The sequence below is a fragment of the Serinus canaria genome, chromosome 4 (assembly GCF_022539315.1).
Source record: "Serinus canaria isolate serCan28SL12 chromosome 4, serCan2020, whole genome shotgun sequence".
Taxonomy (NCBI): domain Eukaryota; kingdom Metazoa; phylum Chordata; class Aves; order Passeriformes; family Fringillidae; genus Serinus; species Serinus canaria.
Genome location: NC_066317.1, coordinates 4,495,056 through 4,639,234, shown reverse-complemented (window position 1 = coordinate 4,639,234; position 144,179 = coordinate 4,495,056). Strand labels below are relative to the sequence as shown.

At 39.9% G+C, this 144,179-nt stretch overlaps 3 protein-coding genes across 12 annotated transcripts; 1 reads left to right on the top strand and 2 right to left on the bottom strand.

The window, feature by feature from the left end:
- The first annotated feature begins 11,378 nt into the window (after window positions 1-11,378).
- On the top strand, window positions 11,379-15,865 carry IL21 (interleukin 21). The gene is made up of 5 exons (XM_050973655.1): window positions 11,379-11,608; window positions 11,743-11,778; window positions 15,089-15,226; window positions 15,658-15,750; window positions 15,851-15,865. Exons 1-5 carry the CDS (start codon window positions 11,474-11,476, stop codon window positions 15,863-15,865), a joined length of 417 nt encoding a protein of 138 aa, XP_050829612.1. The 5' UTR covers window positions 11,379-11,473.
- A 27,930-nt stretch (window positions 15,866-43,795) lies between these two features.
- Window positions 43,796-50,783, bottom strand: ADAD1 (adenosine deaminase domain containing 1). Its single transcript, XM_030239272.2, has 11 exons — window positions 49,826-50,783; window positions 48,754-48,927; window positions 48,181-48,348; window positions 47,599-47,661; window positions 46,963-47,085; window positions 46,716-46,839; window positions 46,349-46,519; window positions 45,325-45,551; window positions 44,597-44,834; window positions 44,073-44,205; window positions 43,796-43,941 (listed from the first exon to the last, which is right to left on the bottom strand). The coding sequence occupies exons 1-11, from the start codon at window positions 50,010-50,012 to the stop codon at window positions 43,828-43,830; spliced, it is 1,722 nt and encodes a 573-aa protein (XP_030095132.1). The 5' UTR covers window positions 50,013-50,783; the 3' UTR covers window positions 43,796-43,827.
- Window positions 50,784-50,911: 128 nt separating this feature from the next.
- On the bottom strand, window positions 50,912-137,421 carry BLTP1 (bridge-like lipid transfer protein family member 1). Of its 10 annotated transcripts, XM_030238753.2 has the most exons (87): window positions 137,320-137,421; window positions 129,725-129,854; window positions 126,910-127,026; window positions 125,438-125,516; window positions 124,731-124,795; window positions 121,413-121,599; window positions 120,233-120,314; window positions 119,317-119,510; window positions 116,944-117,023; window positions 116,405-116,555; window positions 114,718-114,874; window positions 113,820-113,898; window positions 113,439-113,530; window positions 112,442-112,559; window positions 111,523-111,678; window positions 111,015-111,112; window positions 109,867-110,045; window positions 109,611-109,717; window positions 107,359-107,567; window positions 104,709-104,936; window positions 103,986-104,123; window positions 103,554-103,730; window positions 101,745-101,873; window positions 101,450-101,569; window positions 99,593-99,870; window positions 99,232-99,482; window positions 98,538-98,796; window positions 97,302-98,145; window positions 96,447-96,517; window positions 95,785-95,958; window positions 95,389-95,509; window positions 94,439-94,585; window positions 93,962-94,089; window positions 93,646-93,848; window positions 92,036-92,233; window positions 91,195-91,406; window positions 90,805-90,956; window positions 89,801-89,951; window positions 88,841-88,993; window positions 87,381-87,621; window positions 86,623-86,771; window positions 85,976-86,195; window positions 85,472-85,630; window positions 84,302-84,477; window positions 84,035-84,210; window positions 82,717-83,423; window positions 81,319-81,546; window positions 80,849-80,942; window positions 79,796-79,846; window positions 76,797-77,003; window positions 76,459-76,697; window positions 75,685-75,929; window positions 75,072-75,177; window positions 73,012-73,109; window positions 72,728-72,913; window positions 71,869-72,037; window positions 71,164-71,375; window positions 70,329-70,527; window positions 69,673-69,732; window positions 68,597-68,823; window positions 67,920-68,120; window positions 67,582-67,712; window positions 66,599-66,722; window positions 66,333-66,442; window positions 65,559-65,649; window positions 64,980-65,042; window positions 63,201-63,445; window positions 62,461-62,676; window positions 62,144-62,324; window positions 61,089-61,290; window positions 59,039-59,200; window positions 58,797-58,936; window positions 58,430-58,631; window positions 58,065-58,268; window positions 57,770-57,949; window positions 57,190-57,327; window positions 56,461-56,718; window positions 55,922-56,072; window positions 55,484-55,641; window positions 55,171-55,363; window positions 54,754-54,971; window positions 54,300-54,551; window positions 53,552-53,755; window positions 53,126-53,320; window positions 52,568-52,702; window positions 51,970-52,135; window positions 50,912-51,622 (listed from the first exon to the last, which is right to left on the bottom strand). In XM_030238753.2, the coding sequence occupies exons 2-87, from the start codon at window positions 129,819-129,821 to the stop codon at window positions 51,406-51,408; spliced, it is 15,267 nt and encodes a 5,088-aa protein (XP_030094613.2). In that variant the 5' UTR covers window positions 129,822-129,854; window positions 137,320-137,421; the 3' UTR covers window positions 50,912-51,405. The 10 variants fall into 10 exon arrangements, with proteins under 10 accessions (XP_030094613.2, XP_030094619.2, XP_050829945.1 ...); XM_030238759.2 differs by lacking the exon at window positions 67,920-68,120 and having other exon boundaries at window positions 56,461-56,721; XM_050973988.1 differs by lacking the exon at window positions 67,920-68,120.
- Window positions 137,422-144,179: the final 6,758 nt, after the last annotated feature.

Genomic DNA, 144,179 nt, shown 5'->3' with positions numbered 1-144,179 from the left:
AGTGGGTTTGAATCATGTTATTTGGTCCCTAAGTTAAAGATTATCTTGCAATGAATCAATACAGGCAGAAGATCATTGCTTGGGGCATTTTGGTGGATGTAGGAGAATTTCTTGAAATGTAATGGACAGCCGGCTAAACAGTGAGTCAGTGCAGCTGCTGGGAAGGTCAGGAATAGCAGTGCTGTCCCGGGGGTAGGGAGCACTGCTCCATATAACATCCAGCCCCAGACCATGCAGGGCAGGACCTGTCTTTTCCAGGCCCTCTGTGTGCATGCACTTATTTGACCTCAACCCAATAGAAATCATTAACTTTCCCCCTGAGAAAGCCCAAGAAGATCTCATGTTCCCAAAAATGAAGGTCCTTTGTGCAGCAGATATTTTTCCCTCTGCTTTCCATGGCACCTCAGGAAATAAGCACTTGTACTTTGAACACCTCCCTCTTTTCTGATAAAACAGTTTCCCTTAGCTCTAAGATACTTGTCCCTCTCAGGATGCTGAGTGGAAACAGTGTCCTCTGCAAACAAACCCACAACACAGAGGCAATGAAATATTGTCTCTCCACAGCACTGGACAGGAGATAGCTTGTAAAGGTGCTTCTGCATTGTTTTTTCACTGTAGCTCTGGTGTAAGTCAGCCACAAAGAGCAAAGAGAAGAAAGTGAAGCAGTTGAACTCTCAGGTGTAGGGAGTTTTCACCTTCTATCTCTCAGCAGAATATCTACATTATTATATTCTGGGATAAGTGCACTCAGAGCTGCTGACACTATTCACAAGTCCACTAGAGAGCAGCTATGCCTCACACTCAGCAAGGTTCTGCTTTAATTTGTTTCTCTGACATTTATTGCACTTCACTCAAATGACTAATCAGACCTGGGAAGCTTTCTCAGTACTAGACTGAGAGGCAACAGAGGTGTGCATTCAGCTGCTCTGATTTATGCATGGATATGTGAATCCCCACCCTGGCACTGAGCTGCTCTTGTTCATGCACAGTGTCGTTCTTGAAGAAGTCTTGGCTCATAGGAGAAGAAAAGTAAATCAACACCCTGGAGGTGCAAGTTTCCTTGAATCCCTTCAGTAAGGAATATGCAGATTTCTTGGAAGAAGTCCAGGGCAAGAGGCAGCCAAAGGGACTGTCATTCCAGGCAATGGATAAAATGGGAACAGAAAAATAGCTAAATAAGGCTCTTTTACCCCATTTTCACGGGATGCAATAAAGTGCTGTGTAGGTCTAAAGCACTAATAAGGCACAGCAGTCCTAACCCATATTAGGCCATTTTCCACTAACTTATGGAAGATTTTAAGGAACACTGAAGACTGATTTACACTAATGAGAAGACAATGTATTGTATGAAATACAATTTTATACAAAGAAGACAATTCAATGTACAAAATACTGGGTTCTCCTGACCATTCTCTCAGCCTTAATAAAAACATTGAAATGTTTTTTTCTTTAAACATCAAGGAGCAGCATAAAGACAGTTTGAATTACAAAAGTTTCACTACTTATCTTTTTGTCAGAGAAAAAGGAAACTACTACCTGTCCAAACAGCTGGCAAATCCACATTCCCTAGCCTGCTAAGTTAATGAAAATTGTCCTGGCCCTGTTAGAAGCAGACAAAAATTATTAAGGCAGAAGTTCTTTTACCTTTAACCTACATTATCCCTGCCCCTTATGAACTGCCTTGAAGTGCCTGGGTATTTCTACTTTAGCACACTGGCTCACTGACCTTCATTTTTTATATCAGATCACTTCACCCTCCTGCATCAAGCAGGAAGGACAAGAAACAACTTCAGGATTTTTATACTTTTTTATATTTTTTGTGTCCTTTTCCTTTGCCCACCATTTTCTGGAATGCTGGTTACTCACTGTATGTAACCCTGGCACTGTTTGTCACCTGTGAAAAAACAAACATTTTTCAGAGCATGTATACTGAATCATAAAGATCTAAGAAAGCACAGAGAATGATTATAAATGTTAGACTGATCACCTAAACAAGGGAAAGCATCTTTTTAATTTGACAGAAACTGTATGAAGTGGCATAAAACACACTGCAACTATTGAGATGACCAAGAAAAAAAAGCTCACTTCAGGTTGGACATTCTGCTTTAAATAATGAAGAAAGGTTGATTTCACAGCTTTTAAAACTATTTCAAATAAAACTCCATAATTAAATATAATTAATGGAAAATTGAAATGATCATATGAAAGGGTCAGCACAGAACATTTTTATATTTCTAGTTATTCATTAGTTTTGACATAAATTGGCCAAACTTAATAAAATCAATCAAGATATGATGAACAGAGCTGAGAGGGAAAGTTTGTGCACTGAACTAGGTCTAGCAACAAAGAAGACAACAGTGCAGTTCAGATAGTGAGTAAGGAGAACTTCCATGGCACAGGATTATATCAGAGGGTAGAACTGATTCACCTCTGCTCAATTTAAAGGCAATTTAAAGTGAAGGGTGACATTTCTCTCAGTGTGGCCAATTCAGTCGTGGAGAGGGCAATGGCAAGGAAAAGAGACCAAAAAAAAAATCTTGAGGGTCTGTTGCTTCTCTGCCATACTCTGCACTTTTCACAGCACGTTCTTTAACCTTTCCTTGCAGATCCACCACAAACAGTGTTTGAAAACGCATCAGCCTCCTTTGATCTCCGGGTATTGTTTTGGAAATTACATCTTTGTCTCCTTTTTTCTTCAGGCCGTTTCTGAGATTCTCGTGAGTTTTCCCGTTCTCAGGTTAAATGTTTCCACTTCTCTTCACATTTTTGCCCTTTGTGCAGCAGTATCAAGCACAAGCATTTTGAAGCCTTTGGAGTGTCATCAGCATCTCTTCTGACTTTTCAGCTGTGCCCTAAACATAGGGGTTCAAACCTGCAGCAGGGGAGATTTAAGGGATGCAACTATCCTGAGAGGCTTAGCTACCAAGTAGAAGAGGCATTGACAGGGTTTTTCCATGGGCTGAATAACAAAGTAGTTGTGTAATCTTTATGATAGTCAGAAGAGGAGGATCCAGGAAACTGAGCTATATGGGAATGAATGATGAATCCTATTGCTTCTGGCTAAAATCTGGGTGCTTCAGAAGAAAGCTAATCCTTGGTTATCTGCCTATCTGCATATATTGCAGTGATAATGGGAAAAAACGTGATTTTTAAAAGCTACCATTGCTCTGGGCTAGGCTCTTCAGTGCCTCCTTGTTTGCCTTTTGGTTTCCCAGAAGTTAGCTCAGAGAAACAGCACTGTCCTGCTCAAGGAACAGGTATCAATTGTAAAGTCTGCAAGAAGCTCATAAGTACCAGGCAAGAAAAATGTCCTTGATCAGAAGAGTACTTTTAGAGACCAGTTTGACTATTTTCTTGTATATGCACTGACAGATGCAGACATTATATTTACTGTCTCAGATTTATGAAAGAAAACACAAGCAGGACAAGACACCTTAATTTTCCAGTCAAAGATACAATGTTAGAGTAACATTTAAATTTTTTTTTCCTTGAAAAGGAACAAGTCTCCAGGATGGACCAATGAGATAGGAATGAGGAATTCAAATCTATTGATGTTTTGATATGGAAATTACTGAAAATTATTAAGATGAAACTTGCAGTCATCCCTCTGAAATAGCTAAGTGGGTGATCACACTTTCAATCTTTATTCACAAAGAATGCTTTGACTAATGTTTTCAGACAGATTTTGGTACTCCCACAAACACACTGAGTAGGTTTTTTTTCACACAAATAGTAATTTCACTCACATTTCAGCAAGAAACTTTGTTTTATTAACTTGAATGTTATTTTTCTTCTCATTTGTTTTCTATCCAGAGTTCTTTGCTCATGTTTAATTCATTCCCATAGGTTCACTTAGAGGGAATGGTGTACATGCTTCTGGGAACTTCCTGGCAGAGGCATAACTGCTGTTGGTGAAAACTCAAAGTTTGGGCAGTCACTGCAGTCACTGCTGCCTACAGTGAAGGGAATGGGATTTGCCAATATAGAGGTTGAGGTGTCCTGTATTGCTGCAGCTCAGCTTCCTGGGGAGTTACAGGATGGGAGGCACTCACAGGAGCAGAAAGGAGGAGAGTGAGGGAAGGAGTAAAGGCTCATACAGGTGGATCCATGGCTCTCCTGGATCCAGTTAAGTGGTGATTCTGTCATCCTGAGAATCAATTCAGTGAATGCAGTGTGGAACTCAACTACAGAGGGAAAAACACCCAAGTGATCAACTGTCCCATTATGTTTTGTTGGAATTGCTACTGCTTCTGCTGCAGCTCCCCCTCTCTGTCCTACTTTTAGATTCTTTAGTCTTGCATTTTAAAAATGTATTTATTTAGACCACCCTTTCAGACTGCAGATACTGCTGGTTACTTTAAATGGTACCAGTACCATAGTTTATTCTAAATTATCTTACTAAACTGTTTGGGGTTTTTTAAATCAAATTCTCAGGTGGAAGATTTTTATTTTATAATTCCTCTGTCATTTCCTACAGTTACTTACTCTATTTGTCTCCACACTTGAGAAAATGCTGTCCTCTCACATCTGGCTCTCTGTATTTAATTTAAAATTTCCTTCCTAGACCTTAATCATAACCAAGAATATCTTGACTTGTCTCGCTTTTTGAGGTAAAAAATGCTCACGATGCATCTTAAAACATTTCCATAGCCGTTTCTACTGAATGCAAGGAAAATATGTTGACTTCATTAAAACAAAAATAATAAATTTGAACCAGAGACAATTTTCATAAATTAGATGTACAGATTTCACAGCTCAGAAACAAGGATGTCGAATGTGTCCAGCCTATACAGCCTCCTACACAGAAACCACAAGGTTTCAACGACAAGTCAGTGAAACCACAGCATTCAGCTTTTTATCCAAGACAAGCTCTACCCAACGGGTGCTGCTGCCTTGGTGTGCTGACTGCTCACACAATAGTTTTTCCAAGGTTCGCTAAAGGTGCTGACCTGAGAAGAGAAATGAAACTCATTATGCAAACAACTCTGTTATATAGCTTTTCAAATCTGTATGTGTGTGCACATAACAGATACATCTACAGGCACAGGAACACACATCCCCGTGTTAGATGCAGCTACTTACAGATGAAGAGACATCTGGAAAAAAAGAAAAAAACAAGAAAGACTCTTTTTACAATGTTACTAGCTTATCTGTTAAGGACAGCACGAGCTAGTCACCTCAGCATCCTTCAGCCTCCTGTAAACAAACAGCAGATCTATTTATGAAGTTAAAAATCATAACTAAGTGCATTTCATCTCCAGAGTAATTAATGTATGAGAAACAGAAGAGTATTCCCATTTGAGAGAATTTTAGACTAGTATAGCTACTTCTGCATCAGGGCTTTTATTGGTATAAATACCTGAAAAGTAACAACAAATCTGCCTGAACAACACCATCGTACCTTCAAGAGTCCTAAATGCGCAGAGTTAAGATTCCCCTAAACACTCTTCCATAAAATAATTCTGCCAGAATCATGAAATGCTGTCTGCCCTGGCACCAAATTGCTGTTCCTGGAACCATGCTGCTGAGTGGGAGCCACTGGCCCCCTCAGCCTCACATGCTAAGGAGGCACTTGTTGCATAAGAGATCACAGTTGTGTTCAACAGTAAAGCCAGTAGGAGGGGAGTTTCAGACTTCTGGCAACTCATTTCTATTTAAAATTTGTCAGGTGGGCTAAGGAGAAAATAGGGTTGGCAGTGAAATGATTGCAACTAAAACAAAGCTAAACAAACAAGCTCTCAAGGCCTTTGCAAGACGGATTTCACTGCATTGACCCAAAGCCCTTGTAACAGAGGCTACTCAGATTGTGACAAACTGTGAGAGACAGTAGTAGAGACCTGAAGTAGAAATTTCTTTAAACGGCTTTGCTGCTGAAGAAAGCACCTGCATTTGTACTCCCTGAGAACTACAGATGTGGCTTCTGTCTCAGCCTTCCCTTCAGCTACGCAGTAAGACACCAAAGTCTCCCCTCTGCTGTAGGAGCTGAAGTACAGCACATCTGGAGGCTGATCCAGTGGTCTGCAGCACACACAGTGGTGGTGCTCAGGGCAAGCTGAGGAGTTGGTGTGCAAGCAAGGACTTGGAGTCACTCCAAAGAGATCCAGACTGCATCCTCCCGCAATGTCACACTGCTCCTCTGTCCTCACTACTTGCTGTGCCAGAGGTGCCTCAGCACCATGAGATGTGACACTGTCCCTGGGAAGACACAAAAGAAAGGGCAGGAGAACAATGTGACTGAGTTCATGGGGTTTGGAATCAACACTATCATTAAAAATAATTCTATTGAAAACTGAGTATAAACAGTAAACACATATAGATAGAAGAAGGAGGGTACAATCTGTAGTATTTTGGCAGTACCTGAAAAACAGAACACAGAACTAGTCAGAAATAAGTGGTATTCAGTCATCCGCTTAGACCAATAATAACCATAATAAAAAGGAGAAAATTGCATTTTATGTTGAAGATAAAGTTATATAAAAAGCATTATATAGGCCAAAACAGAGCAGATTTGCTGGAGGGGGGAAAAGGGGCCATAGCCCCTCAGTGGCTGTGCCCTGTGTTTAGCTTTAAACTGTGTAAGTGGGAACAACTGCACTGCTGTGGAGATCCCACACCAGTTCAGAAGCCTCACCAAACCCTGGGGGTGACTTCCAAAAGAATCTGTAACATCAAACCTTGCATTCTGTAATCAAAACTCAAACTGTAGTGTCATGCTGATCACCATGCAAGGCATGTCAGGATACAGGAAGCCCCAGCTGCCAGTGGAATAGTTCCCAGTGTACCAGACTGCGCACCACACACATCTTGAGCCTGTAATGGTTTGGAGGTTATTTATTCTATGCTACTGGTATCGTAACACAGAAGTGTGTCAGTCTCTTCTGACTTCTGCTCCTTCTGTTCATTAACAATAGTAAATGAACAAAGGCAGCATCTTGTATTGTTCCATTCTGCATCCTCCCTTCACTGTCCAACGCCTGCATATACCTTTCTGATTTTTCTTCCTCAACATTTGGGATGAACATGACACATACTGTTGGGTTTCAGCATTACCACATTCCTGCTTTTCACACCATAGGCTTGTCTCTTACTGGGATCATTGGGAAATGTGCTGGGAATGTTGGGAAAGAGACAACACTCCTGTGGTAGAAAGATGGTGCCCTGTGGGCCATCCTTCACAAGGAGACCTGCAGACCTGCCATGCATCAAACCCCTGAGCAGCAGAAGTCCTGGCTGCCACACAGAGCAGGATCAGTGACTTGCCCCAGCCTCTCCCCCTCTGTGGCTTTCAGCTGAACAACTCCTTTCTGCCCTCAGAATTTTAAGAGAACTGTGGTAGCCAAACATCCTGTCAGCTGCTGCCTTGACTTCTGAACGTGGCTGTCCTCTGGTAGTGAGAAAGAATTATGAGCACAACAGTAAAGAAGAACAAAACTCTCTATGAAAGCTGGAACACAGCTCAGGCACAGCTCTCAGCTCTTAGTTACAGAGATCAAACTCTTCAGGCCTTATGTAGGAGATTTTAGTTGAGATGTGAAAGGAACTGCATGATATGGCTTACTGCAGTGGCAGAAGATCCTACTTGGTCACACAGTGAGGCTTCTTCCATCCTACATGCAGAGAAAGTTGTGACCCAGGAGGTGGGAGGCTGCTCCCAGCACTAAAGGAGACTTAAAAGCATGTGCCCACGGGAGGACAGTTCTGAATATCTGGCTCTGTGCAGGGTGGGTCTAAGCTTGTCTCAGACTGTACTAAGGAAACATCCTGTTGACAGGATGTTTCCTTAGTACAGTTTGTCATTAGTAGTTGGTAAGGACACAAATACATCAAACTATGTGCTCTAAGAAGCACTACTGGAAAGAAATAGGCTACATTTCTTGGAGGAACATTATGGAGAATGTAAATGGTTTTATATTGCTGCCTATTAATATTTTAGTGTCTGTCTCTCAACATTCAGAGTTATATTTACTCAGATTTTTTATAGAAACAGAAGTTAAAAGTAGATCTTTTTTTCCCAGGTTAGGTCTTCTCTTTACAAATACAAAACAAAGTTAAAAGACCAAAGAATTATACCGAAGCTTATAATAGGAAAATACCACTACAAGAGGGTAGAACTGTCTTGCAAAACTATCAGAAATATTTTGAAGGCTAGTTTTTCCAAATCTGTTTTACAGGAATTTTCTTCCTAGTCTCCCATTTTCCAGCATAACTCTCTCCCCTTGTGTCCAACAGTCCCCCAAGTCATGGACAGTACACACATGAAATTTCACAAAACTAAGTTATAAAAATTCTTTGAAAGCAGCCCTGTATATTACAGACTTTTTTGGCTGAGCCATATCAATGACTAAGCCATGGGAAAAGCCTCCATTCAGCTCTCCTGTAAAGGAAAATGTGGGTGGGGGAACCGGGCTTTCGGGGTCGAAGTCATGCAGCTCTTGAGTGGCACCATCGCGAAGAGGAAAGAGGAGGACTCGGCCCGGCGGGGCTGGGCCGGGAGGTTTCTCACATTTCCTCTTTCCAGCCATCCCTGCGGGGCCGGGCCGGCGGCAGTGTGAGAGAGGCTGTCATTGTTTGACTCAGCGTGTTCCTAAGCCACAAGAGAGCAGTGACGTATATAAAAAACTTGCTGCTCGCTCTTATCTGATAAGGGGGATATCAAGGAGTTTTCTCCACTGCCTAGACAATAGAGGAAGTTCTCCTTTGTCCTTGCATTTCACTTTCTCTGTCAGCATGGCTTCCTTGATGCAGTTGTTGTGGCCTTACAGCCTCTAACACAAAACAGATGACTATACAGCAGCTTTAGAGACCTGATATGCAAACAGAAGTTACCACATTGTCAAATGCCCATTGTTTAATTTCCCATTTACTCCACCAGCTTTAAAACTGATCTCAGATGTAACTGATTTAATCTGGAGTAGCTCAGACAGAGCAATCTCACCTCCCATGATTTTGGTGGAGATCTGCCTCTGCCCCTTTAAGCCCTGAGCTTCTGAAAAGACACGGGGAGTTACCCTGTGCATTAACTTAAGTTCTGAAATGGTTCTGAAGTTGTCTGGACTAGCAAAAACCTACAGTGATCTCTTTGCCTGAAACACTGCCAAGCACCACAAGATGTCACAGCTAACAGAGTCCTGTTACACACCCAAGTGAGAAGTCCCCAACCTATCAACCAAATAAAGATGTGTAAATGCCTTACAGTGCTACCATGACCACCTCCAGTAGCTGGGCTCAAAGAAACTTCCCAGAAGAATCCACAATTGAAATACTGGCAATAAGAAGTAAAAGTAAACATTAGCACCAGCCTGTTTCTTTACCATGAACACTTCCAATAGTAAATCAAAAAGTGGATTAGAGGATAAATCAACATTCATCCACTTTACCAGGCAACAACCTATGTAGAAGTTATGGTAAAGAGGAGCAGAGGCAAGACCCCTCTTTGTGTAAAGAACACCACTATTGGAAAGAATCTGTGTTCTCAGCAGCCTCAGGGAGGTGTTAAGACAATAGATATAAAAAACCCCAATTCTTCACAGGAATGCTATGGAGGGAGAGGAGATAAAAAGAAGTATTGGTCACCATGTGGTTTCTCAAACCAAAGATGCTGCTGACTTCCTTTAATGAACCCTAGCCATAAATTAACAGACATTTCAAATAAAACCTAAGTAGACCCTCTGTACTTCACAGTGCAGCTGTGCTGCTTATCTAAAATTATTTTAAGATGCTTCTGTGGGGGGGGGGGAATCATCACACTACCTTTTCTTCAAGAAATGAAATTTCAGACTATGTGGTAGAAGAAACTATTTTTCTTACTTGTTTCAGTTCTCATTTTTCAGAATTTCTCCTCTATTGGGTGTTAGTACCTACCTCTTTCACCAGGAGACAGTCTGTGTATGCATGCATGAGACTCTGAGTGCAGTTATGTGTATTTAAACAAAAACCTGTAAAATTTATTCTTTTAAGCTATTCCTTTTCTGAATGGTGAAAAATTACTTAAGCACATAAACAGCATAGAGTACATAATCATTTGTACATAGAAAAGAAACATGCCAGAGCATGTTAGATAGAGCTGTCACCAGCTTAAACACTCATTTTTAAATGAACGATGAGCAGGTGACCCAGCCTGACACCGCAAATTCATCCACCTGACAGATTTATACAGGGACATTTTATACCATGTCAGAATATTACATGGCTTACCAGACATCCAACTGCAGTCCAAACTCTGTGTACATTTTGTAAAGCATCCCCAAAGCCATCTGGAATCTTCAGATTTTCAGAGGAAAAGATGTCATTTGACAGATACATGACCATCTTTTTACTCATCACAAGTGAAGGTGCCCAACTGACTTTAACTGCTCTCTAATTCCACATAGGAACTCTTCAATGGTACTGATAGTAATTAAATAATGATAATACATTAAACTTAAAGCTGGTTTTCCCCTCTTTGTGATGAAATATCAAGATCAGTGATTTTAAAATCAACTGATTCCTAGAGCTGGAAGTCCAGTAAGTCCCTACTGCCTGCACAGACTTTTGTTTGGACTTCACACATTCTTCTACATTCCCAGGGAAATTCTCAGCTGCTGAAGGATGTAACTAAATGTGTTTAGGTGCCACAAGCATTGAATCACTGCCACAAGCAACAGTGTCCCTTGGGATTGACACACCAGGATTTAGTCCCTGCTCTTCCAGTAGTGGTCCCCTCTTGGTAATGGGTGTGCTCCAGGGATTCATCTCTCCCAGGACAAGGTATCTCCCTGAAACCTTCACTCCCAGTGGACATGCCCTCCACAATGTTGTTCATGTATCTGCTACTGGTTCCACACAAATATAAAGCAAATTTCAGCTGGTTTAAATGCTAAGATGATCTTTTACTCACAGCTCTAACACAATTCAAGCTGAGAATGAAAAAGCCACAGTTTATATATGTCAGGAGGAAATAGCTGACAAACGCTCCTTGGAGCCATAAAGTGAGATAATTTTAAATTTTGAAAGAAGTCCTGTCATATTTCTCCAGAGCAGTACAGAAAAGCTGCAGATAGACTGAAGAGATTCACTGCTGTATGACACAGGAAAAAAAATGCAGAATCTTTGTTTACCTAGGCCTGTGGTTTCTAAGTACCAACTTTTTAGTACGTTCATTTCTTGACTCAAAGTGAAAATGGGAATTCACCCTTTTCTCTTTTTTCCTGTCCAATGTGCAGATGGGGCACATTTTCTTTCACTCCATCAATCCCTGCCCCCCCCCCCACGCAAAAGCCTGCATACATGCACCCAGCCAGTGGAAAAGAAAAAAGGGTTACTCATTAATCCATTCTACAAAGCTTTCCAAACTGAAATGGGTGGGTTCTCCATCTCCAGCAGGGAGCAATATATAGGTAGGTGCAGACTTTACCTGAGCACAGCTCAAACTGGAGTGTTACACTTGAACAGCACAACTTTGCTCCTGGCACATTTTAAAAGAAAACTCATCAGGATGGAGAGGATGATTATTTTCTGCATGCTTTTCTTCTGCTCCACTGTGATGCTGACTGAAGCTTCACCCAGAACAGTAAAATACAAACAGATTCAAAAGAAAATTGACGACTTACAAAGTATGGTGAAAGATAAGGTAAGTGATGGTATTTGTCATAATAGTGAAATTACTTTCAAGCATTGTACCTTGTTTAGTATGTATCTTATGAGGGACATCACTTTGAAATGTTAAAACTTTTCTAACTTAGATTTTTTTTTTTTTTAATTTAGGATGCTGAATTGCTGCACACACCAGAAAACTTTGTGGTGAGGCTCCTTTAAAATTTTTTTCATAATTACATAATTTTGATTTTGTATTGGTTTATTCCATTGACAAATGGAGAATGTTTTCTTTTTCACATCTCTGACCTAGTACTCTTAATGCAAGCTAGACTGAATAAGAAAATACTTTCTAAAAGCTCCTTTTCTGGATATTTAATAGCAGAAGTGTTTATATTTTGGCACCGAAATTACTATTTTGCTATTTTATGTGTATCATAACCCACCAATAGATCCAGAGTTGCACATATTCCATTTAATTAAGAAATAGTGCTAAGAGTGAGGATTCATACAAGACCCAGATGAGCAGCAGTGCTTTTAGGGATGCAGGTACTTGGAGTGGAAGTGACTCCAACTGTCATGAGCTCCAGCATGGCTGAGCTACCCCCCTTGCCTCCCAAATGGCAAGAGTGGCACTGCAAGGCTATGTCAATGAGCACCTCCTCTCATGTGCAGTCACACTGCTCTGAGTCTGTTTGTGCAGGGACTGTGCTACCAACAGGAAGACAAAACTGCACCTGTGAATATTCTCTACAGATTATAACCAGTTTAAAATACAAGGGCAGCTCCCTGTGAACCCCTTTGTAATACAGATATGTATTTATACATTATTTACTGCTGATATTTAACATCCTCCAAGGTTAAGATCTTCTTATACACAGTGAGTCACCAAGTCTGTGCACTCTCAAAAGTGGTAGGATGCAGGATGTACTGTGAATTTAAATGCTAATCACAGTAAAATCACATCTTAAAAACTTAGAGGGTAAACATGTGCTACTTTGATAATGTCTCAACATGGAACTGAGGTGTAGAGCAACCTGTGACTACCTAATATTATACTTGTGTTATCAGCTGTCATAAATTTTTGAGCCCTATTTTATAGCACAGAAAATTTTGATTGACGTGTAAAAGCCATCACTATGCACTACTATACTGTAAAAGCTGTAGACATTCTTAAAAATTTATCAACTCAGGATTCTAAACTCCCTTGCAAGCAGCTACAAGAAGAAAGGAAAAAACTCACCTCATTTCAGACAGGTTTGGTTAGCCTCTTCCTAGGATTTACAGCTTGGTGCATGTTTAACTTCCCAAAAAATATACAAAAGCATGACCAGAACAGATGCATTCCGTTGAATTGCTAGAAACAACTTCAGTGCACAAATTCATTGCTGGGCTTTTTCCACTAAAACTCTTTCTAACTTGTGGTGTCAAAGTGAAAAGGAGGAGATTATTAGCTGTCATTTTAATCCAGCGCTTGCCACTGCCTCTGAAACTAAGCAAATACAACAACTGGTGACTAATTGCTTAATGAGGTTGTTGGGGTTTTTTCTTAAAAAAAGTCATGCTCACCTCAGGAAGGAAAACAACACCTCACTTGCAGCTTAGGGCTTTACTGTTTGATTCTGAGAGGTCCTAAGTGCCTCCTCTGAATACTAGAGGAGACAGAGAATTCACATATTTAGAAGGTATTGATATGGGTTCAGCTTCTGATGTAAGACATGTAAAAAAACATTAGTGTGCTAATGGTAATTATCACCAGCAACCAATTCAACAAACTTTTCATCCTACAGGGTGACTAAAATACGTATCACAGTGTGCTAAAGCGGTAGTCAGTGATTAGGTTACATCACAGCCTAGTGAAACTCAATTTAATAAAAAGTTGCTCACATAACTGTATTTCAAATATCAAAATATTAGAATTTATTATAACCTGCTCTTGCCAGATTTGCATTTGGTCTTGAATATTCAATGAGAAAATCACCTATTATAAAATTTAGAATTAAGTGGTTTATCCAAATCTGTTCTGGCTTCCTTGAGGTTCCTTTGTGTGGATTGTTAGCCCCAATTCATTCCCACATAATTTCCTTGTACCCTCAGCAATGAAGTATCCTTTCATTTGAATAAAGAGAGATTAGAGGACATCAATTCAAGGGAAAACAGCAGTGTTAAAAAGTAAAAAAGCAGTGTTAAGGCTGAGGTAATTCCAGTCTGGAGGGTAAATGAGCTCTCCTGCTGGTGACTGGCACTGCAGCTGAAGTGTCACTGAGTGACAAGATGCTGACTTGCCCTGGATCTGTATCTCACCCCGCTGATCACTAATTCCGGAAGCGAGGGCTCTACGGGCTCATCTGTAAAGCCAGTTTGAGTCAGATGCAGTGCTGCTGCCAACTGCCACCAGTACAAATATTTTAGACATTTCTAGCCCCCTTCAGGCATTTCCAGTGGTGTGTGCTCCTTCATGCCTCATCCCCAAAGCGCTCAGCCCGTGACAACCTGCTGGGCCCCACAATCCTTGCGGTGCCCTGATCCTGTGCTGCCTCAGCTCTAAGTGACAGCTCAGCAAAACAGAAAAGGCAGCACAGATGAGAAATGCTGGTTTCTCAGCTCAGCACGGATGAGACCAAAAATGTTTTCAGTTTCAGCTGGAAAATCGATCTCTTTAAAGACGAGTAGTGTTTTTTTCCAGTAAGCAAGGCCGGTTACGGTAAGGATACTTGAAACAAACATAAACGTGTGACTTTTAAAGAAAATAAGATGTTTTATCTGACCAACACAGAATGTTGCTAGCAAAATTTGCTCTAAGCAACATCCATGAAAGCTGCCTTGTCCTTGCCCAAGCAGCAAACTGCAGTGACATCTCATAAGGCAGAGGAGACTCAGCTTGGGTAGCAGCTGGTATGCAAACAAGGATGATGGCTTTGGAGCCTTTCTAATACGTGTAATCAGCAGCTTCCTTCTTTGGAAAACAGAAAGCAAGTTAAATTTGCTGCAGTAAACATTGCTTTCCTTTCTCTGTTGACTGTCAGGTTAGTTTTGGGGATAGTTTCTGTATTATTTCTGATGCTATCATATAACAACATTTTAATAGTATTTGAAAACATGCAGTTCTTCAGCAATTCTATTTATCAACGAGGCATTATCAGAAAGAGCACCAAAATGAGAAAGGAAAAAAAAGCATATTCCCCTACTGCAGTTTTTTAAAAATAAAATGCTCATGCTTAGCAGGTGAAAACCTACTGCATGTAACTGAAGAGTACTTCAGAACTGTTTTCTTACAAATGTTGTCATGATTAATAGCCAAGTGGGCATTTATTTTACTAGGAAATACTGAAATAACTATGCAAGAACAGCCAAAGTAAATCCTCAATATCACTTGCATAAAAAAAAGGAATAGCTAAATATTCTGAGTTAATATCCTGGATATCTTCTTCTGCACATGGACCACAATCTAACATGAGCAGGAAAAAGTGCTGCAGCAACACTGGCTTTAAATCAGTTCCTTCTTCTCCTGCCCTAGGAGGGATGCCTGTCCACAGCTGTGACCTGCTTCAAGAAGGGCGTCCAGAAATTACAACCAGCGAGCAGCCAGGATAACGGGGCATTCCACAAAGCCATTAGAATCGTGAACAAATTAACCTACAGAGACTCTGGAGAGGTAGGATTTCCTCACAGTGCTCATAATAGTGATCATTGCTCCTTATTTTCTATAGCAGCTGCCCCCTGCAATGGGGGAATTGTAGAAAGCAAATCTGTTAGAAACAGTAATCTGACTTTCGTTACCTTGGAAATTAAAAAGTCCAATTTTTGAATTTTTGGGAGAAGGGTTCCCTGTGACCATAAAAATTTGCATACATGTACTTGGCAACCACACAATGTGCTGGCAGAAGGACAGGGATCACTGCAAAAAAAGTGAATGAAAGTGTCATTACTAAATTCCTTCCCTTTTGAAAGAGCTTGTGTCAAAGCTTTTCCTGCTAGAAAAGGTATTGATTACAACCCTCTTGATTTTTCAGTGAGAAAGCTTGAAGTTTGATTTAGGATTGTGATGTGCTGTTTTGAAGTGCCATGATTCTTTTTATCTTCCAGCACTGCGAGTCTTATGAGAAGAAAACATGTGAATCTTATGAGAAGAAAACCCCCAAAGAATTTTTGAAGGGCTTTGAAAATCTTATGCAAATGGTAAGCAGAGTTCATTCCTCCTGAATGCTTTTTGACATTTTGCAAACCATTACAGATATCCTTAGTTTACTTCCTTACTAACAATGTGTTGTTTTTACAGCTATACAAGAACTAATCTAGGACAAACCACAGCTGAAGACTACTGAAAATCTATTTTTTAAAGCAGACACTATGTTATATTTAAGATGTGAAAAATGTAAATACTTCCCAGTGCGATTATGATGTGTTCTCTGTGTGTGGTAAGTGAAAGTTTCTCCCAAAATATTAAGGAGTCTTATTTGGATGGGTATTTGTAAGATGGATGCTATTTTGCAAGTGATTCTAGCCCCACCTTACAGGGAAAATAAATTCTAATTTCACAAAAACTGGCTCTTGTAAGGGACTTAACTGTCCCCCTTCTGCTAAAGTAGAAATACATGACATGGTTACTTTTGTATTTCTGCTTTGATCTTAACTGAATCCCATGCAGAGATTTCTGTAAATTTTAAAAGAAAATTAACAGAACAATTATCAGGGGCTTTGAAGACTCAAAGGAATCTGCTTGGCTGATTTCCTTATTTACAATAATACCACACACAGAGCTTTATTTATAAGTTCTTAGACTGCATTTTAGCTAACTATGGAAAAATGTCCTGCATTTAACTGCCTTCTCAATACTGGAAAAAACATTTACAAGTCATACTGTATGGCTGAGATTAACATCTTGGAGCTAATGGCACATTTGCCATGGGATTCAATAGGGAGAGATGTAACCCACATGCTCCAAGTGGAGAAACAGGATTCTGAGGGGAAATCCTGTTTCAGAACACAGAATTTTGTCTACACTGCCCCAGCTTAACATGACAGATACAGCAGAGACAAGACAGGCTGGTACAACCAGCCACTGCAAAATGTCCAATAAATACAGTAATTGATGATCAGAGTGAAACAGCTCTAATGCATACTGCTCTTTCTCAGAAGACAACATTGACCCTCATACTAATGTACCATTAACACTATTCATTCTGTCTCCTCCTGATTAATTTTTACAGTTTGTTATTTGCCATTCTTTCTTTAAAAATCTGTCAAGTTTTTTGTTCTGTGGAAACCTTCCTGTCCAGCTCCTGATTCCTGAACATTTCTGTGGAACTATGGCTAGAGATACCACTGAAAAGTTTTTAAATGAAAGTGAGTATCACAGCACTTAAAACTAGTTTTGGCAGCTTAATTATATACCACCATATTCTGCTTGCAAGGATTCTGAACCTCTGGGTTCTTCCATCTGAGCAGTAACTGCTAATTTGCCCCAAACATATATTAACCCCACATGAGGAAACTGATCTTGGAAAAGAGCATAAAGCTTTCCAGTAAAAATTAACCTTTCATCTAATTTTCTCTCTACTTAGTAGAAATGTGGTTGAGAGAGGAAACTGGAAAACTGCATCTAGTGTTAGAATGGAAAATGACAAGCTTAGTTACCTCCAAAAATAATGAGGTAGTATTAAAAATATTTCCATTCCTACCAATGTCATCGGCCTAAAGGAAAACTAATACAAAAAGTTTTGCTGCCTCCACATTTTTACTGTCCTGAAATGTGAACCTCCTCAAAAATGCACATCAGGAAGAGGAAGGAAGATCCTCAGGGCACAGCAAACCAAGCAAACTCTCCTTGTTTCTGGGGATGGTCATTTTCATTTAGAACATCTTTTTCTTCTTTCCTTTTTCTGTTTAAAAACCTGCTTTTCCTCTGTGTAATGTTCTATCTCATAGCTCAGTGTTTCCACATTACTGCATCAGAATTAACATTCTAAAAAAGAACTACCACTCATATGTAAGCAATCAAAGTACTGAGTTTAAATTATGCTCTTTCTGCACCTTCTATCCCCATTTCTCTGACTCACCTACCCATGAAGTCCCTTCATCACCAATCAGTGAGTCCTATGCAAAGCTGCCGCTGCAACAGATTTTAAAGTCTGGGTAAACTTGCATTCCAGATTTGGATAAAAGCAACTGGGGAAACATTGCAGCATGTCCCGCAGTTGCAGCATACCTGCTGATGTTTCTACATTTGTATTTTTATGGAGGGGTTTTAATTGAATGCCTTTATCATGAATTAAGTGCATTTTTATGTGAGTCCTAGAAGGACAACCAATAAACCAGCACTTCTGATCCAGCTCCATTGAATATTTGCATGTGCGGGATTTTGGAGAAAGAGCTTTATTTTTGTTCAAAGAATACAGTATGTATTTCTTTATCTGTAAATGTCTTTTCCAGTAACTTGCTAAGTGCATTGAAATCATTGTTCTAAAAGAGCCTGTAAAAGTCCTTGATGGAATGGGTTTAGCATGCCCTGACAAGCACAACATTGTGTATTACCTATTTATTAGCAATCATTACAAAGCATTGAGAAGCAACTTTTGTACCTGAGATGGACATTTTATGAATGAAAAGCAATTCCCTACAGGAATGTCATAAGCTAACTAGGTACTCCTGCCTACACTGCAGCAATGCCTGGGTTTTGTCCAAGAGGCAGCATGTAATGCAGTAAGTAATGCACCTACTTCTGTTTACTGACTTGCTTCACTGTTTTTAACTATGGATTTTATTACACCAAACATAGTGCTAAAGCTTACTTTTTCTTGTTTTAAACACAATATACTTGTTTATTAATTGAGGTTATTTCTTGTACCTGCAGAAAAACTTAATTTAAAATGCTAAGTTGTAGTATTCAAAACCTAGTGAGAAACTGCAACAAATGTAACTTTAGAGGGTTAATTGCTCTGAGATCTTGTTGAAAACTGAAATTATTGGACAAGCCAGTCCAACTACGTATGGAGAATATTAATCACAATTAGCACAGGGGATTTTTGCCAACACCTCACCACTAGGCAGGGTCAGCACAATCACTGTGGACAACTCTGCGCCCTTCAAATATGCATTGATTTACAAGATGTGAGACTTTGATTTGTCAGGAGTGATCAAAGACTGAGTGCAGTATTCAGTGTGTGCTAATTGAAGAATAGGCTGAATGAAGAACAGGAAGTCTGTGAAGGACAAATCAGTGTTAGAGAAGACATCATCTTGTTCTGCAACAGCATTCTCAGAAGGAAAAAAGAAGATGCCCCAGGAGGAACTTCTGACCTTAGGAAGGACCAGCCACAAATATAAATGTGTACACCCTCTGCACTTATTTCTTTTCATGAGATGAACTCTCTTTGTACTAAGTGCAACTCTTCAGAAACAATGTGTGTTTCATTAACAGAGTACTTCATGTAAGCCATAAAAGCTCATTACCTCCCAGGGAGGCTTTATAATATATTTATGATTTTGATCATAAGTGCCCTTTGCAGGCACTTCGAGATGTGTTTTAGCATGGTATATACAATTTTGTATAATATTTACTTTTCCTGAGAGGATTCTTTATTTTTATACCAACTGATTAATCTAATTTAATTATTTATTGCATTTCTGTAAAGGGAATGTTCATACTAAGGACTATGTGGTCTGATTAATTTATATGCCTGTGATATTAAACAATTTTAGCTACTACCATTTTCTCTTGTTCTTTTCTTCAAAAACATATTTTTGTAATTAATCTGTGTGAGAACTATTCCCTGTGGGTTTTCCAGCCACGTGTTTCACAGACATGGTTTGGAGTGGGGTCAATTGTTCCTGAGTATTTCTGCATCTCACCAACTGAGATGAGTCAGACTTGACTAACAGTTAATTCTGGATGAATTCCAGCAGATGTGATTCCTGCTCTTTTCTTGAGTTCAAAGCCAGGAGGTATCCCTCCATCCAGTGGGTGAAACCCACAGGGAATAGTTCTCACTACAGATAGGTAACTACAGAACTTCCCTATAGTGTTCTCTGCTTTACACTTGTGCTGATAACCCATGTTGTAACAGGAGCAAAGATGAAAGACAACGTTTCCTACTCAAACGTCTTTGCCCAAGCTGCTGATCTCCATTGCTGCACTGCCACCTTTTGATGGCAGTTTGGAAATTCAAAGCAGTTCCAGACACAAAACAGGCAAGATGAGTATCACTGTCATGGCAGTGAGCTTTGAGATGCACCACAGACATAACTACGTTCTCCACTTCCCATTTAGTTTTCCCTTTTCCTCTTCACACAGCTGAAGGTCCAATAGTGTTAGTGTTGTAACATCGTGAAGACCATCTTTAAAAATATCCCTTACCACACCAGTCAGGCTCTTCAGCAGCTCCTTTTCCTTGGCAAGAGGATGTACAAACGGATGCTGTGTCCATGTGTCCCTTCATTAAGAGTCCAACACTTACCAGGAGTTCTCCTGCTCTTTTTAGACTCTTTGTAAACAATCCTCTCTCTTACCTCTTTCCATTTTTTGAAGTTGACCTTATTATTAAACTTCACTACCCACCCCTAGCTCTCCATATTCCTCCCGTTCTAATTCCCAACACTTGCTATCCCAACCCCAGTTCACCTTCTTCCTCCTGTTACTCTTCCTCCCACTTCCTTCCTATTGCCAGGGAATTTTCAGACACTCAGATGGTGCAAGACCATCAGCTGCACAATTCCATTAAACTGGAAAAAGAGCTGAACATAATGCTAGTGGTCCACATGAAGTTTAATTCTTTACCATCCACAGGAGAACATCCTGACAACAAAGAAGTCAGAAAAATTTTCACTTCTAAGCCAAAGAAGTGAGGGAAGCACTCACAAACCAATTGTAGCAGGAAATACAGTAAGTTTCATATGAAGCTTATCATAACAGATCAGACAAACACTATGATAAATCAGCTCTCTCCTTAAAAAATTTAGAGACAACGAATGACAAAGCCGTCCAGGCCAGCGCCAGTTGATATAAGGACAGGATCTGCAGGGGGTGAAAAGTGTTTGAGGTCGGCACCCCAAATCCAGCATTTCATCAAACCGAGAAGCAACTCCAGGTTTATCACTGCCTCTGTGAATGGCTCGAAAATGCACCAGTGTAGAGAGCAGATCATGGCACAAGAGGGCAGCAGGCAGCTGAGAAAGGAAAGGAGATCTTCACTCTCCTCCTTCTCCTGCCCAGCTCGTAACAAATTAATCTACAAACCCTCAAATGTGGGGAAATGCAGTCCAAAAAGGGGACTTAACTGAAACTGCTCCCATTTCTGTGTTCTCTTTTACAGGCACATTTCAAATGTTACCCACTTAATAATTCCTCCTTCTTCCTATATTCTGTTCTTTCCCAAACACTTTACTCCTCCTTTCTACCCTCCATCTCTCCTTTATTAGTTATGCCTGACATTTACAACTCTTGCATTAACACCAGAAAGGACAAAGCACTGGAAAATCTTGCCACCTTACCTCAGAGGTACCATAAGAAGCAGCATCACCTGAAAACAAAGATTAAGGAAAAAAAAATAAAATTACAAGATCTGTGCTATTCCTGGAAATTGACACTTCCCTTCAGCATGGAGCATTGGGCCCATTTCTAAATTGCTAACAGGGTACCTGAAGATGAAGAGTTCCAAGCATTCCTTATGGACTTACTGCCTCTCCTTTCAGGTGTCCCACATCCTGTAAGACAGCTGCTACACTCTACTGACCCCTATTTTACTTTTAGCAATTCTTTTCATTTCCCGTTTTACACCCTGCAAAGAGCTGAACAAACACCAGGTAACATGTGGAATGCAGCAGTGCATCTGAAGAGGTGGGAAAGGTATAGTACAATTTCCCAAACACCTGAGCTGGCATGAAGAATTTTTTTATGGCACTGAAGAACAGAATACTGGGAACATACTGCCTTGAGCTCCTTTTCCACCTGTTGCACTGGGCAGGGTTAGCTTGAACCATTCCCACTTCTTCCTCCTACCAGTCCCCAACAGTTGCATTTTTGGGGGGAGAGGGTGAGGTGGCAAATTATATTTGCTCTGGGTCCGTTCTCTGACCCAGACACTGCCTTTTAAAACATGCCCTCATGAAGTATAACTGTTCTGCATCAGAAGACTTCCCTTAAAAAGATGTTGTACAAGGCAAACTCAGAAGCAGACTGGGTTGGGAATTTTTCAGTGCAAGTTCTTCCACTGGAGGATGACAATTTTTTGAAACTGAAACTTCACAACTTTTACTGCAACAATCTGACAAAACTTTGAGCAAAAACCTTTTCTCAGGTCCAGGATGGAATTTCTGTTATAAACAAAAACATGTAAACAAGAGTAGAGCAGAGTGCAGGTTTTTGGGCTAGGAAGTGACTGCTGGAGTTAGGATCCAAACCCTGCTCTGCTTTATTTGGCTTCTCCCTGGGGACACACTCCACCAAGATGCCAGAGGAGGTGCCTACCCCACAGGCTACTGATGGCTTTGGATCAGTCTCACACTTTGAGTGCTTTTTTATTAAAACAGCTGAGAGTTCTCAACATCATTTCAGAGTGACACAGAGGGGAATACAGGTCAAAATTGAAAAAGTGACATTTTTGTGAGATGGGGAAATATTTTCTAGCTAGTTCTATGTGGTTCTCATATGATTTGTCTCAGTGCTTGAGACAATTCTCCGGCAAATTTCCCAGTCTGACACATATGCCTTTTTTAGGCTTTAAGAACAACTCAGTGGGCAGGAGAGCAATAAAGGTCAGATGAAGAGCAACAGAGGTGCACAGCAAACAGTAAATCCCTCTGAGGAATGAAAGAAACCGTAGGCTGAAAAGTCACTGGGAGAACAAAGATGGATAGTAATCTCATTTAAAATTTCTCCCTCAGTGAAAGTTTCTGTATGAGTACTGATCCATCAATAACCCATTTTGCAATCAAAAGCACCCAGGGTGCTTTCCCAGGCCCCACAGATCTCCTTATTTTCCATCAAGACAAAGCACCAACTCTACGAGTTCAGTCCAGTGAAACTGCTCTGTACCAACAGTCAGGTATCAGCAGTCACATGGCTTTGGATAATCCATGCTCAGTTTTTCAGGTAAAGAACAATGATTCACGTCTTAAAAGATATGACAAACATATTTTCAACTCTCTAAGTGTGAGACACATATGTAGCACCATACATTTGTAAAATACTATTTTCTAATTGTCATCATAAATAGAATTAAAATTTCAGTTCTTTCTGCTGGTCTGTTTGAATGTTGCTTATATATAAAAAACTACTCTGAGAGCATCTAGCTGTTAATGGTGACCAACTGAAAACTGGCCATGTTGATGAGTTCCAGCACATAACCTTTACAGGAGCCTGACAGTGATTAGATCTCAGACTTTTGATACCCAAAATCATACTAGAAGTGGCCCACCTTTTTATTATTATTTACACAGATTTCATGTGGTTTAGCTGCTTTGCAACATAACAAACATGGAACCAGCTTCTCCGTTACTCTATACTTCTCCCTTATTTTGCACTGCATGGGTTTCAATTCCTAGCTTATCCTGCAAGATTTCAATGGTGACAATACATTCCCTTCAGTGAAAGCAGAGGGATGTGACCTCAGAGAGAACACAGAGTACACCTTGTACCTGATGCACGGCCTCAGGCAGCGGCTGGAGAAGGAGGCACCAGCAGATGGGGCCTCACTACAGGTCCTGTGTCACCTCCTGGGGTTTCCTGAGAACCACGCACCGGCCCAGCCCCAGCAGAAATGGCTTCCTCTGCACAGCTCTCTGCACGCTCCTCACAGCACTCAGTGTCCCTGAAAGTCTGGAGCAGATCATTTCAGTTTCCATCATTATCAATTTCCAAAGCACCAACTCACCTAATTTAAAAAATACTTTAATTAAAAAAAAAAAATCACAGGGAAAGCTTACAAACAGCAAAGCTCTTTTACAAGAAATCCTTCAGAGAATATGACTAATGCACCTGTACTTTTTAAATATAATAAAACATTGAGTCAAGGCCAAGTCATACTCTTACTTTGATTTTTTTCTTTTGTTGTTTTGCCCTTACAACCTTTCAATCATTTTCTGTATGGAAAAACATCAACTTAGTTTCTGAACACAAGTAAAAGTCCTTTCACTTCTACTTAGAATTCAGGATTCTCACAAGTGCTGCAGTGCAAGAGGCCCCACACAATCCTTTTATCTATAGTAGCAAAGGAAATGCTTTTCACTTTCAGGGCACTGCATAGTAGGTCTGGAGTTTTCCCAAATACAATGATCTTGAACTTGCTGTTCATTGGTTTTTTTCCTGTCTCTGCTTCTACTGATTTGCAGAGAATGTCCAGGCACACACTGATTTAAAACGAATACTTAGATCTTTGTGTCCAAATTCTACATGTGGAAAACTACTAATAATTGTCCAAATAACACTGATATGCAAGAGTTGACAATTATTACAGAACATAAAGAATAAGAAATTCCACATACAGCACAAAATTCAGATAATACTAGTATTGGAGTTGTCAAAGAGTGAACACAACTCCTTTTTTTAACATTGGCTATGCTACATGGCTATGGTTGATATTCCTCCTACCAGCTGTTTGGCAAACACAAAAAAAATATTATTTTTTTCTCTTATGTAATTTCCAGCTTACATATTAAATTAGGTGGCTTAAATAATTTTAATTATTATTGAATTATTTTATTATTAGTATTCAATTATTTCAATTTCCTATAAATATACTAATAATCCTTGGAGATGAGTGAGAAAATGAACATGTGTACATCTGCAGAGTTATTAATGATGCTTCTGCTAATATTTCTGCTGAATATTTGTGCTTCCTGTTTAACATCAGCAATTTCTCTGCCACACACTCTGTATTTTCCTTAGGCACTTAAGTGGAACCTTTTGACATTTTTGTTTAGCCACACCTATCTATGAGTTCTGGAGGCAGTAATAATACTGTTCTGTGGGATAGATCATAAAACACTCAGTGTCACAGAAAATATTCCCCCAGTTTTTCAGAATGTAGAACCTAAATGTATAAATTTTCATAGATACCAGACAAAGAACAAGTTGTAAAATTTTACATGGATATAGAAGCCAGCATTAGGGAAAAATCATTTAGCCACGTGGAAATGCAGAAGTAAAACTGGAATAAAGTCATAAAATTACTTTTGGAATAGAGAGATGCTCTGGAGATGAGTGTGTTTTTTCAGAACTATAGGTCATCATTCCTACTATTATTAAGCCAAAGTGCATTATTTTATCAACAATTCCATTGGGGTGGGGGGGGAAATGAGCCAAAATCAGGAGGCAGACGTATAAGATAAGTGTTCCAAAGCTGTACATCAAAATGAAGAAATTTATCAATGCAAATCAGTTCTTGGTTTCTGTGAGATCAGGATTAACAGTGGATTATTCAGAAGGAGGCACCAAGTTCCTGCAAAATGAAGCAGTGAAATTTCACTCTCATTTACTCAGGAAGATTAAAGCAGAGTCAGCACCTTCCCCAGGCACGGGGGAGGCAGTGTCATAGACAGAATGACAACATGGGAGCCTCTGAACCACAGCCCTGCTGAAGGTCACACTTTACCACTTACCTTGTAGGTAATCCTACAAAACCCAATCAAGACTGGGCAGAAAGGAAGAAATTATTATACAGTCATCTAGGAGAACAAGAAGAATTAAGATTCTATAACCCAGCTAAAAAACCAGGAGAGGGAAAACCCTGAATTACCACAAGCAAGGATCTACTACATAGCTCAGGGGGAAACCCTTACATTCTATCTATGAATCACATTCATTAATGATGAAATTATAACCCAAACCACAAGAGGTATTCTGTATCCTAACTTCTTTTTTTTTTTTTTTTGTTAAAAAGATAGGAAATAGGGTCAGAATTGCTATTGTTTCTTGTGCTGTAAGAGAAATCTGTCTCAATCCCACAGGCTTTGCACATTTACATTGTGAGACACTGGGAGATCAGTTTTGGAAGATAATATTTGCAATAATAAGTATTTGAAATGAAGCAAAATTTTACATAGATGTTTAAGTCAAGGAACATAGAGTCACAGAATATTCTGGGTTAGAATGCACCTTAAAGATCATCTAGATTCAACCCCCTTGCCATGGGTAGGGACACCTTCCACCAGACCAGGTTGCTCAAAGGATAAGTGTGGGGAAAAAACCAAACAAACCCCCCCCCAAAATTCCCTTTTACTAGAGCTACCTTCATTATACACCACCCATATGCATATCCACTCTCAAAGAGCTTCCTGCAACGATAGCCATTGAGTAGCATGAGGTAAGTCATGATCTCCTATTTCACAGACAAATGCATTCAAGTGATGAAAGATTCAAGCTAGGAAAACTCCAGCTGAAATCTGATCCAAATTTCTACTGTGTGCCATTTCTACATTTCCCCTACCCTGTGCTTTATCAGCTAGAATTTCTCAACATAACTGGGGCTCTCCCATGAATCTAGCAACATAGCCAAAGGCTAGCTTTAAAGAGGAAGGGAACTCTTCCTAAATTTTTAAACCTCAATCAGTGTTTTCTGAGGGCCATTTTTGGTTTGGGAGTAAATACAATCTACCACAAACTTGTACTGATGTCACAATATGCCTCAGGAAAATCTGTACATCTCTTACTTCTCTGTTTTCCACAGCAGCTCAGTCCTTTTCCACATAAATCCAAATCACAATTGTTCCAACATGACTTTTGACCACTTCTAGCCACTTTTGATGTTTTTGGCAGAAAGCACAGTAACAATTTTGCTATTACACCTTCAAAAATGGAAGAGGTGTAGTAGGACTCAATAAAACTCAGTGGCTCATTTTCACACCTCCTAAATAAATAGGAAATGGATTCTTGGATTTAAAAAGTCAAAAAATCTTCTTGCCATGCTTAGGTGTTGGCATCCAAAGAAGTGACACCTTCCCAAGAACTCCTTCCTTTTATCCATTAGATATTCTTCTTGCCTCTACTTCTTTGTTTTAGGAAACAGTTGGTTGGTTAATTCAGCAGTAAATGTTCTCATTTTCTTAAATCCTTAGTATTTTTAAGAGATTTTGATCAGTTGATATCATCTCCCCTTTACAAAGGGTATTATAATTTGCCTCTGCCATCAGGGGAAGTAATTTTCAGCCATTAAGTGTTTTCCTAAACAACTAAAAATTCCAAAACAAAAAACATCTCACCAGAAAAGGAAAAAAGATCACCAAAAATACATACAATTCTATTAATAAGCTTCAGTTTTCAGATGCTCATGCTACATGGCTAATTCTTATACTCCATAACCAAATACTCCATCTTGACAGGATCAGGGAGAACCATCAGCATTAAATCTCTTTAAAACAGCAAGATTCAAAATTTGATGGTAACTTCATATCAAAATGTGAACAAAAAATCATATGGGATCAAAACAATAAGAAAATCCTTTGAATAGGAGATGTTTCACAGCAAAAATGTGAAAGTATTTCCTTCTGGAAATATTAAGAGCTTTGTCTGGGGCACTCAAAAGCTGACCAAAGCCTCCTATTTTCCATGGAAAGCTAATTACCAGAAAAGGCTTCTGGAAAGCAGGGATTAGGAACCAGTGACAAAAGCCTGGTACTTTATTTCAATACCTGGCTCAAATCTTTACACCTCAATTTAGAAACAAATGGCTTGTATCAGATCGGTCATTAAAGGCCAAAAAAAAAGAAGAGTGTTCTGCTATAAGAAGTAATTATATAAGTTTAACATAAATATAAAAGCAGTTTTCTAAAATCAAAATAATAACCAAATTGCATGTTCACTTCTCTTTCTGTAGCCTAAATCTGAAAACAATACACTGAAAAGTCTTTTGATCATTAATGTGATAATGCACAGTAGCAGTTTCATGCATTGAGCATCTAAGGTGTAGGAAATCCACTATTTCCCTGCAGGAAATCCCCAAGTGTCCAAGATATTTATTTGTATTTGAGGTGACTGAGGGGACACCTCATGGGAGTCTTCAGCATCCTCACAACTGGCAGGTGCTGATCCCTTCCTTCTCATGACCAGGGACAGGACTTAAAGAAATGGCATAAAGTGAACCAGGGAGGGTTAGGCTGGATATCAGGAAAAGTTTCTTCCCCCAGAGGGTGGTTGGACCCTGGAAGAGGCTCCCTAGGGAAGTGATCACAGCACCAAACTCACAGAACTCGGGCAGTGCTTGGACAATGCTGTCAGGTACACAGTATGACTCTAGGGAATGTCCTGTGCAGGGCCAGGAGTTAGAATTGATCCTAATGGGTCCCTTGCAACTGAGGACATTCCATGACTCTGTGATATTCATGGGCTACATCCTGCAGCGGATTGAAATCCTTGACTTTTCCGTTGTCCACAGGTGGAAGGTACATTTAGTTATCTGTTTTCACATGGGGTTTTTTTGGTCCATCTCATCCTCCTCTCCCACCTTTGTCTCTCCCTTTCCTGAAAGCAACACCTTGGCATTTGGATGCAAGTGTCACTCCATGGCCAGCAGCATAGTTAGTTGATTACAGTAGAATAAACCACAGTAATTTTCATACTTGGTTCCACAAATAGTGTTTTCTGTGGTTGAAAAGGAACTTCTCACCCATCACACATTTGCTGGTCCCCACTCCACCTCCTGGAAACCAGCCTTTCTCATGTGCTGCACTTCTGATATGCCAAATCCAAAAGATGCTTTTCTTAAAAACTCTGAAATCCAATAGGCACAAAACGACACATTCAGGGACTTCTTGGCTCCAGCTCACTGATATCAAACCCTTTGTATTACTAAAAGTTTTAAAACTGGATCTGGACAGTGCGAGGGGACCAAATGCTTACTTTCTCAGGCACTTCATTATGGAATGTATGACTGAACCTGCTGTGATGCACTCGCCACCAATAAATCACTGTCAATCTTTCCTTCAGCAAGATATGGAAAATGAAAAGTACAGTAATTTGAATAACGGGGGGAAGACCAATACCCCAACAAATTTCTCCATCGCTTTTGCTTCCATTGCCAAATTTGTCATGAAGAAAGTCCAGAGACCAAGTGAGAACACAGCACCAAAATTTCAACCTCGCTTTCCACAGTAGCTTCTACTGATCTTCATATCTGGTTATTAAAGCAGAAAATCCTCCAATACACATTGTAATTGTGTAAATTAAACCTTTTACTTTGTGGTTTAATAGACTTCTCCTATTCTATTAAGATTGCAGAAACCAAGGAGGAGTATAAACTCTAATCAGATCACTGTGGTCCCTTATGAAACCTCTAACTACATGATCAAAGTTTCTATTTCCTGCACTTTTTAATACTAGTGAGCAAAAGTAAATGGTAATAGGAGTGATGAGGTCACCGACCAAATGGTTTTATGGTATTTGGATACTTCAGCCCACGTTTCTCAGAGTACATTCCATTGCTTCAGAAGAGCCAAGTGTGAAAATCACCCATATTCTTTCTGCCATTGTGCTGTTCAGTCTTGCCTTGCTGTAAACAGCCTCCAGAGCTGCAGAAGTGTAGAAGCATCTTTCCCAAACTCCAAGAAATCTTGATGTGCAAGACTTTACACCTTAATCCTGCTGAATTCAACTCTTCTAGGAATTATTATTACCCATAATTGATCAGCGGTGTGTTCAATGTAACGTGACAGAAGCTTGCCTCCTTCTGTATTCATGCAAGGAACAGACAGGATTTGGATTTCACTGGTCATGGCTGGTATTGTAATGTGAACAACAACAACAGTGCTTGCATTTCAACAGAAAACATGTTCTAGGTCTGAAGCGTTTCACACCTCTTGCAATTCTGCCACCCAAGAAGTCTCCACCAGTTTGGAATTTAATACTGTTTCCTAACTGGCTGAGTGCTGCAGACACTAACCCTCCCCATTCTAATACAACCTTGGAAAAACTTGCTTCTACCAAGATCCATGGATTTTCCAGAGCCTTTCATGACGCTCTTTAGGCAGCAAAGGGAAGAACCACACACGCTGTCCTGTGTGATTTCTCCACTGAGGCGGCGAGCTGGGCAGGAGCTGACACAGGTGCTACCCCAATCGTCCAGATCAGAGGCGAGGTAGAACACCCAATCTCCTCTGCAGCCCACGCAATGCATTTCCTTTCTGAGAAAACCAAGCTGCAGGAGGGAGGGTGACGCACGCACGGGGCTCGCTTGGCTACGGGGTCATGATGTGGCTGGGGCAGACGTGCAGCTCTAGGGGCAGGCGCTTCTAAAATCACCACAGGATCTGAATTATGAAATATGCTCACACCATACTGCATACATTTCATTTTGTCTCACACATATTACACTGGGACCTGGGGTTGAGCATAAAATTTAGCTCTGATCCCTGTACTGATGTTCATGCACCAAATCAACTGAAATTTTTCTACACGTGAAACATTTGTGTTAAGTGTTTTTGAATAAACTGGAGATACTGAACTGCTGTGTCTGATAGGAACAGACATAAGCTTCTTAAAACTGTCATTTTTCGTAGTAACAAGGCATTACAGACATGTAAGAAATTCAGCTTGTCTACTACAAAATTTGCACTAGGACCAAAGATGGCTCTCCTCCATCTATGTTAATAAAATTATTTTCATCATGTGTAGAAGGTAAAGAAGCAGGAACACTCCTTAGCTCTGAATCCCACTGACACAGAGGATTTGCCTAGCAAAAGATATTTTTTCTCCAGCTTTACGTTAAAATTCACATCTTGCCAGGTCACTAGTACAGAAATCTACGCTTGTAATCACAGAAAAAATTGCATTTATATTCATTATTTCAGAGAGTTATCGCTTAAAACTCTCCCTCAAAAATAAAGCAAATGGCAACTTAAACTTGTTTCTTGTGAAGAAGGGAAACAGATGCTGTCTCCTCATTTCCAAAGAACAGCAGAGCTTTACAGGGCTCAAGCAAGGGCAACAAACACAATCAAATTTGTGTCCTTTTGTTCAGCAAACAAGTAGGACAGTCAAGAAAGGCCAAAAAAGAGGCAATTCTTGAGCACAAAGTTCCACCTAATTTTGAGTGTCACAGCACAGGTAGACAGGAAGACTCACCATCTCTTCCAGTACCAGGATCAAAAGATAAAACCATCAAATAAACCTAGCAGGACCCAGGATCAAAATATACAGAGTCACACTAGGCTGATGTGTGGAACCTGCCAAACATTTGTGCTGTAGATCCTAAGAGTGGTTCAAGGAAGTACAGGAATACCACACTGGCCTTGGACAGGACAGTGGGAAAACCAAATCAGTGTGGGCAAGCCCCTGGTGCTTCGCAATAAATTCCACACAGCACATCTGAAGCAAGCAGGAAAAGCAAGCAAAGGGAAAATGGAATCAAGAAACAGAACAGGAACAATGTCATAACAATGCCTGGCACAACTGTGAGCCAGCCAGCACTGAGGAGGTACCTTAACACCTTTTGTCCCTATCTAGTGACAAATCTAGGCCATCTGCTTAGCATGTGCACTATCAGAGCACTCAGCAAGGCAAGACACGGGTTCTTTGTTTGTGGGCTGTTAGCATCCTGTAAGGCTATAACCTGACACTGGCCTTTTGACCCAGTAAGGTAATTTCAAATTGCATTTTATCATACATTTCTTAAATCCAGACCCTGTGAACAGCTTAGCAACAACCGGGTTTGTCAGTGTATGTACCAGCCTCTTTTCCACTGCAAAATAACACTGAACATCAGAAATCTTTTGCCATTGGGCTTTACTTCACTTGTCATTCCAAAATGAAAACAATCATTGCTCTAATTTGAGCTACCCAGAGTGACTGACAAACCACAGTTTCTTACCAGCCACAACAAAGCATTTTTTTCTATTACATTGACCAGGATGCTCTGATTTTATTTCCTCTTTGCAGGACACCTCCATTTGGCTTGACAGATTTGTGCCTCATCAGGAGTGCATTTGTATTGGTCTCTACAGCTCTGCACCTAAAGGGAAGTGTGAACCAAAACTAGCAGAGGTTAACACTTGAATTATTTTGTGGGTATACCAAGAATACTTTTGGCAGGTCGGGGGCACATTGTACTAAGAGAAAGTTGGTAACTAAAGTTTTGGCAACACTTCACTACGGAGACAGCCTTACAAAGTCCATTTGGATGTAAAAGGAAAACATGAGTCAACAGGACTAATTGTAAATAAATGCTGGACCTCCTGAAGATAGATTATTCCTAGACAAAAAGAAGCCATTCAAGTTCACCCAGAAATCTTGCAAAAATTAAACTATTTCCTCTGTAAACACAGCACACCATCTTAATGTGCATTACATCCAACTTTAATCCTTACCCTTTATTGATCAACTTTCACAATTTTGCATTCAGCCATAACTCTCACAGTAATTTATCTTCTCATTCAGACTTGCAATCACACCAAATTTTACCAGAAAACAAAAACATCAACTCCAAATTTCATAACCTTTGTAAAATTACTTCCTGAAAAGTAGACTACAGTGACAGGAAATACCATCCATACCTATTCAACAATCACAGACAAGATTTTTAGAAAGATGACGCCTGTGTGTCACACAGCTCCTAAGGAGAGATTAAAGTTACTTTCCCCAAGGACACACTCTGTTATAACTAGAACATTCTTTATTTTTAAAGTATTCTCTCTTAATGCTGGTCCTTTCAATGGAAGATTACATCAACCATTGGTTTTGTGAAGAGATCCCCAATTGTCAACTATTTCCAGGTCATTTTAGTCAAGCCTCCAAAACCAAAAGTCTTTCTTAAAAAAAAAATCCCCACTGTCATCCTTGCAGGAAAATTTCACTCTAACAATTACTCACTTTGGGGCTGGGTTTTTTTGGCACTTTCTCCTGAAACAGTGTCCCTGATCAAGTACAACATTCAACTAGCTAAATCCGTTATTCACTCCTTTGTTTGACACTAATACATAGGGAATCCACAGCATTTATCTGGAAACTATTCTACTTGTAGCATCTAGCAAAAAGATGAGAAAGACAGAGAAAAGGCTGAAGAAGAAAAGTGGTACATGTCTCCTTTTGATGGTGTAAAATCAAATGAAAAACAACTGTCACTCAATCCTTTATTCAAATCTTCAACATGTGTCCACCAGTCTCTCTACTGAGCAGAACAGGAATACTAAAGGCTTATCTTCTACAGGTTATTGCTTAAAATCATGAGATCAGCAAGCAGAAGTCAACCTCTCTTGCCCCCAAATTCTCTGAAACACAGGGAGAAAGTGTTAAATCAAGAGACCATGATCAAAAATTGGTTATTGCTTTCACCAGATGTATGAACTCTGCTGTGGTTCCTGTGTACTGAATGTACTCCTGGTACTATAAGAGGAGTTTGAAATACACCGGCACATGAACTAAAGTACCAACCCAGACATTCAATTCAGCTAAATACTGCTTTGTTCTGGGGATGGAGAAAGGAGGCAAGCACCTTGATCAACAAGATGCCAAATGTCTCATTGAAAGCACAACCTGTCCCCAAAATTCACCAGTCAGCAGGTCTGCAAGGGCAGAAAATGAAAAAACAAAACAAAAAAAGCCAAAGATGGAAGTTTTCAGATTAGAAAGACAGGTAAGTCTAAAGTGAGAGAAGTCAGATCCTATATAAAAACTTTTCCAGACTTTGAAGTTGTACAGATTAGGGGTTTAGTCAGTGTGTGCCATTTACTTTTAGTCACTTTCTGAAAGAGAAAATCAGCCCTTCTTCTTTAAATTAGGTGCAAGTACTACCAAAAGTATAAACAATCCACTAAAACCAGAATCTTCTCCCTTTCCCCATCCCTGACTCACAAAAAACATTTCCCTTTAAAGTATGTGGTTTACTGCTAATTCATCCTCCTTGAAAATTCAGGCAAGGCTTTTACAGTGTTTCTTAAAGCTTTTCAGGCAGGATGCATTTTTCTTATATCACTGTTTTAGTGGATTAAATTTGGAGAGCAAATGAGATATAAATCAACTTACGTTTCATAATAGTGCTTTAAAACCAAAAAAAACCCCGACTGTATGATATGGTCACTGGTACCTGGCCCCAACACTTTTTAAAGGCAGAATTTTTCCAGTTCAGCATTTGTACCACTATTTTACCCTCTGTAATTCCAGGATAATTTAAAAGAGTAACTTCATTTCTTGTTAAAATGCTAGCAACTCCAGTGAAGTGAAGCTGGGAGGATTAAATCAATGAATAAAACCCCAAGTAATTCCTTGCCCAGTAATAAATATGAGCACAGACTGAGCATGATAACTGAAATGCAACCAGCACAGCAAAGTTGTGTGTTAACGTTAACTGAAGGTTTGCTGTTTCTCAGCTCTTCAATACATTCCAAGCCATCTCTTCCTCACCTGGTACACCCACTAAAAATGGTCAAAACAAGATCTGTTGCTTTCTTCTGTTGGACCACAAATCCTGAAATGAAACCTCTCATTTCTGCTTAACTCCTGTGCACAGTTCATTAAATGCTGCATATTAAGATTCCATCCTCCTGCCTGGATGTGCAAGTCTCTTTGTCTTTGAAAAGAATGATCAGACAAAGAGCTGTTTCCAATTACATCTAGAGTACAACTAGAGTGGTCTATTTTGTACTGACCTGGCTGCAAACTTGCTGAAAAGTTCTGACAGAATGCTCAGGCTTTCTTTTTTTTCTAAGATCTCCAAGACCTGAAAAAGAAAACAGCCGGAAGCTGAAGAAAAGTTGACAACCCAGTGCTCAGCAGCTCACCTCATCACAAATTGGCTACTATCAAGAATAAATACAAGATACAAATATAAGGTGCCAGAAAAAGTTTGAAACTGCATAAATATTACAATATTGCAAGCTCAAATAGCTTCTAGGACTTGCTTATGACCATAGACACGAAATGTTTGGATTTATTTCAAAACCAGGAAATTAAGATGTTCTCTAGAGCTGGGATTGCACTGCTAATTAGCACTGAGTTAATGACTAAGGGACAGACACACACTAATAAAAATGATATTAATAGCTGTGTTTAATCCAAATCAAAGTGTATTCTAACCAACTTCCAGCAGATCCACATCCCCTCTGATTGCAGGATCAGAACATGCAATGTGGGTTTCTATAATGCAATGGCAGGTGAAATAGTTACCCACCCAGTGCTGCACATCTAAAATGCAACAAAACTTCAGAAGACAGCAGTGTGCAAACCAGAATTTATTCCACATAGCTTCAGCAGCTGAATTCACTGAGCAGAACCGTGTTTTATATAATGTCAGAACCTGCTGGGCAGCAGGGGGAGTATTTGGCGCAGAACTACACTCAAAATGAAGGAAACCATGCATTTTAAACACTTCATATCCCAAAGAAATCAGCCAACAGGCACATGAAAACAATTTAGCAATACTATCTATGCCAGAGTTCAGTGTCAAATGACTACCTACTATCAACTTCAGTGCTGTGATAGACACCACAAGATGCGACAGGTTAGGTATCAGCAATAAAAACTGTAAACATTTTACAGCGGTGCATTTTCATTCTAAGCTGAAGAACAGTGAAAGTTGCACACAATAAAAAAGAGCAGCATTAAGATAAAAAGCAATAGAAGGAATAGTTTATCACCCCCCAAATAAGGAATTCTGATGCTTTTTTTTCATAAATGTTTCAAATTTGATGCCATAAAGACGGAGTTAGCCACCTAAGCTTACACTGCCTTTGCTAAAGATGACAGGTAAAAACACCACCTTCAGACAGGAAGCCAACTTTCTTCCTGTTGTTTAATCAACAATTACTAAAATTAGAAGGCTTCTTTCTTCTTCACTAAAGTAATGATTAAAAGATACACCTTTAGGACAGACAACATTTTGTATGGCAGGAGTAATATTCTGTGGTCTATTCTATGGGGGAGTAGGACAGTGCAGGGAAAAAGTGTTTCATGCAGGAAGCACAAAGAGAGGCTGCCAAAAGTGAGTGTGGGCTTCTCCTACAGCAGTGAATGTAGGTAAAATCCCTCCTGCTTGATAAAAATTCCAAAGTGTCATCAGGGGAGGAAAAACAAAAGTAATGATTCTTGCCATACAGGTAGAACATATGAAAAAATGTGTAATAAAACCTCTTCTTCATGACGCCCCCATCTTTTTCCCCCCCAGAAAGAAGAGTATAAATACACTAAACAGCTTAATGACAACTTATCAGCTCTAACCATCCATCCCAACTCCAATATTGGCATCCAGATAACACTGTCACAATGTGCAAAGTCCTCATCTTTGGCTGTGTTGCAGCAGTAATTCTCATGACTGCAGCTTATGGAGTACCTCTTAATAAGACTCAACTATCGCCTGCTGAAAGAGAAGCACGTCTTGAAGCTTCAATAACTGATTTAGAACTCCTGAAAAAAATCGACAACGTAAGTGGTGACTTTCTGTTATCTGAAGATTCATTTGTATTTTCTATGTAATTTTTTCAGAAAAATTAACTCTCCTCTTTCCTTCTAAACAGAATTTTCTTGACTTTTACACACCGAATGACAGACAGGTGAGTTTGAATTTTCTGTTCAGTTTTAATTCAATTTAGAGAGTGCAATTTCTTAAAGGAGCTTCTGCTTTTGCTTTTTATTCTCAAGCATTAAAAGGTTGATATACAATATTATCTCATTGCCTCTGTGGAGTAAGTAACACAAAATGAATACTTCACATTCATCCTGCTTGAAACATGCTTGAATTGACAGGAAAAAAGTGGTTTGTGAACAATTTAAAGATGGTATAAGATTTGCAGGAGGCAATACTGTTAACTCTAACACAGGAACCATTCTGAGAATGAAACCAGACTTAGAAATAGATTAAAGCAGTATCCACCTGAAATCACCCACATTTTATCTAAACTAGAGGCAGAGCCACTGGTTGGTTCTGTTTAAGATGTTGTAAGTTTTCTGCATCCCACCAATGATCAAACTCAGGTTCCCTCTTCTTAATTCTCTTCATGAATACAACTTAACCAAGGCCTTCTGGATACATAAGCTGTACATCATGTTGCAGAGCACTGAGTTAATACCTGAGGCTTACTCTCACAAGAATACTGTCATTAGAGTCACCTCTCTCTGAAACTCAGCATATCAGCATGAAGAGAGTATTCCAAATAGAGCTGTACTGCAGACAGGCTGCTGAAGGCACTACCTTTCATTCAGCATGCAAACAGCCCAATAAACATGAGCATTAATTATTTAGTAAGAGGAAGTACTTAAAAGTTTTACACAAGTTATCTGTCAGCTGCTTTGAACTTCTGCTAAGTTTCTAATTCAGAAGACTTCTCACTTAACAACACTTTTGCTTCAGTATAGATTTAAAGTCAGATTCTGCAACCACTTCCTTATCTCTGTCCCTTTTCTCATGTGCTGGCTGGCTATCTCAGAGCTCCAAGTCTTAAATGCAAATGTTCGGGGCTGATCAGTAAGGTATTGTCAGTGAGTGCCTGAAATAGCTTGCAAAAGTGGTGCGTAAAGTTATTTACCCTGTTCAAAAGCCAGCTCTGATGCAGACATTAGATAGAGCAACCAAAGTGCATCAACTGAAGATGCCTCAAGCAGAGGCCACCTGTTTGCTAACCCATGATTTTCAGATAGCAACCAGGAGTAAGGCTCACTTCAAGAGTAAATATTGCAGCTTTGTGTCCCCAAGAGATTTTGAAACACTTTGAATGTCTTGTAAAAGTTGCTCACTTTTCAAAAGCTACAGAATTAAGGCCACATGTAACATCCCCCAATATAACTTTGAGGGCAACAAATGAACTGTAATACACTGTAGAAAACAGTTCAGTTCCTGAGATGAGGGTAAAAAAACCCAGGTAATTGAGATTTTGAAAACTGGAACAAGGAAAAAAAGTCACACATCTAACAATTTTGCTGACTGTTCCAGGAGTGCAACCACGCAACTCTAGCATGCTTCCTGAAGGAACTGAACATCTTGAAACAAGATGTGGAAGGGGAGGACAAGCAACTCGTTATAAATATCGAGAAGAATCTTGAGGATTTTATGGTAAGCAATCTTTTACAAGTGTTACCAAAAAAAAAAAAAAAAGGATATAAAAACGTGTTTCACCATTAGTGAAAAACCATGCCAGAAACAGCACCTTCATGCATCAAGATATGTGTTATCAACTCATGAAATACAGGGTTTTGTACAAAAATACTCTAAGATTAACAAAGTGAAAACATCTATTTGCATAGTAATCTAACAAAGTAAAATAGATTTGAGCCCTACTGGTCTTACAGGCCAACGTTTAACAAAATATGATGTTTTCTTTGCTGAATCATGCAAAGCATCTTATGCTGACAAAAGCTTGGTTTTAGGAGCTTAATATTTACATAGCAACAGCTTTAAAAACTCTGCCAGTTTTCAGAAAAGTTTGCGACTGGAGGGCCCAGGGATGAATGTAGTACACCCTGAAGCGCTATTAGACTAAACTCCCTGGCCTAGAGATCCTTGTAGCATTTTATGAGTACTCCCCAGGCTACAAATAATAAGGGTTATTTTTTGTTAAAGGAAAATATTTACAGGAGTTGATGTATCATTCTTAAAACCAGCTAGCAAGGAAGTTATCACCAATCAATAAAATTCTCTGTATTGCAGGACCGTGATTTCTCAAACCCAACATGCAAGAAGTGCGAAGCCAATGAGAAGAAAAAGTTTGCTGAATTTCACGAAGAAATGACCAGATTCCTGCAATCTATGAAGAAAGAAAGTGTATAACTACTTCTATTTTTACTCCTACATTATTTATTGAAATATTTAATTCTGAATAATTTATATATTTTGCCATTTGGCATACTACGAGCTTGTTGTCCATTTTGGGACCATTAAATGTTCTTAATGTGGGTGGTAAGACAGTCTGTTCTAAGATCACACTTGATCCTATTTGTAAGCCCTAGGGGCTCAATGTTCTTTGGAAAACTCATTCATTGTCACTTTGTTAACAACCTGAGACAACTATTTATTGAAAAAGCTATTAAAAGTTATTGTGGATTATATTTAATAAATGTAACGGACGTATAAAAATCATGTCTGGAGTCTTCTTTGTTATGATACTGTCCTTTTTATGGGTGACTTAATACTCTGTTTTTTAAAAAAAACACACAAAAACCCCAGTGAAGCATTCAGCAGCGTGCAAGTGTGCAGGTACCAGGCTCAAAGCAAGACACCTGCAGATAACCTTTTTTAAAGCACTATACAATGCCAGTTTATGCTGGCATACAGCACAAGGTATAGAGTACCAAATTGCTTCCCCTCAAAATAGAAACCTTAATTTTTTCCTGAGCTGTACTACTCAGCTACACAAGCTTCCTACAGGACACATTTTTCTCATTGGTGTAAGCAAAATATATAGTTCTCAAAATTCTTCAAAGTCAGGGAAGCATTAGAAAAACAGTAACACACTTGAAATAACAACTGTGCAGGTAACTGAGGTCCCAGAACAACAAAACTGACATGAAATTGAAGACGAATGTATAAATCCATGTGAACACACTGCACTGTCAGAAATCTTTCCGTGGAACCTCAGCAATGTCCTTACTCCCAGAGCAGATGGACTCAGTTCTGCGACAAACAATATAAGAGCATTTTTTTACTACACAGAAGCCCCAAGTCAATACTAACAAGGCAGGCTATAACTGATGAAAGTGAGCTGACTACAGCAGCTATCAGCTATCATCGTTTAGACTTTGATGTGCTTTCCTGGTGGGTGTGGTATGGAGTACTTCACCTTAGACTTAAAACCAGACTAACAATGGAAAAAACAGCAGTTTCCTTGCATGCTGCAAAGAGAAAATGGGTGTTAATGACAGCTTTCTGCCAAAACTGGGAAAATACTCACAGCACTGCCGTCTGTTTCTCTACTCATCTTCTCTTCCCACGGTGGAGGAGAGCTCTGTCCCCACGCACAAGGACTCAGGAAAGTAAATACTGTCAGTCACCTCAGCCACAAACAGATAAGCCCCACCCTCTCCTCAACTCAGATGACAGTAATAACAAAAATACTTGAATACAAGAGGACAGAAAAGATGAGAAAATAGGCAAGAAGCTTCTGCCTAAGAATTCTTTTTACCTTGGTAATCTTTGTAGAAAAATCCTTCTCTTTACACAGATTCCTTCTTACTCCAAAAATTCTTAAATGCAGCATGTAGAAACAGCATCACCCACAATACATGGCTTGGCAGACAAACCTCTTCCAGTTTCAGCTCAGACATTTCTCTGTGGGCAGTGTTGTGGCACTGCTGCTCCAGCTCTCAGCAACCAGAAAGAGGGCAAAGGAGCAGTTTTCATTAAACACAGTTCTCTTAATAAGGCTTTATTATTTCCTTAGGCACAAGAGCCCTCAGATTCAGCAGTTGGGTAAAACCTACCCTGGAGTCAGTCCATGCAGCTGGACATCCCACATGGAACAACCAAGACATTTCCTAAATCCCTAAACAGTAAGCATTAGATAAGGCAGGAACAGTCAAAATAGTTCAAAAGGCAGGAAAGGATGGTAAAGAGATACTCACCCATGAGGAAAAGCAGAAGCTGGAGCTAACTAACAATTTCACAAACACAAGCAGTGTGAAACTGTGTACACTTTTTGTGGCATTTGGTCTGCACAAAATGCTTTGGAGTTGGGCTATTCTGAGACAGCTGCAGGTTTACAGACATGGAAAGAGGAGGTTTTGCATGTCCTGGCTCCAGTTTTGGGGATGACAACATCACACTTGCACAGTAGCCACAATCTGCTGTGGATTTTCAAACCATGTTCAGGTTGCCTTGCTCCCTTGTGCAGCACCTCCACCAAGAAATTCAAGATGCTTTTTCAAAGAAATATTTGTATAAAGACTGCTGACACAAAGAGCTAGCTGAAGTGTGAGGAAGGTGCTTGCACTACATATAGTTGTATTTGTCAAATCTACATCTAATTATAGGTATGTCCACATTCTTAAACAGCATCTGCAGGACCAGCTCCTGTATTGGCCCAAGCTTTAAAAGATGTCTTTAGAGAACAAAGGTGTTGTTAAAAGCATCTGGAAACACAAGGTGAACTTCACTAGACACACCTTCCCCCGCTATGCTGTACAAAAACCACAAAACCCCTAAAATGAGTTATCAAAATTTATTTCCTGAGCTGCCTTCTCCTGCTTGATTGCACAGCTGTAGTATCAAATTAAGCTGTTTGATACGTGCCATGAAATGCTTGTGACACGACAGGGGTGTACGCATATGTGGGATGTGACATTTATGTGACATGCATCTGAACATATGAACTCAGAGATGCGGGGTGACATGATATGATGGATGACATTATACAGTGGATTAGTCCTGCCGCAAGCAGAGGCAAAAACAGCTGTGGGTTTGTTTTTGCCCCAAAACCCAGGAGCACATGGCAGGTAAAGCAGAAAGATAGGGAAACACAATTTGCACCTGAAGGGGATTTGATTTCTGGGTGAGAACAGTCTGTAATGTTGAACTGTGTAATACTTTAAGTATTGTGTGTACATCTAGGATAGACAGAACCCACAGTGATGGACCAAAGTAACTCAGCCAACATCTTGGAGGAAGAGCCATTGGCTATGGAAATGAGACCTGTGTTCCTACGTAAGAAGGAAGAATAATGTTCTGGTTCCATCCAAACTTCCAGGGTTGTTTCTGCAGCATCCAGAAGTGTGCACAGCCAAAACACAGAGCTCATTCTGTACCACTGCACATCGTTACCAGGGATGGAGGAAAAGGATCCTCTTCCAGGGAACATTTCCTTCTGGTTCAGAAAATGGTGGAGGGAACTGTCCACTATGGTCTATTATTGGGGTTTTTTCACCCCTTGTGAACGACTGCTGTTTCCAGTAAATTGTTCTTATCTCAACTCCACAGCCTTTGCCTTTCTGTCCCCAATCGTCTACTCCATCCCACTGCAGAAGGGAGGTGAAGGGAGAAGCATGGAAGTACAGAGAGCAGCATGTGGTTTGGAGTCTCAGTGGGGGTACAGAATTGGAAGTACCATTCCTCAAAGTCATCGTGTGTCACTCCAGCTGTGTGAGTCAGGTAGAGCTCCATGAATTGGAAAGCACATACCCCCCACAACACCACACTCCATACCCATGTGTACATCCATGTGTTCTTCTCCCCTAGAGCTCAGCTGTTCTCAAGCAGGGAGGGGAGAGGCTGAGCTCTGCCACAGGCTGCTGCTGCTGGTACTCACCTGCCTGTGTCTGCTCTGTGCCACATCTGTGCAGGGCACACTTGCTCCGTGTGCATGGACCTGCTGGGAATACAGCTTCAGCCTTAGCACTGGAACTGCAGCACCCTTGCCTCTCTCAAGCTTGTAGGATCATACATGTAGGAATTACTGAAGTAGCCAAGGAAAACGTGAACACGTCTCCATGCTTCCATTTACTAGCTTAGTGCATGCCGCATATGCTGCTACTTAATCAAAGGAACAATCCAGGTAAAAGAACTGGATCTACACTGGTGCCATCAAGTTATTGCTCAAGGACACAGCGATCACGTCCAGCCAAACACATCCTTTTCACTAACAAACATCTCTCTTCCTGAGGCAGCACCTAAGTCCCATGGAAATTTCAGTTTGCTGTTCAATTAATAAAACGGCTGAAGCGCACAATCAGTACTTGTACGTATTTAAGGATTCTGAATCAATTACATCAAACACCTTTGCTGCCAATATCTCAGCAGAAGACCTGGTCTACACAAAAAACAATCCAGGAGTGTGTAGAATGCAAACGCGTGTGGTATGCTGTGTGTATGTCAGATTTGACAGGTATACCACTTCCCAGCATCTGCATGGAGGTATAGCTAATGCTATTGTCAAGGACATTTATTGAACTTTTAACACACCTACAAAAAGGCAACACTGTACTCTAGCCTGGAATATGACAGCATTCCCAAGCATTCTTAGAAAACATTCCATGGAACAAGCAGTCTGTCGATCATGTTCCACAATAAACCAAAACACCACCACACAACCCAAAAAGTTAAGGGACAATAATAGAAAACAAGAGAGCACATCAGCCAAAAAAAGGTCGAGGACCAAGCAGTAACAAGTCAGCAAGTTTCAACAACTTGTGAATCAGCATAAGATCATCCCAACAGAAGACTCTATGTATTAGCTGGAAGAACAGATTAAGGAGAGGAACAAACACCAGGAGGAAGAACTTCTTTGAGAATCCTCTAATACTAAGAAGGTGAAACATGACAACCACCACACTAACTATTCCACATGTATGAGAACACTGTGTAACACCCCCCACCCTTGCATGATTTACAGGAATCACAAACATAATCCAGGTGTACTGTATAGCTTGAACACAACACTGTTCACAACACCACGCCAACTCCAAACATGGCACTTAACAACACCTACCCAATGCTACCATGTTCTTACCATGACGTGCAAGGAAGTCAATTCCCTTGTGGCAGGCACTATTTTCCAGGTTACTGTGTATGCAGACAATTTCACTAGGACTTGTCAGTGCAGTGATGAAGTCATCTTCAGTGCAGGAGTCCAACTCATCCATAAGCATTAACATTGATGGGGTTTGAGGCAAACCACAAAAAAACCTTGGTTTTGGAGACTTTTGTACTATATTGCATTATTTTCTGAATTACAGCTTTGACACCTGCATAATGCTTTAAACCCACTACCAGAATCAGTAATTGTCACAAAACAGTTGAGTAACAGCTGCTCATTCCAGGTTTCACATTTGGAAGTACAAAAATTATTATTTAACTCTTCTAGCACAAACAACATAAACTATATGCCAGTTGGCAGACTGACACTAAACAAAACTCACAGCAAAGGATGAATGACTACAGATAAGCACAGATTGTCCATTTTTTTTTTTTTTCCCTGGAAGACCTCATGTTAGTATGCCTTTTTTCTAAAGAAATACAGCTTTTACTATTATTTTCTTTTCTTTTCTAAAGTTGTAAGAAAGGGAGGAAAAAGAAGAATTCAATACACAGAAATCCTGAAACTATCAGGAAAAAAAAACTGTTAATTCCACAGGGTGGAGATTTGTAGGAGTCAGGGTCAGTGAGATGAAATGAGGTGGCACTGGGGGGCAAAGCAGAACAAAGCTGTTGGATACTCCTACCTATGAGAAAACATCAATTATGGAAAAAAACCGAACTATTACAGGTGGTTTAATAACTGCAATTAAACTTACAAGAAGCAGTTCTGGAACTGTTTTCTTCCTGTAACTACAAACTTAAAAGTTGAACGTTTTACTACTGAGAACTCTATTTACTGAAACAGATCATTCAAACTGATTTGACATTTAATCCACCTCCATTAATCACTGAACTGTTCAATATGCGGAGACTTCACAATCCATGATCCGTAACTGTGCTGCTCTAAGTAGCTCTGCAGCAAGCTTTTAGCTTCTTGGTACAACTGAGATTTAATCTAAAAGAAGAAAAAAAGAAAAACCTTGTAAAACCTCAAGAATTTCGGTTACAGAGATCTGAGTTCTCTACCACCAATACGTGATAAGCACAAACACTGGAAAAACGATACCTCTCCCTGTGTCAGCTCACCTTTGCCTCATGGTATGTTGGAAACTGGAGCAGGTCGGCCCGTCCTGCTTCCCTGGCGAGCATCCTGAAGCGGCTGAACATGGCGGCCTTGCACAGGCGGCTGGCCAGGCAGGTGCCGCTGCGGAACGGGGAGCTGTGGGCAGAGCGGGGAAATGGGGATGGAACTCGGGAACAAACTCACTACATGGAGATGCTCTGAGCTTTACAGGGGTTTTCCCCTCCCTCCTAACCACTTGGTGAATGCCATCGTGCTGGAATCCATCTCAACTGGAATCCCAATTAGTTTCATGCATTGTGAAAGGTAAAACATTTTCACTATTACAGGCAATTCCCACTGAGAGAACTGTTTTGTTTGGTGTCTTGGTAATCTCACTGTGAGCTTACAAGATCTCTAAAACTTCACCTCATCACAGGATGCTTGCAGCTAGCACAGGAAAGAATTTCTCTCATAGCTTAAAAAACTGAATACTCCAATAAACCAGCACAAACCCATTATATCCAACAAAATGAAGATAAATGCTGACCTTTCAGTGGTTTTCCCACTTAATCCATCCACAACCTCCAGGGATGCATCTGAAAATGTCCAATTCAAACTAAGTGACCACTGGTTCAAATCTGTTTGGATTGGCAGTGCAGCTTTCACCAAGTAAATATGAGATCTGTTGACCAGGTAATGCACAGGAAGCTTTGAAATAAGTTCATCATCAAGACGCTGCTTTATGGTTATGTCCAGTCCTTTTGTATCCCTACAACTTCCATTTCCTAGGAAACAGGAAAAGATCAGCCACATGCAAGTACATCAAATGAAATTGTTAAAGTGCGGCTATTTTTGCATTCTTAACCCATTATAGTAATTTTTTCACATAAAATTCACATTTGTAAAGATCAGTTCCAATATTCAATAGACAGAACAAAAATTATTTCCCACTTCCTTCTCCAGAGGCACCACTATTTTCACTGGAAAATGTTTTCTTTTTTGAACCACTGTTTTTCACCAACTCTATGTTCCCTGCTAAAAGAGAATTTCAACCCTCAGACTACAAAATATGTTGAGGAGTTTGCCCACATTACCTCACTTCCAACAGCATTTCTGACTGCCTACCAAATAAATTCACTTTAGTCCACTGCATCTCAAGGAACACTTCTATAATTCTTCAAAGTATTTTAGGTTTAGTTCATGCTTTATAAAATGCAATCAAATTGGAATACAGAAACAGACAAACCCACCGTGTGGAATTTGCACTGAACATACCCACGAGAATGTTGCTGATGTACACGGGTTCGATGAAGTGGCTCAGCAAGGCTCCCTGGAGACCAACCACCTCCCACTTGGTCAGTTTGTCACCAGCTGACATGCTGCTCACTCTGACAGTCTTGGGGGGACAGCAAACAGCCAGGTAAATCCTGCCTTCTAAGGCAACATGCAGACTCAGCTCTTCGCTGGCTTCGTAAGCAGAGATAGACTGGGGACCGAGATGCCTACGGCAGGACAGGAGAATGGATTTCAGCGAGCAAGCACTCTGATCAGAGATTGCAGCAAGTGATACCTAAGGCTGTTTCTGACAAAAAAATAATCAGTAGATCTAGGCCACGTATTATCTCCACATCTGTAATCCTTAAAAACACCAGACTAGCTGCTCAAGTGCCTAGAACACTGAAATCAGTACTTAAATAGGAAATAGCCACTCAAGCTAATCTTAGCACTGGTCTAATTCTAATGCACACACTAAAAACAAATCAGCTGCAAACAAGCTGTCACTTCTTGTCTACTCACACTCTAACAAACGTTACTTGTGAAAAAACAGCTCTAAGGTTCTTAAAATCTCCTTTAAAAAGTAACTCAAATTGTGGTTCAAAATATTTAAGTAATTAGACACAACACCTAAGAGAGACAAACCAGTGGCTTTTCTGAAGCAAGAGTTTTTTCCTTTAGTTACAAGGGGTAAGACACCAAGCAGAGCCTTTGGTTTCAATGCAAGGCTTTTTGTACTCCAATCTTGTAGTGCATACAACGGCATTAAGTCATTACATCCACTTGCTCAGTGGTTAAATTAATGATTTAATAGAATTTTAATAACATCTTGAGATAGGGGGTAATAGGTTATTGTCTGTAATAAACAAAACGAAGAAACTTCTATAACCCATATAGAAATTTTCTGTATCATCGTATTGAGCTGTAATGCATATATATCACAACTACCCTGTTCATTAACATTCCCAAAACAAGACTAAAAACTCATCTTCCACTCTAACTCAGGAAATGACACAGTACTTACACCTCTGATTTTAACTGAGCAGTTCCTTTTGGAAGCTGGTTCATGTAGAGAGAGAGAGTTATGTTTTGCTTTAAGGTGAGCAGCTTCGAGCCTGGTGCTGTGCAAAATATGGATCTCTCTGCCTTGGCTGGATTTTTGTTATAGAACAGCAAAAGATGCCTGTACAAATATCTAAAATAAAAATAAATTATGTATTTTACATTAAATACTTTATATTTAATAAATTATATATGGTGTATTTATATATAATCTAGATACATGTTTACATTATTATTTATTATTTGTTTACATGACTACAGCATACAAGTGCAGAAATGAAACTGACACCAACTGGCGGCAAGGGAAGGATTTGCAGAGACATTCCCACCTGAGCAGGGAACGCCTGGCAGTGACAATGGCATGGCTGTCGTGCAAGAGCCTCCCACAGGACTCGAAGCGCCGGCTGTAGTTGCATTCTCCTGTCCCCAGAGCCACCACCTCATGCTGCCCACCTGAAACCAGAGATGGTGGGGGGTTCACCTCACCTGGCTGCCCACCAAGCTGCTACCAAGCTCTCAGTGCTTCATGGGAGCAGGTTTCCCCCTCCCCAAAGCTCCCAATGTAACCAGACTTGCCCTTTTCAATGATGAAGGCAGCCAGGGAACTGCCACAGCTTTGGTACTCAGGGTGTTGGGTAGTCAGGCGGTTAAACACTTCCTCAAGCATTTGTGAGAGCTTTTGATAGGTATGTTCTCCTCCTAAATGGAAAAATAGGAGCCATCAAGACATAAATTTGCAGGTACCAGAAAAAGCAGACACGAGCAACTCGCCAAATTATAACCCTGAACACACAGTAAAAGCACAATCACATGTACTTTCAGGATTCTGAAGATCCTCAGAATTAAAAAAAGCTCAAGAAAACCCAAATACTTGATGCTTTTATCATCCATTACAGTAACAACAGATATAGCCCAAGTTGGATCACATACTGCACACTAGCTCAACTAAGGACAGAGAATATTGTTTCTATATCTATCACCTGGACTGGTGACAGAAATTCAAGCAATTTACTGAATTCAAGCAATTTACTGAAAATGTGTCCTTCTGTAGAACCGACCTCGCAATACTAGTTCTTACAGCCTTCAAATATGTTTAAAACAATACTAACAACATAGAGAACACTAAATGCATTAAAAGATGAGAAATTTTTAAAAAGAAACCACTTGCTGTACAATTTGAATCAACAGAGGAAAGACAAGACTATTCCTTACCAGTCCTTGAAACACAAGCAGAGTTTCCTGGAGGTCGGGGCTCAGCAGGAACACAGGGAAAAGCTAAGAATTTAAGAACATTTTGAAGTGGGCTGGACATGATAAATCTAAACATGAATCTCACACTATGTGCAGCAAATCAAACTTCCTAATTCTCTATGAGCTTTCTCTTCTGATTTTGAAGTCCCTGCAAGCTTAGAATGATTCAGACAGCAAAACTCAAGATAAAACATTATGGCAACTGAACTCTGTTGAAAGCAGTATCTCAGTGGGGAACCCGTTTAATCATAAAAATTCGAACCCACTTGAGATGTACTTCTTGTTGCTGCACCTAGTGAGTAGCAAATCAAATGCAATGAATTAATTCCTTCAGTATTCCTGGTATCAGCTGATGCCACTCTTAATACACAAATGACAAAAATAAAGAACAGTTTCAGAACCAAACTACAGATTTGCCCCAAGGATTCAAAAAACTTGAGAGAGGCCAATACTGCAGCATTTAATAAAACCACAGATGCTTTGCATAGGACACTGTTAAGCCAAGCATTTCAAGTTCTAATTAGGCATTGCTACAATATTTACCTGAATCTTCAAAAGACTTCACCCCTGAATTCTCCAAGTTAAGTAGCTCAGCAAGAGCCAGTTTGGCTGCATTTAATTTGGATTCCTTCTTGTTCTTTCCCAGCCCAGTCTTGTAGCAAACACCATTTATCACAGCACAAAAGGCAAAATAGGGCCTTATGACATCGCCTTTACAGGAGAAGAAAAAAGCAAATGCAATCAGTGAAATTATTTTAAGACACTTCATCCATAGCTTTATGCCCCTATACTAATTCCTAAAACAAATACAAGACAAAAAGACAATTCTGGCAAAGTAAAACCCTCACCCTTAACCTCCCCAAAAATTCACTTCATGCACCCTTCACTCAAGTTCTGTTAACAGCCATAATTAAAGCCAATTGACCTGATTGATTTCTGTAGCACCTCATAATGAGAAACAGCTGTGGAGGAAAGGAAAAGCCAGCAAAAACCCAACACATGTGCGGGTAGTGCAATCAACAGTAACGAGGTTTAGCTGCACCAGGACCAGCAAATCAACTCAGGTACTCTCAAGGATAAGCAAATACCACTTTATTTGGTAGCAGAAGTGTTTACCTGCCACGCTCGTTTCTTTCAATTCAAGCTGCAGGTGGTGTGTTTTGGCAAACAGATGCAAGGCAGATACTGAGTTTATTACTCCCTGTTTGTATCTTTCAATCAAATCCAGGTCTCTCTGTGAGGGAAAGGCTGAAAATGTGGTGATGTCGGCTCCTTTAGAAAGAAAAGGTCCTTAAACAAAATTAAGGAGAGAACTGAACACACTCTCTGAAAACCTGCTTACCATAAACGCTTTTCAGATGCTTCTTAAAAAAGCAACCCAAAATTTACCATAGAGCATTACTGCTTTGTACTGAACCCTACATTAGCAACAAGAGCAATTCCAAAACAGTGTGTGCATCCTCTTTTACAAGCACCAAACCTTTTACTGTAGAAAATGCCATGAATCTCTGAATATAGACAAATATACTACAAAAAAAAAAAAAAAAAAAAAAAAAAAAAAAAAAAAAAACACAACCAAAAACCACATATCCCACTCCCCTCTCTTGTAAACCAACAATCAAACCAAAGTTGCTGATGGCAGATACCAAACAGTGGAACCTGTGTTTTTTCCACACAAAGCTGGGCAGCACTGAGACTCTTTGTTTTACGACACTAGTTTCAGCAACCACAGGATGGATGAAATGATCAGCTTCAGGGGTGTGATACACCCAAGCACAACCACTTCCCAGCCAACAAGAAATCCTCGCTTTTAAGAGTCTTAACAGGTGCCTTCACCACAATACAACTAGTCAAAGCAATTCAAAATACATCCTGGGACATCTCAAACTAGAGTTAAAATCCTTCACAATGTTATTTATGAAAATTCATGCAGCAGAACATATTCTATATTTTGTCACTTTACAGTATTTTTTAACTTGAACTTTTAAGTAGGTACTGCTGCAGAATACATATGCCACACCACAACAAATTGCTAAAAAACTCCCAGCACAAAAAGACTTCAGAAGAGGAGGGACAAGTTTAAGGAGATGCCAAAGAAGTCATGTAAGAAAATACAGCAATAAGAAAAAGCAAAGTTACTTTCAATAGCCTTAACAGCTAATGCCGGTGTATAAACTGCAAACTATACCTGGATTTTTCATCACCCCTGGTTCACTCCACATCATACAAGGTGGAGGATTCAGCCTTGCAGTCACAGGCTCGGAGAGATCCTTTGAAACTGGCTGTCTGAGAACCTCGGGGAGCAAAATCTTCTCAGGCGCGGGGTCGAAGGCGAACACTGCCGCACCCTCAAAGCAGCCATTGCTGCTCGCCATTTCCGACCGACCTAAGGAAACTTAACTCACTAACGCTGCCCGTAGCAAAAACACCCTGCAAAAAACCCAGCACTTCTCCTGCTCAAAGCTATTTCACAGGAACATCAAGAACAACTCGCCCAGGGCCGGGGGAGTGCCCAGACCCGCGTCCTTCCCCACACGGCGGCCCCTTCTCCCTTTCCTCAGACCGCCTTCCCTGCTCCTCCAAGGACGCACCTCAAGCCAACACCCCTGAGGGAATGAGGCGAACTAAAGCAGCAAACTGACCCCTCTCAAGTTTCCAAGGCAAGCCAGCGCTCCAGATGGAAGGTTTGGTACCTGCACCTGCTGTCCTGGTCCTGCTGTGGAGGGTTCCTCAGCGCTCACACCCCGAGGGCAGGCGGAGCGGCCCTGAGGGCACACGAAAATGGAGGTGCCGGGGAGCTGCCGGCCGGCCGCCCTGAGGCGATGGCCTCCGAGAGCCGGGCAGCGATCCCACCTCAGCCGGCCGAGGGCGGCCCCTCACAGCCCTTCCCGCCCTCTGGTGAGGGGCGCGGCCGAGGCGCGAAGCCGCAGCTGTGGCTGAGGGAGCGGCTGAGGGAGCGAGGCCGCCACTCAGTTTTGCTCCTGTGCTGCCGGGCTCGGCTTTAATAGCGCTTCCCAGCCACCTGCTCGCCTTCCCGGGCCGCTCCCGCCGGGCAAGGGCGGCACCCGAAGCCGCCACAGCCGTCAGGGATCGGGAGCGGCTCCTCCACCCCGCCGTGTCCGCGCTTCTCGGTCGGGGTGGCGCTTCCCGCCTTCGGCTGCTTCCCGAGCTGCCGGCCTCTGGGCTTGACCTCACTTCAAATCACAGTCTGCCAAATTACACTTTAAACACTCTTCTCGTTGCTCAGCTTCCTTGATCGATGCAAATAAAAAGGTCCTGTACAGTAGTTAAATTTTATTACAAGTGTAATAAACTTCATGATTTTTAGCACTAAGGCAATCACAGTTTCATAAGTTATATATATATATAATTTACACCAGTCTACATTGACAAATCAATTACTGGTCACATCAACGAGGGGTTTGTGTTATGGCAAGTAAAATTTTAAGAAAATTCACAGTTAATCTGCAAGTATTGTAAAGATGCAGGATCATATTGCACATCATAAAATGGGACGCTGAGGAGCAGATTTACAGTGTTCCAGCTATTCCTTCACAGAATATACATTGGTCATCATCATCATCATCATGCAATAACTTCAAATACAGAATGGTATCAAGTACCACAGTAAACAGTTACTCACAATGTAAGTTTTAAATAGAGTAGCAAAAAGCTGTTAGGTTTCTCTTTAAACCATATTTAAGTTCTTAAAGTATAATAAAACACTTTGATAAAATCAAATGGAGTTAGGGTTGTCACATTGTACTTTTAATATTCTTCTTTGTCTTTTCCTTTCTTTTCCTTTTCATCTTGTAGTGCAGTACCAAGTTTCTTTATAAGGACTGACAAAACTTTGTCCAAAGGATCCATGACACCACGCTGCAGCCACTTAGGGATAGTAGTCCTTGCATGGTGAAAGCCCAGCTTTTGGAGGATGTAGTCAACACCAACAGGATCAATTTTTCTCCCAGTCCAGGATATTAATCTAAAAAAGTAATAAATAGAAGACTCAGTTTCAAATATATAAATACAGAAAAGAGGCATTTGTATATTAAAAAAAAAATCATTTTTCCCCAGTTTTACTCGTGACCAACTTAAATCTAACAGGCATTGTTTTGAACTTGATTTAGAAAGCTCAAGATGATCAAAGGAACATCCTCTCAAAGGAAGAGGATGTTTAAGGAGGTGAAAAACCTGGCTGAAATTGGTGAGTTTAAAGTTTACTGTATCCTAATTCAGAAGAGCCTCCAACAATGCCTTTAATCTGCATAATTTCTCACCCAGAAGTTAATGCACAGCCAAAGAGACTGCAGGTATAAAGGTGTTTGTTACCTGAGCGTGGGTTCCAAATGCCAAGTATTGCACATAAACTCCCTCCAGTCAACTGTAGTGTAGGTAATGCTTTCCTCTGCCTCTTTATCAGTGGAGCTGTCCTCAAGGACACCAACAGAGTTCTTCTGCCCTGGACGAGCAGCCAGAATGCGAGGAGGAAAAATTGCTGCAAAGGGAAGAGAAGGAAAACACCAGTCAGCCACAAGCAGCTCACTTGGATTATTTTTGTACACAGTTTAAATAAAACAAAAGCACAAGTCTCAACAAGAAGAGAACCACCTCATGTTTCCAGATTTTCTGCAGAAGGCCACCTATTGCTCAAGAATGAACATGCCAAATTTGAATGCTGCAAGTGAACATTAGAAATGTAGAAAAGCAAATCATTCTGAAATCAGAAAAATGCATGTCTTGAGAGGACTCCACTGATGAAAGGATTGCAATAACAAGAATAAAGCTTTCTGAAAGTTTTTGTCACAAGTTAAACACCAACTGTCAAAATAGGAGCATGATTATGATTTAGAGCATTTAATAAATACAGTCAAATAGTCTGACAACTGCAGATTGTCGGACAAGTGCTACTTCATGAACAACAACTCACCTTTTTCTTTTTCTTTTAGATAAGCAGACACCAAGTCATGCAGAAACATGATCAGTTCAGCATCCATGGTCACACAGATGTGGTCTGTAAATTCAGTTACCACACTGCATTCCACCTTTGGTTTAACACTTGTATCTACAGCCAGATAAAAATAGTGTCAATACACTTACAAGTATATACAGTAAATCTAAAAGTAAAAAGAATTTGAAGACAAATAATTTGAAAATAATATTTTTCACTGAACCAGCAACTCTTGAGAGGAAGGACCACAGTTCACATTTTAATAAATATAAGTAAACCAAGCCTGTGAAAACAGCCAGTGCAGCTGAAATGTTAATATTAATTTCTTGGGTTTTTTTCCTACAGCAACCCAGTCTCTGCACTAGATCTTCACTCTCTCAAAATAATTCCCTCTAAATTTTACTACAAAATGGTTCTTGCAAATCTGCAAGAATTCTCATATTAAACCCTCTTATCAGCACACTACCTTTGCCTTTAATTCCTGATTTGTGAGAAATAGTTTTTCAGCACGAGAAAGCAAATTATGTTTTACTGCACCTTGTAATGAAGGCTCTTGGGGCTCTTGAACATGAATAGATTTAAAATCCAGCTGCATCCTTGGCAATGCAAAGATGGTTTCAGTTTCATGGTTGTAACTGGAGCCACCCCTGAAGCCACTTAACAAGCTTGAGCTTTTCACTGTTGTGCTGCTCTCTGGATTGTTGGCATCAACATTCCGTAGGAGGTTCAACTCTACAGGAACAATGGGAGATGTTAAATCATGACAAGGCAAAAGAGTTAAGGAAAGTCACTTGTAAAACTGCTGCTGTAAGATTATTGATAAGATTTTTCTCTTCTGCTCCCAAAAGTGTGGCTAGAAAAGGTCAATCAAATTTGTTGCTTATACACTTGAGATGTAGCAGCTTTTTGACAGCTCCATCTGCAAGCAGACCAATCCCCAGACTGAAAGAACCTGACTCTAACCTTCATTCCTCGTGGCTGTCACATAATTGAACCACTCCTTCACACTGGCAACTCCGTGGGGGGGGTTTTCGTGGCGGCGCCGCGTTATCTTGGTGATGGTGGCCATGGGGCTTTCCAGGGCCCCACAGGGCTTGGTGACCATGGTGTTATGGCCCAAATGAAAGTCCAGGGTTTGAACAATGTACGTGGAGTGTTCGCTGGTACCTGCATTGAAGATGTGGACAGTGTGGGTAGGAGAGGAAAAAAAGTAAAAGCAGCTTAGTGAGGGTAGTGGAATTTTCTCTCATTCTCCTACAGGTATTTAATATGACTTGTTAGTGTGCCAGTGGTATAAAACCTGGTATAAAGCTTGAAAACAACAGAAAAATTATTGTTTGTCTACAAACAATAAAACTTCACAATATTAAGACCAATATAAGCAATATGATCATCAGAATTCATCATACAGCTAGGAAGGACTACACAAATACACACAAACACAATTAAAAAGTCAGCCAATCCACTTGATAGGCTCATTATCAGGGACATATCCAGTACATTTGAAAATGTACTTTATTCCACAGATAAAACAAATTGTGGTAAAGAAGTGGGGGGAACAGATTATCTTTAGGTAAGTGTATATTTTTGGGAAATATTCTTGATTCAAAACAAGAAAACAAATTTTTCTTTGATTTATTCTTATGTAATAATACATTATTAAAAACTCATTTAAAGAAATTTAGAGGAATGAGTAAACAGTTTAAATTACCATCTTCCAAAACTTTCTGGGCTTCTGTCCAAAATGCAATATTGGGTTCTTCCAGGTGAAATAAGGCCCACGATTTTGAGCGGAAATTAGGTCCATGAAAACAAGCCAGGGTCATATGGTTCCCATGCAGGCTCATGGATCCTCCAAACTGCATCCCATCTTCAGGCAGTGGCATCTGGAACAGGGATATGTGGCACCCAGATACCACCTTCAGAACTCCTGGCCAGTGGCGATGATGGGCTGCATCCAACACTGCAGAGCAAACAGGAACAACAAACCTCAGGCAAGACGAAGAAAAAACTGCTGGCATATTTAAATTCTTAGTAAAAATTGGAATTATGAGTGATATTTTCTTCTCTGTTTCACTGACACTGTCTCCTAGGTAATTTTTGCAATTAAAACATTTGCACTGGCAATCATATTTTTTGGTAGCATATTTTTTAGTAGCACCTACATTGCTCGTGTGAGGTCCTCTCCAAGTTGTTTGCCACTGTCTTGGGAGGGAGGTAAGGAACAGGTCCCCACGTGGACAGAGCTCGCTTGCTTGTATCAAACTGCTGAGTGAAGAACTCCTGGAGTTTCATTCCTATTTTTATCAGGTCTGGTGTAGTCGACCTTGAAATCATCACTTGGAAGATATCCCATTTCAAGTCCCCATGGACAAATATCTCACTAGATATTAAAAATAGCAAGAAAATCAGCAGTTAATATATTCCCTACTGACAATTAAAAAAAACCCAAACTATCAAAACCAAACAACTGCAACAATGAACTCTTTGCATTCTAGCAGACACACTTCTGGTTAGTTTTGGACAGAAAACATTTGACATTATCAAACATCATACATTTTAACCACATAAAATATTATTACCTTTTATCAGTCATGCTGGAATCCAGATTATTATACAGATTAATTTTCCATTCATCCTGCAGTTTAAGATCAGCATTACTGAAGATTCCCATTAGGATACTGGATCCCATGTAGTCAACACGTGCTTCAGTAGAACCCATAGTAATTTCAATCTTATGATTGGGCTGTTGGTTTGGGTGTTCAGAAATATGAGCTGAAATAGAACCAAAGCAATCGAGAAATACAGAATTAAAGAGATGAAAATCAGTTTTTCCAGTGATATCACCTTTATTGACTGAAGCACATGCCAACAGCAGGAGGCTTTCCAACTTACCCACCATCTCCAAGGTGTTAACATCTATGGTACCTCCAACAACTCCCCCTCTGGAGTCCAGCTGGGATCTTCCCAAGCCCACAGACATGCTGATTTCCCGATCTCTGCTACTGCCCACAGACAGACGGCCCTGACTTTTCAAACCACTGGTGGTCCACCTAGAATAGAGGTGAAAATAGACAACTTTCCAGGCTGCCAAAAGAGGAACTGAGTATCATCTACTAGAAAGCAATAAATAAGGCGGTTTAGGCATATGTGACTTCAGGATTAAGCAACTACAGTATTCATAAGGGGATTCTCAGTTCAAAACTGAAAAGGGGAGGGCTTTAAAGCTAAAAGGCAACAGACTGTTAACAGTCTGTGGGGAAAAAAAATTGGTGTTTTGCCCCCCAAAACATCACCAGCTGTAAAACATGCTTGACTGTATTTTCTACTTACGTAGTATTGCCCATTACATTGCTCATATTCATTTGAACATTTAATTGTTTTAGGTTCATAGCAAACACAACCAGTGTTTCCCATGGTGTTCCTTGCTGGCTGCCAGCTTTATTTGATTTATTAAATGGAGTTGATGTTTTTGAGAGAGTATCTAAAGAGAAAAAAAAAATAGACAAAACTGGAAATTATTCCACATGCTAGGAAAAAATGGCATTTTGAATATTACAAAAGGACTGACAAACACAATATTGACAAAGAGCACAAAATCATGAGAAAAGATAAGTGAGAACTAGAGGATTTGCAATATTCATTCCTTTAGCTGTCACAGAAATTGACTCATAGATAGGGAAATTTTATGGAAAATATGCTAAACAACTTTTGTTCATCCATTTTAGAATTTTTCCCTTCTCTAAGCTATTGATTCTACAGTGTCAGACACTGTGGAAAAGAATATTTTCCAAGCAGTAATGACATACTTCTTTCATACAACTGCTGGAAATACTTGGAAAAAAAAAATTTAGGAGTCATCATCTACTCACCTCTCTGAGGCACTGAGGAGTCAGACACGCTCCTGGACCTTGTGACAGCTGGAGACTTGAGGCTGTGAGATGCTGTCCCAGGTGACATACTGCTGCTGGCACTGTGCTCACTGAAAACATTGGGGGACTGTGCCATGTGAGTGAAGGAAGCTGACTGGCAGGGCTGCTCCCATGTCCTACAGTATGCTTTCCTTGAGGATTCAGGAGAAAGGTGCTGGCTCACTCCTTCAATTGAATCTGGTGTGCCAGGGCCTGATGCTACTGGAGAAAAAGCAGCACAGGAAGTAGAGAAAAACTATTTCATTTGTGTCTAACCATATCCTCACAAATACTAAGTAGTACTAAGAAATGAATGTATTTCATTTAACATAAGTCACAGTTTTCTACTGGCTTTGTTTATATATCATAGAACTATAGAATGGTTTGGGAAGGGATCTTAAATATCATCTGCTTCCAACCCTGCCATGGGTAGGGATGCCATTTATTAGACTGGGTTGCTCAAGGCCCCATCCAACCTGGCCCTGCAATATGCTCCTTAAATTATTATTTTATCACTTCTTCTGTCTAGGATCTCCTACAAAATGTCTCTGAGTGACTGCATATGGAATAAATCATAATACATTTACATCTATCAATGATATTATATGACAAGGGTAAAAAATGCTTATAAAATTCCTACTCTAACTCTTTATGTAACAAGTTGTTTTATGATGAGCAGCAGTCTTCTACCTGGCAGATTTATTGTCTGATCACCCAGGAAGAGCCTTCTGGCAATGCTTCTCCTGTACCAAGCCCTGGGAAAGGCCAGGATCTCACTGAGGCGGCGCATGTCGTATTTGAAAGAAGCAGATCCTATGTCACAGACAGCTGAAAAAGCACATGCACACAGTTGTAAATTCCCAGTAATAACAGGTTTTGGTAACCAAGTCATATTCTCCTTTACATAATAGAATCGTCTCTGCTGTCATGAAAACATAATTTTCCTGAGGTGTTGCCATTTCTTAAAGTCCAAATCTTAGATACAAATGCATTTCATAAAGACACAGTAGAACCCAAGAACACAGATTATGTTAAGCCCTGCTTGTGTTGGATATGCCTCAGACTCCTCACGGGAGGATTTTAATGGCAGATTAATCACAACCATCCTGCTGTTTTCCCAGTAAGTTAGGATTCCACGTTCAGGGGCAGGAAATAAGTAGACAGATCTTACAAAAGAAAAAAAAAAAAAAAAGCAGCTGCCAAGAGTCAAGTCCATCACTGGAACAGCAGTTCCCTAATTAGCTGGGATTAAAATGAAAGAAGCATTTACCAGATATGTTGATCAATGTGGTGTCTATCTTGCTGGTAGCTTTGCTTGCAGACTGACTCTCAAAAAAGGAGGAGCCTCCCGAACGCCTGATCCGTGACAGGCTGACTTTCACAAACTCCAGGTTGATGCTCAGGGAATCCTTCCGGCCAGTGACCGAAGTTGGCTCCTCATCCACGTTCCCTAGAAGCAGGAAGGAAACATTTTCATCTTCTGTGATCCCTTCAAATCTGCAGTGCAGAGACCCGTGCCACACTTGAATCATGTTCACAAAAGGAATCAAAACCTTGTTCCATACCCAAGGCTCCCGACCCAGGGGTTAGCACAGTGACAGCTGATTTTTGTTTTCCAGCTCCATAGGGGTGGAACACGTAAAGGGAGAAGTCAGACATGCAGGCAGTAAAGCTCAGGCCTGAAGAGCTGCTGCTGGAAGTCGTCAGATCCGACTGACTGCTGCTGTGCCTCGTCCTGCCCAGAGGGCTGCCAAGGCCAGGCGATGAACCTGGGGGCAAAAAATCACATTCTGAAAGCATTTCCAAACATGAAAAAATGCTTAATGTTAACAGCAGTATTAAACATATCAAATACACTTCAAATTATGCCCTCTATCAGCAATATAGCTTAAATATTCTGAATCAGAATCAACATTCACACATGTATTACCTGGTGCTCCAGATTTACTAGCTGAATTCTTTGAGCCACTCTGTGGAGTACTGCCACCAATGGACACACTTTCTGATGGGTATGTTGTGCCTAAAGTTTCCAGTTCTCCTCGGTTGGAAGAGAAAACAAGATCCAGGGAAGGCAACTTCAGCATACATTCGACTCTGGATACTGGCAAGCAGCTGAACTTGATTTGAGAGGGCTGGCAGGCAGAAAGAAAATAGAGCATTCAGAAGGGACACTTGATTCTTTACGAAGTTTTTTTAAAGAGCTTTTATTCCTTGAAAATCAAATTTAGAAGCATGGCTTGTTTAAAAGACAGTGACTAAAGCAAGTTACTACCCTGAATGTTGAGTTAAACGCTCACCTGGACTCGTACATAAACCACCACATCTACAGGGAAGGAGGAATATGCTGATGTTGAGGATGACACTAAGGATGTTGTGGACTCTTCCAAGGGATCTTGTAAATCAAACTGTCCCATGTCTTCATCCTGGGAACTAACAGCTTTTAACAAGTACAAGAACTCATTAGAAAGTGGAATTTGAAGGGAAAAGCAGCTCAATACCAAAAAAGCAGAGAGTGCTAGAACACAGCTATGCAACTGACCTGTGTAATTCCTTTCAATGGGTGTGATGGGAATGGTTTCAAGGGCTTTCTCCAGAAAGTCCAGGAGGCAGGGGCTGATCACCATCTCCTCTGGCAGTGACTGGAGTGCAACCCACGCGTAGAGTTTAGCAGTTTTCACTCCACCACTTCCTTTCCCTTTGGCTGCAACATTGAGAAGATACATTTGCCTAAGGTAAGACCACTGAGCAGTAACTGATAAACATTAGAAGACACTTCATAACTTATCAAGCTGTGCCCTCTAAGTTTTTCTATCATCTGAAGAGATCTAGATCAGGTCTGCTAGAAGAAATAAAGTAATTAAGTTTTCACTTTGCAAAAATAACCATTAGTCTGTAAGGCTTAATTGTAGTAATTCCATTGCTTGTGTTCTCAACCAAGCAGTCTGTTGTCATTGTCAACACCTCACTTTATAGAAAATAGCACTGAAAGCAAATACAGACCGTTCTTCTCCAAATACCCAGTGCAAAGTAACTACAGCCGACTGGAAATAAAAGTGGTATTAGGAAAAATAAATCAACAAGTCTGGAAAGCATGTCAGTTTAAAAATTCATCAAATGTCAGAAAAAATTCATCAAAAAATTAAATGGCAAGTCCTACAGCATTTAACAAAGAATGACTAAAGATTCTAAACCATAATTTTTGAAAGCTTGGAAAGTATAAACTAATAAAAAGGTTACTGTCTTGTAAATTTGTGGAAGAGGAATCTTCAATCCATGCTCATCAAAATATTAATGTGCAGAGAAGATATAAGTACCAGCTCACTTACTGTCTCTATGCAATATAGTTATTAAAATGAATATACATCAATTGAAACACAGATTTAAAATTCTCCAAGACAAATATAAAAATTAACTACTAAAACAGAGATTAAAATACTTTCATTTGTTGAAAAAAGAGAAAACACTGACTTCTCATTCTGTGCAAATTATTCTGTCTCTTGTCTCTGACTATGGTGTCTCATCTTACTTTTAGTGGAAACCAAAGACAATACAACAAGTTGGTCTCCATTCCAGAGGAAGAGTACTATTATAAAACAGTAGTATAAGCAACAATAGATGTGTTTCAAAACCATTCAGGACTATAAAATACTTATAGAAATAAAATGCATAAAGAAATAAAGTAATTACAAGCCAATCTCTAGTCCGGGGGCAGGGGGGCATATATATTATCATACAAGTGCAATTTCCACACCAACAGCAGAGCTTACAGACATTTAACCAGCAAGACTCAGGACCTGGACATCAAGTGGTTAGAATTCAAAGGCAAAGATTAGATAGAAGACAGAGAACAAAAGTGAAGAGAAGTAGCATAAACCACTATAGAACATCTGATAATCATAAAGAGGATGGGCACCTAAAGGAGTAAGAGCTAATGGTTCAACAGCATGGAGAATTGAGGGAAGTATCCCCATTTCACTGTTCTCTCCCAGCATCTCTGGTGATCTTATAAGGCAGAATCCACAAGCACAGCTTCCAGTTACTCATTTTGCTAGGTGATCAAGTTCTGACAAAATTTTGGCTTTGTGTTTAAAGAGGTATTTAAATGCCAAAGGAGAGAAGAGAGAATGTCTCAAATTGGAGATGCAATCTACATGCCTCTGGATCCAACATGAGGTAACAACAGCCTCCTTCTTGAAAACAGGAATCACTGGAGACAAAAGCCTGTATTACAACTCATCTTACTCCAAATCATGGCTATTTAAAGGCCTTCAATGGGTGAGACATTTACAGATATTTACACTGCTTTCCAACATTCTTTCGTTAAATGAAAACTGGGAGAAGGCAATGACAGCCCAACACTGGGATAGTGTGACTATGACAAAAATATTACTGACATTGGTTTGGCAAACAATGTCTAAAAATGCAGCTTTATGAACTGCATTCTTGCTCCTGGGGTCAGGTTTCTGCAGCCAAAGTCGAAGCTGGATAAACACAGTGCTCCAGGTAAGGTGCAGCCAGATCTAAAGGCAGTAGATTACACCAAGGGAAAATATATCCATGAAAGGTTCAGAAAGTTTGTCTATAAGTACCTGATGGGATGGGTGGGGGTTGGGGAGGAAGTAAGGTGTTAGTCTTGCTGTGGATAGTGGTAGAGAGAGGAGGAGGAGGAGGAGGTGTGGCAGTATCTTTCATACCATACAGCTTGGACTCTTTGGAAAGGGTGCGTGGCAAAGAGGATCCTCGAGAAGTGTTTGGTGATTCAGTCTTTAGAGTCTTGGAGTTGTAGTGCAGCTGGAGAGCAAAGCAAGATCAAGTTACTTCACATGAAAATCTCAATTTCTGTACAGCCATTTGGTACCACTCCATCCCTCCAAAATTTATTTCTTTTCATTCTTTACATTCTAAGATACATTACATTCCAATTCACATCCTGTACACAAAAAGAACTGAAAACTTGGTACAAAAAAATAGATAAATTAATGAACTATTAAAAAATTCAACAAAACACAGAGAAACTGAGGAAATTCATTATTTAGGAACACTAAAGCTTATTTCTCTCTCTGTTAGCATCCTGTGCCACCTGTGCACACAGCCTCCTTTCTGTCTTCATGTGTGGTGGAACTGTTCCACTACTAAGCACAGGCATACAGAAACTGGCATAAAAAAATCAAAATACCTCTGAACCCAGGAGTTCACACCTCCTCCATGCGCACAGTAGACTACTACTGAGAACATAGAACATGACAGAAGTTGTAAAGAATGTTTAAATTTGACTAAAAGCAACAGGCAGGACCTGAGGTATAACTGTTACCCCTGAAGACAGCACGGAATACTGGACATGGACGCACATAGTCCTTCCACATTGAAAGACTAGAAAAGCCAAGCTGTATCAAGTGAGGAGCATTTGATTTATGGCATTGCTTCAATAGAATTACATCAAGTTTTTGTTCAGCAGTGACAGATTTTTCCCTGTTCTTACTCCATTAGGATTTCATATCACAAAATACAAGGACGTTTTTGTTGAGACCCTTTTATGCTAGGATATAAAAACAATGATTAAAAAAACCAAGGGAGCGTACAGTCTGACTGTGTTGGAAAGAAAACATCATCACTGCCTCCCTGCTGAGTTATCCCTTCATTTTACCTTTACATCCACCCCAGGAATATAAAACACTGTTGTTTCCACATCACTGGATTTTGTCTGTAGAGATGATGGCACTTTCTTGCCAGCAAGTAAGTGAGTAGTAGATGCATAATTGGTTTGAAATTTCTTCTTTTTTGAAGGAGACTCTTGATCCAAACTCCTGGAACTCCTATCATAGCTCCTGAAATAAATGTACTCATATTATTAAAGTAATTTCCTGTGCCACACTGGGCCAGAACAAGTGGCCATTGCAACTTGTGGTGCTGTTATTAAGCGCTGCTAATTGCTGATTATAAACTAACGCACACATTTCTTACCTGCGCAAACTGATGTCATCGTGCTCTTGCTGGAGCATCGTGGGATGCAGCACACACTTCCCACAATCAATTTCAACCCTGATATCAAGCTCAAAGTCAATGTTTCTCTCCGTGGTGGTGCCAGTGACACTCCTGTTGGTGGGTGTTGTTGGCCAGCGCTCGGTGAAGAGCTGGTGCACGGCAGCAAAGCCCGTGGCTTTCTTGCGAGAGGTGCTCCTGCACAGGCACAGGAGGGGGGCAAGTATTATCAGGACATTTACCTCAGCAGGGGCTACAAGGCATTCCCAAACTATGCCCACACTGTAGGATCTTATAAAAACATTTTGGGAAAAGTCATTATCTGATATGCAGCAATAGTAGCATAAAAAAGCTTTTCTTAAACTCTCAATCAAAGGGAACAAAAATATATACACAATCGACTTCATATTTGTAAGTACCCACATTTTCACATGCAGTTTGTGGAACTACACCCTGTTCTGTGCCTCAAAAGCCTCACTTAGCAAGTTTCTTTTATTCTGTTCTAAGAGTTGAAATTTTTAACAGTTACCTCCTTTTCCAATCAGGATCCCTCCTTCCCACACAGTCACCTCACCTGCCTTCCACACACACACTTAAGGGTAATCACTACTTCATCAGCAACAGAATGTGTAGCTTTAAATTCAATATTCAAGTTTGAGAGAACTGAAAGCATATTCAAGTATCTTCTTCATTTCTGTGTTGTTCCTCAGGAGGTTACTTACGGTGGTTTCCTATAAAAATAGGTCCTCTCCCTTTCATGGTCATCCTCCTTCTCTGAGTCCTCACTGCTGGAGGATAAGCTGTCATCCCGGCGTCCTTCTTCAGGCTGGAAGGGAATGCCGGGTGAGAAGACAACTGGAGTTTTGGGTGAACCAAATACCGAGCATGAGCCTTCACTAGCAGATGAGTAATGGGAGGGACCATCAATAGTTACAGACAAAAGGTCCATTTCTGTCTCCTCTGGAAACTGATTGTGAAAAGACAAAAAGATAGTAAATTTCCACAGGTTTGATTTCCACAGAGAATGCAGTAGATAGATCTGGAAATAAAGAAGCAGGCCTGCTATGAGAAACTCTCACTTCTGAGTTCCTCATAACACGGAGGGAGCAGGTAAAGGAATTGCAAGAGGATTATGAAAAAGAAGGGAATATGAAAGCTTGGCGGGGAGACCTTTGCCATTGCCTAGTGATTGAGCTCAGCCTGGTGGACAAAGATTCATCATGCACTTACCAATTTAGAAGGAAAGGAAACATTTCATTTAAATGTAAGAACTATTCTGAAAGCAAAGGACAGAAGGCAGCCCAAGTGCCCATGACTTGCAGGAAGCGTTAGTGAGGGCACGCAGGGCACTAGACAGAATGTACAGCACCACCCCAGGCATCCTGGCCTGAGCACAGAACTGAATGGCCTAAAGGAGCCTCCTGCTTCTCACAGAAATTGTGCCACAAGCCATTATTTTCCAACATTAAATCCTTAAAATGCCTGTGAAAAGTATCTACAAGTCTTAAACACCAGCACATCCTATGCACTATCACTGTAGAGCTACAGTTGTTGTCTGCAAATTCAAATTAGAGCTCTGCTGAACAACGGGCATGATGTCAGCAAAACACCTTTTCAAAAAAGTATTCAACATTTGGTACCTCTAAGTGATTATTAGTTTTTTGCTATGCCAACAAAACCTAAGCTAACTGGGCTTTTACATAACAACAACAATAGGAAGGGTAGCTTTTAAATGTGAACATATTTAAATGTGCAAAGCACATTCCCCAGTGTCATTTCTACCATTCTCTCAGAAATAGGCATTTATTTCCTGGGAGCATGAGGAGAGTTAGAAGGGAGAAAAAATACATTAGTATCTCTTCAGTTTTTTTTTTGTTTATTTGTTTGCTTGTTTAGTTTTGCCTTTCTTGTTTTGGGTTTGCTCGATTAATTTTTTTTTTAAAGAAAACTACTATTTTCCCTAAACATGGTTTTGAAGGCAGTTAAACAACTCCACTTGTTCTCAGGATATTAAGTTTTGGAACATTCCCTACTTGCTATTATTTGAAAATATCTTATTCCACACTAAATATAAGAATTTAAACAGAAATAAGAGTGTGAGAAGAAGTCCTCCCACCTGGTAATTATTTTGTACCAGTGTTGATTGCCATCACATTGGAACACAATGTGACATGTGAAGGCACACACTAAAATCAGTCTCTAAAGCACATTTCAAGGCTAGACTTGGGTCACTTTACATCAGCCCTGCTCAGTCTTTAAGCAAAAAGGCAGTATTTCATTTTAGAAGAAGTTTTAAGTCTACATAAGGGTGTAGAAGCACTTGGATTGTTGTTCATCAACAACAAATAACGTTCCTCTACTTAGTTTACGTATTTAAATATTTTCAAGCTCGATATACATTCTGTTTAGCTGAGTGCAAAAGAGATGAAATATTGAAAAGCAGCTCTCTATGAGATTAATTAGTTCTCTGGCAAAGAATACTTGTTTCTGCTCAGAAATACCTGAAAATACCCTTCCCCTGGACAGCTGGATTGTTGTGCAATCCCCAAAGCTGTTTGATTCAACTTAATAGAAATGAAAAAAATATAGAAATTAAAATAATTACAATAATCTCAGCCATGCAAAATAAACATTTGAAACATGAGAAAACATTAAAAAAACCAAACAAAAAACAACCCCAAACCAATTTAACAATCCATTTCAAACATTGAGAACGATACACCTGTAGATCTACAGCAAACTAATACCCATGTCCAAAACAATAAATATATTCAAACACCAAAAAAAAAACCTAGGTGATTTTTTGCACACCTCTGACAAAAACTCAAAGAAAATTACTGTGTGAGCCTAAGAAACAAATCAAGCCATTTTAAAATCTTTTCTCTCCTGAGTCAATTAATTTCTGTGCCAAGAAATCAAAACACATCTGTCTTCACAAAATAAGTCTATGTTTCAAGTATACGTCTGTAATTTGAGGCAAAGCAGACACAATTCAGGTTTGCCTGGACATATTTATCTCATGAACTGGTGACCAAATGGCAGAGGAAATAGAATTATATGGCATATAAAGTAATTCTTACAGAATCTTGTATGTTGAAAGTTACTCTAGGCCCAGGGGATGCAGCATCCACACGGATATCTGGGAGGTCTTCACTGTCTCCCAGTCGAGAGCTGCAAGAAAAACAAAACCAAAACAACTTCTTGAGTTGTACTACAGGATTTTAGGGTCATGCAAACATTTAACTACACAAATACTAGGTCATACTTAGCATTCTTTCAGGGAAGAATATATAAAATCAAAACTGAAGCACTTGGATAAGTGAAAAGGAAGGAGGGGGAGAAGAAAAGAGAGGAAACTGCACAGGACTTGGCCAGTACTCCATCTCTGCTAATGTTTCTAAGCAAGCTTTTCAATCCTGAAGCCAACATGCAGAAATTACAGATAAATAAGCTATTTGTAATCTGCCACATGGGACAATTATTCACACAGAAAAAAACATCTCCCTTTCTTCTTCTCATTACAACAGCCCTTTTAAAAGGCAGATGATTGCAAATCAGGTGTAGAAAACAAGATTATTACAGTATGCCATTTTTCCTTATATACATGTTTTGAAATAGGATTCTGTAGAAAACCCCAAGTTGTTGTAGAGGTGAAATCTTCTCAGAGGGTTGAGAAAAATGAGAAAAAATGCTTTTTAGAACATGCCTCCCTTGCAAAATTACCTTCTTCTATCCAGTTCCACCACAAACAGCTGCTGCCTGTGGTAAAAGGACTCTTGAGGCCAAAGTCCAACTTTTCCCCTGTCCCATGTGCTGCTGTGGCTATCACAAATCCCAAATTCCCCGAGGCTCACCTTGTTCTGTCCATTCTCTTCAGAGGTGGCCTCCCTGATGCTGAAATGCTCTTTGATCGGCTGTAGCTGGGTTTGTAGCTCAGACCCCACTTGTCTTTCAAGGAGGCAGCCTAAACCAGAAATAACATGGAAATGCAACAACTGAGAACACAGAGAAAAACTCTGGCAAGCCAAAATGCTACTGTACACGGGGAGTGCCAGCAAAGGCAAAGGGTTTTTGGGACACAAGTGCTACAATATTCTCAAAGGAGCCTAATCCTGCTTACCCTCATGCTGGACCTCCGGAGCTTTTTGCGGACGTCCCTGCGGATGTCGTTCACAGCCACTGACTCCAGCTGCTGATAGCGCTGAATCTCTTGGTTTATGGTCCCTTCACTTGCACCTAATTTCCTGGAGGTAAAGCATGGCTCAGTTACCTTACAGATATTATTTCCACAATTTCAAAAATCTGTGTTGTAAGAAGGCTTTCCCTGGGAATTATCCCATTCTCTCTTTTGTCCCAATACTTATGACCAGTGCCAAATATAGCCACAGAAAGTATGAAAACAAACATTTAACCTAAATTCCTAATTTCAGATAAAATATCCTTGTGAATGGTGACAGCAATCTCATTTTAAGTACAAACAGTAAAATGTATATCCCTTTTCATTATTTAGCACTTCACTATCAACCTCTGTACTCCCATCACAGACAGATCCATTTATAATAAGTCTGTCTTGGGGAAAAGGGGAGGAAAAAAAGCCCAAACAAGCCAAACAAAGTTTGAAAATACTACTAATAAAATACACAGAAGGTCAGATGAAATTCATGAAATCTGAAATAAGTTTTTATTAATGGTTTTCTCAAGTACAGTATAAGAAAGTTTTCAAGTTTTATCTTGAAAACATCATGTACAAGATGCCAAAAAAAATTTAATTTAAATAATTTTCTTCTTCTTCTTCTTCCTAAGCTTATTACAGTTTCAAAGTAATATATTTTGCTAAAGTAATCTGCATGATAATATATCAAGATGGAAGTCTGATTTTGAATCAATAGGAAAAGGATTAAAAATCAGTCATTAAAATGCAGAGTCAGAAAAATACAGACTAATCTGACACTTATGGAACAACCCAAGAGAATTGAGAGAGTACTTGCATGCATAGCCTTTGCTTCTGGAATCCTTTTATTCTGAAATAAAGGCAATGATTTGCACTTAACCCTAACAGTGCCACAAGATGTATGATACAAACAGAAAGCAAAGCCCACTTACTTTAGGTCATCAATGACTTTTGCTTGCTCATTGAGCTCTCTAATATCAACCAAACGCTTCATAAATTTCCTTCCTCGCTGTTCTCCAGTTTGGATACTGGAAGCTCCCTGCCGCCGGTGATCAACGATCTCCTGTTTAAAATGAACATTTCATTAATGTCCTCATGAAAAACTGGACATCAGTCCGTTCTGAACAACAGGCAAAGTGAATTTCACACCTTCAAATTTGGACTAGTGCATGCAAAAGAATCAATTCATGTGAACAGGCAGCTGATTGGATTTTTTTTCCAGTGATCCAAAGCCCATCATTCAGTTAGACACACTGTAACTACTACATACATGTCCCCAAGAGCAGGATCTGCCTGCTTTCATATGTGCTCTGCTAGGCTGGAGCAAATCCCGCTTCGCTGAGCCCCAGAGATATTCTACAGGAACAGAGTATCGGTGGCTTGGGGGGCTCAGACCCAGCAGGTGATTTACAATCCGCTGCCCAAATGTGAGCTTGCGTGCCTCTCCACCCAAGGAATCTCCACCTGATTTCTGAACAACAAACAGGAGCATTAGTGTGCTTGGATAATGTTTCCTGTGTCAGCAGGCTAGAGACATTAAGGAACAGCTGTTAAAATGGTTTTGTAAAAAACCAAAAAGCAAGGTCAGCAGCATATTGAGTAGAAGTAGGTTTATATAATTTTTTTCACGTTGGTAACTTATTCTCCTGTGAAGAAAAGCTAGAAGAAAGCCACAGCTTTTACAGTTCAGGTACCTGAGGTTAGGTGCTGTGTCCCCTCCATGTTTTCAAATCCAGATCATTATTTCCACATAATACCAGTAGAAATATGATCTGCAATTTGTTGCCTTTGAAATATGGAGTTAGAAAACACACACAGACCTCTTTGATTTGCAACAAGACTTGCATGAGCTATAAAGACTGGCATGCTGGACTCAAGATTAAGACCTTTCCATTTGACAGAAGACTTACTCCAACTAGTAGCACATATATTGGTGGATTCACTTACTGTATGTATAGTGGGAGACATGGTGTCAACTTCATCCTCATCTGAAAGGTCAGCTATGTTCACAGAGTTGAGGTCAGCAATGTCATCAATATCTTCCTCTCCTGTCAATGTTGTGAGGGTGTTGCCCAAAGCATTCAGTCTTTTCCCAATGTTTGGATCCATGTGGACATCAATACCACACATCTTCCACAACACATTCAGTGTCCAGGTTCCAGCACTACTACTTTCTGTGTTAAAATAAACAAATCACTTTAAACAGCTTTTTCTGTTTTAAAAATCCCCCATAGTGAATTACCTACCCATTAGCCAAGACAGTGTTTTTCAGTTTTTCAGTTACAAAGAACTGTCTCTTCTTCCATTCTGAGAAAAACACATTCCACAACTGAAATGCCCAATGAAAATAAAACACTTCACAGTATTTCTTTAACAAGTGATATAACACAGGCAGACCTCATGAAAATACATTCCCTACAGAATGAGTAAAGAGCATCTTAAGCTTCAGCTCATACAAATGCGGGCATACACACTATTCCAAAACAGAATTTCTAACAGCAAGAAACATAAAGCATGTCTTTCTGCCTGTACAAATGCTGACCTATTTATTCAAGTCTTGAACAATGATGTTGGAAGATGTTATAAGTGTTCTGTGCCTAGTGAATATCCTGTCTGCCCAGGATTTTTCTGAGTGCCACTTTTCAGCATCAAAATACAGAGCTTGCTCTAAGCATGGCAACACAAGACACTGGTTTTCTTTCTAGATGGAAGTATGACTAATACAGAGACTGACAGCTATTTCTGAATGCTCTGGAGAAGGTCCAGGCTACTTAGACCGGGCAGAAAGGGAATTTGGGGAAAAAAGAAGCTTTTTCTGGGAGAGGAAAGAGAGGGATGGCAGCTCAGTGTGCAAAGCCTCAGCATGACAATCCCTAGGACAGGAAGCCATGCTGACTGTTATGGCAACTATTGCTGACTCTTCTTCAGCGAGTTAAATTAAAACACAGTTAAAGGACTTAAATTTCATATTCTATTAATGCTTTTTTAATGTAGGACTTGATTCATTAAAACAAGCACATTACCTGCTGCAGCTTGGCCTGTTGTCCTAGAACACACTTCATAGGTACCATCTGGCACAACACCTACATGAAGCATACAAAGCAAGTCACTAATGAGGCAGGCAGTAAAAGCTGCTTCAGAGCAGCCCTTCCCAATCCCACCCTCAGTCTCCTGCCTGCTATAGTTAAAGAATGACAGGAGTTCTAGTTTTATTTCCCATTGAAGGACTTTTCTTATTTAGTAAAGTGAACTTACTTGGTAACATAGAAAATTCTAAACATGCATTATGTATAATTATACATATGTATTGAATCAACTAAAAACCCATAAAAATGTTACAAATTTCACAATATATAAAAATCTTCTATATTAGACTATTAGAATCTTACTGGGATCTTTTGTAATCATATAAAAGCAATGCATGAAACTCTTACAATATCTCTCAGGCAAAGCTTAAATTATTACAATGATATATAAAGCAGCAAAGTTTATATTAATAAAGGAAAACAACAACAAAGGAATAGAACCTTTTGGATCCATATTATTTTGCTTTCAAAAGGCCAAAGTCTTCTCTTTAGGTTTACTGGGAAAGCTCAGCTGTTTTTCAAGTCAATGGGAAAGGCAAAAGTGGATTTATATCCCAAATACTCTTGTCCAGTATGAAATCACCTGCACTTACATGCATTCATGACTAGATCTCCTCTTATTTCTGGTTTCCAGTCATCCCAACTTGTCTCAAAGCCATCAGCAAAGCGGATGCAGAAGTTTTTAAAATGACCTTTGCTAACTAAAGACTCTGAGGAGCAGGCAGTGATGAGTGTGCTTTCAATAGTCAGGACTAAAGCAGAGCCAGTGTCAAGATCTGCAGAGTGGTTAGACTGGAAAATAAAATCACAGGGAGAACTTACTGGTCAGTGCAATGCCAAAGTGATTACATTTACTAAATGCCATTTATCTTTCCCTATTAACTGACCCCCTGCTCATATCTCCTTGTATTTTTCCTTCTCTGCAGAGAATTTCAACAGCATCACCTCTGCCCATACAATGCCTTGCATTGCTGTTTCCTAAATGCAACACCTATGTTATAAATTTATTAGAGCAGTGGGAGTCAAGCTCGTCTGGAAAAGGAACAAAAATCCATGTTTGATCAAGGGCTGTAATCCATAAGGCCCCAGGACCACAGAACACAAGCCAAGGATCAATTCTTTGCTCCAAGAAAGATGACACCTGACTTGACTGAACAACGGGAAAAAGTAGCTTTAATTTTTATGCTAATTTTTTTGGTGTTTATTTTGATGTGTACAATTATGTACAATCCTAAGTGTACAAACTGACTGATAAATTTCTAGCTCTGAATATGCACATCTATAGCTATATTTCCCTGTAAAAAAGCCCACATATTTCCTTTTATAAACTAGACCTTTTTTGAAGCTTCTATCACCTGGTTCTTGTATATGTACACCACACACAAATTGCTGTTTCAACAGACTTCCAGTAGTCATGCTTTTGCTTACCTGGGGTGTGTTTGTGATGGGCAGGCAAATTCCTAAATCATTGACAGTCAGCTGAAGGAACAGGGTCCCAAAAGCCTGTGCAGAGGTTTGCTGGATTCCAGGCAGCATATCCACCACTTCTTTCGTGGCCATGTGAATATCTTTATGCAAAGCCATTCTCTGTTCATTCCAGTTGTCATACGCTGCCTTGTAGTTCAGCCAGAACAGCACAGCTGAATAAGGAAACCAAAAATGCTTAAATTGAAATCAACACCTTAAAAAAAATAATGTACATTCACTAAATAAATTCTTTTTTTTACAGCTCCTCCATTACTTTAAGTCAGAGGATGCACAACAATGGACACACACAAGTTCCGGGTGCAGTGATCAGGCTTGTGTTTCAAAGGACAAGATGGACAAACCTGATCATTAACCATCAAAGTTATACATTAAAATACAGAAAGTCCTGCTGTTTCTCTGCATTATTCATTTGTGAGGATTTACAACAGCAACTTCCTCCAAACCATCTGAAAACTAATCACCTCAACATGTGGAATTTTTGATGTTTGATGACAGATTTATCAATCTGTTGCCATAGAGGAGATCTCCCAAATTTCTCAGCTACTTAAAATGAAATATATTGAATCTTGAATAACCAAACTTTTTGAGAAAAAAAATCTCTTCCTCACTATGAACACAAACTTTGAGCAATTGTCTCTACAATACCTCTGTCAAAGGCCACGGGCTGGGCAAAAACAATAGGTCTGTTCAGAGTAATGAGCACAGCTTCCCTGTCTGATGAGCCACTGATTTCTTCTCTGAGAGCATTTCTTAATCCAATTCTTGTCTTGAAATAGGCAACTTGATGGAAGTCTGAGCCAGCTTCTTCATAAACCTTAAAACAGTCCAAGAAATGGGAAGAGGGAGGGGTTTGCAGCAGGGAAGAGTTCAGGGATGGGGAGGGGGAAGAAAAAACCCCCAATTACTGCATTTGACAAAATATAAAACAACAAATTTTCTCCCTTCCTCTTTTTCTCCTCTAGCCAAAGTTCCTTTGAGGATCTTCGATGTTCTTGCATTAAGGTCTGATCACAGCATTATTTTCTTTATTTATCATAAATTATTAACTAATGTAGCTATTTATAGATCCAGATTCTCTATTGTGACAGCTGATTTATAGGTCCTAAGATTTCTATCTGTCTGTGTTTCTAGGCATCACAAAATACTTTCATATCTTAAAACAAGTGATTCCAGGTTTAAGAGTACAAGAGGTACAACTGTCAAACCAAGGCAGACAAACTAGGTCAAAATGTAGGTCTAGCAAAGTTTGGATCTTCTCTGATCTTATTATTTCATTCAAATATTCTAAAAACTTATATTAATATCAACAAAAGTTTTGAGTTTGACTCAGTAGAAAGGCTATTACTGTTCTAAAGGGCTAAGAAGGTCTAAGATATTATTAATATGGGGGAAAAAAAACCCAACAGATAAAACCAGCACTGTGCAGCAACCTCTTGGCTTGATTATGTAATTTTTTAATCACACATTATTAAGAACATTACAGGCAAAGATTTCGAGCACTAACCTGATGTTTAACAATCTGTCCCAGTGCCAGATTCAGATCCACCTGGCATTTTCCAAACAGTTTGAGGTAGCTGCTACTCCCAGGCATTGCTTTGGTTTGCAGTCTGTTGGAGAGCTCAAGTTCTATCAAGCCCGTTTCAAACCTCACAGCACGCATTGAGGGAGTTGTAGCTGTCACCTGAATTCCCTGATGGATAAGGAAGGTACAAAGTTGAACATCTGGTTCAGAGACATGATGAGAAAAAAAAAAAAAAACCCACCACTATTTTGTCATCATAAGATTACCTTGAACTGCAGGCTCAAGGAGTAAAGAAGAATTTTTGGTTTATCTCCATCTGTTGTGCCATCATGTTCATTCCACAGAGGTATTGGCTGCTCCCCTCCTGTACACATTAAATATGCACAGTCACAGTTTTATCACAGAAAACATTTTAAAACCAATACATATAAAAAGGTGACCATGAATTAAGTCTCATTTTAATAATGTCCAGTTGAAGATTTATAAAAACAAGTGAGGACTGGAGACATCAGTGCAGATTAATCTTCTGATATATAATTAATACCTCTCCACTAAGAATGAAGGGACAGAAGCATGTTCCTCCCTCCTGGGAAATTTTCCGTAGGAAGTCTCAAAGGCTGAAAGGAGTAACACCTGCTTTTCAAAAAAGATGGTTTTTGTCCCCTGCACCAATCTATCTCCTACTTATCAGACAGTACAAGTTTAACACTTGACCAAATACTATGCAAATCCTATGAAAATGAGGAATTGAAATTATATCAATATTTTTCCATGAGAGGAGAAAAGAGTATTCTGCAATTCTGTATTTTATTTCTGGGTTTACTTCCTCATCCTGGCACATTTCATTCCAAGTTATGTACCCTTGAAGAAGCAATCCTGGTTTTAATTCTCCTTGATATTTATCTACATTCCAACTTAGTTTATAGGAAGGGATGGCTGCTGGAAAAGGCTAAGCCATTAAATCTCTCCAAATATGCCAATTGATCTAATTACTGTTATTTGGTGGTAAGGACAAGCAGTTGAATCATGGATTCAAAAAAAAAACCCCAAACAACAATAAATTTTTATCACTCTATTTTGTATCTGGATAATTTTCTTTTAATCAACATTGCCTTCAATTTCCAGATGCAATTTTTATAGACTGCTCTGTTCATTAACTAGCTCTCAATCTGTACAACTTCACCTTCAGTAATTGGTACTTACACAGTTTTTATATAAGGATAATATGCAAACAATACTTTAGTGCCACACAAACAGTAATTAGAAAAAACACTGCAGCACATCACACTAATTGGTATTTTCAAGACATTAAAAAAACTGCTTTGCTCCAAGCCAGAGGGACCAAGCCAATTTCTGTCCCCATTGTTCTGCACTGAGCATCCAGACCCACAGATTGCTGTCCTGACCACGTCCCTGCTGAATTACCCCAATAAGGAAGGCAACAGTCACATTTCAAAAACCACCAGGCTGCTACTTGCAATACAAATTTACAGTCTGGAAAAGCAGAAAACCAGCACTGGTAATAAATTCCTCACATAAAAATGCAGGGCAGATTGAAAGGCAGGGTCTGAGAAATGCTGTAAGAGCTAATACAGGTTTCCTGGTTCAGCACTGTATGCTCCTCCACGAAAAAAATGTTCTAATAGAATATAATGACAGCTGTCAGAAGATTTATTCTTTCCCTAAGCATATTCTTACTATCCAACACTGATATGGAACAAGTATCAGGGTGTTTCTTGTTAGCCTTCAGGGAATTTGGCATTTTCCATTTTCTCTTCTGCATTTTCTAACTGCCTCGAGGGCATGTCATGTGGACCTGCACCATTCTTTTATTGTATTTGTATACCTGAACACACAGAGGGACATGAAAGGAGGTAGATGTACACACAAACACTCTTTTTACTTTGTTACCACTTGATATTCTTTCTTTCCTCGTGATGTTTCCAGCTAGTGATCCATCTTACTGAACTAAAAATTAGCCTTTTAGGATAACTCAAAAAACCGTTCAAATCAAACAAAGTTACTTCACTTTTTGTAAAGTAACCCAGCCAAGGTCACACCATGGAGAGACACATAGGCTGATGTCCAGAATGCCAAACAATACTGCTTCCCAATAAAAGTCCTGCTTATGATAGACCTAGAATAATTCCCAGAGCCTCTGTTACCATTTCAAAGTCCAGTTCGGCTTCCTGCTGCTGCTTGCAGCACTAGAGGTGAAATGAGGGAGTCTGTGAAATTCATGAGCTGATCCTGAGAGCTACATCATGTTGCCATCAAACAAAGTCTGAGGATTTTATTTAAAGTGGCTTTTAAGTGTTCCACTTACCTGAAACCTTCTGTATGACCTCATTTACTTCCTTCATGAACACTTTCTGCACAAATACTAAATGGTTTAAGAGGTCAGTCGTGAGATTATGTTCAAAGGAGCCAACCTGTACAAACAGAATATTTGAGAATAAACCTTAGTTTTAAAAACAGTGGATTTTTAGGTTGGTTTTTTTAGCTGCAAACATCAGAATTCTCAATTACAAACATGGCAGACTATTTTTCTGACTAAAGAATTAGTTAGTGGGAATGCCCTGCTTTTCCCCAGCAGGTGTTTCTTTTAAGCAGCATTCCTTTTCTCTCTGGAAAAATTAACTATGGAAATTGGCACACAAGTAGAACTTATGAATAGAACATTCTGTGTTGAGCAGAACATTTCATATCATTAAGGTTCTATGTCATGTCATTATTCCACTTATGGAGCTGTCTAATCACAAAAAACCAAAAAAGTCAGCTATAAAACAATACAAAAGCCTTCCAGTTTTTTACTATTTGGATTCAACCTGTAAACCTGAGAGTTCTGGAGGGGGCAGATTGTTTACAAATTGTGAAGATGCAAAGAGAGAATCATAACAGAAGGGAAATAAGTTATCAAAGATGCCTTCAAGCCCTACCTCAGCCACACAGCGCAGGTAGTTGCCCTGCAGGTAGTAGCCTTGCTTGGCAGGGAGCTCATCGATGCTCCAGATCTGGTCAGAGTAAGTGTCATGCTCTTCCATGACATATTTCCCTGACATGGTGACAGGAGGCAGGTTGAGACTGGCCGAAGGAGGAATGGTTGACATGTCAGTGGCAGAAACTTTTGAAGTGAAGCGCAGTCTGTGGTTTGGAAGCTCAAAATTAAATCTGGTTTGGGCACCTGTAAAATGAAGGCAGGGAAAGTAAAGAAATGAACTGGCAAAAGAATCTTGTATTGATCCTTAAATTTAAGAACAGTTTAGAGAAAAAAATTTAAATGGTTAAAATGTTACTGGCTTTCACACACCCAAAGAACTATAAATATACACCCACATGCTTCAGGGTTGTCTCAATTTCTAAAGAAAACAAAGATTCCACAGTAATAAGGCGGAAGTCATACAAACCACCTCAAGAGTACTGAGGCCGTACTATTCTCAAATAGCATTACAAATTAGAATTTAATTAACTAGAGATGATAAACTTATTTTAGCAGTCAGGGGGAAGCTTCCTGGGAGGATGCTATATATGAATGTGTAAATGTCTTCATATGCTCTTGCATTCTGCCTCTGGGAACTGTGTAACAACCACAGTGAAAATTCTCTATATGGGCCCACTTGTTGAAGCCGATGGCAACAGATTCAAAGCTCTAGCTGTAAGTCAGCAGAAAGACCGAGTGCTTGTGGATGCTGATAGGAAGGCCAAACTGTCACCTGTCATTCCATGACTCCTCATTCTTCCCATCTTGTATTCCGCCTTCAGGGAGGGCAGGAGCGCTGCTCCGATAGCAATCCCATCTATCATGGCACTGAACTTCAGCACTATGGGCTTCTTCTCCAAGCCCTCTGGCAGCTGGGGGAACTCATTTGTTTCAACCGGCGTTTGATTGATGCTCGTCGGAGTCTTCTCCGAGGGCAGAGGAGTGGCCACATCCTCTTTGGCTGGCTGGGGGCTGCGGAGAGACACAAAGAGCAGGAAACCCTTGCTGTCCATCTGCCCAGCCACCTGAGGGGACAAAGGCTGGCAAGGGGAGGGGTTTGGGAGCACTCACGCGGTAGAGGGCTGCCGGATGAGGTCGGAGATCTGCTTGGAGAGCTGGTGGGAGCTGCGCACCATCATGCTGTGCAGCGTGGCCGGGTGCTGCGGGATGTTGATGCTGATGGCGCCCACCTTCACCACGGCCGCGTTGTTGGTTTTCAGCCCCCTCTGGGCGCTGTACAGGGCCTGGGATTTGGCAATGCTGCACTTCACCACGGTTCTGACAGCAGAAGGGAACAGCAGTCATTTGCATGCCCTTCCAGTTGAGGGTTAATCTGAGTTTTTACGCGTTAGCTGAATTCTGAAGTAATATTGTCAACTACACCCACATCCCTTTTTCTTTCACTTTACACACAGATGCACTACATGCCACAAAGAACTACGCTACACTTAAGGGAACTACACATCATGCATGGCAAAAAATATCTGTTCAAAACTGCTATCCTTGCTTAAACTAAGGTCATCAGTGCATACACACCAGGCTGCATATAGACAGACAAATTTGCACACACAGAAACAAAAAAAGAGCCTTCCATTTCAACTCCTGTTCAGGAATAATCTTGAATCATCCTTTGGGTAAAAAGTCAAATCTCAGTTTTGCATCCAAATAGGTCATTGGAGGAAATAGTTAACAGTAATCACAGGACTGATGAATTTGAATTAATACAGATGTTAAATTCAAATTCCAAAATACATCATCTAAACTTGATTTTAATGTTGAGGAGGATATGGTTCACAACAGTTACCCAAGATAAAAAGATAACTGCACTAAGCTGACAATTTTGATGTCATAACAGAATTCTGGCAGAGCAGAATTCACTACACTCCTATTACAAATATATTGGAGTAACACATTAATGTTTCTGTGGTCAATTCCTGGAGGGTTACCCAATGGAAGTATATTATGCAGCCAACACAGAATTACAGCCTCAAAGAGAAGGACATGTAGTTGTCAAGATGCAATACATCAGCTAAAATGGCTGGAAAATAGACTATAAGACTGGCTGAAGTAGACTAGAGACTATATAAAATAGACTTTGTAAAATACATAAAAACATCCGATGCAAGTTTCTCAAATACTATATTTCAAGGGGTAAAACACTTTTTGTATCATATTTAAAGTGTTTATAGACAGTTTGGTCTCCTGGTGAAAGATACAACATTCTATGAACTCCACTCTCTAAGTAATGTTTCTTCTTATTCTTATGTTAAAGTATCAGCAAGCCCAAAGCAACCCAGAAATGGAAATACAAACCAAAACAAAAAAAGACATCACCCTTATGCTTATAATCAAGAAATACACAGCACTGTAAGGCAACCACTGGCCCATCAACAGCAAATTAACTGACTGAAGTTCAAGGAACATTCAGTTTTTCACAGCTATGCAAGTGACCTAAAGCAGTTCAGAATTAATATTTTAGGGCAGACTGTCAAGTAAAAGTTATTACAAAATACATGATGAAGGAGGAAACAATTCACAACAGTTTTCAGAAAAAGACATTATACAAACAACCATTACTTAAGAAAAACCCAGAATTGCTTTAATCCACCTCTTTAAAACAAAAACATCATTATTTTTCTTGATGTTTGCTCACTTCCCACTCTCTTCCTGCTACCATTCTGACTCAACTGCTGTGAAGCCAATCAACAACACACTTCCATCTCCATCTATAACACAAAATGCTACTGCATACAAACAATTTTAAACATTTCCTTCATTAAAAATGTATTACATCAGTATAGCTGTTGCAGGAGGAAAAAACCTCAGCAAAATGAACTGTGCTTTTCTCCATATTTCATGCAACAAATTAATTTCACTGCTGCTTGCCTACAAAAAAACCTACTTCCATGGCAAGAATGAAATGTGGAACAACTGTCTGGATTTCCATTTATTATTAAAGATCTGCAGTTGGCTTACCTACAGTGATAAGCCTGTAACACATCTGGCTGTATCTCATTAAAATCATTAATCATTATTTAAGTTACATACCAGTAATGCTTCCAGAAAGAATTCTATATTCTCACATCAATACCAGAAATGATCATTTTCCAGACAAATTTGTGACAAAAAGTCTTTGTCCCACTACAGAACCAACTACAAGGCCAGTACTCAATAGATTTCTGGGAATGTTGTAACAAGTATGTGGGGAGAAAAAAAGTCAGCAGGAGGCCTATAACACATAGGAACTACTGCACTGAGTCAGCTGTGTGTAAGTAAAGGGATCCTTCCCTTCATTCCAGCCATAAGGAATTCACTTTCTAAACCAGAAGCTGTATCATGCTCATGACTCACCCCTAGACCTATCAACCATGGATTTTTCCAATCCTTTTAATAGTTTACACTTCTGTTGACCACATCATATTGCAGCCAATTCAACAACTCAGTGATGGTTTAATGCTGCTAAAAAACAACAAAAAGGAACACAAATCTCACTATTTTCCCTACATCACTTGCAGTTTTTCAGTCCATCACCTCTCCTTCCAGAGCTATAAGGACATTTTAAAGTTAATCCTGCATTACCACAACACTGAATAAACAGACACAGATCTTCAGCTTGCCTGGGAGTTAAACCAGCCCACAGGGAAATAAAGACGAAAAGGAACAGCCCTGTTCACGATGACACCACAACTGCCACTCCAAGCACAGCTGTTCCAAAGCAAATCTCACCTCTGTGTTCCCTTACATTTATCAGCAGTATTTCAGCTCATTAAAATTAGTACAGGAGCAGATCTAAAGAATTTAAGGGCCACCAAAACCATTCTAACATTACAGCAGTGAGTGCAGTGCAATAGCAGTCCCTAAAACTGTATTGCTAACATGGACAAGGACTTTTTTTTTAGGCAGATGTTTAGCAGGCTTCATTAAAAAGTTTATTTAGGTAATACTAGATGGTGAACCAAGATGTATTCAAGCAACATCTGCTTCCACAATCACACAGAGTAGGAAAGCAGCCATTATCTACACAACACAGAGTTAATTGCAAGACTATTAAACATAATAATATAACATACAGAAACTCTTGTTTGGCTGTGCTTGTAGGAGATGTAGGAAAATCCTCCAGTCTACAGATGAAGATTGAAGAGAAAGCAAGAAAAACAAAAACAAAGCAAATAAAGAATAAACAGTCATGCAAAATTAGTCAGTTAATTATTTGTAACCCACAATATGACACTTATTTTCAAAACTACCAAGGTGAAGGTTTTGGTTTTGCTAATGTTTGTTCTTTGATCTTGTTGTTTTTAAAACTTATCATTATTTCCCCCCTTTCCTTTTGTACCCTCCCAATATGTAAAACAAACATGAAGAGCTTTGGTCACCTCCAGAAACCCTTCATGACTGTCAGATGGGAACTTTTCTTTATCCCTCTGAAACAAACTTACTGGAAGAAATTCAGCTGAGAAAATTATAAAATTCCATAGGTTTTAATTTCTATGTAGCATTCTCCAAACTACCCAGGAATTAAAAGGATAGAGAAACTCAAGTGACATTGCTCAGCCCCTTTCCACAAGAGTCATGTTCTAAGACCAGTACACATACTGAGGGTTACCCAGCTAACACCCAAATTGTGTGAGGGTGATCTGTGCTACAAAGAATTGTGGTTCAGCTCAATCTGCAACTCAAACAGAAAGAGATGCAGCTGGGAACAAATTAAAATAATGCATGGCCTTTTTGAGCCTGTGAACCTGGCAGAAATGAAAAAGCCAGAACAATGTGTGGATGCTGAGCAAGTGATTCATGATGTTCATGCACAGGAAGTGGTTCTCCTCCCCTCCCCTGCCACTTTGTGTGAATTATAAAAGCTGGAGAAGGGATATTAGAACTGTAAAACTAACATGAGAGAACAAAGAATGATGCATCATGAGAGTTGAAAAATACATCTAATGAAGAAACACTATGTCTCTTAAACAGGAATAATTAGCATCAGTAGATTAACTACTCCCTACAAATCTCATATGGTTTGAGCCTACAAGTTTCAAAGGCAATTAGAAACATAAGAGAAAGAATACAACTCATACCACTTCTACGAACTTGAACAATTTTAAATTGTGAGACTTCCTACTTACTGGATATTTGGGGTAATTCCCTCCAGCAGGACGATATTGACACCTCCTATGTGAGCAGTGGCACATGTCTCAGTCATCTTTTGGTGTAGCACATCTTTAGGGAAAAAAAAATGTATTAAACAGCATTTCAGTTAGTACAATACTTCAGGTGTGCTTACTGTTTTTAAAAATATTGCAGCAGGAAAATAACTGAAAAATTACAGCTTTAGCAGTCACAATAAGTGATGCTAACTATAAAATGTGACAAGAAGAAAGCTTTTGAAAATGAGTGACTGTCTTCTAAGAGAATTTGCTCCATGGCACTTTCTGAAAAGCTTGCAGCATCCTTTTATAATCCTTCAGCACCCTAAAAATAATTTTTTAAAAGCACTTCTTGAATATTATTGTATTACACACACACACATGGTACTGCACACGCACAAGTAAAGCTGCCAGGGAATTATTCAGAGAAGGTTTTTAGCTCATCCCACCTTTCATCTTCTCCTTCAGGGTGAAGCTGCCATGGATCCTCTTCAGCTCGGATTCCATGGTGAGGCCACCAATGTCAGCCTCCAGGTGGGTTCTGTTCACCATCCCTATCCCAAAGACGATGAGGGTGACGTGCTGCGGCTCCGAGGTCACCAGGCTGCGCTTCCGCCCGTTGTCCTGCTCGTTCTCAAACATCACCCTGCAGGCCGGCTCCGTGGGGCTGCGCACACCTACACAAACACCAGCAGCTCTGTAAGGCTTTGTTTGTAATAAATCCTTGGCATATACCATTTATATTTCTATTTCAAACTGAGGATCAGAGATCTTTCGTGTCAAGAAAACTCTTCAGGAAAATTATGTGTGCCTCGCTCACTCCACACCAATATCACTGCAGCTGAACCAAATCCAAGACACAATGAAGACCATAATGAGTGATGTGGTTTCATTATGATTCACAGATATGATCTTATGAACCTTATATAAGTATTTGTAAGGATCTGATTTTATTGTTATACCAGAAAAATGCCCTGACAGTTTCGAGTTGTCCTGTTTATTTTTTGATCAGCCCACAGGCAAAGGTTCTTATAATTCTGTTTTGGATGAACAAGTTTTCCTTTTCAACATTCAGGAGGCTAAAAACAATGTAAGAAAATTTACACTCTGTGCAGATATTGTAACTGTGGATGTGATATTCTGTGCATGAAAGACACTGGTATCTGTTTGACACGAGTTCCCATCTGACACTCTCAGTTTTTTGTTCTTTAGTTAAAAGAAGTCCAAGGAAAACATGGCAATAGAGCAGCTATACCATCCCCTGCATGTTTACAGCAACCTAACTTCAGCAACAAAGAGAATGATGCGAAGTCAGCTCTCAGACTTACTCTGCTGTGCTGAAATACAGCGGAAATAGCAATAATCACACCAGATTTCAAAGTTTTAGGTGAAAATACGGCCCAAACACTTGTAATCTTTGTGGGACTTGACCAAAATCACTATTTCACCTTTTCTTCTCTCACAGCAAGGTTCACAGATTATTTTTTTTACTGTCAGTCCTTCTCAAGGCAGAAATTACTCCCTCATAATTGCTTATGTACATGCTTGCATATTTTCACAGAATGATAATATACAGCATTTCCATACCCCCTTGAACACAAAGCAGCACCTCAGGAGGAACAAACTCAATCCACACTATGAAATTAGTGAGAAAAGTTAAGCTTTCCTTTTATACATCATCGCGGTGAACTAATCAAAAGCTCACCTCTGTCCTCACCACCTGCACCACTAATCCAAGTTAGATGGGGTGGGCAACTGACAAAAAGCACCTCATGAGCAAGCTTTAGAAAGCACCATTTAAGCAAAACCACACACACTTGGTTATTTGCCTTCATGAACCACTTTACCTGTTGGCCCAAAGGTTTCAGAAGACTTTTCTAGGATGCCAGTTGGATCAGAAATGAGTGAATAGAAGTTCAGCAGCTTATACATATTTTGCCAGCACTCCGCAGAGGGCTCGCTCTGTTCCGACACGGTAATGGAGTCCGAGTCATCCATATGGATCGTCACGTGGTCAACCACATCTTTGGAGCCTTTCCTGGACACTTTGGACGTCCTTCGCTCCGACCTCCCCAGGGAGTTCTTGTTGCGAGCCTCCTTCTTGTTGTTGTCATTGTTGGTTCTCTTGTTCTTGGTGTTGTTCACCCGGGTGCCCCCGTTGAGGCTGCCCCGGGAGCTGCGGCTGAAATCCGAGGAGCGGAAGTCGCGGTGCTTGCGGGTTTTGAAGGTGGGGGTCGGGGAGGCCGAGCCAGCCGTGTACCTGCTCAGCTTGATGTCAGTCTGCGTGGCCTTGATGTCGTCGATCATGGTGCTGAACTGGTGGATGAGGCGCACCAGGGCCATGTCCACGTGCTGGCTGATGGACTGGCAGGAGATGGTGAAGTTGCAGTGGAAGGTGTTGTAATAGCGCTTGTTCAAGTCGTGGAAGGAAAGGGCGTTGGTGGAGTTCTGAGGGGTGCACATGGATTTCTCCATCACCACGGCGCTAATGCTGAAAGTCTCCAACATCAAAGCCGGTTTGAATTCCAGAGGAGGGAGATTGACAGCTCCTTGCCTAAGGAAAGGAAAGGTACAAGTTGCTACTGTGCTGCTTTTTATGAGAGTGAGAGTCAAATATGTTTTTTACACAGCTCACATCTAATTTATTGAAGCCAGCCTTTTATTTCCCTTAGGATATCACCTTTTTTACCACAGTTCTAAATATAATAAAATGAACCTTTACAGTTTCCTACTGTGTGCTACTAACATAGAAATCATCCAGTTCTGTGAAACCTAGCTTGGCATGCAATCATTCCATCATATCCTACAGCTTTGCCCAAAATTGGTCTGGGGGAAGATTCAGCCCTTTCACAAGAATTCACACCATTATTATTTACAGGATTAATTATTAAACACCATTTCAGAGCCACTCACATTCCCCCCCACTATTATTCCCACCAGCTCTTCCCTTTCCCCAATCTCCAATTTTCAAAAGCAGCTAAGATTCAAATAATTACAATTCCCAAATGATTCCATAGGAAGATTAAAAAAATATTTTAACAGGAAGACAGAAGAATAAAGAGCTGCTCTTTATCCTATGAAAGTGCTTTGGAAATCTGTCACCACACAAAAAGCCTAATTTCTGTTCTTTAGCCAATACATATGTTTTTAAATCTCTCATCATACCTTCGGGCTCGCTTGCTTTTCCTCTCCTTTGCTGTGTCTGAATCAACAATATCTGCTCTGAGGCAGTCCAGAGTTCCTGAGAAAGAGAGGTACTCTCCAAAGTACATCCTGTAGCACAGGGGCATCGCATCCTGAGACTGAATCCCCGTGTAACTTAACAGAGGTTTGAAAACAACCTACAAAACAAAACCCACCTGTTTGGTTACCGAAGGTTTTGATCATTTCCACACTCCTGCTCACCATTTGGTGATGTGCAACCCCAGTTACCTGTGCATCTGCCAGCTGGACAGCAGGAAAGCCCTGGTTGCCCTCTTCTACTCCTGCAATGTCATCCTGGCTGGTGCTGTGCTGTGAGTGGGTGCCATCCAGGGTGTTCTGGTCGCTGGACAGAACTGTGTTGAAGTCTGAAGCAGAGGGGATAGTAGGAAGATTGGGTGCCACACCTGGAAAATAAATACCCATGGAACACTAACACCACAGCAAATCTTACCACCACTGACTTGATAAATTCAGCAAGATTATTTACACTGATAAACAAGCCACAGTGAGGTCTGTAACCTCACAAAGGGGGCATTCAGGATAAAGAAACAGCCTGATATTGCTGAAACAGGTAGAGATCATCCAATTCAAATTTGGAAAAAGGTTCTTCTGCAGAGAACTACATTCCAGTTTACAAAGGAGGCTCAACAGTTCAGCAATATGTACAGCACAATGATGTTTGTAGGATCAGACTGTTGGTTCAATATTAAAAAGAAACTAAAACAACTTCTTACTGCCTAAGATTAATATAGCACAGTTGAAGGAGTGCTAACAGAAAAAAGATTCCAGTGTAGTGTTAGTGAAAAAGAAAATTAAGACACAGATGGAAAAATCTGAATGATGACAGGCCAAGAAGAAAAATAGATGAGCTGCAATAAATTGTTACATCTGGTTCTTTAATACACCTATGACTTTCAGAAATGTATTTTATTTATTCCCTTACACCAGTTAACCCATTCCTAAGTTACTTTCAAAACACATGTTTAGTCTTAAAATTGAACTGAGAAAGAGCAAGGATTTCAATGCACAAATCACAAAATAAGCATATGCAAATTGGATCAAAAATAGCCAACAAAACCAAGGAACTCAGCAACAGAAGATGATTTTATGGCTTAAGTTTTGGCAGCCACACATGGCTTTGGCAGCTACACTGACAGCTCCAAATGCAAGAAAAAGCTAAATTTTTGGAGGCAGGGTGAGGCAAAAGCAAACAACAGTTTTGCTTAAATCCCATCTTTTCCTTTTCCAGGTTGCTGCGAAGTCCCACAAGTAATACTTTGAACCAATTAAGTGCTGTTGACCATAAATCACTCTCTCAATTACTTTCAGTCAGAAAGTGGCAAACACAGGCACAGCCAACCCAGAACCACCTGGAACTCAGCTGCAAATTAGCAATACCTGTTGGAAGGCTGTTGTGGCCAGACTTGGTGGCTGGACTTTCCTGCACGACACTTCCCCTGTTGCCCACGGCATTGGACATCCAGTTATAGAAACTCACAGAGGAGGGCTCAGACAGCAAAGGGTGCTCAGACAACATGTCTGTGGCCACAGTGTTTCCTGTGCAGGAAAAGCAGAAACTTGAGCATTTGTTGCATCCAAGTCAGCAAAAACAAGGAACATGGCAGCATTTCATTGCCAGCACCTATGAGCTATAAAAATAAACCTAATTCTTGACGTTTATTCCACTAAATGATGTGTGAACCATTACTCAAAGTCTTCAGTTTACCATATGCAAACTACGTTACTGAAATATTTGTTTCAGCTCTCTTTTTGAGCTACTTACAAGGCCAATAAAAATCAAATGCAATATGGTTATTTCCTTATTCATTCAGAGAGACTTGAAAATTATGCTACATCATACCTGTTTATGCTACATCATACTTTTTTTATGCTACATCCTACCTGTTCTTGTTAAAGAACTACTTTTAACTGCAGTTGAGCTTCTTTGAGGAGTCCCTTCCAAGAGATTGTGCAGGCTAGGAAAGCTCCCAGTGAGATAGCTGAGCAGGCTTTCCTTCCTTGGGCTCTCCCTGACTCCCATTCCAGAGCGGCCGACGTGCACTGGTGAATCCGTAGCTGTGTCTCCACTGGTGTAACTCAGGGAATGATATGGATGGATGCCCTGTGAGCAGAAAACAAATGAATGAATCAAGTACTGTGGAAACTGCAAAAACAAAGCAACATTTGGTCTGAATATAAGGTTGGAACACAATAATTTTACTACAAGTTACTGGAGAGCCTTGCCAGTCTTTGATTTTGTTATCATGACAGTTACATCTTTGTTTGTGCTGCCATAAATAAAAGATCAAAGGCTGCAAAGGTGAGGGCACATTCTTAAATGATGCACAGTAAGTTAATTGGCAAGAAAACAAAGAACAGATGAAGAGTATAGACCAACTGCTGGAGCATCCCTTTTGTAAGGTCAGGAGCACACCTTCCATGTGCTACAGTTACTTTTTGCATGCGTTTATCCACCTGCAGCTACAGAACTGCTCCTGAACAGGCCAGCTACAGCCCCCTTTGCCCTGGTGCCAGCTCTGTGCACTCACCTTGATTTTCAGCACAGAATCGCTGTGAGTGTGAGTCTTGGACAGCTTCCTCATGATCTCAGCACCAGTGACAGGCCCGGAGGAGGCGCTGGCAGGGGGAGGGCGATTGGCTGTTCCTTCCAGCAGCATCGTGTGCTCGCTCACAGTAGCTGCACCCAAGCAAACACTTGTCCTCAGACAGATTTGAGAACCAAGATTATCTATCACATTTATCTACAAGCAGTCATGAACTTCCAAGTGCTGGCACACACCTACGCAGTGCTGTCTGATTTATACACAAATAAGAACAACTCAGACAGGGGTGTGCTGGGTTTTGTTCAACAATCCAAGTGTTTCTGCTTAATCAAAACATATTTTGAGAGAAGGGGGCAAAAACTTCCATTATACTGTATGATTATGTAGAAGTTTCTCACACAAACATCTTTGCTCTCTTAAAGCTGCTAACTGCTGCCTGGCTTTTGATTGAAAGGTAGCAAATAATTAAATTGATTTATTTTGTGCAGGAAGAAACAAGACAAAAGATGTGAAGAAAGAGAGGTCTCCTGTTTTGTTTTTCCCTGAACAAGAACTAGTATTGTATTACTATAATTATCACTGTTAGCAACACCTTCAGAAAGAAGGTGATATAAAAAAAGAAGCTTGATAATTCTTAAAAGGAGACTATAACGTGTCCAGCATTATAAGTAAAGAAGATAGAAATATCTGAGAGGAGCTGCTTGCCTCTATAATTTTTTATGGAGATGACAACATGAAAATACCTGCATCAAATTCAAACTCTGCTCCATCAGCACTGGTGTCACTCTGAAGGCCCCCTCCATTGTCCAATCCAAGGCCATCCTCATGCTCATGGCAGGCATTTGGCTGCAGTTTCATTGGCTGGGTTGGTCTGTGCAAGCTGACTCCTTTAAAGGCTGGGGTGACCACAATGAACTTCATCCACTGCCTTGCTAAGGCAACCAGACCTTTCTTTAAGGTCACTAAGGCAGGAAGACCATCACTCTTCAAATAAAGAAAAACATGAAAAATTCATATCACAGCATTTTCAAGTAAACTGGAAGGGAGAAAAAGTCAAAGCTCTCTTAAATCTCTATATTTAAGAGGCTTATGACAAACATGCTGGCACCATAACACATCAAGCAAGAAGCCAAGGAACTGAGAGATAAAAATTACAGCTTCATTGAACACATTTATCTACATAACCTGAGGATCTAGCCCAAGAGGCCAAAAATAAACAACAGAAAGCAGGTTTATTAAATATGAAGCTAAAAACATTTGAGTAATTATCAGGCTCTGAGCTATGGGCTAGATTCACAGCAACTCTGTACAAACAGAACTGAAATTAAAAAGATCGTTTTTTCAATTGTTCATAAGCAGTGTTTTAGTACATAAATTTGAGGCCAAATATAGGGATTGTTTTGATTACATCACTGAATTGTCCTAAAGAAAACAAAAGCTTGGCATTTTGACCACAAATCAAACTGTGCTATTTGTGCCACAAACTGTGCCATTCTTGATCACTGAATATGCTGAAAACCAAAGTGCTTAAATCTGACAGCTGTGGAATTGGATTATGAAAATGACATAAAATCAGGAATAAACACTCCTCCCTTCTGCCTGATGTTTGTTCAAATAACTATTTCCCACTACAATCTAGATATAACATTCTAAAGCCATCAAGAAAAATATTAGATTCTTAAGCCCTAAAGTTTGTACAATTCTAGTTCCTTCCTTGAACTGTCTGCATTACCCCAGAGTTTTTAGAAGACTTGAAAGCTAGTTCCAAGGAGAGAACTTGGAATGAACTAACCAGTTCATGCACTTGCCTCAATAATTGAGGCTCATTCAATTTTAAAACCATGAGAAATGAAATTTTATAAAAAGGCCATTGAAATATGATATGGAGGGAATGAAGTTTGATAAAAAAAAGCCATATACAGTTTTAAAGGCATGCCTTGTTGGTTTATGATCTCAAATATTTACTAATAAAAAAACTGATAAACATTATGCATATATACAGGTCATAACAAAAATAGCAGATATCAAAGAAAATGAAATTAGTGAGACAATATCTACTTATCACTTTAAAGATGCATATGAGTCCGGGTTAAATTTTCTTGTTTGTTAACCTTCCTCAAATTGTTGCCAAATTTAAGACATTAGAATTGGCATATTTGAAACTAAAGGACTGAAATATTTCCAGTTTTCCAGGGTAACTCACCATAGTGGCATCCTCAATAACGGAGTAATTTGCTTGATGAAGGTAATGGTGCAATATATTACAGAGTAAACAGGAGGGATTTTCTTGCAAGAAACGAGCCACTTTGGTAAGCCTGTTGTACTTGCTTCTCAGAGGGAAGTGCACACTTTTATTCTAGATTAAAATAAAAACATTTTCAACATCAATGACAAGATTTTATCCATGAGACAAACTTCTATCCTCATTCTGAACTTCTGCAACAAGAATGTGCCTCATGGGTACCCATCTTATTTTAAATACTGCATGTGAAAACTAATTCTGGATGCATATTTCTTTATATGAAGCAACAAAAGAAAAATTTAAGTTTTCTATTTCAATGGATTCAAATTGCAGGCCTTATAAATTTGCATCTGGACTAACAGACATATATGCAAAGCTAGATGCAATTTTTGAAGAAACAGTTTATTCCTAGTTAAAGACAAAACAGGCACTTCTTAAAATTTGGTTTAATGCTAGAAAGAGAGTAGGAAGAAGAAACAGGAAGGGAGGTAGGAATAAGAGATTGCTGCAAAGGATAATTTTTGAGCAGAGCAGAAAACCAGCATCACACTTAGGTCATCCATGTCACTATGCAAGACAGGATCTCAGTGTGGGTATCACATCCAAATCTTCCCACTAGATGGTGCCAATCCAACCAACAGCAAACAAAAATACTACATAAAATATACCAGGCACTACAGCCATACCTCTTAGTCTTATTTTATCTGGAGATACACTCCTGTTAGAAGCATGAGACTTGGCTCTGAAATTCAGACTGTGTAAAAAAACCACAACTTTTGTGAACCCTTGTGACCAATTCCAAAGGCTCACAAGAGATGCTCCAAGTTTGACAGTGAAAGCATCCAGAATTGAAAGAGCTATATATTACCTATCTCACTGTCCTGTTCTGACATGCTCATGGACTTTATAGAGGTCACTTACCTCTAGAGCTTCTGTCATAATGCACCCCATAACAGCACAGATTCGCAGGGTTCCTTCGGTTTCCAGCTTATTTAATGAGGACTTCACTTGATCAATGGGAACAAGCCAAGCACCAACTGCAGGTGTTGCAGTGCTCAGGAGGTTCAGCTGCCTGTGGAGACAAAGAGAAAGGGGTGTTCAAAGGCAGCAGCAGCAATGAGCAGGATTTTCTGATGCTGTTATGAAGAACAGTCAGTTAGGTGGGACATAGATGTAGAGTAATAAACACAGACTTACTGCCCAGAAAACAAGAATTGGCAAAAAGTACCTGAGGCAATTTCTGTTTCACTCATTCACACACTCATGATTCTTCCCACTTTTGCTACTGCTATTCCTTCCTTTTCCCATTTGTATTCCCCACTGAAATAATATACTTGGAAATTCTCATCACTGACTGAATCCCACATTAAATGTAACATGTCATGAAGGACTTTTGCTAAGGGGCTGAGGCAAGAGTACCAGCAGAGTATTTTCTAACTTATAGCTCTATACTGCAGACTGAAATATTTGGCTTACTCTACATACATGATGTGAAAAACTATCTTAGACATACACATCTAGAACTCTATGGTGCATGGCAGTCAGGTCATGCACCATATCAAGTTGAATACCAAAAGCACTGAGCTGTTCTCTTCACTGGCATCTCACCTACTCAAAACAAACAACTTCCCCTGCCTTTCTCCCTCATATATTTCCATCTCACCAGACGTTCTTAGTGAAGGCTTTTTGTTTCATTTGGCTTTTTTACTCTTCGTTTTCTTCTTCTTTTAATGACATCTAACTAAGAATTTTCTAGCAGAAAATACAACAGTAAAAAACTGAAGCAAGTCTTACTGTGGTATACAAAACTCAAAATTATAATTTCCAAAGAAGATTCAAACTCCATTCAGAACCTACCAAATCCAAATGCAATTTAACAAAGCAGAACTGCCATTTTCCCTCTCTTATATCAGGTAAAATTATACCTTGAATATATATGGGCTGGGGAGCGCACATTGGTGGGAGCTGCAAAACTAAACCAAATTTCTTTGATTGTCAACTTCATGCTGCAGGAGTCAGGGGGAGGAGGCATCAAGGGGATATCTTTTTTCAGATCATCTGATTCAACACCTTCATCCTTCAAAAACAAGGAATCATAAAGTTAGAAGGGAAATTGTCTTCAAAATTATTACACTGAAAGGCACTAACGTACCATACATGCTCATAATTTCTTTTTTTTCCACAGGCATTTAGGCAAAGCAAAATAAATTAATGCTGTCCACAAATCCTCCCAAGGGACTCTGCAGAAAGCTGGAAGTTTAGTGTCTAAGCAAAGAGGATGAGTGACTAATGATTTCTACCCAGTTTGAACACACCTGCTCATCCGAAACGGAATTTCCATTAATATCGGAAGAGGGACTTATTCTGTCACAAGGGAGGTTATCTTCAGACACATCAGTGTTGTAGCCACTGCCAGTGGGGGAATCTGAAGAGTTGTTTGATGCAAGCAATCCACCTCTCTCTGTGTCTCTTGATTTGCCCATGACTCCAAATGTGTTATACAGCACTGCCCCAGACTGTCTTCCCCCTGTAAAAATACCCAGACTGTAAAGGTTGGCAGCACGTCAACAGCTCTAAGTTATGGCCCACAGAGAAGATCTGTGCTTAAGCAGAAAAATACACATGATTTTGGTTAAACAAGATGCATTACCATTTTATTCAACAACTTATCACTACAATTTTGAGCTTCTGATCCTACCATAAGCAGATGAAGAGTACTCACATAAAGACTTGTTAAATATTATTCTCTGAAAAAAAAAGTAACTCTGATGATAGAAAACACACGTATACTGTGGGTTTTTTTTATTTTTTGTAACTAGCTTTCCCCTCCCAGAGCAAAACTCTGGCTCTATAATGCACTTCCTGTGGATAAGGGGAGGATTTGACCAATGAGTGAAAGCATCATTTTCAACCTTAAGTTCAGAAACTAACTAAACCAGTTTATATGAAATTATTTCATACACTGATATTAGTGGTACTTACAACTAAAAATGTCTTTATTGTATAACCTATGAAATTTATTTCCCACAGACATGTACTACTCAGCATCACACAGATTCAACAATTTCTAATCAAAAAATTGCCGAGCCAGAAACTGACAATTCTATTGTTGGGTTAATCTCATAAAACAAAATATACAGCCTTTAAAAGCTTTACCTTTTATAGTCAAATTTTCAATTCCACACTCAAACATTATCCAACCCCACTTCTCTTGACTAGGACCAATTCGAGCTACATCTGGAACAGCTTGTTGATCTGTTTCATCCACAAAAGTGAACTCATCCAACTCTTCCAAAGTAAAAAGAACTTTGGATTTCCCAAAAGGAATGGCTGTTATTGCACAAGTTCCAATATCTGTGAAAATAAATAGATGAATAAATATTTTCTACTTTGCTCCAAAATGGAAAAACTTTACAACTTTCAAAAGCTCTCTGAAGTTTAAAGTGTTTTGTGGGAGTTATCCCTTTAGTATTCCTCAAACAAGAGGGGGGAAAAAAAAAGAAAGAAAAAGTTTAGACTTGAAACACGAGCAAGAAAAAAGCACAAAAAGATGGTAAAAAAGCCTTGCTCCTGGTCTGTTAATATGGGCAGGAAAATTTTTAAATTTGAAAAAAAAAAACAAAACAAGAACTGAGCAACATTTTAAATCATTTTATACATAAATGGCAAATACCCCAGGAAAAGAACTGTACTGAGTCGCATTATATCCCTTCTAATCCTTACTCCCTGCCTCCAACTTGTAACTGCACCCACTTTTGAAGTAAACATGAGATGCTAAGATCCTTAGAAAGGCTCTTCTCAAACCTTTCAAACAGAAGATGATGACATTTCTTGGTTAGAAACCCAAAACTGGCCCTCTTGAATGTCCGTAGCATACCTGACACAGGGCACTTCTGCCAAGATTCATAACTAACTATCCATAACTAAGTAAAAAGGGAGGTAACCATTGCAGTGTTCTCTGGTTTTGTTTTACCCCAATTTCATTTGCTCACTCATCTTTGCACAGCAGTGGGATTTTCTGTTGTTTGTTTATTGTGTATTTTTTAATCATCCTGACTTTACAGAGTACTTCCTCATGTCTGAAGACTACAGTTCCTCATGGAACAGAGTCAAAACTGGTGAGATTCCATCAAAATTGAAGCAGTTTAAGAAAAACTGCCTCTACTTTTGCTCATCTTTTCCTGGTTAGTTTTTCCAGGATCAGGAGTTACAGCAAAATTTAACTCATAGCTTCTTGAAGGCATTTCCTTAACACAAACAACAAGGAAGTCAATTGGGTAGATCTCATTTTCAGCTTTAGAGTTGTTACAGTTAAAAATCTACAGGTTGTCATGCTGAAATTTCTGGCACAACAAGCACATTATTTTAAGTGTTAGAATGTAGTAAGAAAGCAAATAAGTGTCATTCATTCCCTGCAAAAGGTGACAAGAAATGGTAGCTGAGAAGAGATTAGCTGGGAGGAAGGGAGCTCAGGCCTCAAATTCCAGCAGGGCAGGTCAATATTTACAGGGCAACACATCTGCCACACAAACTGCTTACAAGTTTGTCTTGACAGCTTTTAGTTTGCCTAAACTTAAATCTAGCAGTTAGTAGAATGATAATTCATGCCAGACTTCTTTTTCAAGTATCTGCAAAAGCTCTGGGTGCAAGTAGCTCTTTATCCGTGTTGATAAAAAACCTACAACCAAACTACAAGATCAAGACCAACTGTAACTACTGGCTTCTATTAAAACTGACATTTCCACATTTTAATATTGTTTTAATACCTGTTGTATCAAGACCTCTAAGCTGTCCATGAACACGATGGATGTTCAATTTAGCAGCAATTTCTTTTCCTTTTTCTGCTCCAGAGTTGGATCTCAGCGAGCCAGAAGACTGGGGCTGCATTTTGCTGGTTTGGATGTAACGATCAAACGTGACAGAATTCCTCCCAGCTTCTGCATTGTTCGAAGTCTCCTCAACTATACCCCTTTACAATATCAGGGAGGAAAAAAGCTATTCAGCAAACCTCAAGATAAACAAAAACAATCAAATGAGACATGTCTGAAGTTGATGACAAACAGTGACATGTACTGTTCTCACCTGTTCATACGAACTTGAGTAGCAATTCTATCAAAACACAAAGCTACTAGGGAAACGTGAGTCACAGTTTTGCTGGAAGAAACTCCTGGGGATTCATCCACAGATGCTTGCAGCAAACACAGGTTCACCTGCACCCAGAATTCCATCAAAGAGTAAAGACATTTAGAAAAGCATGTTACATTAACCACTAATTTCTGATAGAACCTTGTCTTATACTTAGAGCAAAAAGAAAAATAAAACCGTAACATCCAGAACATAATTTAAAGACATGGCAGACAGTTATCCCTATGGTGGTTGATATTTAACTACTGCATGTTTACCATCATAAAATTAAGCAGTTCCAAAATTAAAAGCTTCAGTTCTCTAGCACAAATGCACAGCTTCACTTCAGCTTTTGGGGAACAAACAGAGATCCAAAATAAGGGTCATTTTGTGAGGCACTTTTCCACTGATAAGCTTAAAAAAAAAAGTTGTTACCTTTGGAACTGTAACATTGGCCTGAAGACCTTTAATTGTCACATTATCCTGCTTAAGTGAGAGATTGGTCTGTGCTGGTCCCTGGTTTGTTGTTCCTGTTGTAGTGGTGTCTATTTTTGTTCCTCTGATGTCTTGCTTCGAAGACAACTTGAAGAGGGGAGAAAAATAATTTATTAGCACAAACTCGAGAGCTGCTGAGCTCAGGAGGAACAGGATATTTTATTAGCATTGAAGCTGAAAGAGATTCTGACTTTATTTTAGGCAATTTACTGTGATTTCCAGAATAAGGGCTGCAGCACTTAGAGGTACAGGAGGTCTAAAACCATAAGGGCAGCAGTGCCATTCTGCAGTAAACTTTACCAACCAGACTTCAGCTGGAAGTTTGAATTCTACACATCTAAGTTATATAAAACAACTTACTATGAAGCAAATTATTAGTGAAGTCTAAGACATCATAAAAAAGAAATATGGTCATTACCTTGGACAGAAAGAACACCTAATTCTGTAGAACTACCACACAATTCTATTTAAGTTAAATTAATTTTTTAAGGTCTCAGATGAACTGCAAAAAAAAGCCCACAGGCACTTTCACAGCTCTCCCTAACTACTATAAAATAATAAGCAACATCTCACTGAGATGAATGTAATACTTAAGAATACCAGCTACAGTAATTTCAAAGAACAGAATGTGTGATTTCATCTGATATAAATTACTCTAGTGCATCCAAAACAGAAAAACTTCAATCCTCTAAAAGATTTCTGGACAGTGAAAGACAATATGTAAGAGTTGATTATGAAAATGCATTCCAAAGTATGCATCCCAAATTAATATAGCTATTAATTTAGCTATTATATCACAAAACACTAAATTCAGTTAAAACATTTTGTACATAAGATACAGAAAAGAGCATTCTCTCAAATCCATGTAGATTTCCTTGTTTTTTCCTCACATTTTCTGAGAAGCTGGTCTTGCTGTTCTGCACAGCATCCCTCAGCACTTTGCAGTGCAGGTCATCCACGATTGCTGCCGGGTGCCGGGAGCTGGCACAGTGCACCATGGCCTCGATGTACCTGCGAGGGGAAAAGAGCCACAAGAGACCACTGAAACTCCCAGTTGCACCATCAGCCACGTGTAATTAACACTACAGAGGAAAAACAAGCACTGACAGACACAAAGGGCATTTCCCATTCTTCCAGCCACCTCATAGGAAATGCAGAATGACATCCGGTGGGCAGGAGGCCCTGCTGTTCCAACAGCCATGCTACTCAATCCTTTTACCTAAGCCTTTGCTGAACAGCACAGCTGTGATTTTAGACAATTTTTAGTACCATCAAAATGAAATTACCTATCCAGCGCCTCTGCTACAAGAGGAGTCAGAACTACATCTACAGTTCCTTTTACTTCCACGATGGCCGTTGTCCGTGTCTGGAAGACCGGGTGATCCAACGTCCATTCCTCTGTTATTGTTTCATCATCTGTGTTCTCTGCAGACTTCTTATCCAAGGGAGTGTAAGGTGTGCTAGACAAGGCAAACACACATCAATGATCAGGCTTTGCAAAAACAAACACAAAAGTGTTCTGGTATCATTTTAACTCTAAATGAGACCCACAGAACAGCAGGTTTCTTCTACTGTACATCTTAGAAAGTACAAAAATATAATCCCAGGGTAAGCCCCCCATCCCAAATTCAAGTTAAGCTTCTGGAAATGAAATGGACACTTGCCATTAGCACCTCCAAATTCATCTAAATGAAATCACCATTCATAATCTTGAAAATGTACATGTGAGATAATTTAATGCTTGCACTGTGTACTTTCTGTTTGACCAAACCCAAATATTTCATAATAGAATGACCTGTTCTGAAATAGATCTGGTACTGAAAGCTACTGCTGTAAATCAAATTTTGAAACGGCTAGTGGGAGCCAAAATATTTCAGAAAAGGATAATGAAAATCCTACTCTTGAAATATATGCTAATAATGTAGCATACATTATGTGTTCAACTTACTTAGATGTTGATCCTGTAAGCTGCATGCCTCTGTCCAGTAATGAATTCGCTGTGAGACCCTGTTTAACAAGCTAAGATAAAAACGCAAAGAAGTTTATTACATTCCTTCCATATATGATAAAAACCCCAACCAAGGGATCTCAAAAAATTCCCCTTAAAGCTGTTTTTGTTAAAAGCACACTTAGAAACAGATTCTCCAATATAGGATACAGGAACTCCTAGGTTTGCTTTTTGAATTCCTTGAAAAATCAGATTACAGTGCTTTTACATAAACATTGATTTACTGCTTTTAAAGCCTCCATCAAATACTAATCTACATAAGGTTTGCATCAACACAAACCTTTTCTGCAAAATGATAACAAATTCAATTCCAGAGCTCAAACACCTGTTTCATACGAAATCATTTCCATTATTTTTCATTTATTTCAGTTCAGCTCTTTCCTTAAGCATGTATGCTCAGGTCACTTAAAAAAAAATCATTTCCTAAATCTGAGTTGCAATTTAATTTTGAAATAAAGCACTGAGAGCCTGAATTATACTTTATCAGTATTAAATGTACTGCTATTGCAGTTCTGCATAATGTATTTTTAACAAAATTCACATAAATGTCCTCCAGCTGTGTATCATTCAACAGACAGCATTTTTAAGTGCAAAAATGATAATTCAGAATACACATCCACAGAATTCTAACTCCTTCTTTTGCCCACAACCTTCCAGCCACTCAGCCCCATGATCTGAAGTCAGAAACTTAGGGTTTAATTAAAGAAATTTCAAGTTTCTTGTAGTTTATTCACACAACTGGTACTAAGTTATTTTGAATTCTTACTCCTTTCTCTACTCCTCCATCTTCCATACCTTAAAAGTTGGGACAGAGAGCTGCTCAAAGGACGAGGAACTTTCTTCACTCGTTGGTGTGTCAAGGTCTAAAGGGCGATGCAATGAGGATTTGGAAGTTCTTTTGTTAGTTGGGTGCTTTACTGACCAGTTGATCACCTGGAACTGTGTCAGGTAATTTTGGTAACATGCCATTACAGGCTGCTGGGAAGTGATTTGCTCCCGTTCCACAGTCTTCTCAGAGTCCAGGACGTACATGTTGTCAGCATGCTCATCATCTCCTCCCAGAGCTGAAACAAACGAAGCCTGGGAAGGATGAGTCTTAATTGGCAACGTTTTCATGTCTTGACTGATTTCTCTGTGGATTGTGCTTGTTAAGGGTCCTTCCACGCTGTGATAAATAGACCCCCTACTGTATTCAGCTTTCTGAGCTTGCTTTTTTCTCTTCTTCCTCCCTGGATAGGTCCCCGGACCTTCATCGCTGCTTATTGGCTCAAACTCTTCTGCAGCTGAAAAATAAGCCTCGCTATCCGCCATGGACATGCTGGAATCCATGGAGCGGTACTGGTGGAAGGAGTTGGAATCTGCTGAGGGTGTGTAGGGGAAGGAGCCAAAGCTCCTCCTCTGCTTTGGGGAGTCCAGGACGTTCTCGTCGCTGCGGGACACGTCGCTGCTGAACTGCACTCCCACGGGCACGGGCTGCTTGTCCCCGTAGAACGCCGCCGTCAGGCTCTTGGTGCTGCCCAGCCGTGTGGAGCACACGGACGCCTGTCTCTTCAGGGGGGACCTCATGGGGGACTGGCCCACCGGCCTCTCCTGGGGGCCAGGGGATGCAGGCCGGCCCTCTGCCCCCTCCACCGTGACACTGGAAACAGAAATAAACACAGCACTTATTTCAGCGCTAATGCATCTCGTCCTGCAATGTGGCAGCTGTCAAATGCACCAGTGATTCTGTGGCTCTCTATTAGCATAGCCATTATTTTCATAATGCTGGATACACACTGAACTCTGCCACTTGTCTACATACAGAGGATGCAAAACCAAACTTTTAACAGCAAGTGCTGGTATCTTTACATGCTGGATTTCCTACCTTGCTCAGGTAACCATCCCCTATTAGGGGTCCAAATCAGCTTTCAAATAGGAAACACATTTCAGCAGCACCATTAACACCTGAAAAATTGCTAAATCCAAGGCTTTTCTTACATCTTAGAGCACTGTAGAGTTGAATGATATGCCTACCCAGACAAGACTACTAACCTTCCATGAGCATCTTCCCTTTTTGCACTGGGCAGGAACTCCTTCTGTCCCATGTGATCCTCAGCAGTGGATGAGGGGCTGTCCTTCTCCCCTGCAAGCAAGGGCAGGGCAGCACTGGAGCTGCTGGTTTCCTCTGAAGAGGAGGAGGAGCTGTGCGAGCGCAGCGGCACTTGGAGGCTCAGGTGTTGTGCTTTCCTTTCCACTTCTATCCCCACAGATCTGCAGTCCCAGTCTTTTCTTTTGACACCATTTGCTTTACCTAGGATCAGAGAAGGAAAATAACAAGTTTATATCTCATAACACAACTGCAGTGGACCCTTCCCTGCCTACTGAAATAAAAATCATTATTAAACAAAAGCCCTAGTTTTGAAATGCATGTACATACTAGCATGTTGTCCTGACAAAAATTAATAAAATCACGTCAGCAGAACATCAGATTGTCTCAGCTGGCTGCTTTCTATATAAGCAGAACAAGTCAAAAATCTTTTTACTCAAAATTTTTTGCACATTAGTATAAAAATCCAGCATATGAAAGTTTTCTCAAGCTCTGCCTGCTCTTAGAAGGGGTCAGGCCACAAGAGCACGAGCAGTTGTACTTCATTAATCAGATTCAAAACCACTACAAATAGCAAAACGTTAAGAAATTATACTTTTGGGCAAAATAGAGTAAAAATACAGTACAGTGCATTCTCACCATCTAAAATTTTAGGAATCTCCTTAGTGATTATCCATTCTCCTGGCTGCAGTAAAGACTGCCCATAAAACATGTCAGATTCTGCACTTGTGCTTGAGAAAGCAGAGCTGCTTGAAGGTGTCAGTTCCTCAAGTTTGAAGAAATCCAGTCCTGTTAAGGTGCCACCGAAGAACCGACAGCCACCGAGGCAGCCGCACTTGTTCTTGCTTCTCTTATTTCTCAAATTATCATCAGGCCACAAAAACCACAACCTACAAAAGGAAGAGCAGCAGAAAACAAAACAAAAACATGACCATGCCGAAGCTCAGTGAAAGTAAGATGAATGAATATCCCTCCCACCTCCCTGGACCACATGGCTCACCTCTTGGTCCGGTTATCGTGCGTTTCCAAGAAATGCCTCTGCACCTCGTGTTTAGAAGGATGATCTGCAGCTAAAGCAATGTCAGCAGTGATGAGGCCCAGGTTGACAGAGCCAGCTTCCAGCCAGTATGCCCTCCTCAGTATTGGCTGGAGGCCAGTTCTGCAGTTGTTCCCCTGTTCGACGTACTGCCTGAGCTGCAGGTCCTGGATGGCAGCGCTGACGCCTTCCCCCACAGACTGGTTGTGGAGGTTGCAGTTTGCAATGCGTATGGCACCCATCTGCAAACAGGATTTCAACAGGAACTCTGACTATTTGCCAGTGAAGCAAAGGAAGAGTGGTCTTAAACCAGTTAACACACCCCAAACCACAGCCCAAAAAGATCTCAGTAAAATTCTCCCTGGGGAAGCAGTTTTATTTGGAAGTCAGCGCACACACAAAAGAAGGCAAGCTTAGAAATTAATCTCAGACACTTTTTACCTAACAAAAAAAAATTACTTAGAAACATCCTTTTGTAAACAAAACAGAAAACAACTGTCAATAGACATTGTCATGAAACTTTAAAAACTTGAATCATCAACTTCTTCACTGTCATCTAAAACCCAAAAAATTTGAATCACTCAAATTTGTTTAGTCCTCAGACTTCACAGAATCTGAAGACACTGGATCAGATTTCCTGCATAGCTTGAGTCCTCTCTAAAATGTCACCATGAAGCACCTGAAATTTCAGATGGAGTTTGCCAAATCTAAACCAAGAAAAGCTTAAAGATAACCCAACCATAGAAGAGCTACCCACAGGGTTAATATTAAATTATTGTTTCTCATCTCTGTCACAGATTATAAAGGAAATTTTTTTTTTTTTTTAATTTGAATGAAACACATACAGGATATAATTTTCTAGAGTGGTTCAGGTTATTAAGCTGCCTTTGAAAATACTGCCATTCATATTTATGCCTACAGACACTGTTAATATTTATGATGGCGCTTTTTAATATTGGATTCAAAAGAATTTGGAGGCTCAAACATATTTTTTTACTGCCACAGGGCAGCAAGCCATTCAAATGATGAGATATCACGTCATTAAAAAAATGTTTAAAATAATTACCAATGCCCTTTAGTAAGATTCTTGCTCATAATGTGAAGCTGTGCCCAGAACTTATTATAAGTCTACCATCTAACACTGCATTTATTAACTAACAGCACAATTACCACTCAGTTATGTCAGCACGGCAGTTTTCTTCTTTGCTGTTGTTACCATACCTCAACTGTATCTGAACCCGTATTTTGCTACACTGAGTAAATTATTCCTTTTTTTTTCTGGGCAGTAGGATAATGGACAGAATATCAGCTCTTCTCTGCACAGCCCTTTTTGAACAGAGGATTCAGTCAGGCAGTGGCACAAACACTTCTCCCTTCTCTACCAAAGATACATCTAAATTCTCACAAGAGGACCGTGAGTTATCCGGCACTGACTTGTGCATGATCCATATCAATCATTTCCATTTGCTGAATTATTAATTCACAGCACAAGTTCTTAGCAACTCTCAGGTACAAACACTGAGATTTATATTACCCGGAGCGTTCTAAATTATTTTACACCAACCCTGCAGCTTTCACTTTTATTTTTGGGAGACATATACTCCTCCTTACATTTGCCAACATAATTAATGGAATTATTAAATAGAAGCCAAATTGATCTATCTACCCCTGGCCCAGCCCATGATGGCTTTTTAGTTTTCGAAATTCTGCTTAATTCATTGCATGCAAGCAAGCCATCAATGCAGGTAGACATTCTATCAAAAAGTACAAATATCTCTATTGCCAAAGTATTTTAATTGCTGTTAAGAGAACTATTTTTACCTTGATATTGGTGGCACAGCCATGTTCTACCACATAGAGATCTGCTCCATCCATGGCTAAGCGTGTCATCGTGTACTTTAAGTCATCTGACGTTGGGCATGGCCCAGGCACGGAGTTTGTCTGAAGGAAAAGGGAAAAGAAAGAATAAAGGAAAAAAACCATATAAACATCTATTAGGAGCTTAATTTGGGCTGAGCCTTTTATTTATATTCTGGTAACATGAAGGGTGGATTGCTGAAGTGTTCCAGAGCACCTGTGCCTGTCCAGTGAGCAGCAGGGATGGATGACAAGGTACCTTTGGGTCACAGAAGCGGCGGTCGATGCCGTGCTGGCACAGGATGACGGATTTGGGCCTCTCCAGCTCAAACTCCCGGCACACCACGTGGAACACAAAGGTCTGCCCCCATTCCAGAAGGCAGGCGAGCTGTAAGCAAACAACAGCATCCATCACCACCCACACAAAATGGACTTGTGGCATTCCATGGAGAGCAGAGAACAACCCCGAGGGCTGGGGTGTGAGCAGGAGGCTTCAGCACACCCTCCTGGCTGCACACCTTCCTGCTACTCAAGGCTGATTTTTATTCTTGTGTGTACCACAATATGCAAGTCTGTATTTTCTCATGGAAAAGCACGGTGACATGAAACAATTTCCTATATTATTTCTTAATAAAAGGCAGCAGCTTTTGCTCCTACACTCAGCTGAGAACTTCATTGTAAAGGCAGAGCTCCCCCAACTTTATCACAAAGAATAGCTCAAGGTACTTCATTACCATTCATAATTTAAATGTCAGATTTGCTTCTATAAAAGCAACAAAGTTACATTTCGATAGCACAGGAGGAAACTGGCTCAACAAAACACTGCTGATTCTTGCTAGACCTAGTAATTAGCCTATTGTTGATTTAAGTCTTTTATATAGTTAGCTCGCTTATAAAGGAAATGATTCATGACTGTCTGTCTCTGTTATGAGAAGGAAATGGGTTTTCTTTGGCTTGCCAAAGGAAAGGGCACTTAAAATCAGCAGCAATTTGAATGAATTTAATCTAGCTATGACTCTCCTGCACAAAATCTCTCCTCCTCCATTCAGTGTAGTCCCTTCACAAATTCTTGCAATACATCACACTATGGAAGGAAAAAAGCCAATGAACCTGAAACAGCAAATTCAAGTGCTGACAACTAAAAAAAAAAAATACAATTGCATACAATTTAGAATGGCTTCATAAAGCAAGAAAATCCTTCAGTTGCATTAAGCCTTAAGAAATGTTCTTTAACCTTGGAGTACTTTGAATCAACTAAGTTGAATTTTGAATCATAGAGCAGTGGTGCAAATCCACTGCTCTATGATTCTATGATCATCTAAATCAGTGGCAGCATTTTGGGATGTACCACCACAAATGTCTGTATATGCAGCAAGAAAACATCTATTCTTTTAGATTTACTAAACTTGCTTGTATGCCTTATTTTACTTGTTGCAGAAGTCTCCCAATTAAATATGTGCTTAATCCCAGAAAACAATACCAACTTGAGGAACCAGAAGATGTAGAAATGTCTTAAAAAATTTTAAATCTTTAAAGCAAATAGTAACTACTAAATAGAACGGGTGGACTTTTCTTGTGCCTCAGAATACATTGGCAAAGCAACCCTCCTTTAAAGATCTGGCAGACCACAGCAGAAATAAATCAGAATGATCTGCCTGTTGTACACTTGGAGTCATTCACCTAGGTGGAAAGACAAATGTAACATAAATGGCAAAATTAAAAGGGGTTAGTGCTAAGACTGACCTAACAAAGTGCAATACTGGGAAAGCAAATGATGTTCCAGTGGGACCAAGGAGCACAATTTATGCAGTGAGCAGCTACTCCTAAGGCCTTTCCATACTACACTCCCACAAATTATCTCATTTGCCTCTTACTCTAAAACATCACTCTGACAATGGCTCATTTGGCATCTCCTGTCCCTTTACAGAAATTATTAGATTTTCAAGCTATAAAGTAAAGGTTACTTCAGGCACAGATCACACACTTTCCAGAAATCCACACTGTGCCTGTTCTAGAAGGAAGAAGAAGGGTAATACTTCAGTACTTCAGATTGGTTTCTGGATGGTACCTGTGGTGCTGTCACTTTGGCTGTGAGGCTTCCAGCCTGCACATCTATGAGCCAGGCATATTCCAAAGTGTCACTTCCCAGGGGCAGCCCTTCTGCAGAAAACATGGCGTGGGCACGGAGCTGCAGGCCTGACAGGCTGATGTGACCCTCCCGGAGCACCTCGTCCACTGCAGGGCGCTGCCAAGGACAAGGAGGTGAGAGGCAATTCTTGGAAAAGAGGCAACACTAGCTTAATTTAATCCTGTTTATTTTACTGACAAAATAAATTCTGGACAAAAATAAAGATTTTTACAAAATATGTATCAGATTTTTCTTACTTTCACAAGCCTTAAGAAAACCTTTGCACAAAAAGAAAATTTCTATCAAAAAGGAAATCAATTTTAAAATCAACACAGCTTCCACAATACAGCCACACAAACGCTGACTGACTACCTGGTAATTGTCACTCAGAAACAGATTCACTGGAGACAATACAAGCTGAAGCATTGTTTCTCTAAACCCTTTCTTCATCTCGAAACACAGCCTCTCCAAGAAAGCTGTAGGGCAGTCTGGACCATCTGGACTGCAGTGCTGAAATAAAAGATAAACACATCTGTTTCAGAACCTGAAAGTACATAACATGGTTGCAACTTTACTATCAGCTGCAAACCTGTGTGCAGGAAGTATGCTGATTTTCCTCTTAGTGGATACTCAAGAAGAAGAATCTGCAACTTCAAAAACCTTTTGACAACTACATAAACAGTAATTCAAAAAGATATGGGTGAACCCAACGTTATATCTGGATTTTTTTTTCTGGGGCTCCCTCATACATCAGGAGCATAGAGCAGACTACACCATTATAAGAGAAATTGGCCAAATCAGCAGAGTATGGTCAATCAAAAGTATCACACAAATCAAGTTCTGGGAATAACAAACATATTAAAAAATTATCCAGTTCTGCCTCCCAAATAAGCAAAATAAATCCTGTGTCAAAGTTGTTTAGATAGCCACAGTTTCAGCAGAGAGTATCTACACATTTTGGTATGTATGCTTACATTTTGGTAAGTACCACAGCAACTAAATATTCCAGGCAGTTAAATGTGGTTCCAGATTGTGAAACTATAAAAAAAAATAAATTACATGAAGCAAATTCTTTTATTATTATCAAGTACTTACCACTGGCAATCTCCCATGCACTTTGTACAAATTTACAAGCACAGTGATATCCCATGGGCGTAAAGTAAGAGGGTGAACGGGCTTGACTGAAATTTCATTTTCTTTTCTGTCATTTTCCACTCCTACAGCTGTCCAGCCAGAGCTTGAGGATGTTGACAGGGACAAAACAGGGCTTGAAATGACCTCTTCAAAGTCAGTGTACATGTCATCTTCCCCAAAATAATTTTCCTAGGAAAAAGAGTTGTTATGATCACATGGAAAACAAATGAAAAACATGCAGGCAGTGAATTGAAATACTAAACAAATCTTCTGGTTTTAATCCTCCCTAAAATAAGTGGCATAGCTATAACCTGCAGCTAAAGGAACATAGATACTTTTATTTTATGAAAAGTGGATAGCTTAAATGTGCAAATTTAGGCATTGTGCTTTGCAGAAAATGATGGCAGCTCAGTAGTTCTCACAGCACTGGTATTTGAGATAACATGCAACACAAGTAACAAATATTATAACGACACTTTTAAACAGATTTTGTGCTTTTAAAAACACATAACAGAGTAAGAACACAAAACACATCCTGCAGGAAGTCACCCTCCTTCAACTTTCTGAATCTTTTTTTCAGCAGGCTTAAAAGTCTTAACCATGCTTCTAAAATATTACATCATAAACATTTCTTGCTCGGGTCTAAAAGCCACCTTGTGTCTAAGCAAATCCTCTTGAGTTATCTAAGGCCAAAGTACAGTGCCAAATTCTACTGGGAAACAGAGAATCCATCAGGTTTCTGGCAATCTATCCCATCTTCTCCCTTAAAAGAAAAGCTAAAGTCTCAAGAAGAATTTTCTTGCAGTGATTTTTAATAAGGCAGACCCAGCAGAGGGTGGTAGGTGCTCCAGTAACTCACTCAAGACAACTCCTGCTGTGAATCATTCATTTCCAGACAGTAAACCCTTAGCAGGGTGTGCTACACCAAAAAACTACCTCCCAAGATTGGAAGGCTTAACAAAGCTGCATGGACAATGTGTGTGCAGGGATCTCTACACCATGTATTAAAAAAAGATCAAGGAAAACAAACTGAAAACAACCACAAGTCAGGAAAACAAACATAAAAAAAGCCCTCCCAGAAATCTTTCAAAATATGATCCCAGCACAGTTGGACTAAAAGTTCTAAACAGAGTCCCAAAAATGCAAAAAAGAGCAATAAATGCACATTTTCACAAACAAACTACTAATCAAAAATTTTTCTTGAGAATTAGAATAGAAAAGGTAAATTCCACATGAGAAATCTGCACCTAAAAATGAAAATCACAGAACCAGGGATCTAATGTAGCACTGTTTCCATTTATCTTCAGAGGCAAAAAGCACTGAAATGGCGCTGCTTTGCTTGAAAAGCCAGAACTCCCCCATGAATTTATGGGCTTCAAAAAGAGGGTTCAGTAAACAACTCAAACATGGCTTCATTTGCTCTGTACCAGGAGAAATGAAGTCTTCAAGATGCAGTACTGGCCTAATTTAAATCCTATTTATTTTATTGACAACATGAAAAAATAATGAGCACATTTGCAAGTCCTGTACTCTACAAGACAGTATTTTCTACTGTTCCTTGCTTACACGCTATATTTTATACAAGTTAATGAAAATTACTGTTTCAGTGAGTCCTTATATTGATCACCTGTCTCACAGAATCCCTCAACCTCTGCTCCAAAATGCTAGCCTTCAGAAGCATTACCTTAACCTAGATCTGCACAGGTTGAAACAGATGTTCAGAGAAAAACAAACCAGCAAAAACCCACCAAAAAAACAAACCCCAAAACCACACACACCAAAAAAGAAAAAAAAACCAACAAAAAAACCACCCCCAAACAAACAAAAAAAACAACAACAACAACAAAATTAAGCAAACTCCAAGCATTTTGCTGTTAGTTAAACAGAACTGACACATTCAACTGCCTTGGCTTTTGTCACCACAAGGGAGGGTGAGCGAGATGGGAAGGAATTAAACTTAGACACCCTAAAAAAATCAGTCATGGAAGAGAAGACAGCAAAGAAAACAAACACACATTCTAAAGCATAATAGATTAATGTCAAGAAAAGGATGCATAATCCTTCTCAAATATTTACTGAGGAAGCTTTTTAAATTAATCTTATTCCCCAGTCCCTTCCATGATCCCAACTCCAGAAATGTCATGGAATCCAGCTAAGAAAAACAACACACTGCAGAACTTAAAATGCACCGAAAGCATTTGGTTCTGATATAACTCTGCATAAAAACTGGAGTTTAGATAAGCTCTAGTCACAATCGTGGAGTATTTTTTTATTTTACTAGTGGAAAATTGAAAGGAAGAAATTTTTTGCCCATGTTCAGAACATGCAGTATTTCTTGAAGGAAAAATTATGTTGATATGGTGTGTGTGTGTGTGCATATATATATATATCTCTGTGTGTGTGTGTGTAAGAAGTCTTTTCACAAACCTGTGACAAAATTCATCCCAGCTATACCAGATCACCAAAGCAATTCTAAACTAGAGCCTACCAAAAGTTTTCATCCAAATTCACGTATCCTTCCTTATTTGAGTTTTCCTTTTCAAAACTAATTCTTTTTTCCTTTCCTACAAGTGGCCACCCATAATTTTACGAGTCGTGCTCCTCTGCCTACCTTTATGGAGAGAAAGGCTTTGAGCAAGGGTCCATAGAGGGTTATCTGGGAATCTGGGGAGAGTTCCAGCTCCACATGGAGCTTATCTGGGGGCAGCTCCGAGGGGTCGAGGGGAAGGCGGCTGGAGGCTGTGGGAGATGAAATCACGCTGTCGCTGGTTTTCTGGGATGGCCTTAGCACAGACAACATGGTTTCTTCCATTTCTGACACTTGGGAGCAAAAGAAGAGTAGAAAATAGATTTTGATTACAACTTAGGCTTCATTTGGACAAAGTTCAGCCAACAGGAATGTGTATTAAATATACAGCTTTTAGCACCTAAATTGTATAATTACATTAGCACGTCTGTGTTACAGATCTAGTTTTTCATCTCTAGTCACTATGGGAAGACAAGAACATACAGAATATTTTAGTCAATGTTAATTATGCAAGAGAAAAACAATCCCTGAAGTTCTGAAAAAAAGAATTCAGTGTGTTTATCTTGCTTTTGAAGTTAAACAGAGACATGCTTTCATTTCAGCAGAGCAGATTTCCCACAACCACACAGCTACTGCAGGATAAACAAGAGAGAATAAACATGCAAAGTGCAAAGTTGTACTAAAAATCTATTCTGAACTAGTAGCTCTGTAGGCCAAAATTTTGTCTCCAACAACTCAATTACTCTAGTCACAAAACAATTTGGAAATTCAAACCCTATTTCCTACCCCTTCTTTCTAGTTGGAGTTAGGAACAAGAGAGCCCAAAAATTGTCCTCCTTAAGTGAGGAAAGGCAATGACAACATAATGAGTAACTGGGAGTATTTTGGGGATGTGAAGTGATTGCTGGGGAGTAAAGAACTCCATAGGAAAACCATCAAAAATTGATGCTCCAGCTGGAGGAAGATTTCAGGTGCCAGTTTAACAGGAAGAACTGGCACGTACAGAACTGCAGACACCTGCAGCCAGAAACCTCCAAGGCTTGAGCTCCCCATTATTGTCTACAGTGCTTGTACCATCTTATGAGTTATGCATCAGCCAAATGCTGCAGTGAGATGACCACTTTTTATGGAAACTACACCTTTTGTAATGCAACATCTTTCTCAGAGTTTGATGGACTGAATCAAAATAATAAAATACAGACGTTGCTACTGCAAACTTTCCATCAGCACCACGGAGCAGGAGTGAGGTGGACTCCTGAATTAATCACTGGAGCAAGCTGCAGATGAATTACCTGTGTACCTACAAACTTGCAAATGCAGGTTTCAATTGCTACAAATACGAGGAAATGTTCTGAGAATGTGAGGAATGCACATTTGACACAAGCTGACAGTCTCACAAGAGCACTTAATGAGCATCTGCAAAATCAATCTCACCTTTTCTGCTTCATCCTCACAAATTAGAGTTCTTTTAGATGTGAATTGTTGGAACTCGAACCCAAAAAATGCCATCCAGCATGTCTTTAACACTTGCTGATCGTGGCCCTTTCAAATTAGCCCTCATTATTCTTCTAACATCTCTCCTCCATCAGTTCTGCTTCCAGAATCTCAGCCTGAGGTTTATGTAACCCCTTAACTTCCTGCATACCTCCCTCTGCATTTAAATTAACTTACTTTAATCTCTCTATGTTTATAAATTTTTGTTTTGCAAGCACATACTCATAGGATATTTGTTATCTAGAAATATTTAGACAATTAAGTTAAAATAAATTCTTAGACATGAGAATTTGACTGACCAGTCTGACACTCATTTCTGATGGTTCACTTGAACAGTGAACAATGAAATCACAGTTGGATATCCATGAAGGGAAGACAGTATTATTACATCTCATATACAATGAATTTAAACATTTGAATCATAAGATGAGATCACAACATCCAAAAGTCAAAAAAACTTAGAAAACCTAAGGAACATGAGATGGTCAAAAATACTGTACTTCCTATTTGATAGCTGGATGTTTATTATACCAAGTGATACTTTATCATGTGCAACAACCCATTTAAGAGATCCACTTTGTTAAGGACAAGGAGAAGTGAACTGCAGACAGTATCCTCTTTTTTACACAAGGAACTGGGACACATCCTGAAATGTAGCAGCATGGAATCCTGTCAGGTTTTAAATCAATCCCAGTGCATTCCAATGATCAAAACATTCCCCTGAGACATAAAACAGCAATTCAGTTCCAAGTTCCTGTCTGCAGATGGAAGCAGTGTGATCCAAAGTCCCAGCAGCTTCCCAAATAAACCAATGCTAACAAGGAAAAGGTAGTGACACTTACAGGATTGTTTTAACTGCTCATCTGCCTTCTGAGGATAAATTGGGTGCCAGGAGTAGTCAATTGTAAACACAACACTTGGGACTGTCCAGCATTCAACCCATCCAGCCCTTTCAAAAGGAAACAGCATCCTTTTATTTCAAGCACAACACTTCTTCTAAATATCTTTAAAGTAACCTCAAAAGTTCATCAATCACAAACAAAATTAAAAAAAGAGTCAACATAAAGATACAAATATAAATATCTCAATAAAACTCACTCTTCTTGAGTAATGTTCCTCCATTTGGGTTTGCCTGTTTTCTGACTGCTTTGACATTCCGCAGACATACAAGACTCAGGACTTATTTTATTGGGCTGACAATCCTTTACCAGCATAAAAAGGGAATATTTGCTAGGATGGCAATCAGGCAGATACAAATGAAGATCAACATCTTCTCCCTAAAAATCAAACATCAGCAACAGGAGAGTTAATTTACATTCAACTTATGCACAATGCTCAAGCTATCTTCACGTTTGCATGTGCCATCATCTGTATTTTACACAAAGGCATCATTAGACAAGAAATCTGTTTCCCAGCAAGTTCTAGTGCAATCCCAAGAGCTCTGCAGTTCTGAATGCTTACAAGTCCAATAACTTGGACACAACCAGAGTAATCTATAAAACACTGGACAGGTTTTAGTGATGCCTGTTCTTCTACTGCAGAAATTGAATACTGCAGAAATTAAATTACTAAAACAAGCTTACTCTGCATCTCAACTAAATCACACTTTAAAAAGAATGAAATCTATAAAACATTGATTTCTTTGCTATCAAATTATACCAAATTAGCAACATCACCATCAACTAGTTTTTATTTTTAGCAGCAGTAGACAGCTTTTATTTTAAGGAAGACAAAAAGGAGAGTAATTCAAAGAATTATCTGCATCTGTGAAAAACACTTTGTGATCATTATTTATGCTACAGAACCTCTTAAAAATCTGGAACATGGTTTTTCAAAATGGTTTGGGGATAGCCAGTACAGTATTTGATTGTATATTTGAACACACATTAGATTTTCACATTTCATAAATAAAGGAGAAGAGAATTCCAAGCGATAAAACACATACACAGTCACACAATTTAAGTATATATAATAAATATACATACTAAATGTGTATCTTTATGTATGCATGAAGCATATGCATGTTTGTATTTTTCAGAAATATTTTCATTTTTTGTGCATATATATATATATATATATAAATTAAAACAGCCTATGATTAAATGCTTCACACAAGCAAACTGAAACCATTTACCTCTGGGTTACTTAAAGAAAAATTCCATGAACTCAAAGTGAAAAGGACTTTTTTCTTTCAGGAAAGAGTCTCACACTTACAAGACAAGTCTCACATATACAGATCTCCTTACCCTTAAGGAGAATCTAGTATTGCATGTGGTTGGAACAAAATCAGTGAAAGGCAGAGAAAAAACAATGTTCAGGGTTTCTCCACAAGCTGCTAGATAAACTGGGAGGGAAAAAGGAAAAACAAAGAAATTTGTCAAAATTACCTCTTATTTTGCTCTTAGACAAAATACCAAACATACAGGTATAAGTAATTCAAAGATATTAGAGAACTCATGACACAGAATATTACCATTTAACTACACTGTACTTGGAGTAATCAATTTCTGTAATCAATTATTCTGAAAGTATTTACTACCTACAGCTTGTTCTTTCTAGAAAGACACTGTACTTAGCACAAGGAAATTGCAGTTAACAATAAAAATAACTCTAATATCTTGGTGCTTTTCTTTACCCACCAGGTTTCGGGTGTAATTCTAGTACTTTGTCTCTTTATACATTTGTATACACTGTATTTTGTTGATGATTTTTGTTGTATATGCTACTTCTTCCAAATAAAAAAAGTGATCTCACCATTCTCCTGCTGTTTGGTGGAACAGTCAATCCAGTTGTGCTGATTTGCTGCCCAGATCATTTCAAACTGATGGAACATGACTTTGAAGTTCCACATATATGGAACAAATGAAAAAATATCAGGTGCACTGTCACTGGACCAGTCTTGGATCAGATCTAGACCCACACCAAGGAATGAAAGGTAGGTTAGTAGCCATCAGGGGAGTGATTCCTTAGGATTTTGTGTTGGGGAAGCTGATTTTTGCCCTGACCACAGCAGCAGGTTACACTGGGCACTGGCACTAGCCAGACAATGGCTCTGGCCTCACTCAGGGGATAACTTTATTAGCATGGCACCATGCCTGCACTAATTAAACCTCCCCTCCCAGCAGGGCTAATGAGCGCAGGCAGCACCGCAGTGATGGGGCTGTATTCTTTCCATTACTGCAGCTGGAGCTTCCAGCAACAGTTGGGTGGTGCTGTTCCACCTTGCATTGCCTTCTTCCTCACAGCCAGAAGCCTGAGGAGCAAATTACTTTTCCTCATCATCTGTCAGCCACAGGGACACAATCCAAAGCCCAAGTAGTTGAAAATGAGCCAAGCAAAGAGAGATGTCAGAAGAAATCAACATCATGGGTGACAAATTAGGCAAATCAGTAGCTGTGATAAGAGTTCTAGTAAGAAATAAATTTAGGATAACTTAAATGCAAATCAAATTTATTTAGACATTAGAAAATTAAATTATTTGTGCTTCTACTCAAATGTTAGAATACCATGCAGTTGGACATCCTATAGGCATCAGGAACTTTGTACACAGAAACAATTTGTTGCCTTAAATACACGAAATCAGAGAACCTGACCTTGCACAACTCAGCAAAATTTGGAAAGAAATCCCAAAGAAAGAATATTTGATGTGTAACTTATTTAGCAAAGAGGTTACCTGCAAAGAAGCTCTTCTGAGCAAAGATGAAATGATAGGTTGCTTTATAGACCTCCAGCTCACACTGCCACGTCTGTGGCATGTTCCATATCCGGGGATAGCTGGCATTGATATGGAACTGTGGGCAAGAAATTAAAGCATCAGGATTACCTGAAAAGATGACAATGCCTGACCCTGCCTCTCAGCAGTTTTCACATATGTACCCTGCTGAATAATTAAAACTGTTTCCCTGCTGGGATGAACAGAAGGTACTTCCAGTTCCTTAATAATTTAATCTCTGTCTCTCCTCCTGTGTTTGAAGGTCAAGTGTTAGTGTATTCATTTATTTGGAAAGGCATAGTATGAGATTCAGATACATCTGCTGCTGTAGATGTACAAAGCAATTTAAAAAGCAAAGCTTTCATTAAAAGCATCAAGCTTTCATTAAAAGCATCACTTTCTACAATACACCAATAGAAAATCCCCCAGAAGAGAGTATATTTCAATCACTGATATATTGTTCAAATTCAAATACTAAAAACATCACTCAAACAAGATAATTTAAAAGCCAATAAGAAGGGTAATCTACACAACTACAATACTGCAGAAGTGAAATATTAGGCAAACAAAAGAGTAATGGAGTATTAAATATGTCTCAAGTAGTTCAAGCACACTTGAGTGCTTTTAAGTAGTTGTGCACACACATGCTTCAGCAGAGCTAGTGAGCATAATCATTAATGAAGGCAAAGCCTGTGTGAACATGTGGCTACATAGTAAATGAGGCAACATTTGTAAAGAGGTAATTTATACACCAAGTTAGTGCTTTTTAAGCCACTGAAGGTTACACACATGCACCATTATGTCGATAATTTCCTTATATATTAAGGTCCTGCAAAACACATTAAAAAGGCATTTTCCTGCATTAAGAAACTAAAGACTACTCCACAGAAAAGTAAATATGTTCTTTATTGAAAATCCTCTAGAGACTGAAGTTTTGTGCTTATTAATGCACACTTACAGCCAGCATTTCTGCTTCCAAGAGAGTCCTGTATTGCATGCTGCTGGTGGCATCCACGTGGAGGAGCTGCCCTTTAATTGTAGGTGAATAGCCTGGCAAACAAAAGTCATCAAATTACCATTCAGACACAAGAGTCAGATCAGTACTTAAAAAATTTTTACCAGTGATTTCAGCAGTCTGCTACCAAGAAGTACCCTGAGGGATATTTGCCTTAATATCTTTCAGGGAACTGTACAAGGAAGTATTTTTGTTCCCTTCCTTAGGAATATACATCTCAAGATTATGAAGGAAAAACACTAAAAGACATTGACACACAGAGGAATTAAGATAACTGTTCAGGAAAAACAGTAGGGAAACAAATCTGGCTTAGCCTTAACTCACCATTTTCACTCACTGTCATGGGAATATTTATTTCCAAATAGGATCCTGCCCCAACGTTCACATGTACAGCGTTCGTTTCCTGCATTGCAAGAAAGCAAAACAGTCCAAATGTGATTTCTAGGTTTATTTATGCCTCTGGCTGCCAGTATCCACACCTGGACTAAAGAACCTGATTATTTAAGTCTTTCTTGACTCCAGAAAAATCACTAATGAACTATCAATACATATTGATACAAAATAACATATCTTTTTTAGGTTTAACAATAATAAAATACCTCTTTTAGGTTTAACAAATGCTGACTGAAGTCCAGTTAGAGAAACAGCATAAAATACTCTGACCCAAGGCCTGGGAGGACAGACTAATGTGCATGTCTGACAGTACAATTCTAACCTTTTCAGTCCCCCCACAAAAGAACAAAACAGGGGTACAAGGAAGTGATGCTGTACCCCATTTAGAAGAGTAGCAACAAGTGCAAGAAAAATCCCAACTCGTACACATACAAGTTTTGCTCCCCTCAGTGTCATCTCCTCATTCAGAAGTATCAGAAGAAATTGTTGGGTTTTTTTTTTTTTTTTTTCATCCATCATGGTGAGCTTCATCAGAATTTAAGATTGCACAGGACATGCCCAGATCATGAAGCCCCAAGACTGCAGGAGCTGGCATGGCTTAAGATGTGCCTTTAGAGCTTAAAACAAACTTAAAATAATGCCTCTAATAATACATTTATCTTTGAAAGGTTTGCTCATAATTATAAAAAAAATAAGATAAAAATCACCCAGCTTTTAAAACGATAGTTCTGTAATAAACACCTGAAACAAGTAAAACTGTGCACAACTAAAAGGCACAGTGCAACCACAGTAGACAAAGTTAATTTCTTGATCAAGTTTCATTATTTACCCTGTTCTTGGTAAAAAGCAAATCAATGGTGGCATCTGCAATGATATTCATTCGCAGCTCAAAAGCAAGGATCTGTCTTGGTTTCCCAGGCTGAGCAATTTCTGAGACTTTCATAACTTGATAGTCTGGTGGGAAGAAGAACTTCCACAAGCAATCCCTAGCGGAGAAGAAGAGAAAAAAAAAGTTGTTTTTTTCTCAGAAGAAATACATATGTGTATTTGTGCATCTACTTGGTTCATTTAACCATCTTCCACGTAGCTGAGTCTTTAAATAACCAGTGGATGTGATAAGGAACAATGTTTATTGACTATCTTCATCATTCCAACTTCATCTTCCAACTCATTATTGAAATCTCCAATGGGCAGAAGTTAAAATTTATGGCTTTTGTCTGCAAGTTAATTCAGAAGGCAAATAATCCATCTTTTTCTTTTTATTCCTAATCCTTGGATCCTTGGTTTACAAAACCTGTTACAAAAGCATAGTAGCAAGCCATCTATTTATTCTTCAGTTTGTGCATAAAAAAATGATTGTAAGCCCAGAAATGAAGTAAACACCAAACCTCAGGACCTCAGAATGGAAGCCACATTTCTACAGATTTATAGCTGAATGTGCCATGAAATACTTGACAGGAAAGGCAGAGTGATGAAGTACAGACAGCTTACATAGGACTCAAGGAGGTGGAATTCCTTCCTGCACCCAGCACCTGGCTGTTGTGTTTAAAAGTTTCCACACTTTGATGATCTATCCACAGCAAGATGCAAAAGTGTTCCTAGTATTTATCTAGGAACTCTGTGCACTCTGCACTAAGCTGCTTTCTACTGAGCCAGTTAAGATTATAAAAAGCATTCCATTATAGGGCAAGCTTTCTTTGGAGTATTAAAAGTATCATTAATGATTCACTGACCTCCTATTTCTAGCAAAAGGTTCTAGAAAGCGACATTTTTCTCTTAAATGCACTATCATATCTAATGACTACTCTTTGGGCTGCCATCCTCACACTCCTGAGACAGGAAATCATAACAGTTTCACAGGAGAATTAGTCAAGGCCAAGTACCAGCCTGTAATTAACAGGGGAAAAGAGGGAAAGCACTGATTATGTCACTTTTGCTTAATAGTCCTTCACTCTCTAAACAATCCTCTTGTCCTCACCAGAAATGCTCATGTACAAAACATCCAGGGCCAAGTGAAGAACAATAGAACTCTAGGCTAATATTTTGTATTAAAATAGCTAGATAATAAATACTTTGGAGATAACATCAAGCAGCTGATTATGCTAAGCAAGGATAAATTATTCCTCCCTCTTTATTTTCATAGCCAGATTTCTGCTTCCCTAAAATTTCCTTGTCAACATGCAGTTTATTCCCATATTAGCTAACAGGAGCTTGATAAATCTAAAGATCACCAAATAACAAGTTAAACCTTTTACTTGATAAACAGCAAAAATACTTTGCTTGCAAAAAGGGAACATAATCTATTAATTTAATAACGAAAGTAATCCTAACTTTGGAAGGCCAACAAGGCAAACTCCAGTGAATTTACTCATCTTAAACCATTGTGGCAAGACTCTTCTTTCAGACTTGGTCTACCCTAAAACACACAAATTCTGAGCAATCACACAAGGGAAACTTGAGAAAGCTTTCTCAGTAATACTGGATATTAAGATGAGAGCTGTAAACTGTGGTCATACCTCTGCCTATCAGCCCAAGGCCCATAGTTGAAGTCTGTCCCTTTTCCACACACAATGTCCAAACCCCAGCATGGTGGCAGGTCCTGTAATTTGCTGTCTTCATTGTTGGCTTCTCCATCATTACTTTCCTCTGTCTCCTCTGGTACAAGGCCTGTATTACATAAAATATTAAACACATTTTTAAAGGAAGCTGCTTCAAATTAGCAAGAGAAATGTTTGCTTAAGCACAAGACAATTAAAGTGTCCCCATGTCAGTGTTATTTGAGAGCACTACAGTATGTAAATATCAAGACACAATTCAATGCAGACTTCCAGTGGAAGGCCAAGAAATATGACCAGAAATGATCCAAAACTGCCACCTATCCTACACCTGTACACACCATTTGTTCAAGATTCAGGCACTACTTCAAGGGCAGTCAGAGGAAAAGAATATTTATGATACTTTTATTGGCTCCAAAACATTGCATTAGCTCTCTCAGCATAGAGATTTTTCACCTTTAAATAAAGAATAAACTATCTTTGTATTTAACAGATTGTACCTGGTTCATCCATATAGTAATAGATATCAACATCATTGGACTGCATGACAACAAAACCTTCACCCATCAGCCTTGGGGGTCTGCAAGGAAAGAGTGAAAAGATGAAGAGTAAAAATCCACACACCAAGATTGATCTCTATGAATTCAAGTAATTTTAAATGCAACATATTAAGCACAATGGATTTGCATAATGATTTGAGGAAAAAACCAAACCCTTGATCACAATGTTGCTATTATTATTATAACCATTAGATTAAATAACTTAAAAGTTTAGTTAACTCAAGCATGAAGATACCAGGTTCTTCTCTACAAAGGTATTTCTCAGATATTCTAAACCACAAGTAACTACTGAAGTTTTACTTTCAGTGTTTCTTTCAGTCAAAAGTTCCTTTCTCCTTGTCCTATATTGTTCTTTCACCTGCTAATTGTTTTCTCACTAAAATAGCCCTCTACACCAAAGGGACAAGACTTCCAGTAATTAGACCATTAGTTAATAAAAAAAAGAAGAAAAAAGCTGGTCTGCCTCATTAACACTTCCCTCAATATTAAAGGATCTAAGCGATAAAATTAAGAGATGAAATATTTCTCTAACACTATTATATTAGTATATTACAATCCCTTTCCCACATTGATTTACATATTAATAATTCTGATTTTACTGCAAAAGACACTATTGAAGCTTCTCAGCCACTTTCATAAACTGTCATTTCTTGACAAAAAAAGACAATTCCTAAGTCTGTGGAAGAGTGTGACCTGTTAGAGCACATATCAGCACAGCTCATTTTCAAAGGCATGAAACCTTGGAAAACATGGAAGACAGCAGATGCAGCAATCATGTACTGCCAGAAACTCTTTAAAAGCAACAGAGCAGGAACCTTGAAACTAAGTTTACTTTGAGCAGCAAATGATCAAATACTTTAACACAAACTAGATATTGGCAATAAATTAAAATGAGATTAGCATTATAATTTTCAAGTATTCCCTAATATCTGTCCTGAACCTTAAGCCTGCTGCCTCCAAACTGCTTCTACTTCGACCTGCTTTCCCTAGCACCATTTTTTTTCTTTTCTTCAATTTCAATGGACTTATTTGCAAAGAGTGAAAAAAGTGTTGAGGTGGATGTTTGGAAACTGACATTTTGTGTTACCAAGTGCAATGTTGATGTTTGTATTCATTTGTCAGTCTGCTACAAACTTCATCAAGCCACTTGGCTGTTTTTTATACATTCACTGGCTGCAAGAATTTCTGTAAGTTTAAACACCCAGCTTAAATTGTAGCCAAAGCAGTGTAAGAGGGCAGGCTCTAAGGAATCAAATATTCTCCATTTCCAGTCAATTGGGCAATTTTTTGAATTTGCCCAGTAAATTAGAGCACATTTGTTCACAGATGCCATCCTTCAGCCATCATGAGCTACAGGGAATGTAAAAGCATAAAAAGCAAATACTTAGAGGAAGCAGGAGGAAAAGCTAATAGTTTAAGTATTTTAATCCTATTTTGTTTTAATCTTGTTTGTTTTCAATATTAGTTGCAGAAATTTCCTTTGTCGTCATGTTGGAAGAGTAAGATTCTGTGCACAGCCACAGAATGTTTTTGGAAAAACATAAAGCCATGTTACAAAAGCAGTATTTGGCTGATAAAAAGCCAATTAAGGTACAAATGATGTACAGTTTATTTTATTACTTCATGCAAGCACTCAGGCTTGCATTTGACTTGCTTCAGTTTGTTCAAGCTGCCTAACCCTGTTTGTGCAGAATACACAGAGTTAAAAGGATCAGCAATCTGTCTCCAAAAGATAACATGGTTTCCCCTCTACCAAGTAGTACACAGCTTTTGCCCAGTTTGGGGTTTTGATTAGTATTTCTTAAACCATCAATCAGCTTTTAAAAGTCAACACCTTAAACCTTGCATTTCAGCTAGAATTCAGTGCTGGCAAAGCCTGGGTACAGCTCTTGTACCTGAGAGAAGGAAAGCAGACCCTGGACAAAGGATGCCACATCCCTGGAAACACTCAAGGCCGGGCTGGATGGGGCTCTGAGCAATCTGATCTGGTTGAAGGATGCCCCTGCCCATTGCAGAGGGGTTCAACAATAAGGCCTTCAAAGAAACCTTTCCAACCCAAACTATTCTATGTTTAATAGAGCAGAACACACACAAAAAATACAAACCTAGAATAACACAGAACACCAGTGCTTTTCTCCATAAATGAAGTTTGTTCAAAGATCCAAAATCAAAAACCTTCAGAGTGGTAACAAATGGCAACTGCACAAACCCACTGAATAAAATAAACACATTGAAGCACAGCAAACATTCTTTTCTTTGAGTACTAAGAATAAATAAGAAAATAATATGGATACAAAAGTATCCCAAACTTACTCATCATTTTGAAGACCAACGTATCTTGGACTTGGAACCAGCATGACTCGAACATTTTCCAATTTTCCCTTCACAATGTGCATGAACTGATCAAGGTGGCTTGAAGGTGGTTTTGTGGTGTATGTCAAAAAGGCATCATCAAAGTTAATGCAAAGTGTTTGTGGCTGATAATGATTCCCAAATGCCAAACGACCCTAAATCAAAAAGCAAACCCAGTGACTCACTGGTAATCACTGATCTCTTATATTTACATATCTATTGACACTGACCTCTTACATTGCACTCAAACCCTTACCTCTAAGTATTTATTTGCCTATAAAAAAGCAGTTGAACCAGCCATGTGCAAATGAAGAACATGGACAAAAGTGCCGGACATAACCTGTGCATATCTACAAATATTACCTTGTATGCTCAACTCTGAATTTTTTCCCCTATTAACTCAATAACAGTTTTCCTGATTCTTTTCTGCTGTTGTTCATTTGGGTTTTTTGAGGGGGAATGTGGGTTTTGGGATGTAACATCAACTTTTAAACCATGTGTCCAAATATCCCTATTAAAACATTCAGGGAAAAAAAAAAAAAAAAAGAAAGAAAACAACCCCAAACACCTGCTAAAAAACCAACACACCCCATACTGTACAATAGGCACAATTTAATTACTTGGTGATATTCTGGAAATCATTAATAAGTCTAAGGCATTAGTATTTCCCAGAAGTTAGAACTTAACTGTGTTTCCACCAGCACCAGCAGGAGTTGTGACTGTGTCAGGGGAATGTTGATGATGTAATTTAACTTTTTAAAAGCATGAAGGCAAAGAAAAATTTTCAATAGAATGTGTAAGAAAAATGAATGGCAAGCCTAATTTTTTTTAAGGAAATACTGATAAATAGTTTCCTTGTAAGGGTCTTGTCACTCACCGTGCTCACATTGACTTTAATGACTGGAATAAGTGACCTCCATGAAGAAGAGGGGTCTTGAGATTCTGTTTTTACTTTAACACTAAATTTAAAAAAAAAAAAAGAAAGAAAAGGGGGTTATTATTTTGTGTTTTCTGTCGAAGAACCAAGGAAATTTTTCTTCTAGAGGTCATCAGGACACAGATCTTGGGGAACACTGCTTCCCCAGGAGAGTGCCTCCTGCAAAGGACCTGCTAGCAGATGACTTGCCAGGCTTCCCAAGCCTGGGAGAACAGCAGGAAGCACATGGAGCTACACCTTGGTGTTGACACAGGTAGGAAACAAGCATGCCTTGCTTAACTCAGAGCAATAGTTAGATAAATCTTCCTCAGAGGATCTTGGCCTGTTCTAAATTCTCTTGTTGAGGCAGGGGATTTTTCATTTCCCAAGACACATCCTCCTCAAAGGCAGAAATCCTTCCTGCACCTGTCAATAAGGGCTTGAGATAAAAACACAACCAGACAGGCTGGGAGGCAGAGCCCCTACTCAAACTCAGGACTGCCACAGCATCCTGCAGCTGCCCACTCTGAAATTCAGCAAGTGGCCAGCAGCAGTGGCAGGACTCAAGTCTCATTAGATCCTCTCTGCTCCTGACAGTAAATCAGTCTGGTGAGGTCCTGCCCAAAGAGAGGCTGATCATGGAACATCTGACTGCACTGCACATAAGCCATGTAAAACTCCTTAGATTTCCACTCCATGTTTTCTGGGGTACCACAAAAAGAGGAATTAACAGAAGACAGTTTGTGTATCTGTACAGAAGACCATAGACATCCTCACATATTGCCTATTCAATGTCTTAAGCAGCTGTAACTTCTACTGAGCAAAACCATTATTATTCTGCCAGCATAATCCTCCTCAACACATGCTTCCTCTCCACACTGTATTTCAAATAGATTTTTCAGCCTGTCTCTGATCATTAAACAAGAGTGCTTGGTTTGTTTGGCTGTGTTTTTTAATTATTACTGGTAGCAAATCTGAGGAAAGGGAAAAGATTCAGACTGTCAGGCTTGTCAGTGCAATTCTCTCAGCTGTGCTTCTCTAGTTTGGCCTCCAGAGCACAAATTCACAAAACATTCCCCAATTAGTTCAGCACTTTGCAGAACAAAGCATCAACAAAACAGCAAAATTAATAATTATTTACCTTTCAAGATTGGTGTGTGTTCTCTGCCTCCCATTCACTTGTGCTCTCTCATCATCTTTCTTTGCAGGAATTATTGTGGGATCCAAGCCAAAGAGTTCTTGAAGTTGTCCATAAAGCTCAGAGCGGTTGTACACGTGAAATTCAAAGTCATTCACCATAATATACAGTCGAGTTTCTGCCTTTGGATCTAACCAAATAGTAGGAAAAGAGGCTCTAATTCTATCTCAACATTCCCTTGGAATATTTACAGTTTCTCAAAAATGCACATTTTGCAAAACCAATCCACACAGCACTGAACAGCTGCTGAAGTACATATTAAAAAGCACTAAAAAACTCCACGAAATAATTACAGCTTTCTAAGCAAATCAGTAAAACTTGGCAAATAAGACAGCAACATACAAAATATTAAATCTGAAATACATTTCGCCCCTAGGTCACAGTCCACAAATAAATCCAGAAGCTGCACAAAATGGTAAATGAAGTTTTTCAGTCTCATGTATGAAAACAAACAAATATCTCTCTTCAACAGAAGCCTCGGCAAAAATTTCTGCTTTTTAGCACAGATATCACTGAGATCAACTCCCTCTCAAAACCCAAATGGTTTTCCAGCCAAGCTCCCTGGTATAGCATGCCTGAAGTGGGAAAAAGCTTTCTTTTACAGAGAAACAGAAAACATGAATATGCAGAATGAACCAGATCACACTCATTTTGCACAATCAGTCAGCATTCTCACAGATTTAAGATTTCAACTGCTATATCAGCTTGGCTCTCTGATCCTTAAAACCTGTTTTAACATCTGCTGATCATATAGAGAGCTGATTGTGACATACTTTGACATACTTTTGCCTCAGAAAGTGTGACCTAATTATGCAGTTAATGTGAGGGAAAAGCTTGCACCACTTCCCCCTAATTACCCAGTTGAAAGAGTGCCCATTACACATTGACTCAAGAGACCTGAGCTGCTCTAAAAACCTCATCTGGTCTTTCTAAGTCAAACAGACTTCAGGCAGCTGAAGAATCAATGGTTATTACAGCAGTCCCCAAGCTGTAATGCAGGGGGTACAAACTGAAGGCAGCATTTCCCCAAGACATGAGAAATTGAAACTCAGAGCAAACATTTGTGGTCAGGGTCAAAGGAAGGAATGCAGATGCCCAAAACCCAAGGTTTAGAGACATCTGCTTGATTAAATGCACCCAATTTGATAAAGAACTCATCTGTCCCTCAAAATCACACATCTCTGCAACACTGTCCCAACAACAACCCACTTTTGCCCCATCACACCTAGAGTACCAGAAGTTTCCATATAATTATAAAAATATAGACACATAGAAAGTAAGTTTCCAGAAGCCATTGACATCACAGGTTTCTTGAACAGGAGACAGAGAAAAGTTAATGAGCCAGCTTCAGTTCCTTCCTGTTTTAATAAAAGCACCATCAAATCCATTTGTTGCCAACCTTAACTGGCATCAATAAGAGTCAGGCAAAGAATGACATGGACAAAGATTGGGACACACAATTGCTCACCCGGGAGATCTCAGCAGCATCAAGAACACAAATAAATGTAATTTTTCAATTCCTGGATGCAAGCATGAGACTTGATTTACTAAATGAAATCATATGTACTAATTCATTTATTTAAAGGGGATTTAAAGAGACAAGTATCTCTTTTTCCTAACAACAAAAATAAGGTTTGACCTCCACACATCGATTTGGTTTGCTAAAACACTTTTGGAAAAGAAACAAAAAGGGGCTGGGAAAAAGACAAGCAAATCTGAATGTTATGATACTAAATGATTCAAAGAAGCATTTATGTAGGCTACGCTCAAGTAACTACCAGATTGTTTCACAATTGATAATGATAATGAGCTGTGGCCTAAGCCAAGTCATTGGGGTGTGTGCTACCCACAACATGATCCTCCAGCTTTTGTTCCTAAACCACTTCCATTTCCCAGTCATATACAAAACCTCAAGTCCCGCCACGACTTAACACTTAAAGAGCATTTTAGTCACATTACTTTTTTTGTCAGACCTGGACACCTCTAACTTCTGTGGTTACTTGGATTATTTGTCCACTAATCATGTGGCCTTAAATGCCAGCAGGAAACCTAAAAGCCTTGGAATACTGCCAAGCATAAATGCCACCATAGAGGACAGGCAACCACCGTCACTGCATTAAATTCAATTCATTTTTCATTCTCTGAGCCACTAGAGAAATATGTTTTAACTGGCAGATGAAGACAATCCTATGAAAACCCGTTGAACAGTAACCCATGGTTGGCAAAATCTAATTAACTCTAAGACTAGGTTCCACTTCTTGAATGACTTCTTTACTGTAGAGTGAATTTGAATTGAGCCCTACCACCTCAGAGGGTGAGCAGGGCCCCAGTAAACAGAAATGAGCTGCTCTTCCAAACTCCTATCACTGCCCACAGTGGTGTCTCACATTCACCTGGCTGATTCTGCATGCAGTACTGCTGCCACTGCTGAGTTGGTACTGACACAGCAACAGCTCCATGAGCTTGCTGACAAGTCTAAGAGGCTTCACACCAGCAGAAGCCACTTCCAAAGGCAAGGTGGGGAAAAAAACACCTTCAAAGTTTAATTACCCTCTCAATTAGTGTACTCAGCTGTAGATAGCTGACATTTCCAGACCTCCTTGAATGAGCAATGGAGCTATGATGGCTCCAAAAGTCAAGAGAAGCAGGACCCAAGTCTCATCCAACAAGATTTTAATCCTATAAATGATTAAGAACACAGCCCTAGGCTACTTATGCTTTCTCTCTGTATTTTCTGCAGATAGAATTAATCTCTTGCATCTGTATTAATCATCCATCTTCAGCCAGGGATAAGGAAGAAAAATGAATTTTTTTATACTTCCCCACTTCTGTAACCACAGATTTCATCAAGACAGGCTTGTCAAACCCTAAAGGACACCCCCTTCCACAACACTTTAGCTAAAACCACTGAAAGCATAACACTCACTGAAACTCGAACTAAAATCACTTGCAGAACATGAGACATCTCTATTCATCATAGTTATCAACTTCAATACAGAGACAATTATGCTTGGACTCCAGCTAATGAAGGCTACTATTAAGATTAATGGCTTGTGTCAGGAAGGGTTCATGTCCCCGATAATGAATCCTGTATTTATTGCATCTACTCTGCAACCAGTGAACAAATCCATCCCTTCTGAGGATCAGAGTACTTCAGGTACCTAATAACAAAGCAATTACATGCCTGTGATTGTGCAAAGGAAGTGTGTTTCTGTAGGCTACCTGTAAATTTAAACTTTGAAACCTTTTTGGGAAACCTACCGTGCTGCTTCTGCTTAGGGTTGTACATCTTCCACCAGCGAAAAATGATAAATCCATCTTGAATTCTAAATCAAATAAATTGGAATTAAACAGAAGTTGGGAGAGCAACAATCCAACATCCTACAAGCAATTTGTGTAGAGATCTGCAGCTGAGGCAGTCTACAAGCAACATGAAAGCACAAAGCATTACAGCACACGGTGTATTACACAATTTCTGCTTTAGCTGAAACTCATATAAAACCCCATACCCACTGCCTCCTCAAGGCTTTCCAATTTTAACAGCAAGAATCAAAACTATTATTTGCTGGCATGCTGTTCACAAAACAAATTATTCTCAATCCCAGTAAGTAAATGCCAGCTACTTGGCCAACGTGAATCTTCTGGATTTAAGAGGAAGAGCACGAAGGAGTCAAAGACATAAATGAAAACACAGCTCTCCTTCATACTCCAAAGTGTATACTCTTATATTTGACAAATATAAGATGGTAGGACAACTACCATCTCATCCAGCACTCACTTCCAAATGATAAGGCAAAAGCAGCAAATGAGCTCCCAAGTATGTAGGAGTGTTAAATACTAGCACCAAAAGAGACAGTCTAACACTTAAAAATGCACTGCTCATTTGGAGAGCTACATTTTGATTTGTGCTACTTGGACCTGTATTTAAAATACTTATTTAGCAGGAGGATTCCCTTGGAAATCCGTACCTGATGGACATGTCCTCTGTGATGAAATAGATTTCACGCACCATGACTTTTCCAGACAGCACAGAAAACGAAAAGGAACCTAATTATAAAAAAAAAATTAAAAATGCTTATTACCCTAAAGCTGTTGATTTTTTGAACAGAGAGAATACGGCATTCAATTATCTGAAATGGGTTAGCTGGGTATCTTGAGTTCCTTTTCTGAAGGCAAGTCAGAGATTCAGAACACAGAAGACCAAGTACACAACTAAGGGATGCTGGGTTTGGCACCACCCAACAATACAACCAAGCCCCTGAGGTACATGAGTCACTCAGAAACATCCAGGTGCCATGCAAATCTCAAAAGAATTAGAAAAGCTGTTTTGAACATTTGGAGTTTCAGGACATTGTGTGCAAGACCATAATCAGAGGAACAAAGATTCCTGATGGACTGTTTTTAAAAATTTTAAATGGCTGTAAGGATTTTGGTCCAATTATTACGACAAATTATGTTTGCAGCAAGAAGGATTAATAAGTATGAAAAGACCAGCAGGTAATGCAACAGCCCAGATTTTTCCTCAGGCTTTTCACCTCACTCACAGAAAGTACACCATAACTTAAAAAAAACCCCAAAAACAAAAACCCAAAATCAACATTAAACAACTGAAACCAAGCTGCAAATCATTGGATTTGATTAATGTTATGTTCTACTTACTGATGAGCTTCATAAAGAACACCACATATTTGGCCAGCCATATCAGCTGTCCTTACTTAATGGCAATTTCACAGAGAAATTTTAATAAAAGCCTATAGATCAAGTGTAGCAGCCAGTAAGTATTCCATCTATTTTGCTCTTCAAAAAAGCTGGATTTGAACATGGTTTGGAATTCAGTTCTTAGGTTCTTGAGGATATAAGGAACTGAATTGCAACGGTGTCTGTGGCAGGCCAAGTGTGAGTGGGATTTTTTGGTTTTAAGTTTTCATTACATTTACGAGGTATAGCTGCAGAAAAAGTCCAGAACTGAAGTCATTGCTATTCTGTGAAGCAGACAGAGGAAGGTAGAGGAGCAAGTGAAAGAAAATTACAAGTGTGATCAGTAAGGTTGTGGGCTACAGCCCTCTGTGACTCAGCACCAGATATTTTTGTAAGTGGGTGAGTGCCCAAGTGATTTGTACTGACCTGTTTTATTGAAAAAAGTTTAAAATATTTTAATAAAAAGTTAATGGATTTTGATGCAATATGTTCTAGCCAGTATCAATTCCATATATCATAGTCCCAGTACGGATCAACCTGTGATTAGTTGTTCTGACAGCTTATTTAGAAAGCAAGGGCAGTGCTGGAACAGGGACTTAATGCTTGAGTCTCTGCTTTGAACCCACTGAATGTTTTCAAACCACTCTAACAAAGGAACACTGAGGTAACTTCAGGTTTTTAGCAAGCTGAGGTGTGATAAACAGCAGAGACAAAGAGTGGCATTACATGAATCATAACTTACCAATATGGATGTAGCCATGTTTATATAATCTGTTAAGAACCAACGTTAAAATGAGTCCAATGTTCCGGGAATTATAGTAAGTTAGGTAGATAATCCATCCACAGGACAATATTGTTGCTGTTGAAAGATTACAATGAATTAAAGCATTTTTTAAAGTACACTGACCCAGATAAAAACTTTACCTATTAAGACTACAAGGTTTAGCAGTGCTCTTTCTGCTATCCAAAAAATTGCAAACTGATGGGACACTTTAATGGGTATTTTCAGAGAGATGGTGTGAGAAGGGTATGAGGAGGTTGGGGGAAAGGGGGAAATGGGAAGTCCAGAAAATTATAGATTATTCACTGCTCTTGCATTCCCCAATATAAAAAAACCTGTCCTCCAAGAGGACCTGCAGAAGGCACCACATGATTTCATTACATCACTTACCATTCTAAGAAGTTAGATTTCATAGATTGAACTGTAACATACATTGTTCCACACGGACATTTATTTCAGAACACCCTAAAAAACCCCAACACCACCAAAGTCATACTACATACCTTCCCTACTCTTCTCCAAATTGTGAACTGTAACTTAAATTTCTATTCACCTATTACCACAGGAAACATTATCATATACAAAAACATTTCCTACGATGCTGCCTCCTGAGAGAAACGCACCAGCCCTTGGGTTAGCAGAAATACCTCAACAGTTCAAGCATGGAATTTGATAGGGAAAAAAGGAAATAGCAATCCAATGAGAAACAGGTTTAAAAAAAAAAATTAGGTCTGCTAATCCCCAAAGTAATTTTTACTTTAGTTGATTAAGAGCTAGTAACCTATTTCTAATTACAAGGGTTCTCTAAGCTTCCAGAAGGACAAACCCAAAAGGAATGGCACTGCTAAGGAATGGACTAGTTCTAATTCACCTTACTGATAATTACCATTCTGTTTCACCCAAAGCAGAGTAGGGAAAAAACCTGAAGTTTGTAACAGAATTTTTTTATTTATGCTAAAAATGGAAAATTTTTATGGAAAATCTAAAGTGCAGAAACACACAGGAGCCTTAACTTTGAAGAAAGCTCAGATAATTACTGGAAAAAAAAATAGTCACAAAACCTATCTGTTCTTCCACTGTTTCTTTATTTTTTTCAGTGGGATACTCCACTGCTTCATAACAATACTTTGTTGAAAGAGAAGGTGAAAATGACTCCCATGACTTTTGTCATTTCCTTACTAGAAAATGGATCCAGTGTGACCAAAATTCAAGCAGCTCATACCCTCGGGCAATAAGCTGCTTGACAAGTTAAACAAACCAAATCTATGTGGGTGATGACACAGAAAGGAGCAGGAAGGGTGGAAGCTACATCCCAGGAAAGAAACTCCAGCTGGCATTGAGAGCAGGCACTCTCCAAGGACAGTGCTCACTTCCCCCACTTTCAGGTGAGTAAGCTCCTCCCTGCTGGTCCTCTGTGGGGAGGGAGAAAGGTGGGATGACTCACAGTCTGAGGGTCCATGGAGTTTAATTGGAGGTTAAAGTTCAACTAGGCACTGCTAGATGGCTGCAGTCAAGAAGGTGCCCTCTCAAGGTGAAACAATACTGAGAAAAATTGGGAAACCAGTGCACTTTCCATTCCTGATCCACTGCCTTCAGCACTAGACTCATCCCTGCCACAAACTGTAGCCTTTTCCTTCACCAAATCTTATAAACTTCATTAATTTCATTATTATCTTTTTATACATAATTTTTAAAGCCTCTTCATTGCAACCAAGTTTTGGAAATGGCATTTCAGAAGTTTTACTGCATGTGATTTTTAAAAATGATTCCAGAAGTGAGCAACGGCTCTTTGAGGAGCACGTTCATTTCTGGAATTCATCACCTTTTCATGAGACCAGCAGTTAGCTGTTCCAGCATTCAGGAGAGGAAAACACTGGTATCTTTTTATGCTTCCTTATAACAGGATGCCATAGGTCAGCAGATAAAAGCAAAGGAGGAAAGGCTGGATCAAACTGAGTCAGTTAATAAACATCATTTGAATGTGTTTCTATCCAAACCTCATAACAGGAAGCAAGTCAAAGCTTTTGAAGACAAAATTTTCAGATCTATTTGCATCTGTTCCACATTTTACCATGAGCTACTACCAGTAACTTCCCCTATTTTCATCTTGACTACACTGAGAACTCTGTGTTGAATACAAACTTTCTATTTCAACACACTAAAAGTGAAACAGATAACAAACAGTAAGCACCCTCAAATAATTAACCTATGTCCTTTCTATTTCATTTGGCCTACTGAAAAGTAATTCCTGTATGTCAATAGCCAATGGACTTTAACATGTCAGAAGTGAAAGTGAAAAAATAAAATTGTTGATCCTGTCAAGTCCAAGAGTCAAGGCTGGAAAGCAGGCATTTTCTACCTTTGGAAAAGTCTGGATTCATTGCACACTTTCAGTATTGTTCCATGGTCCTGAGTACAACTTTGTATTTATTTTGCAGTCCTTGAGCCACTTGTTTATAGCTGAATAAAAACGCCTATACCAATATATATGGCACTAGTGCTTAAAAAAAAAAAAAAGCATACCTAAATCAGGCATGTTTACAAATCCAGCTCATAACTGATTGAATGACAGCTTGGCTTAAAGGCTCATTGTGGCACACAATTTAGTCAGGAAGCTGTGTCATTAAACACAATAGTCCTTGGATCACTTTCCAAACTACACCAGATTAAATGGCAGGTAGGCACATACTAGAAGTTATTGTAGCTGACTGTCATGCTAATCCTTTGTTATGGTATCATAGAATAAAATTAACCAAAACAGAAGAGTTAATCTTACCTACTAGCAGCCAAACCACGTTGGAGTCATGTTCTGTCAGGAAATCTTCCAGCTGCGTGATACTTGGGACAAAACTATCATTTTTTCTTTGATCCATTGCTACACTGTTTTCACACCAGCACCTATAGAACTGAAAGAAAAAGAAAACCATTCCAAAACCAAAATGAGTAACAAGCACAGTACAGTTTGGGAAAATGGACTATGTACCATCTTAAATCATCTCCAGCAGTCTGTTTCACACAAATACACATGTACTTGTTTTATTCCTTCAATAACAACTTCATGATTCTCAGCTACCTCCTCTTCTACTCCAGAGCTCCAGAAATACTTTCACTCATATCTGCAGGAACAATTTCCTGGCACAAGACTGCCCCAAACAAACTACATATCAACAAAATACCAAAATATGCCCTCCAAATTTAGAACCCTGGATGCCCTATACAGCATACAAAAGCAAATAAATGTCTAAAACTGTTTTGCCACATCAGTAAGTCAAAAGGCAACTGAACATACAAGTAAAAATGAGGCTGTATTAAGCTTGCAAAAACGTAACGTGCAAAAATGTAACATGAGACTAAAACCCTCCCCTTGCAGAATGAAAGGCCAAAGGAGACACTTTTAGGAGTTAGAGAAAATTCCCAAAACCCCCTGATCTGCTGTGTCCATTAATTCTGCTTAAGGATGGATTTGCATTGTTCTGTATAAGCTGACTACCTGGTTGATCTGTCATAGAGAACAGAAAACCAGTCCTTCTGATCTTACACACTTCTTCAAATCACCCATAAATCACCTTGCAAGTGGGTTTATAGTAATTAAATCTGATTAGCAGGGAGTTGCTCAACTCAGCAACATCTGTAATTACACAGCAGTATTTTTGTTGCATTGGCTTCATATGAAGTCTTCTCCCTTGGACGTTATCTGTCAAATCTTCTTACAAAAAAAGAAGCATTAATTCTGCTTCTTTTTTTATTTTCTAACACCTTGCAGCTCCTGGCAGCCTGTCTTCCTGACAGTAATCACCCCTAAAAAAATATGAGTAGACTTTATTCCCTTTTGTTATGAAGCCTCTGTTGGTTTCTCCATCAAGGGCTCTAGAACATAAAAACTAATATTAATGAGTCCTTAATTTTTCAGCATAATAGCTTTGAATAATTAGCATTTGCAAATGTGAGCAGCAAATGTAGCAATTCATTATTTTAACTGGAAGAAGTTGGGGGGAAACTGCCTTCAATGCACTTATTTCTCTTGTTGTACCTTGAACCAACAGCTTGTGTTTAGAACAACAATAGGAGTACAGTCCCAAGAATAAGGGTTAATAATTTGTTCATTACCCCTTCTGCAAGAAGGAATAGAATGGGGAGGAAATAACGTGAAAGCAGCAAACTGGAAAAAAAGAAACAACAAAGAAACACAACGAACCAACGCCAGTTTCCAGCAGGGATGATGAAAAAGCTACCAACTTACTCCCCTACAAGGGGGAGGAATAAGAGGAATAAACATCACATACATGCACACAGACTAAGAAAGGAGCCATTGTTTCAAAGGGACTTCAGAACAGAAAATTAAATCACATAATGGCACTGTGATTTGCTTTAAGACATCCACAGTACCTGGATAAAAAAGCCACATGTCAGTTTGTAGGATGGAGCAGATGATGCCTCTGCAGGCAGCCTCCGGGAGCCTTTAACCCCTGAAGCACAGGGTAAAGAGAGAAAGCCAGATCAGCACTTCCAGCATAAAAGGATGGAAGGACTTGACCTCTCTCTTTCTCACCAAAGGACAGCAGTGTCACTCTGTTGTGACCAAGACCACCATGGAAATGCTGTCAGTAGGTGAGGACTGTCTATCTATTGCCTCGACCTTCAATATTTATCCTCATCAAGGAAGCAAACCATGGCTTCTTCCTAAGAAATTATCACCCAAAATTATATTATACTGAAACATGACTAAAAATCATTAAATGGGACAGTGGAAAGACAACCTGGAGACTGAAAGTATTGAAGTATTGAATCTTGATACTTAGCTACTTAAATAAAGACAGGGCTGGTTTGGGTTGTTTTTTTTTTGTTGTTGTTGTTGTTTTGGGGTTTTTTTTGGGGGGGGGTTGTCATTGCTATCCATAATAATAAACTGGACATACTTTCAATTTTTTTCTGGGATACATTTCCTACCTGCAAGCAGAGAACTTCAGGAGTCCCCCATCACTCATCATGTGCAAATACAACATATTTGAGCTTCAAAGATGATCCTTTAACACCCTAACCCACTGATTATTTAATTTCTCTAGTTAGGGTAGTCTTTGCCCTTGACCAAGTTCCTTGAGGGAAGATGCTGGTAATAAAAGTGTAAGCACCCAAAACCAGCCAGTAGCAACACCTACACTGGATGTGAGCTCTCAACACACCTCTCAGAGCAGTCAGATGTTTAATCCACTTAGATTATTAATTATTGTAATAAAAAGGGGATACAAGCAGAGACCTAAGGAGTACACAGTGTTCATAATGTCCCTGTGCATTTTTAAGGCCCAGAGGGTGAAGGGGCAGGATCTGCACCATCAGAATAGCTTAGAGGAAGAAATGCAGTCTTTTCAGAACAGATATTTGCTACTTTCAAAAATGCTACTTACCAGCATTTCTTTCTGTCCACAACCCTGCACCTTCCATCCCCTATACACTGTAACCACTGGTTTAAATCCTGGGCCTTGCAGCCTTCCCCTTCCATGCCCTATACACTGTAACCTCAGCTATGAGTCCTGCAGGCCTCTCACCGCCCACACCCTGCTCATTTACTCCTGTGTGCAAACTCAGCTCTGCCATCAGAGCAAACTGCTGCACTCTCCAGGAAAGGGGATCCATAGGCTGCTGAGCCTGGAATGTTCTTTCATGCTGCCTACTGTGTTCTCTGAAGTAAACTCTACATGGAACCACTCTTGGAACGACAAGAACCGAGGGTGTGAAGCTGACTCTTGCCAAGCATGCAAATACACAAAAGAAAATGTAACAAAGAGGAACAGAAACCCAGAGGTTGACATTTGTATCTCTGCATTTATTTATCATCTTTTCTCAAGGTCTGCACTGTTCTGTGATGAACAGCTCAGTCAGCATGCTGAAATATAGTCCAAGATACATTTTACTATTCATTATGTCACTTGTGGCTCTCATTTACCACATAACACGTTAATAAATACAAAATGTATTAGCTTTCTCCTAGGAAGAAGACAGGAGAAAAGAAATATTCCGTGGCACTGAGGTGACAGAACACTGATACTCATATTTTATCTTCACAGCAGTCCTTTAGGGCGTCATGTAGTTGTCTTTCTCCAAATGAATATCTGAAGCAAGGAGAGATGAAGGCCAAATTCCTCATTTATGATGCCCAAACTGAAATACTAGGGGCCTGCTTTTCAGGTTAGGTATGTTTGGAGCACTTAGCAGGCTCAAGCCAGGCACTGGACTGCCTTAAAGATATGAGGACTTGGTTTTACTGTGAAGTTGCAACTCATGGTCAGCCAGGCTGTCTTTATAGCAAAAACATACACTTAACAGACTTTAAAAAGTGAATTTTAATTACTTGTGTCACACATAATCCATTCTTCACAGTACTAAAAAGAGGCAAGGGAAGTTATAATCCTGAGGGGATGCACTTCATTTTCAGCCTGCTTCCAGGGATACAAGCCCAAACTAATTTTCACCGCAAATCTTCCATCCCTAAAATGCCAAGTCCTCCAAAGCAGCTGCTCCTAATCTTTATAAACTCATTCCAATCACATCAGATAGGTAAACTCGTTTTAACCTCAGCCTGGCAAATTAACTCAACACCAAGAACAAACCTCTGCTTGAGCTAAGTCATTAAAAATTTACAGGAGGCATGCATATATGCAGGAGCTGGCAGGAGAGAAACCAGAAACTCGGTGACCAGAGTGCAGCCACTTTGCAGGGCAGCTGCACACACCTGGAAAAGGTCTGTCCTGCACCTACAGCTGAGCACAAAGGTAACAAATGTTTTACTCAGTGCCTGGGAGCATTAGGGGGATGTGGGTCTTGAGCTGGGCAAGAAGAGGGGAAAGAAAATTAAATGTCTGCTTACCACATCCCTTGTAAAGTCATTTTCCTGGCATGCCCTTGTAAAGACAGCTGAATAAAAGGGGTGTCCAAAGGTGGGGGGAAAACTGGCATTTTATATTGAGAAGAAATACTTTTACATGGTCATGAAGTGGGTAGGGAAATAATGGACATGGCCAATTCTCTTATTACTGCTGGAATTCTCAGGGGGAATAAACCAGGGGTTTAAATTTGCCAGACATATCCTTCAGATCTTCACAGAAATGAAGTGATTATCGAATATATGTTAATTGGTGTTATTGGAGGTTAACTGCCATTCCGAGGATACTCCCAACTTCCACAGCAACTACTAATCAGTGGAGTTACAATTACACCCAAAGTGACACATTAAATGACAGGAGGCAAATCCCCCTGGTCTCAATAAATGCATATAAATGACATGTCTGGATGCTTCATCTCAAAAAAGAAGCCAAGAAGCCATACCTAAGGCAGCACTTCAAAGGAAAGAAAAGGCATTTTTTGCATTACCCACTCCATCAATGCCTTTCAAAGGGTCTCCAGCACTTCTGCTATGAAATCAGAGGTTTAGATAAGTAAATGATATAATAAAGGAGGCTCACAAACACAGACACAATTTTCCTCTCAGGACATTCTTACACTGTCAGCACCCAGAGGCACATTAAACACATCTCACAAAACAAAAAGCTGCCAACCTTGGCACCTATCCCAAAACTCTCCAGCTAGGTCAAACACTTCAAACCCATCCCAGCACAGCTTAGGAAACTCAGCTACTCTTCAATCATCAAGCAAAGGAAAGAGGAAGGAAGAGAAAGAAAGTAGTTGTTCTCAAAAGAAAAAACAAAAACAAAACAGACAAAAAACCAAGGGAAGTGACAGCAGCCACAGAGCAATTCTGCCACCGGGTAAATTGCATTGCCTTCATACCTGATACCTAATTAAAATTAACTCTGAGCTTGTTAAGAAAAGAGCAAAGAATCAGGTCTATTTCCCTCCCTGGCTGCCCGAGCTTGAAGTCCCACTAGCGGTAAACTGTAAACAAAATAAACTAGAGCTTTAATTATACTAATGAAATCCTGCTACAAGCCCCAGCAGAAGCAGCTGCGCGGGAAGCAGAGCCCAGCAGAGCCACACCTGGTTGAGCCGGTGTGTGGACAGCCTTAGTCAAACAAAATTTGCACTACAGTAGCTCAGCAAATAACAGGTCTACTTCAAAACGAATTAAATCAAAATTAAAGCATACTCAAAGGAACAGTAAGATACAAGATAAAAATCATTCTCACAACAGCCTACCCAATGAGGTAGAGTTCCACAGCACAAGTGGTAGCTTTTATTTATCTATTCTTAATAGCACATGACATGAATTTTCCTAGGAAAGAGATCAAAGACAAACTCCTGCCATGGCAACCAACACACAGTACTTCCACTGCTAGCCTAGGAACCACTGGTTAAATTGGGATGATTTTTCATTTAACTGCTTAAACGTAAAAATATACTTCTTAACCTTGCCTCTCAGACTTCTTCAGGAAAGCTGAAGAAGGTTCTTTGCCTGCTTACATTGCCAGCCTTTGATGCTGCAATGAAAAAAAAGGACAAAATCAAAAAAATCCCAAAAACCCACAAGTAGTGGACCCTAAAGGCTTACAACAGTAGAGATAAATATGAATTTCCCTCATGTACACTCCTCAACTTAGAGAGAAAAATAAAAACATTGCCTTTGGAGCCTTTGTTGTTGGTTTTAACAACAAGGTAATAACTTTTTTTTTTCTTCCTCTTTTTTAATTTGAGTACAGCACTGTACCTTTGAAACACTCTATGAAACTAAGCCATCTACTCCACACCTATGAACTTTTCCAGAAGTATACTTCCTCTAAATTTCTGTTTTGACACATTACCACAGTTTGGGGAAAGAAGAAGTCTTTGCCATAAATCAAACTAGGAGACAGTTTGGTAGCTACATAGACCATCATCCTTAAGGGAACTAGCTGTAGTTTCACCCCAGCCTGGAGTCACCACAAGGATTTTGGTGCAGCAACAAGTGCTAGAATAAGTTATGTGAGGGGATAAGAAGTGACTAGGAGAAGCTATTACATGTCACAGTAATCACAGGATAACTCTGCATGCTGCTAACCAAAAGCATTAACCTCTTGCCTAATTCCCACAGGATAAAATGGTGCAAAAGAGCAATCACCAAACAGCAGCTGATGCACTTTTCACATGCCAAAGTTCTCTAACAGCATTCCCAAAAGGGTGAGTGACTTCAGCACACCATAAACAAGGATAAGACCTCTCCTTAAATGTGTCCATACCTTCCCACAATGAGCCAGACGATCCACCACGAGCAAAAGTTACTCATGATCACTGTCAGAATGTGCAAATTCAGGCCATGACCCTAAACAAACATCCCTGAACGCCCATTCAGAGCCAAACGCCTAAGTGGACGCCCTATACTGTTTTTATCAATGGCTCTTTGAGTAACCTATTAACATACTTTAACAAACAAGAGGAATACTCCCTCCTCCCCTCCAGTTTTTCTTCTCAGTTGCCAAAATTTCTGGCCCCACTGTTTAGCTGCTCACTGCACATAAAAAGCAGAGGAGGGAAACCCTGCACAGCCGCAATAAAAGAACAAGCCAGAAAAGCAGAATTACTGGATTAAGTGACACAACAGAAGAACTCACATGGCAACAACTATGGCCTTTTCTATACTAAACATGAGAAAGTTACACGCTGCAGCAAACTGCCAACTTGGGAAGTTTCACAGAGCTGAGTGAAAGCTGCTGTGGAGATGTGCTTTAGGATGGGAAACCAGTCCAGACAGAGGTTGTGATTGGGGTATTTGCTACATGACTACCTCCAAAACACACCTCCACCCTATTTTGTATTATATCTGTTATGTACACGTTACAATGGTAACTACATCGGGTTTTTTATTGATAACGCAAAGTGCAAGCACCTTATCATAACATCATTACGTATCGTTACCACTGCAGCTTCAGACACACCAAAAAGCAGGTGAGCGTCGTGTTAAATCACTGTGTGTGTGTTAAACCCTCTCAGGACCAGAGGCACCGGCAGACATCGCCTTTCACCGCTCAGGGACCAGCACAGGGAAACTTCCCTCGCAGGCCAAACACAACCGGAGGCGCCTGAGCTCCCGCCCCTGGCCTCACAGCCTTTCTGCACGGCGTTACCCCACGCCAAAGGGAAAACACTGAATCCCCGACACCGGAGGGGCTTCTCCTGTCACCGCTCCCTCGCGGAGCGGCCGGGACCACGGCGGGACCGGCACCCGGGGGTGACCACACGGCCCTGCGGGGCGGAAAGATAAGCACCAGGCCTCCTCCCCGTCCCGGCCCGGCCGAGCCCCGCGCCGAACCGCGGCTCCTCCCGGCGCGGGGGCGGCTGCGTGTTCCCGGCAGGCCCAGGGCGAGCGGCGGGGCCGACCCCTGCGCGCCGGGCCCATCCCGGTGGGGAGCGGAGCGCAGCCCGGTCCCGGCTTCCCCCCGCACTTACGCCATTGCCCTCCGCGGCTTCTCCCCCGCGGACCCGGAACCGGCGGCGGCGGCGGCAGCAGCCGGGCCCTCCCGCACCTCACGGTGAAGGCGCGGCCCCGCCCACGGCGCCGCTGCAGCCAACCGAGAGGCGCCGCCGGCTCGCGCGGCCAATGGCGGGGCCGTCCGCCCCCCGCGGGGGCGGGACCGAGCCGCCGCTCCGCCAATGGTGAGGGGCGGTGCCTGCCCCGTGTGTGTGTGCGGGGAGCCGCGCCCGCCCCTCCGCGGCGCGCGCAGGCGCGGGCACATCTGGAGCCGCCAGATGTGCGCGGCGCGCAGGGGGCCGTGGGCGTGGCCGGAGCCGGTACCTTGGGGGGCTGGCGGGCACACGGCCCCGGAATCGGAGTGTCGCTGATGGATCCTGCCCCCGGCTCGGTTTGCTGCCCGTTACGTCGGGAGAAGGGGTACTGCCCGCCCGGCAGCGGCTGGCGGAGCGAGCGCCTGCGCGGCCGCGGCACCTGCCGCTCGCCCTTGTCCTCGCAGCGCTTAACTGCGAGGCACCGGAGGGGTTTGTTGGCCGAGCCGCCCGGTAACGGGCCGTTCGTTTTACCGCCCGTTGGTTGTGCCCTCCGATGCAGGTGAAGAAAGCTGGCCCCCCGACACCAGATAAAAAGTGAATTTTCAGACTTTTTTGAACACATGTGGCCGTGACTTGACTGCCAGGTGTAGCCAAATATGATAACTACACACATTTCTTTAGAATCGCCCAGACATGATAAAACATACAGATTTCTTTAAAATCACCCAGGCCCGCATCCTCCAGCCTTCCGTAGCACTCTAGAAGAAACCAAAACAGTGACTGTGTACCTTCTTCCATCAGGTCCTTGGCACTGTCAACACTGGTGCTGAGCTCCACATTCCCTCAATCCCCCCGAGGTTTCCAGAAGCTGCACCACACCGTGTCTCCTGCAGGATACCCATCCTTGGGCACCTGGATCAGAAGGCTGATTGTACCCCCTGGCACCTGCAAAATAAATCTGTGGGTGAGAAACACAGAATCCCTAAGCCATGGTGCTGCTCTCACTGGCCTGACAGTGAGACCTGTCAATGGGCTGCCTGGATTCGCTTTCCCAAAGTGAAACTGAGCCCAGTTGAGCAGCGGGCTCATGGCTCCTCTCTGTGAGCCACATGCTCCTGCCTCCTGGCTCATGTGTGCTCCAGCATTCCCCATGGTTTTCCCTGCAGAGCCAACTTTCAGCTGGATCAGCAAACAGCGAGCATGAGCCCTCTCACTGCACAAGGGCATGGGTGCCCCTGGGGGCCTGGCAGGAGCTCTTAACCTGGCATGGAAAGGCACTGGCAGGATTATCCCTTGAGGAGTGCCACAAACCACAGGTGAACCCTGACCCCAGCTGCCTCCAGCACCCTGCTGGACAGAGCTGTGCTCAGAGCAGCTCCAGGCATCCTCCACCCAGCAGATGAACCAGAATCAAAGCCAGCGTTACCTAACGAGGTTTATCCTCGCTGTTGTCATTACATTCCCATCATACTAAGCATAGTAAGGAAAATATTGTTTAAATATTCCTGGTTTTCATATTGAAGCCCCCCCTTCCACCTCCTTCCCTGCTGGTGCACTCCATTACTCTTTCCTGGTCTGCTGTGCCAAAGGGATAGAGTCTTGGGAAGCTCTTCCAAATGATTTTACCCACATGGTGCCTGAAGGCTTTAATGAGATCCATGCAGATAAGTCACACAAAGAAATTTTAGCTCAAAGCTGTCATTAGAACTTGGGGAAAGTGGGCCTGTGCCTGCTGTAAGAGATGGAGGTTAAAGCTTTAATGCTGATACAGGCCTGGCTGGAAAACTGAAATATGGAATTAACACAAGGAAAAATATTTACCCCTCTACACCTTTGAACTTATTTGTTTTCTAAAGGACACTAATATTCTGTAAAAGAAATGTGCACTTTCTTCTCACAAAAATATTTTTATGTTTGACTAGACTTATTTTTAGACTCTTATCAATACAGGGCAGAATGTGTCCCAGAATAACCAAAATAAGGCAGAGGGAGAAATTATTTCTATTCTTAGTGTAATACCTCAACTTAAAGTTACCAGGTTTGAAATAGAAAAGCCAGGATAGCCAAAACTCTGGGTCTTGTTCCAATTCCATTGGTGGGCAGGAAATGGAGAGGCTTTAAGTCTACTTGTGCAACAGATAAAATCAAGTGCAGAAGTTATTCCACACGGTATTTTTAAGCAAAGGTCAGCCTAAGTCCAAAATGTTGATCTAAAATATGAGCCCCTGTGTGTATTTGTAACCTGGGATGTAACAACTTCACTTTGCCTTAGGACAGCCAGCAGCACTGTCGTTTTCTCTGTCTTTGTTCCCTCCTTTGTTAATGCAGCAAGAATACGAACTATTTCCAAAACTGGTAACAAAGAGTAATTTTAGCAATTAGTGCCAACAATTCATATAAATTTTACATTTAGATTTTTTTCTGTTTTCTGATCCCTCTATTTTTATGCCTGAGCATTATTTTTTCAGCATCATTTTACTTGATTCAAGGAAATTGGTTCTTCTCAGGCTCTCACCATGCCTTGCTCATGGGCAATGCAGTGAGTCACTGCATCCCAGCCTGGGACCATGGAAAATGGGTGTCAGGATTTTCTCTTTTTAGGTGGCCTCTTGGTGTTATGTGCAAGTTTCTGACCCCTGAGTGCAGCTCCCTGGAAGCAGGGCTGTTGCCTGGGTGTGACAGGGACTGGAGCTGGTGGCTGCTGTAGGTTAGTGCTGACGTGAGCTTTGTGGATTCTCACAGCACCCCTGCCTGATTGCCTGCTGCTTTTTTGAAGATTGCATTTTTGGGATGTTTGCCCCTGATGCTGATTTCCATCACCAGTTTCATTCCTTCCATTGCCTCCCATGACCTTTTGGGGGAGTGTCTACAAATTAGCTCCTGATATTTTATCCCCGCTTTCTTTTTATTCTCTCTCTTCTTAAAGGAGTTTTTCCTTCGTTTTCTTTCCCATGAGGAATTATGCCAAATCACTTTTCTCAGCCCTTCCTTCTGTACACTGATTCCAGACAATAAAATATATTTGACATTTGAAATTTACCTGTAGAAATTACTTTTAAAAGGGTAAACTAATAATCAAAGCTTCAAGATGCCTTAGCCACACAAACCTAAAGGCTCATGTCATAGGAGAAATTAATTGATTAATTACCTTCTGTAACCCAGTTGATGACTTAGATCTGAAGCACCAGGAAAGCCTCTCTTGACACATTGAGCCATTCTTGGGGCAGTTTAAAATTAACAGATGAAATATAATGCACTGCAACACAATTCAATACCTTTAAAGCAGAGTAACAAATATCTAGATTCACATTTTGCAGGCTGGGGCTAAATCAAAAGGTTGTTTCACCCCTGTCTGCTCTGTAACATACCGGAGGTTCATTTCCTTTTTGGGGCAAAGCTGGCAGCTTCTGATGGTGTTATGTACATGCACACAGCAAGAATGGCCCAGGCTTGAATGTTGTCTCTGGGGTATAACTTTTCAATCTTGCCCAAATTTTTTCTCATGGTCTAGAAAACAGAGCATATTTCATCTGTAATTCTTCCCAGCATATGATGTTGCATCTCTAGTTATCAGCATGGCAACTGAAAAGAGATTTTGTAAATGTTGTCTCATTATATAACTTTCAAGTTAAGGAAAGTTGCATCCTCTATGCTTTAACTTGTTTTATGTTGGGTGGCATTACCATTCACCTCAGTATGTTTATTTTCATGCCTGAAATTCCAGGACTTTCTTCGTAAGCTAAGAGGAATAGTTGAGTAAAAGCACTGTCTTTAAATTATTTATGCCTCTTCTGCTTTGCAGTGGAAGATGCTTCTCTGAACACTGTTCTAAAAGCTCCCAAGTCATTTAGCCCATTGCTTTATCTTTGGGTGATGCCATCCAAGGGTCAAAAAGAAGCTGATGTTGAGTCTGCCAGAATTAATTTAGACAGAACCAGAAAGCTGCTGGGTACTTGATACAATTTAACAAAAGCAAAAATATGACTATGAATATTCATAGTCTTTTCTGGGACTTAAGCCATTTACCTTGTTAGAGTAGCCCTGGCATTTTCTGGGGGAATAGAGCAGTCATTGCCCAACTGACATTAAATGACACTCACAGGTATGACCCCTCTAAAAATCCTGCAACAACCCAGTAAGCAGAATCAGGCATTCACCATCGTGGAGCTGGAAGCTGATTCAGTGGCATCAGTTACTTGAGGAGAAAATTCATTTAATCAGGAGGCTCTAAAGAGCCCTTCCATAGCCTTATCAGATTGAAAAGCCCTTATCAGGCAATCCTCTTGCAGGGAGTTCTCTAAGAATACCAGGGAATTGTTTTGCTGATGCTGTGTTTGGTATCAAGCTGCAGACATGGACATCTCACACCTTTGGTGGACCAAGAGCAGCATGGTAATCAACTCAGAATTCCAAATATTTCCCTCTTGCTCCCAGCTGAGACAACAATTGCAAATAAATAGGAAAGAGAAAAGTGCATTACTACCACTCTGTGTATTGTGAAACATTATTCTGTCTTCAGCTCTGCTTTAGTGAGGGGTTTGAAGTTGCTGGAGCTGTGAGGATATCAATGGTTGATTTATGCTTCCTCTAAATAACATCAGCATTTACTATAAGAGCTCATTCTAGATTACATTAACAACAAACAAACACTGAGCTTAGAGATAAAGAAATATAAATATTCCTTATGCAAAATATTCACAACACTGTGAAAACTCACTTCAACAAACCAGAAGCTGCTGGGTCAAAACACCCACATCCTTTAACTTCAGGGCAAAATCTTAAATTCCTTGGTTCTTTTCATCTGAGGATAAAATCACAGACACTTAGTTCAGAAAACAAACAAATATTAATAATTTGTTTTAAGTACATAATTTGCCAGAGCTGGAAGTCGCTTGTTATCAATTACAGAATTAATTTATTCCATACTTGACCTTTCGGTACTCGGTGTCTTTTTAACTTCCAAAGCATATTTATTCAAGGAGTTCCACTGAACATTGCCTGTCTTCCAAAGGAGTTCTCCATTCTGTGGTGCACCCAAAAACTGATTCTCAAATGGGTTCCTTAACTGAGGAAATCATCCCCCTCGCTCCATGAATAATTTACTGGATGTTGTCTGGATCTGTGGACCCAGATCTTATGTGAATATAAGAAAAATGTAGAAAGATCAAGATATTCTTAATTCAATCCCTAAACAAAATGCAAAGGAAAATATAACTTAGCTTACATAAAGGATAGGCTGTCATTTTCCTTTAAACTAAGCAATATAATTTTCACTTTGATCAGCGGTCAGAGTAGACTATGAGAATAGTAACAAAACACGTTCATTGTTATTAGTTTCTTCAAACTATGACTTTCATAAACTCTTTCCTTCTGGTGTAATTAATGAGTATGACTGTAAAGCAACACTGGTAATAAAATCTGCATTTTAGATACAAGTGTTATTTAGCCAGATTCTCAGGACTGTTCTTGTGCCTCTCATTCAGACCTGTTGGACATAGATTAACCTGTGAGGAAATGGCATCAAACATGCAAAATTAACAGTGATTTCAGCAAGCCCAGGGTATAGCTTGTAGAAACCAAAAACTTGCTGAAATTCATCTATCAAAAGTGTTTTAAGACAGGACTAAACAACCTATTTCTGTGAAAAACTGGTACTTTTAATTTCAGAAAACGACAGGTGAAAACAAGCAAACGGGTAGGGATTCCACGACATCCCACTGCTGGATCTTGGCAGTCCATAAAACACGCTTGAGTGTCCTTGTGTTGCACCTGCACACGTTTTTTCACAAAATCCTTAATTTATTATTTTAAAACTCCACCTTTCTATGCCACATCACTTGCTGGGTGTGCACACATGAAGCTTAATTGTGCTACTGCTTCCTTTTTTCAGTATGGATTTTTTTTTTTTTGCATGAATTATATTTTCCTTACTGTTAAGAAAATGTGTTTTGCTATGATCAGTTCACTGAACCCACTAATAACCTGTGGCTGGCTTCAGGGCAGCACTTGGATGCCCCTAAAGACCCTGGACATCCTCCCAGCTCCCTGACATGGCCCCAGTGCCACCATATGCCCCACAGGTGACAGCAATATCCAGCGGAGTAGAGCTCTTTCTCCCCATCTTGTTTCTGGCCAGTTGCATTCTTGATTTATACTGGATTTTACTGTGTGTCTCCAGCCCTATAAATAGTTATCTGCAGGCTAACTAGAAGCAGCTGTGTCCATTCCTCAAGTGTTCATGTCTTACATTTCACACACTGCATTTTGTGCTGTTCTGCTGGTAATAAATGGCGTCAGATGGTAGGTTAGCTTTAGGCTTTAAAATTTCTCTCATTTTTAGTTATTCCGGCTCTCAAAAGAAGTGCATTATACTGAAACACACTATTATTAGACTTTTTGTGCCAGATGTATAGGCCTATAGTATAAGCCTTTTGTCTAGGCAATCTAAAACCCATTTTGAACATATAATGAGAAGTATTTACGAAGTAAAGTTTCTTTTTTAAACTGGAGACCCCATTCCTGGCACTACTAATTATCTAGAAGAATGAGCTGCCACGCAGCAAGTGGGTGTTACACTCTGTTGCCAGAGAAAGAGGTGCAAGCACATTCTTTTTGGTGGTTCGTGACTATTTTTAACTTTAATTTCCTTTGTAATTATTTCCTTTCCTGGATTCATAAATCTGCAGTAGCCTGTTATATAAATCTCAGCTATCCCATGTTTACAAATAATTCTGGCTTATACTCCATGTTCTTTGCACTTTGTAAATTCCCACAGACTTGAAGTTTGGGTGTACAAAGACAGG

Bases quoted from the DNA above. Each gene is read 5' to 3' on its own strand.
- IL21 (XM_050973655.1), top strand. From the start codon at position 11,474: ATGGAGAGGATGATTATTTTCTGCATGCTTTTCTTCTGCTCCACTGTG. The intron at 11,609-11,742 runs GTAAGTGATGGT...TTTTTAATTTAG, and splicing joins AAAGTATGGTGAAAGATAAG to GATGCTGAATTGCTGCACAC. The intron at 11,779-15,088 runs GTGAGGCTCCTT...CTCCTGCCCTAG, and splicing joins ACACACCAGAAAACTTTGTG to GAGGGATGCCTGTCCACAGC.
- ADAD1 (XM_030239272.2), bottom strand. From the start codon at position 50,012: ATGGCGAGCAGCAATGGCTGCTTTGAGGGTGCGGCAGTGTTCGCCTTC. The intron at 47,662-48,180 runs GTAAATATTGTA...TTAAATTCTTAG, and splicing joins GAAGTCTTTTGAAGATTCAG to CTTTTCCCTGTGTTCCTGCT. The intron at 46,840-46,962 runs GCAAGTCTGGTT...CTCTGGTTTCAG, and splicing joins TGCCTTCATCATTGAAAAGG to GTGGGCAGCATGAGGTGGTG.
- BLTP1 (XM_030238753.2), bottom strand. From the start codon at position 129,821: ATGGATCAAAGAAAAAATGATAGTTTTGTCCCAAGTATCACGCAGCTG. The intron at 94,090-94,438 runs GTAACAACTTTT...TTCTGGGTGCAG, and splicing joins CCAATGTTACAGTTCCAAAG to GTGAACCTGTGTTTGCTGCA. The intron at 70,528-71,163 runs GTAAGCAAAAGC...TTTATTTTCCAG, and splicing joins CCATCACAAACACACCCCAG to TCTAACCACTCTGCAGATCT.